The following is a 144,179-nucleotide window of genomic DNA, read 5'->3' as shown; positions in this document are numbered from 1 at the left end:
CAAAGGCGTTTCAGAGAATTTTGCAGTACATCCAACCAGCCTCACAACCGCAGACCACGTGTAACCACACCAGCCCAGGACCTCCACATCCAGCATGTTCACCTCCAAGATCGTCTGAGACCAGCCACTCGGACAGCTGCTGAAACAATCGGTTTGCATAACCAAAGAATTTCTGCACAAACTGTCAGAAACCGTCTCAGGGAAGCTCATCTGCATGCTCGTCGTCCTCATCGGGGTCTCGACCTGACTCCAGTTCATCGTCGTAACCGACTTGAGTGGGTAAATGCTCACATTCGCTGGCGTTTGGCACGTTGGAGAGGTGTTCTCTTCACGGATGAATCCCGGTTCACACTGTTCAGGGCAGATGGCAGACAGCGTGTGTGGCGTCGTGTGGGTGAGCGGTTTTCTGATGTCAATGTTGTGGATCGAGTGGCCCATGTTGGCGGTGGGGTTATGGTATGGGCAAGCGTCTGTTATGCACAAAGAACACAGGTGCATTTTATTGATGGCATTTTGAATGCAGAGAGATACCGTGACGAGATCCTGAGGCCCATTGTTGTGCCATACATCCAAGAACATCACCTCATGTTGCAGCAGGATAATGCATGGCCCCATGTTGCAAGGATCTGTACACAATTCTTGGAAGCTGAAAATGTCCCAGTTCCTGCATGGCCGGCATACTCACCGGACATGTCACCCATTGAGCATGTTGGGATGCTCTGGACCGGCGTATACGACAGCGTGTACCAGTTCCTGCCAATATCCAGCAACTTCGCACAGCCATTGAAGAGGAGTGGACCAACATTCCACAGGCCACAACTGACAACCTGATCAACTCTATGTGAAGGAGATGTGTTGCACTGCATGAGGCAAATGGTGGTCACACCAGATACTGACTGGTATCCCCCCCAATAAAACAAAACTGCACCTTTCAGAGTGGCCTTTTATTGTGGGCAGTCTAAGGCACACCTGTGCACTAATCATGGTGTCTAATCAGCATCTTGATATGGCACACCTGTGAGGTGGGATGGATTATCTCAGCAAAGGAGAAGTGCTCACTATCACAGATTTAGACTGGTTTGTGAACAATATTTGAGGGAAATGGTGATATTGTGTATGTGGAAAAAGTTTTAGATCTTTGAGTTCAGCTCATACAAAATGGGAGCAAAACCAATATATTTTACACTGCAAAATAGGCCATTTTCCCACATTTTGATAAATTTCTCATGCTCAAGCACAATAACCTTGATTAAAATCTGTTCATCATACATATTTCATGAAAGACAAATCACTGAAATTTAAAACAGATGCCCCTGGAACTTTTAAAATGAGCTTTATAGCTGGTCAGCAGGGGGTGTTATTGATGTTTGTGTAGTGTAAGAAAATGTTAACATGCAGTCTTACAGGATTGTTATGCATGCTTTGGCCAACCAGTTTTCCATCTCATTTTGACTTGTAAGAACTGTTAAGGATGTTTGACGTTTGGCTTACAAGTGCATTTTCCAGTATACTGGCCAGATTCTGGTTCACACACTCTGACTCAACCTCATCCCAGTTTCCACCCTTTCTGCATCTCCTACGTTGGTATCCAATCCCATCTTTGCATTTCATCACAGCGGAGAAGTTTGCTTTTGTGTCTTCCCATTCACCTTCAGCTTTACAGTAATCCTCACCTTCTGTTTTGAAGAGGAGAAGATAACTCTAATACCAGCAGGCTTCATGTTTGTTAAAGATTTCATTCACATATAGTTACTAGGCTGGTATGCAATACAGCTGTATGCAAATATTTGGCCACCACAAGGGAAGCAAGGTCTGGGAGCATGCACTGGTGCTAGATCAACCCAGGCAGTCTACAATTGCAGAAAATGCTGAGATTTTTTAAATTAATAATAATAATTAAAAAAAAACATCAAATCAAAATCAAAACTAGAGCACCGCACTCGTAGAGTGCAAACCTCCATCAACACTAGTTTTCAATTCCACAAATCTACCTTGGAAAAAATTTTCAAGGTCAAAGTCCTGTTAGAAGTGACTTTTCATAACCTAAATATAATACAAATATAGATTAAAAGGGCTTTTCAATGTTAAAAATAATCAAATATCTGCTAAATCTGCAATACTGATCAGATGCAGATCAAACTTAGTCTATTCAATGAGTGCCAGTTTGCACCTCATTGTCAAAAATGAGAGTGATTGAGGAACTTTTGATTTGAGATATAATGCAAAATGTACACCAAATGGGCTTTTCAATATTGCATTCAAATGTCCACAAAATCCACAATCCGGATCAGATCCAGATCAAAGTGTGTCGTGTGATAGTGAGTGCCAGTCTGCACCTCACTTCAAATATGTGCATGATTGAGGCATGTTTGCTTAAGATATAATGTAAAAAATACATTAAATGGGGTTTTCAATGTTAAATATAAATGGCCACAAAATCTGTAATCTGGATCACGTCTGGATCAAACTTTGTCTGTCAATAAAGGATATCATGTTACATAACGCTCTCAAATATAAAACAAATTTGATCTTTTTGACAGAGTTATGAATTTTTGAAAATTCATTCATTGTTAAAGATAGGGATTTTTCAAAAAATTCCAAGATTTTTCCTGGCTTTGCCCTTTGATCTATGACCTTCAAAGATGAATGAAAATTGAATCACATCTTGCCTATGGGGATATGAATTGTCAGTACAAATTTCATACCAACGTATTAAAAATTGTGGGCTCCAGGCTGTTCACAAACAGACAAACAAACAAACGGGTGTTAATGTAACCACCTCCAACTTCAATGGCGAAGGTAAAAAGCAGTGCCTGAGTTGTATAATCATGTCTGGGTGCATGCACTGGTGTTCAGAGGTGTTCACTCATTTGCTCAGGGGTGAGAACATTTTTGCATACAACTGTATTTTAATATTGCCTTCAACAAAAAGAGAAATTCCTATGCAGTGAAACTGAAGTGCATGAAAATCATTGCAGCAGTATAATCTAGTGATAATGTTTTAACACTAATGCAATAACATACCATTGAGGATATTGATTACGATGTTGGCTGTTTTTGTCTGCTGGCACCTGTTTGAAAATATGCATGTTAAAGTTGGTTCCCCAGCAGAGTTACAGGCAACCAGTGTCTTTGCGGCATAAACATCAGTCGCCTCAGACGTGCCTGTGGGACGAACATCATATATTTCTTGTATTTATATATTTACACAGGCATGAATTCAAAGTTTAAACTTTATACCAGAAAACTGTACTTACTAGGATAGTTGATCGGTATTATTGCCTGTTCATGGTCTTTGCCTTTCCAGGTCACCTCATACTTTTCACTACTTTTTTTTATCTCACATAGGATTTTCACCCACACAAATGAGCTGTCCTTTGAGCAGTATGGAAATCCAGGTGCACTCATGATTTCAATGTTTGGAAGCTGGGCTACGTCCAGTGTGCCGCTCGCTATGTGAGCTATCGTGCCATTGTATGCTTTATCATTGTAGGAACAGATATACGTCCCTAAAAAAAATAAAACGAAAAAAAAAAACAGAACCAGTAATTTGCAATGATCTGTCATGTGGTTCAGCCCCACCCTCAGTCAAAAAGACACCTCAATATTGGGCATGATTTTTAAAGGTGGGTCGGGGGGAATAAGCCAAATCAGCATTATCAGTACGCATGTGCCGTGACCATGTCACATCTTCTAGTCAAAGTTCACCAATATCCACTTTAGTGGGAGGTGATGGTCTAGCAGTTAAGCGTTGGGCTTAAGACCAGAGGATCCTTGGTTCAAACCCCAGCCTGACTGGAAAATCACTAAGGGCAAGGTCCTTAATCCCCAAGTTGCTCCCGGTGTGTAGTGAGTGCTTTGCATAGCAGCACCCTGACATCGGTGTGTGAATATGAGGCATCATTGTAAAGCACTTTGAGCGTCTGATGCAGATGGAAAAGCGCTATATAAATGCACTCCATTTACCATTTTTAGTACACAAAGCATAGAAGCCACATTATCAGTGTGTGTGACCTATTTATCCTTTGCCCTTAAAGATAAATTAGCATATTTAAGCAGTGTTAAAGCAGCATACCAGGTCTATATCGTTCTGTGGATGAGCCATGTGGGATGAAAAAGTGGGAAAAGCAAATCTGTCCACCACAAGCCTGGAAACCGCACATCACATTTGTGCTGTAACTTTTCTAATGGAATTATAAGTTTCCAAAGAACATGTTGAGTGGACTGAATTAGTAAGTTTTAATTGTTATTTTTACTTTTATTTGTTACATATTCAAATAAATCCAGCCAAATATTTGATCATGTCTATATTATGGTAAACTACCACACAGATCTGATAATTCATAGTGTGTCATAGCGTGAAGTACAGCAGACTACTTATCATTCTTATATACAGTGCATCCTGAAAGTGTTCACAACACTACACTTTTTCCACAGTATTTCATGTTACAATCCAAAAATGTTTTTTAGATAAAGTTTCGTTGTTGTTTTTTTTTTAGATTTGTAAATTTTGTAAAAATATAAAGACTAAGAAATCACATGTACATAAATATTCACAGCCTTTGCCATGATGCTCATAATTGAGCTTAGGTACATCCTGTTTACACTGATCATCATTGAGATGTTTCTACAGCTTGACTAGAGTCCACCTGGGGTAAATTCAGCTGACTGGACATGATTTGGCACACAACTATCCACATATAAGGTCCCACAGTTGAGAGTGCATGTCAGAGCACAAACCAAGCATGAAGTCAAAGAAATTGTCTGTAGACCTCTGAGACATGATTGTCTCAAGGCACAAATCTGGGGAAGGGTACAGAAACATTTCTGCTTGCTTTGAAGGTCACAATGAGCAAAGTGGCCTCCATCATCCCTAAATGGAAGAAGTTAAGATCCACCAGGACTCTGGCTAAAGCTGGTCGCTTGTCTAAACTGAGCATTTGGGGGAGAAGGTCCTTAGTCAGGGAGGTGACCAAGAACCCAATGGTCACTCTGTCAGAGGTCAGGCATTCTTCTGTGGAGAGAGGAGAACCTTCTAAAAGGACAACCATCTCTGCAGCAATCCACCAATCAGGCCTGTATGGTACAGTGGCCAGATGGAAGCCACTCCTTAGTAAAAGGCACATGGTAGCCCACCTGGAGTTTGCTAAAAGGCACCTGAAGGACTCTCAGACCATGAGAAACAAAATGCTCTGGTCTGATAAGACAAAGATTGAACTCTTTGGTGGGAATGCCTGGCATCTTGTTTGGAGGAAACCAGGCACCATCCCTACAGTGAAGCACAGTGGTGGCAGCATCATGCTGTGGGCATGCTTTCCAGTGGCAGGAACTGGAGGAGACTTGTCAGAATTGAGGGAAAGATGAATGCAGCAACTGCCAGAGACATCCTGGATGAAAACCCGCTCCATGCACGCATGCTAACGTCGCTAACTCAAAGCTAACTCTATGGAGTTAATTTGTGTCATAATATCTGCAAATGCACAGAGGGTGATTTACAATATTTTTTGATTTACACAACTTCCGCTCTTAAGCATAAATATTGCTTTGTGATTGATTGATTGATTGATTGATAGAGGGGCTTTATTTAACATGTTCAAACTGTATGTAAGACAATATAGGATCTTTGATAATTAAACAAACTGCAATTATGAAGAACACTATGCTCATACAGCCAAGGATATTTTAGATTAAGTTATTTTAAAATATGCGAGAATGAATAAAGTGGCAGACTCAAACGTACCTGCCAAGTTCTGATATGGATTTAATTGTGAGTGTAGCCTTTTGTGGTTTGAATATCAGCAGGGACTCTGTCCCATTAGTTATATCATACTTCTTTTGCATTTTTTCCAGCTGCCACACAGATTGACAGTTCATTTCCTCTTGTGTCGTGCACGTGATATTGTGCGTGTGGGTAGTACACACGGGGTTGGTTGGCATGTTTATCTGTACAACACCTGTGGGAAATAAAGAGGTAAATCAACATATCAAAAAATTCCAGGTGATGTAAGTAAATGTTACTGTGTACAAGTTCACCTTGTGTTGTCAGATGATATGTTGCATTCAGGTTTGTGCTTAGGTTTTGGGATTTTTGTAGCAGAACATTTGGCAAGATGAAGTTCACAACAGTCACATCAAAAACTACAATGATGCTTCCTGCCCTTCAGGGGGAAATCTAAATTTTAGTTGCAATGCACACAGTCCCTCAGGAAACATATCAACATGTTAACCAAACAGTTACCTGAACTGTGTGATGGTCAAGCTTTGAAATCCATTCAAAGTGCTGAACACAGTCTCCAACTAAAAAACAAACCAAAAAAAAACCCAACAAAAAAAAAACCTTCTTTATATGTTTCACATCTATATATATATATATATATAGAGAGAGAGAGAGAGAGAGAGAGAGAGAGAGAGACAAGTCACAAAACATTATCTAAAATAACTATCATACCACAAAGAGTGGAGAAAACTGGAATAGTTGGTAAAGATGAAAATAAGCATTGACTGAAGTAAAAACATAATTCCCTTCATGATTAATATGCTCATTAAATATAATGATGTCTTTTGTCATTTGGCATTCTAGAAATAAAACTGATTTTGATTTGAATTGCTATTTGATGACCACTTATTTCCATTCTGACGTAAAAACCAGAGAGGATTCGTATGAAGAACGGCAAAGAATATGTAATGCCCTCAATGTTTGTTTCAACAAACTCATTATTTTAAGTACATGGCATTTGAGATCATGAGTTGATCTGATTTGCAATTGTTTTAAGTTGGGAAAACTCAAAATATCACATTGTCCTTAAAAACAAGTTCACTTTTAAACAGCACTAACCAAAACAATGTTCGCCATCAAGCCTAGACATACATTTGTGCCCAACTGATACTCATGTATTTCCTTTTGGACGTGGCTACAGGTACGAGACATTCCCACTTTGTGGTGCTCCGACACTCCATCAGGCTGTGACAGAACCCAAGAGTGCCATGTGTTCATTAACGACATACGACAACTTCATTTTAAAATCAATGTAATATTTATTTATTATATGGCTGCGATGCTACGCGTGCTCTGATTGTCTGATTACCGGTCAGATATTTTCCCATATCCGGACCGGTTACCACGACAGTTGGTCCGCAGTGCATATTTTCGTTACAAACCAGGAAGCTAAAAACACGATTAGAAAAACCAAGTTGGACATGAACGTATATATATATATATATATATATATATATATATATATATATATATATATATATATATATATATATATATATATATATATATATATATATATATATATATACACACACACACACACATATGATCACCATATAATAAACAAATTAATAACCTTGCTTGCTCAGTCTATACTGGGAAATATCAGACCTCTGTGTTTTACAACACCTCTGTCTGATATTTCCCCGTACAGACCTCTCACTTGGTTAATAATTTGTTTATTATATATATATATTCATTTTAGGGTAGCATGGTGGCTTAGTGGTTAGAACTGTTGCCTCACAGCAAGAAGGTCATGGGATCGATTCCCACCTGTGGCCTTTCTGTGTGGTGTTTACATGTTCTCCCTATGTTTGCGTGAGTTCTCTCCGGGTAATCTGGCTTCCTCCCACATTCAAAGACATGCAGTTTAGGTGGATTGGAAACTTTAAATTGTCCATATATATATATATATATATATATATATATAGACTGCATTTATAGGTGTACCCTGGCATCTTGTCCAGGGTGTACCCCGCCTCACACCCTATGACTGCTGGGATAGGCTCCAGGCCCACCCCCCCGACCTTCAATTGGAGTAAGGAGGTGTAGAAAATGGATGGATATTCATTTTATCGTGTGTGTGTGTGTGTGTTTCCAGTGAAATATGTCATAGCCACAAAAATTTAAAAAGATAACAGAGTCATGTGAATATGAATACGAATACAAACAACCACCACATGGGTATACGAGGTTAGTGGTAGTACTGCAATACATTGCAAATCCTACTGGGTTCTGTTGTAGCAGATAAGAGCGTCGCAGCATCGTGCAGAAGTCTCTCATACTTGTAGCCTCACAAGTTTTCTTTTTAATGTGATTCCTCTTCAAACTATGCAGTTGCCTAATATGAGTAGATCACCTGAGCAACTGGTTGTCTGAAATTTTTAAAGGATAAGTTAACATTTTACAACCCCAGCAATATTAAAACATTATCAGCAATCAAGCCTCTCAGTGTTCTACTCATCTTTGACAATTATTTCATTAATGAGAAAAAAATATTATTTTATTATTATTGAGTTTTTTGTGTTTTTTGTTTTGTAAAATTTGTTTAGGAAGCTCTAGTATAGGAGTTGGTAGGGCATCCTTCCCAGGAATTAAAACTCAACGACCAACTCAAAAAGCAACAAAATAACACTAGCAAACTATTTCTATTTATGTCAACTCTACGTGTCTTAAAAATGTGAGTTTCTCTCACTCAGAAGCTTGACTGCAACAATGTTTTAACTAATAAAGGTGGAAAATAGTAAACTTTCCATTTTCTTGGGACACTTATATTTTATGCAGTGATGCTGATACTGGGTTAATAAAAGAGTAAGCCACGTCAAATAATGCGATATGCAGTTCACTGAGAGATTTTTTTTTTTAAACTTGCTCCACCCGTAACCTCTCTTAACACGTGGTCATGACAACCGCCAATATTTTTCGCTGGATGCTCCATCATACAGTTCTGATACTCCAACCCATCTAGAGCGACTGATCCAGTGATTATAACTGCCAAACAACATCAAAGTGTTACATTGGTGGTGCGTATATGCACAAATTCAAAGTAGAAATGGGGAGGAATACCCTGTTGAGTTGGCAATACACATCGGCACAGGCTTTCCTGAGAAGGTGCATGTGTCACTGGTGCAACATTCTGGGTGCAACTTGCAAACATCTTCACCCAAGCTGTAAGATGGCATGCAGGTACACTCTGTGCTTTTCTGGACAAACTTACAACCTCATTAACAAAAGAAGAAAAGTCTTTTTTTGTCCCTCAGTCACAGAAAATCATAACAAGCATCAGTTAAGACGTTCAACAAAACTTCTACTTGTTGCCATTTCAAGGTGATCGACACGGGTGTTGTCAGTCACGATAAAACTTTCCAGTATCGCTGCTATTATTTCAATCGCACTCTCGTCAATTGTCAGATTGGCATAGTACATTTGTGTTGAATTATCTGCAACATGACAAAAGCACATCACTTCACACACACAGAAGATCACAAATACAATTTGGTAATTGTTGAAATACAAATCAGTTTACCTGACCAGAAACCTGGAAAATTGAACAGGCAAAATTATATTTTTGAGAGAATAATGTTGCAATTTTACATTGTAAAATGTGGAGTGAGAAATTTAGAACTGACCTGAAATGTGTTTAATCCCAAGATAAAAAGAAACACAAAGATCCACATGTTTTTCCTCCTGAGAGTGATCAAATATAATTATCTATATTAGTTATATGTTTAATGAAAATAACAACTGCATTTTAAGCACATTTTGGGAAATAATGTTTGCTAACAGTAATACTGTAGGATTGTAAATTTAATTTATATCAGGCTATATATAATGTATATCAGGCTCGTATTTTCACTGCTTCTGCACAGATCTGTCAACTTGCTTCCAACGGATTGTTTGTTGTTGTGATGCTCTTCTAATCTCTACACGGTGTATTTGTTTCTTTATTTCTGTTTAATACTTCTGTTTTTAAGTGCATTACTGTGAATCTTATTTAACTACAGTCCTCTGTTGTGAATCACTAGCAGTTAGCTTTCGCTAGCCTTAGCTTGCATTAGCTAGGCTCGACCCCCCCCACCCCCCCCATTTCTTTCCATTACTGTTTCTACCAGTCTAATACTTCTGTTAGTTTTTCAGTGTAACTGCTGTGAATTTTAGCTCGTTATTTAATCCTGTTGTAAATCTTAGGCATGGTTAGCATATTCGTTAGTAGTTAGCTCACGCTAGGTTGGCTATACTCTTGAATTTTCTGGTGCACAAAGTACACTACACTTTACATAAATCCTGCATGATGATGGCAGGTTTTAGAAAGCCGTGTTCATAAGCTGGAACAGCTTCTTAGCTTAGTGGAGATAGATGCTACGGGCACTCCAGACGAGGTTAGTGTTGGGCCGGCTAGCATGCCCATTAGCATCAGCCTAGAAATGCCAGTTGTGCATGACGGCTTTCAGACTGTGGTTAGGCAGAGGAAGTCACGTAGGGCTTGGTGCCCAGTTGCGGTCCCCCGATCACATTCGCCAGTGTGAACTGTGAACCGGTTTTCTCCCTTGGATATGCCTGATATGAGTTCTTTGAGCCCACGCGTGACTTCCACTCCCATCTCCAGGCCGAAACACCGGGCTTTAGTGATAGGGGATTCTATCACCTGCAAAGTCAGGTTACAGACGCTGGCTGATGTTAAATATATTCCTGAGGCCAGAGCTCCAGAGATTGCCTCCCATCTTAGGGTGCTCACGCTGCAGAAGGGTAGACACACAAAGTAACATGGCACAAGATACAGTCTCATAGTTATTCACGTCGGCGCCAATGGTGTCAGGATGAAGCACTCTGAGGTCACAAAAATGGACATAGAGAGGACTTGTGCCTTGCCAGAAAGATGTGTCAGCATTGATTAATAGCCTCTGGTCCCTCCCTTCCCGTTCTAATGATGAGGCATTTAGCAGGCTGACATCATTAAAAAGGTGGCTGGCACAATTTTGTAGACAGCAAGACTTTAGTTTTATTGATAACTGGTCTTGTTCTGGGGCTGCTGTGGCTTACACTACTTGGGAAGATGCCGCCATCTTGTCTGCGAACATAGATAGCACTCTACAGGGAGGGTTAGACAGCAAGACTTTATTTTATTGATAATTGGCCTTTGTTCTGGGGCTGCCATGGCTTCCACTACTTGGGAAGATGCCGCCATCTTGTCTGCGAACGGAGATAGTGCTCTACAGGGAGGGTTATATTAGGATTTTACAGCAGGCCATGGAGCAGGTGATTAGAGATCCTGCAAGGCTTATGACAAATGTGGGTGGGGATCCATTAGCTTAGCGGGGAAATTAGTACAGAAAATCCACTATGGTGATAGTGCAGTTTATGTGCCAGGGAGGGAAATCATCAAGTTGAGACTGTGGCCTGTTCCGTAGACGTTAGTGCTGGGTTGAAATGATCAATTCACCAATTTTAAATTGATTCTCATTTTAATTTTCACAGATCGATTCACACATCCAAAGATTGATTTTTAAAAATATATATATTTGCACTTCTCACCAGCACTGGAACAGTGTCTCTGAAGAAATGACGCTGGTTCTCTGGTGTGAACTGACTTTTCAGTCAGTCTTTTCCATGAGCACTCGCTGCATGACTGTGGGAGAAGACTGCAGATGCAAGTGTTTGTAGGGGAGACCAGGACCATTTGCCCATGGAACATTGTTAAATTTATAATTCTCTGAAACACTATTTCCTGCATTTTGAGGGCCCAATTTTGTGAAGTAAAGCCATAGCGTGTTTGTTTGTTTTTTATCTTGTTACAGATTTGCTTTAAAGCCAAAGAAACATTTAAGGCATCAGGCCAAAACATGGAAGGGTGTAGAAATGTATCTGTGTCAAGGCCAATGAACCAAGTACGTCTGATGTCCTGTTTGGCTGCCCTGGATCTGTTCAGTAATTCTGCCCTTCAGTATGTTTGTAAAATAAAAATACTACTCTATCATTCTGGGAGGGGGATTGGTCTGTGCCATCAGTCTTATAGCCATCATTAACTGCCAACACTTCAATAATTTGCTGTCAAATGCCAATATATACTAGTATTATGTTGCTTAACTAGACAATTAGGGTAACAGCTCAAAAACGGTTTTAATAACACTAACCCAATCAATATCGGATCGGATCAAATCAAATCAAATTGAATCAAACATTCAATTCTGAATCTTAAGAATCAGAATCGAATCGATTCTTGAAATGTGAATCGATACCCAGCTCTAGTAGATGTGTCCATAAAAACCATAGAAGGATATGCTTTGCAAACTTAATATCCATTACTACATTGGATAACGTTAAAATTGTGGATGTCCCATTGGCTGTTCCAGCAATATCAAATATTTTGTTTCTGCTACCTACAACCTGCGTGGAATGTCTCAAACCTAAACCTACTTCCAGGCATCTTATATATGCTACTGTGGAACCAGAGTAGCATATATAAGTTTCGATGTCGTGACATCAGACGCTTCGCTTTGGAAGCGGCAAGGGGGGCGGAGATTGCGGCTACGTCATACTCTGGCAGTTTTCACAACCCGAAAATTCGAAGCGATCGCCATCTTGCATTTGCATATGTAGAACCACAAAAACAGCTTTAAAAAACAGCAGTAGAATGATTCAGGCATTTTTCCGTAGTTTTTTCTTTTTTTTTTTTAAATAAATAAATAAATAAATACAGTGAGGAAAATAAGTATTTGAACACCCTGTGATTTTGCAGGATATGTATGGATGAGTGAACCAAAATCCCTGCTGCAGTGTGTGCAAACCTGGTGAAAAACTACAAGAAACGTTTGACCTCTGTAATTGCAAACAAAGGCTACTGTATCAAATATTAACATTGATTTTCACAGGTGTTCAAATACTTATTTGCAGCAGTAACATACAAATAAATTATTAAAAAATCATACATTGTGATTTCCGGATTTTTTTTTTAGATTATGTCTCTCACAGTGGACATGCACCTAAGATAAAAAATTTCAGACCCCTCCATGATTTCTAAGTGGGAGAACTTGCAAAATAAACTGTAATGTTTCTTTATATTTTAAGAAATATTTTTATTTGTCCCAATCAGGAACATTTGCTGTGCAGACAACCTATATACAGATGTGCTTCAAAAACTTCCATTGATGAGCTGAACACCATGACGTCCAGCCGGAAGAAAACATCTCTGCTCTTCAAAATAGGAGAAAAGTGTCTTCAACAACAACACCAGAGGTCAAAGCTGCAGAAGAGACCTTCATCTGGTCCAGAGAATCCAGCATAACATCACTTGCTTCTAAAAGGCTCTTTAAACAGCAACTATTTTATTATTTTTTAAAAAGCTGTTTCATTTTATATTTTAACAATAAATGAATGCATCATTAAAAATGTCCATGAAATCAAAGTCAGAAGACATTTGCACAGGTCAAAACATTCCTCTTATTGTGCACAATTTTTAAACATTCACAATCACTAGACAAATTCTTATTTCAGAAATGACTCTGTCCTGATCACAACATTAAAGGCAATCACAAATTTTGATGGAATTACAAGTTGAAATGACTCAATTAAAAAAAATCATCATGAGGTTTATGTCACAGAAATCCTACTTTACAATCACACTGCAGTCATTCTTAAATTATCTCCTGTTGCATTTATAATAAACATTTGCATTTATTTACAGTGTCTGTTTTTCTGGTTGACATGAGATATGAATAATCTACCAGACTTTAAAAAATGTACAAATTTCCATGTTATTTTATTTGTCTAAAAATAAATGTCCAAGGTTACAGGTGGTTTTAATTTACAGATGAAGAAAGGTTTCTAAAGAACCTTTATTTATTTAGCTATTTTAATTACAAGTGTCCAAAACATTTTTTTAATCAGAAATTTTGAGGTTAAAAAAATATTTGCAAGGAATTTTCTTCAGAAAACTGCTCTATAAATGAGCAGTCCTGTGACACATTTCTGTTTTGTAGACATCAGTGGTTTCTGCACCAATCGGTTTTGTACAGATCAGTGGTTTCTGCCACTAGTCTTCCATGTTTTGGCCCGACGCGTCGTTCTTATTGGACAGCACGAAGCTACATCACAGCTCAGAGCGGTGAAAGTTGGATTGGGTTGAACTTTGACCGCGTCAGCCTGCCAACAAGCGGCAATGCGCGCTCTAGTCAGAAGTGTCGCTTCAGCTCGGCTTTTGACGCGACGCTTCTGACACCTCTAAAAAGCAACACGTCTCACTGAAAATAATGACGCCTCTGACGCTTTCCAACGCGTCCGGTGTGAAAGGCCCTTTAGTCATGTCCCTCGTGATGTGAAACAAGACGGGGGCGTTGCTGTTATTTATAAATCTAGGTTTAGTTTATTAGCTGTTGGGGTCACAAATATAACTCATTTGAACATCTGATTCTCCACTCTGCCCATGATGCAACGTATTGCCAAGGTCAGAAGAATAAAAGTCAGCAGTATTACTTTGTCACTGTATATAGGCCCCCTGGCCCATATTCTGAATTCTTAGATGAATTTGGTGCGTTCATCTGTAACTTGTCGACTAGTGCAGATGACATTCTGATTGTTGGTGACTTTAACATTCATATAAATAAGCCTTCTGATCCCCTCTGCAAATCCTTTATGGAAGTTGTGGATCCATTAGGATGTCAGCAATGCATTGAGGATTCATTACACATTCGTGGAAATACCCTTGGCTCTCACACATGGTATTGCTGTCACAAATACTGACCTCACGCCTCTTGCATCGGTGGTCTCTGATCACTCACTAGGTTTACAGTTTCGCTGCAGTGTTTAGTGGAACAACAACCTTATTTATCACTGCAGCGATGCATCAACTCCTCAACTATGATTGAAGTCAAAGCTAAACTGCCTGATATCATAGCTTCACATTTGGAAAATGCCCAATCAGTAGACAGTCTTGTGGATAGTTTAAACTCAGCGCTCAAAACTACACTCAACATGATGGCACCACCTTTATTAAAACCTCATCCCCCAAAACAGTCACCTTGGTTCAATGATTACTTACGTGACCTCAAGCATAAGGCTAGAGGTCTAGAATGGAAATGGCATAGTTCAAAATGAGAAGTATTCCACCTTGCTTGGCATGATATTACCTTGGACTATAAGCATGCACTACTGCTACAAAGTGGACCTATTACTCTGATTTTCTCATTTGTAAGAAGCTGGATGTCTCGCAGCTTCCTACTTTTAAACTCTGATAAGCCTGAAATGATGGATTTGAGACATTGGCATCAATTTGACCAGCTAACGCTTAGCCTAGGCTCGTGTGTCATACATCACACTGACAAAGTGAGGAACTTTGGTGTAATTTTTGATCATACATTGTCCCTTTGACCTCCACATGAGAGATATTGCGGGGACTGCTTTCTTCCACCTGCTAAATATAGCGAAGATTCATGTCATCCTGTCTATGGCTGACCCTGATTCATGCATTTGTCTCTTCTAAATTGGGCTACTGTAATATTCTATTTTCTGTTTTACCGCATTCCAGCATTAGGGGTTTCCAGTTGGTTCAAAATGCTGCTTCCAGACTTTTGACACATAGCAAAAAGTTTGACCACATTACACCCATTTTGGCATCTCTTCACTTGCTGCCTGTCCCGGTGAGATCAGATTTTAAGGTTCTGCTACTAGCCTATAAATTGTTCACGGACTTGCACCTCCCTACTTAGCTGACCTAATTAAACCCTACGTACCGGCCCGGGCTTTGTGTTCTCAGGGTGCAGGACTACTTTGTGTCCCTAGGGTGAATAAAAAGTCTGCGGGTCACAGAGCTTTCTCTTATCGTGCCTCTGTGGAATGACCTCCCTGCATCAATGAAACAGTCAGATTCTGTCAAGACTTTCAAGTCCAGACTTAAGACGCACTTATTCTCCCTTTTGTATGGCTAGCATAATGGCATAGTATGTTAATATGCTTTTTACGCTTTTAAATTCATTTGATTAGGAAACGGAGCGGGCCGTGGCCTCAACTTTATCTAAATTCTGGGTCTTTTTTAGTGAAGTTTAGGGCTAGTGGCCAGCGATCACCTTAGTATTTATTCTGTTTTTTTTTGTAAGGTGAGACCTTACTTGTGTGAAGCACCTTGAGGCAACTTTGTTATGATTTGGCGCTATAGAAATGAAAATAAATTGAAATTGACTAATTGACTGCTTCTTGACTTATATATATATATATATATATATATATATATATATATATATATATATATATATATATATATATATATATATATATATATATATATAATATATATATAATCCTCTTCAACCTATATTCAATTGAATATAGGTTGAAGAGGATTTGCAAATCATTGTATTCTGTTTTTATTCACATTTCACACAACATCCCAACTTCATTGGAATTGGGGTTGTATTTTAAATTATAGTAATCCGTTTCTGAATTTCATATTCTACGATTTACATGTGACAAAATCAACAAACACAAAATTACAAACTTTTAATGAAATTTTCCAATATACATATTGACTTCCATGGAATTTGAATCACTCGTAATTTAAAACGTGAGTTCCTTGGAAGTTGAGTCACATTTTAATGAGTTGTGGTAAAGTAAAAAACACCTACAGCAAATCTCAAATTCTTTAGAAGTTGAGTTACACGTTTATGAGAAATTTGGTTTAATGATTAATGATTTAGAAAAATACAGCATTACCTACCTTGAAAGATTATCGATGCGGAAAGCTTTCTAATGTTTTTCCCCAATTTGTATCAGCAGTCCATCACATCCTCTTATGATAACAGAGGGACACGTTCTCTGCGCAAATGAGAGACATTGATGTTGATGGAGCTGATATAGCAGCTTAAGAGGAAATGAAAGACCAAACTGAATTTATGGTAGATACTGCATGGATACATGCAAAGTAGGTCATCTAATAAGGTGAATTTGACTTTTCAAAAATGGACAGCATGGTCTCTGTCATGATTTTTCTGGGTTTTCCCATTTATAGAGTTTCTTTTTTCAGATGGTTGTTGTTTATCCAGTGTTGTTTCTTGTGTATATTTTCTCCATCAGATTTTGGTGGTCCACCATAGCAAAACATGCCCATGAGTTTGTGGCTGCATTCTTTATTTGTGCTCAGAATAAGTCATCTTGCATCTGCCGTCACCATAATTTATTTTGCAACTCCTGTGTTCCTGTTCCGCACTCTCTTATTCTGGTAGATTATTCCATATGTGTTCCATTGGCCTCACTTCCTGTCTCAAGGCACTTATTCTCATGTCCTCATTAATTAATTTTCTACACCATATAACATCCACAGTCAATCAGTCTAAGTGCCAGATTGTCTGGCATGATGCATACTCTCTGTCATTCATCTCCCATGTTTGAGTTCCAATTATGGACCAACACTGGCTTTCTGTGTTTCTCAAGCCTTGCCTGCTGCTTCTGTATTCTGGATTTGCTTGCTTTGCATGATTGAAATTTTTTTTTTGAGCCTCAGTCTGGTTCTCTATCAATGTTTCTGTCTCAGTGTTGCCCTTGGCTTGCCTTCTTGTGTACCATTAATCCTATCAGTTGAAATTTCATTAGAGTGTCTTTCTGCCCAGGGGTTTTCTGAAGTGTATTGTGTTTGCATGCGACACACACACACACACACACACACACACACACACACACACACACACACACACACACACACACACACACACACACACACACACACACACACACACACACACACACACACAACCCCATTCCAATTAAATTGGGACATTGTGTGAAATGTAAATAAAAACAGAATACATGATTTGCAAATCCTCTTCAAACTATATTCAATTTAATACACAACAAAGACAAGACTTTATTGTTTTTGTGCAAATATTTGCTCATTTTAAAATGGATGCCTACAACACATTTCAAAAAAGTTGAGACGGGGTAACAACAGACTGGGAAAGCTGATTAATGCTCAAAGAACACCTGTTTGAAACAGGTGAGTGTCATGATTGGGTATAAAGGAGCATCCCCAAAAGGCTCAGCCATTCACAAGCAACAATGGGGCAAGGATCACCACTTTCTGAATAACTACGTGAAAAAAATGGCCCAACAGTTTAAGAACAATGTTTCTCAACGTTCAATTGCAAGGAGTTTAGGGATTCCATCATCTACAGTCCATAATATAATCAGAGGATTCAGAGAATCTGGAGAACTTTCTACACATAAGCAGCAAGGCCGAAAACCAACATTGAATGCCCGTGACCTTTGATCCCTCAGGCAGCACTGCATTAAAAACCAACATCATTGTGTAAAGGATTTTACCGCGTGGGCTCAGGAACACTTCAGAAAACCATTGTCAGTTAACACAGTACGTCGCTACATACAAATGCAAGTTAAAACTCTACCATGCAAAGCAAAAGCCATACATCAACAACATCCAGAAACGCCACCGCCTTCTCTGGTCCCAAGCTCATTTGAAATGGACAGATGCAAACCGGAAAAGTGTGCTGTGGTCTAATGAGTCCACGTTTCAAATTGTTTTTGGAAATCATGGGCGTTGTGTCACATAGGCGTAGGACATGCGGTCTATTTGGGGGGGCGACACCAAATTTGCCCAAATTTCAGAAACCCCCATGGCTCTTTAAATTACCATATATTTATATACCCATATTTATATTATATTCAATCAATCAATCAATTTTTTTTTATATAGCGCCAAATCACAACAAACAGTTGCCCCAAGGCGCTTTATATTGTAAGGCAAGGCCATACAATAATGATGTAAAACCCCAACGGTCAAAACGACCCCCTGTGAGCAAGCACTTGGCTACAGTGGGAAGGAAAAACTCCCTTTTAACAGGAAGAAACCTCCAGCAGAACCAGGCTCAGGGAGGGGCAGTCTTCTGCTGGGACTGGTTGGGGCTGAGGGAGAGAACCAGGAAAAAGACATGCTGTGGAGGGGAGCAGAGATTGATCACTAATGATTAAATGCAGAGTGGTGCATACAGAGCAAAAAGAGAAAGAAACAGTGCATCATGGGAACCCCCAGCAGTCTACGTCTATAGCAGCATAACTAAGGGATGGTTCAGGGTCACCTGATCCAGCCCTAACTATAAGCTTTAGCAAAAAGGAAAGTTTTAAGCCTAATCTTAAAAGTAGAGAGGGTGTCTGTCTCCCTGATCTGAATTGGGAGCTGGTTCCACAGGAGAGGAGCCTGAAAGCTGAAGGCTCTGCCTCCCATTCTACTCTTACAAACCCTAGGAACTACAAGTAAGCCTGCAGTCTGAGAGCGAAGCGCTCTATTGGGGTGATATGGTACTATGAGGTCCCTAAGATAAGATGGGACCTGATTATTCAAAACCTTATAAGTAAGAAGAAGAATTTTAAATTCTATTCTAGAATTAACAGGAAGCCAATGAAGAGAGGCCAATATGGGTGAGATATGCTCTCTCCTTCTAGTCCCCGTCAGCACTCTAGCTGCAGCATTTTGAATTAACTGAAGGCTTTTTAGGGAACTTTAGGACAACCTGATAATAATGAATTACAATAGTCCAGCCTAGAGGAAATAAATGCATGAATTAGTTTTCAGCATCACTCTGAGACAAGACCTTTCTGATTTTAGAGATATTGCGTAAATGCAAAAAAGCAGTCCTACATATTTGTTTAATATGCGCTTTGAATGACATATCCTGATCAAAAATGACTCCAAGATTTCTCACAGTATTACTAGAGGTCAGGGTAATGCCATCCAGAGTAAGGATCTGGTTAGACACCATGTTTCTAAGATTTGTGGGGCCAAGTACAATAACTTCAGTTTGGTGACCAAATAGCAGTTTGATTGTTTACATTAATTGTGAAAATAAGTCTGACATTTTAGGTCATTCTATTCTGTATTCAGAGTCTATATGGCCCATGCCCGAATTTCCCAGCCCATCTGCCCAAATTTGAGCATTTTGCCGTGCGCAGGGGGGGCAGTTGCCCCCCCCCCCCACCTTGAACCTTTGAACCTTAAAAATATCTTGTCTTTGTGGTGCATTCAGCTGAATATAGGTTGAAGAGGATTTGCAAATCGTATTCTGTTTTTGTTTACATTTTACACAACATCCCAACCTCATTGGAATTGGGGTTGCATATATATATATATATATATAGAGAGAGAGAGAGAGAGAGAGAGAGAGAGAGAGAGAGAGACTATTTTACTGCGGACAGAATGAACCCAACCCATTTCACATTTTGCAACCTAGTCTCACAAGACAGTTTGTGGCAACATTACAAAAAGTACATTAATCTATGGGTTTGTGACAGGGGCACGAAATGTGGGGTGATGGTTAGGGAAGGGTAAACATTAAGGCTATGGTCATGTTAGAGTTAGGAGAAAGGAAAGATTCTAAATAGCAAAATAATAATAATGAAAAAACGTTTCACGAAAATCGGGTGCTTTTCGTTGAGGGGGCACATAAAAACTGTGAGACTGGGCTGCCTTTTGTCGGTAGGCTGATTTGCTGTAGGCTACCATAATGTATAGGAATACTATCACTGGGGTAATACATGACACTGCAATACAAGGTCTGTTAGAAAAGTATCGGACCTGTTTATTTTTTGCAAAAACCTGATGGATTTGAATTATGTGTGCTTGTATGAGCAAACCTTGAACCTTCGTGCACATGCGTGAACTTTTTCACGCCTGTCGATTGCATCATTTTCTTTTCGATTGCGACTGGAGCAGCGCTACTGCATCAAATTTTGCCACAAACTGGGCAACAGCCAGGTGGAAACCATTTGGATGATTCAGACGGCTTTCAGTGACTTTTCAGTCGTGTGACTATCCGAGAAATTGTGGAAGAGGTGGGCATGTCACAGCATGTCCTGTGAGACTTCAACACAGTGGCGCTTTTGCTCCGCCGTCAGAGGCAGCATGAATTTCACTGCCACTCTTTTCATGGCCAAATCTTCTGTCACAGTGGAATGTACCGAAAAAAGTGCTGATGTCCACCTCCTCCGCAATTTCTCGGATAGTCACACGACGGTCCCGCATCACCACAGCGTTCACTTTGGAAATGATCTGGTCATTTCAGCTTGTTGATGGCCGACCAGAGCGTGGCTCGCTCTCCACCGTTGTGCGGACGTCTTTAAACTGGTTGTACCGCTCCTTAATCTGTGTGATGCCCAGAGCATCGTCACCGAAAGCCGTCTGAATCTTCCGAATGGTTTTCCACCTGGCTGTCGCCCAGTTTCTGGCAAAATTTGATGCGGCACTGCTCCAGTCGTTCAGTCTTTTTCCTTGAAATGAAAATCCGCCGAGCGCACAACACATGTCCTCACACAAAGGCTGCTTACCAGGAAATTACGCAATCGACAGGCGTGAAAAAATTCACGCATGCGCACGAAGGTTCAAGGTTGGCTCATGCAAGCACATGTGATTCAAATCCATCAGGTTTTTGCAAAAAATAAAAAGGTCCGATACTTTTCTAACAGACCTCGTATGTATGTCTGCGGTGATATTACGACCACCATGATGTATTGAAGTGCAGAGCAGCTTGTAATTTTCTGCATTGTTTATTACCCTCATAACTGGAACACAGAGAGGCTTTGTGAAAATGTGCTTTTACCTCGTCAGTCTGTATTTGAATATTTCTATCTGGTATGCAAAACTGACACTGGCCTGTAAACAAAGGTCTGTGTCTCTATTATGTAACTCTTCTTTAAGTTACTTCCTACATTGTCTGCTCAGAGTTGTTGACATTTCTGTTTGTTCTTGTTCATGTTTAAAACCAAATAAAATCTTATTATAAAAACAAGAAAATGTGTGGCGCATTATGAAGCGCAAAATATGACAACAGAGACCACCAGACTGTTGAACAACTGAAGTCGTACATCAAGCAAGAATAGGAAAGAATTCCACCTACAAAGGTTTGACAATTAGTGTCCTCAGTTTTCAAACGCTTATTGAGTGTTGTTAGAAAGAAAGGTGATGTAACACAGTGGTAAACATACCACTGTCCCAGCTTTTTTTTTTTAACGTGTTGCAGGCATCCATTTCAAAATGAGCAAATATTTACACAAAAACAATAAAGTTTATCAGTTTGAACATTAAATATCTTGTCTTTGTGGTGTATTCAAATGAATATAGGTTGAAGAGGATTTGCAAATCATTGTATTCTGTTTTTATTTACATTTTATGCTGCATTCACACCGGACGCCACGCGACGCCACAAATTTGCATCTTTTGCCTGGCAATGGACGCGCCACCATCGCCGGTGTGTCACTCTGCTTGAGCCGCGTTCACACCGGATGCCACGCGATGCCACAAATTCATCATTTGCTGCAGGAGCTGGATGACGGCCGCATTCAGCGGTACTTCTGCCTCTCTAGGACCCAGTTTGAAAACCTCCTGTGCCATTCGCACGCGCACAGGTGAACAAAGAAAACAAAAAACTGGCTGCTGCTGCTGTTCCTCGCTCTCCTCTCCAACTCTGTCATAATTGTGTTATAAACCAGTCACCATTTGTTTTATCTGTGTAGTTAATAAAATGATCTTCACGGACGATTCATTTGCACGCACGTGAAAAAAAAAAACTGGCTGCTGCTGCAGTTCATTGCTCTCCCCTCAAACTCTGTCATAATTGTGTTAAATAAATAAAGGACAAAAGGGACATAAGTCCTGCTCACAGGATGATTGCCAGAGACAGGACATGTCCACATCAAGTATAAACTCCAGACATCTCCACGTCACTACATATCCAGTCCCTGATTGGTCATTGCAGCACGACAAGATGAAAAAGTTCAGATTTTTCACCCTGGGGAAGAGGGCAACACAACGTGATGCAACGCGATATTGTGCCACAAATGCGCCAATCGCTCAAAATTGCTTTATTTGCGTCCATTGCATGGCTTGGACTTTTCCATAGGGATTACATGGCAAACTCTCGCTGCCATCACTCATGTGGTGTTCGGTGTGAACGCGGCATTACACAACGTCCCAACTTCATTGGAATTGGGATTGCACTTTGGTTGTGCAGCAGTGATGGAAGTTTTCCAGAAATTCCTGGAAATCCAGCTTTACTGGTTTACTGGTGAACGTTTCCAGGTTATTTTTGATAGAATACATCAGAATCCATTAATGCTCTACAACAAACAGTTGGTGGTGGGAATGCAATGTGTTGGTTTGCAAACCGCCAATAAACTCGAAAGAAGAAGGAGGGTTATTTTGTTGTCCTGACCGGCATTGGATTTAGTCCCTTTCATGATGTTTGCATTTGTAAAGTTGGTTTGAAAATGTCTCTGATGAGACATCACATTGGACATTAAGAAGCACGTTTTCAAAAACCTGATTTGAGACTGAAGGATAATGTAACCGGCACTGCTTGAACCACCCAGCAGTGAAAGAGAGACGCCGTTACAGATTTAAAATGAGCTCCGCGTCATGTTGAAATGACAAAGAAATAAATGATTTAACATTTATCATGAATAAATTCAAATGGGGCTGGTTGTCGTGGGCTGCCTTTGTCCGCCTCTCTCCCCTTCCCCTTCCGTCTCCTCTTGTGTGTTGTCTTTCACTCCAGGTGGCACGCTGGCAGAGCCGAGGAACACCTGTTGTTCATCATCTACTCGTCTGTAATAGAGCTCGTTGACCTTTTGGTGTTTCCAGATGCCTTCCTGCGTGGCTTCCATGCTGCAATATTCCTGGCCTCCACTCTACTTCCAGCACTACGTCACTTTGGAACATGCTGCTGCCCTCAGCCTCAGAGCGCGCTGTGTGCCTTGTTCAGCGAAGTTCCTGCATGACTCTGAGTTTGTGAGTTTCTGCTCTCACCCTGCTCCTGTTTGTTTTACAAGTCTGCAGACTAGGTAGATGTATACTACAATCTTCTCCTGCATGAACACTTAGGTTTCAGGAGCTAAAGGTGCGTTTACACATAACCAAGACGTGTCACGAATGTCATTTTTCTGTCATTCGTGACACATTCCTGACATTCTTAATGTGACTTAACACATCTGAATAGGTTTCTTAATAGTGTGTATTGGTGCGTGATATTCTTGATACTCGTGGAGCATGTTTTTGCCTGTCAAAAAAAATTTTACACGAATGTCACACACCACCCTCATTTCGTCTCACGTCGTGGAGGTCGCAACTGAGCTTATTGATCCGTCTTGATGAGTATTGATCCTTAATACAACCCCTGACAAAAATTATGGAATCACCGGCCTCGGAGGATGTTCATTCAGTTGTTTAATTTTGTAGAAAAAAGCAGATCACAGACATGACACAAAATTAAAGTCATTTCAAATGGCAACTTTCTGGCTTTAAGAAACACTATAAGAAATCAGGAAAAAAAAAATTGTGGCAGTCAGTAACGTTACTTTGTTAGACCAAGCAGAGGGAAAAAATATGGAATCACTCAATTCTGAGGAAAAAATTATGGAATCATGAAAACAAAAGAACGCTCCAACACATCACTAGTATTTTGTTGCACCACCTCTGGCTTTTATAACAGCTTGCAGTCGCTGGGGCATGGACTTAATGAGTGACAAACAGTACGCTTCATCAATCTGGCTCCAACTTTCTCTGATTGCTGTTGCCAGATCAGCTTTGTAGATTGGAGCCTTGTCATGGACCATTTTCTTCAACTTCCACCAAAGATTTTCAATTGGATTAAGATCCTCACTATTTGCAGGCCATGACATTGACCCTATGTGTCTTTCTGCAAGGAATGTTTTCACAGTTTTGGTGCTCTATGGCAAGATGCATTATCATCTTGAGAAATGATTTCACATCATCCCCAAACATCCTTCAATTGATGGGATAAGAAAAGTGTCCAAAATATCAATGTAAACTTGTGCATTTATTGATGATGTAATGACAGCCATCTCCCCAGTGCCTTTACCTGACATGCAGCCCCATATCATCAATGACTGTGGAAATTTACGTTCTCTTTCAGGCAGTCATCTTTATAAATCTCATTGGAACGGCACCAAACAAAAGTTCCAGCATCATCACCTTGCCCAATGCAGATTCGAGATTCATCACTGAAATATGACTTCATCCAGTCATCCACAGTCCAACGATTGCTTTTCCTTAGCCCATTGTAACCTTGTTTTTTCTGTTTAGGTGTTAATGATGGCTTTCATTTAGCTTTTCGGTATGTAAATCCCATTTCTTTAGGGCGGTTTCTTACAGTTCGGTCACAGATGTTGACTCCAGTTTCCTCCCATTTGTTCCTCATTTGTTTTGGTTGTGCATTTTCGATTTTTGAGACATATTGCTTTAAGTTTTCTGTCTTGACGCTTTGATGTCTTCCTTGGTCTACCAGTATGTTTGCCTTTAACAACCTTCCCATGTTGTTTGTATTTGGTCCAGAGTTTAGACACAGCTGACTGTGAACAACCAACATCTTTTGCAACATTGCCTGATGATTACTCTCTTTTAAGAGTTTGATAATCCTCTCCTTTGTTTCAATTGACATATCTCTGTTGGAGCCATGATTCATGTCAGTCCACTTGGTGCAACAGCTCTCCAAGGTGTGATCACTCCTTTTTAGATGCAGACTAACAAGCAGATCTGATTTGATGCAGGTGTTAGTTTTGGGGATGAAAATTTACAGGGTGATTCCATAATTTATTCCTCAGAATTGAGTCCATATTTTTTCCTCTGCTTGGTCTAAAAAAGTAACCGTTACTGACTGCCACCAAGTTTTTTTTCCTGATTTCTTAATATGTTTTCTTAAGCCAGATAGGTTGCCATTTGAAAATGACTTTAGTTTTGTGTCATGTCTGTGATCTGCTTTTTTCCTACAAAATTAAAAAACTGAATGAACATCCTCCGAGGCTGGTGATTCCATAATTTTTGCCAGGAGTGACACGGAAACTGTCAAGTTTTGACACGACTTGTAACGCGGCATCACATTTCACTGCGCGCCTCGAACGAATCAGTTTTCTGTCACTTGCGCACAATTAAACTCAGCTCCAATGTCGTTCCACAGTTCCTGCTGAAGCTCCTTAGGATGCTCCTGCAGGTGTTCACCTGCTGTTGTAAACGATGAGCGGAGAAACGAGGTCCTAGAGCCAGAGGAACCAGAGGAGGCGAGAGGAGACTCACGTGCAGCCAGACATCTCTGCACCTCCTCTAGTCCGGCGAGGAAGAAGCGGTGTTCCACCTGCTGCATGTGCCTGATGCCACATGAAGCCACACATCTGGCTCTGTCCATCTCCTCCTCCTCCTCCTTCTCCTCTCTGCGCCACTCCATGGCACAGAGCCCAACTACGCAATGCAGTCACAAAGTTCTTCTGAAAAACTGCAGTGATCTGAATTCAGTTGGATTAATATGGGTGTGTGTGTGGAGACAATTCACCTCGTTCACAACAAGACAGAACTTAACGATGCGCTGTTACACGGAACACTATTCTTGACCGTGCGTAATGGTCCTGATAATTCTCCAGCAACACGTGCCATTAATCGTAACGTGGTGGTAACAGGTTGCAGCAGTTCCTGAGGACACCTGACGCCTCTGCCCCGAATCATCACATTCGTGATCAGCAGCCAAGAATGTGTACTTCGTGGCATTCGTGACTTGTCGCCGTTATGTGTAAACACAGCATAACTCCTATAATATTATGTAGGTAACTATATTCTTGAATATGTTTGTTACTACCTTATTGTGTAAATATCACTTATGAATGATGGGTTTATCACTTATATACATGCTGTCCATAGTCTTGAGCCGCTTAGGTGGGTAGGGAGAGTTCCCATGGCATAACCAGCTTTTCAAACCTACCATCCCTGGTTCTCAAGACCAGGCCCTAAGTGGCTCTACTCTTTTTTTTTTTTAAGATATACTTAGTATACCTAGTAGAGTTCTACCTTAGAACTGTGAAACAATTCCTGAACAGCAAACCTTATGTCTTAAACAGTGAATTTTATTCCTGAACTGTGAACGTTCCTGCCTTAAGCCTACCATGAACTGTTCTGTTGTTAAAGGCTTCCGTGTTATGAAGTGCATTCATTCACCTTCTGTTCTTCCCGTCCTCCTAGAACATTCCTCATCCTCGGCTCTGTGTCCCACCTTGGCTCCAGTTCCAATATCCGGATTCCAGCTGATTCTTAACTCTCAAGCCTGGCTGGTGTGCACTGCAGCTCCCGGATTTCCACCGCTGCAAGCAGGCCCTGTCCCAGCTCTGCAGGCATCCCCAGCGCAGAACTTTCAGTTATTTATTTATTGTAAATAATTCTCTCTTCATTCACAACCTGTTCTCTTCTTTGCTCCCAGCATTTGAGTCCATCGCCTGTAATGGTTCAGTCCTATCTGGACCTCTAACCACAACACTGGTGTGACCAAAAGGACCAAAATTTTCCTGACATTTTTTAATCATCATTTATACGTAAACATAACGCAGGGGTGGTGGCCAAGTGGTTAATGCGCTTGGTTTCAGTGCAGAAGGTTCCGGGTTCAAATCCCACCCCTGCCACATTTCTCCATGTAATGTGGAGTTGCATCAGGAAGAGCATCCGGCGTAAAACCTGTGCCAATTCAACATGCAGATCCACCTTGGATTTGCTGTGATGAACCCGAGTGCAAACAAGGGAGCAGCCGAATGGACTTACTATTTATACGTAAACATTAACACTCCCAGTAATGTCATTATTATGACATGCTTGTGATGGAATTCTTTGTCAGTGGATGTTATTCAAGTTATTTCACACAAATCAAACTGTCTTTGGGATGAATTTACTTCAACCATGTAACTCTTTCCGTTACTTGGTTGTGAAATATTCATGTGGAGAAATATGATAAATATTAACATGCCTCGTAAAAGTCGATTATTGATGTGAAAAACATTTGTGCGTTGTTTACACAACAGTTAAATTGTGACTATCCAGAAATGCTGATGTTAGCACTGGATGGAAAAATCCATGTTATTGTGTTTCCCATTTATAGAAGTGAATAAGAATCTATTTCAAACCCAAATCATTGTTCCTGAGAACTAAAAGTTATATTGGTGACTTAATGAACAGTAGATGCAGCTTTACTTGTATCAAATTGTATTTTTGTTTACCTAAGACACTATCAGTTTTTATAAAACACAAATTAGTGTAGAGAAAGAACAGTAATAATCCCAATGCAAATGTGGTTTTATCAGATAGTAATAACACTGTATTCTAATTCATGGCCACACGACTTGACGAAATATTTGTTTAATATTTGGGGGGTGGGGGGACCATTGGGCGGTCGCTAAGTATGTTGTGCTGTAAAACATGACGAGAGTCGGTTTTTAAGTGTTGTTACTTAAGTCGTGTTGGTTTAACAATGTTTAGTGTTGATTTGTTGTTTTGTAGTAAAACTGGTTTTGTCAGTTTAGTTGAGTGTCATATTGTTAATAAAGTGTAACGTGTACTGCATTTGATGACTTCCCCCATTGTCTCTGTGTTGTTGTGTATAAAGATAATGGTACCATACCTTGTGGCAGAGGGCAGAAAAGACAAAAGGTGCTTGTTTCCATACAGCTTGCCACACTAGTTATTATCATCATTACTTAATAGGTTTTGGTATGTAGTTAAATCATATGGGCTTATGTTTGCTTTATACATACATATATTAACAGTTAAATTGTGTTTAGGTTTAATATAAGAACAGTGGAAGTTGACTTTATTTTTTTTCCTTACTTGTTGGCACCCCCTCCTGGATGGACGGCACCCTTAGCATTGTCTATACTGCCTATCGGCTGGGCTGGCCCTGCGGCAACTTGTGAGTATCCCCAGACCCGCCTGGTATGTAAGGTGTGTAAGGTCTACAGACCTTACATGTGTTAGCTCATGAGGGTGTGTAAGGTCTACAGACCTTACACACCCTCATGAGCTAACACATGTAAGGTGTAAGGTCATACATGAATGCATTATGAATAATGTGTGTATAATGTATTATAGCTTGCATATAGACATGTATATTTGATATTTTGCCAAGTGTTCACAGTAATGTCTTGTCCATTAAATAATACAGCTGTATGCAAAGGTTTGTCACCCTTTTAATGATTGACAAGTTGTTTAAAAATCAAACTAATTACAGAATACAAATAACTACAAATTAATCTTTATCAATTAATCAATATTCATTATTACCAAATCAGTATTGTCTCTTTTCAGTCTTGTGTCTCAAAGCACACATGGTGGTTTCATGTTCATATATGGCTCCAGACGTCAGGCACAGAAAAGAATATTTCATTGCTCAGATTATATCAGACCCACAAAGATGAACAAGTGATATGTAGCAACACATCAGAAGCTGGAATTCAACATCTTGCTTCACTAGTAGATTATTTAGATTATGGCAGCACGTTGGTACAAGTAGCTATAAGAAGGTAGTAGTATGAAACAGGCCCTGAGGCCCGATGGTGCCCGTGCTTCTCTATGAATTCCGTAGCGTCAAGCAGATGAGAGTCAACAAATCCACTTGGATGGCATGCCAGTCCAATGCAGACTGTTTCCCCACCCAAGGCTGGTACCCACTCACAGCTGGGTGGACTGAGATACCATAGATTAAGTGCCTTGTCCAAGAACACGCATGTAACATGAGCGGGATTTGAACCCACGTCTACATATTGACAAGCCAGCCTCGTTATTTACTCAAGTACCCACAAGAGGCCAACCGTAAATAGTTTAGCATCAATTAACTTAAATAGCTGCAAAAAGGGCATTTTTTTTTTTTTATACACCCGAAGTTAGTGGAATTTCCACTGTGTGCATGCTGCTGTGCACAGAGAAGAAAGTGCGACATTGACATCACTATTTCCTAGATATACTAACATCTTCACTGTAATCATTCATTTCTCAACATATTTACCCTGCCCCATCAGTGATGTGGCGGTAGTAGGGGACCGTTTTCATTAGTCTGCGGAGAAAACTCAAAAATGGCTGGATGGATTTCCTTCAAACCTGGTGAGAATATTACTTGGACATCTAGAGGTGATTAGATTTTGGAGTAGTTTGGTCAAAGGTCAAAATCAAGGAAAACATGTCCAAAGAACACCTTTCTTTCTATACCTCAACAACCAAGAAACTTAGATGGATGATCTAAAGTACATATTGATCAGCCAAATATCTGATTGGTATGAATGACTTCCAAATTAAGTCACATGATGAAGCCATACATAGCGGAAAATACCATTACACGTGTATATTCACCTATACGGTGTGGTGTAGAGCATGGAGGATATGCATCTGACCTCTGATGCTTTTCATTGCTAAAGATAATTACTTCATTAGACATTAGAATCAACTTAATGTCAGATCGCTATTTGTTGCGATTCGCGAACAAGTGGTGCATCAACCATTCAAGTATTAACCTTGAGTTACTTTCGGGTGCATTTATTTATGCACTTATTTGTTTTTACAACTTAATATATGCACTTCTGGGTTTGGACAGGCGCTCTATGAATTCATGTTGGCTTGGTTCCCATCTATGATAAATGTTACTTAGTTATCAGCCACCATGATGTGTGGTAACTGAGTCTGTTTTACTGTACCATGATTTGCAGGAAAACTGGACTGATCCAAACAACAAACTTTTCTTCACTTATTGCTCCTTAAACACACCGTCTCCGGGTTCAGTGTACTTACAGGAGCAGATTTCATCAGTGAACTGAGCAAGTGAATCCAGCGTCACTTGACCTCCAAAATAGATACGGCAGCACTAAATGTCACGAGTGGACGGAGTCTATAGAAAGCTTTAAATCTCAGCTCCATTATAGGCCATTTTCAGTTGTACATTCAATAAAACAACTTGCTGAGAACATTTCATACACTTGTACTGAACACGTGTGTGTGGTCAACAGAAAAGATTTTAACTGCTGTAAATTATACTAGACATTCAAAAATGCTCACAGTGCAATATTTTGCAAATGTACTCTGCAAACATTATTTGATACAATCCTTTTCATTTTTCGCTTCAGAAAAAAAAAGAAGCATTTTTGCTTTGCTGCTGCAGTAGTGCAAAGATTAATTAATCATCACAAAACAAAGGAAACAAAATAAGAGTCATTTTCAGGCCAAGTGCTTTATGTAACTTCCGTCATTGAGAGTATGACATCATACCGCTGTTTCATATTCCACACAATCTTCATGAAACGTTGGGAATAAAACGTTGTGTCTCTTCCTGTGACAGTCCGTCTTCTTTTGGCAAGGTCCCTCCATCCCTCTGCTTGGGATGTGAAGGCTGCATGTGCTCTGCTGCCTGCTGGAACAATTAAGCATAAACCATAGCGTTGGATATAGTGAAGCTAGAGTACATAGTCCCCTATACTGCTAACGTAATGCTGCCAGTGCCTACAAGAGGACATGACTGCCATTACCAAAGAGGGCAAAAAGGACACAAAATACCCAGAAGTGCAAAACACTTAAGTGAATGCAGAAGCCAGAAAGCCCAGAGAGAAAGCAAAAAGAACAATAAATAAAAACCCAAGACAGACACAGCTGTTGCTCTTTGGTATGGCAGTGCATGCTCTTTGACAGCACCCGGCCAGGAGAGAGCCCCCGCTTTAACTTCATGATATCAAACTCTATGGTAAACAAATGACCATTTAGTGAGACATTAACACTTTCCTTAAAAAAAAAAAGAAAAAAAAGAAAGAAAATCCTCACAAAAAATACTCTACGTATACGTATGATATATCTGACAGCCATTTTCAGCACTCAAATCTTTAATAATATTCTATTTTAAAAAAATCTAAACTTCTACTGCAAATACAATTATCATTTGTATGCTGAAGGCCAGAACTTTTGCTCAATGTGTCTGCAGCACTGATAGCATGGCGCCGCAGCACTGTTGCCAGTCTATCAGATGAAGTGTATCCGACATTATTCCACTATTTTCAGGAACTAATCATTAGGTCACATTACAGCTGGGTAGTATAGACATTTGACATTAAGAACATCACTTGAAGACATCAAGCAATAATTATCCAGCAGCAATGAGGGAATTCAATCATCTGGACGGCTTGTTTGCAATGTAAATATTGATGTCACTGTTGTAAAAACAGGCAGAATACATACAGCTCAAACATAAATTTAACTTACCCCCCTCCCCCAAAACTGTACAATTGATAAACTGTGTTAACAATAATCCTCACATTTAGTTTGCCTAATTACTTACAGGTTTTGAGTAAAGATGGACGACATGTAATTCCTAAATGGTTAATATAATATTTTGTTAAACCCCTTGAATTCATGCTGAACATCTACAGTACACATGTTGAGTGTTTCATTTCAAAGTATATGTGGTTGTGTACAGAGGCAAAATTACCAACAGAGAACAATCACCCTAGACTACCGCCTACACCTTGATGCGCTACACTACACACAACCAACACGACACAAATAACCTTGATCAACAATGTGAGGCAGCCGTAAAAAAACAACACTCGAGGCCAACTCCAAGACAATCCCACTACTGATTATCATGTGTGGTATATACCAAGGTTACTTTCCCCTCTGCCATTCTACACAGGACTGAACCCCCTACATCCATCCATCTCAGTACACCAAGCATGAGTATGGGTATAAAATCATGAGTAAACTGACGATTAGCCACCTGCTTTTAATGGATGACATCACAAATTCCTTTCACAGCCATTTTCTTTCTTTTTTTGGACAAGCCAGTAGACGGACAAATGAATATTTCCAAGTCATTAAACATGTCTTCTTCTCCATTCATTCATAATAAGAAAAACAGTGTGGCACTGTATCGTAAATCTGTGTTAAGCAGGTGGTTCTCAAACACTGATGGATCATCCAAGAAAGAGAGTAGTGAGGGAAACCACCAAGAAATCTATGCCATTAAAAAACTGTGCACTGTGCAATTTTTGCAGTTAGTGCCATTTTACGCATCAATTTGCGCATGATTTTATATCCATCCATATAATTGCAAACGTAGGTGTGTTAAATGTTCATCAGTGTGTCTCTGTTGTGCACATCACTCTGATGACTTCTTGCTTTCAAACTATTAATGGTTCCCAGCATCACCTTTACATGTCCACAGTGGAACAATAGCTCTAGAAATGTGCCTATGCCAGCCTGGATTTTTGCATGATGCACCGCACATTTCCACACTCACGTCACTTTTGATACATTTGCACGTGGATGGGGAGACGGGGGTACGTGAGGTTTTTGTGCGTAAGCAGTAAGCACGCTTTGTACATGAGGCCCCTGGACTTTCCACCCCTTACCAGTGACTGGATAAAGGATTTTCTAACCGAGTGTCCACAAACAGTGAAGGTGGGTCCCCTCAGTTCCCCTATCCTGACACTCAGCACAGGTCCCCCCCCAGGGCTGCGTGCTGAGCCCCTTCCTGTATGCCCTATATACACATGACTGCGTCCCCTCCCTCCACTCAAACATACTTGCCAAATTTGCTGATGACATAACAGTGGTGGGCCTGATCACAGGAGGAGATAAAACAGCATACGGCAGACGGTCCAGAGGCTTGAGGCATGGTGTTCCACAAACAACCTCATGCTGAACACCATCAAAACCAAGGAGATGGTCAAAGACTTCAGGAGGGTGGGAGGAAACCACGCCCCACTTCAAATCAGTGGCTCCTGTGTGGAGAGGATCTCCTCCTTCAGGTTCCCCGGAGTGCACCTTTCCAATGACCCATTATGGCCCACCAACATGACAGCAATGGTCAAAAAAGCTCAGCAGCGGCTGCACAGGCCAATCTGCTGAGGACCTTCTGCCAAACTACAGTGGACAGCATCTGTGTGGTTTGCAACTACACAGCTGGAGACAGGAGATCACTGCAGCGAGTGATTAAAGCAGCCCAAAATATCATCGGCTGCCCCCTGCCCTCCCTGGAAGATGTTGCAACCTCCCGTGGCGTCAGCAGAGTACAGAAAACCTGCTCGGATCAGTTGCATCCGGGCCGGGGTCTCTTATGCCTCATACCCCCTGGCAGAAGATTCAGAAGCCATGGGTGCTGGACAAATCGCCTCAAAGACCGTTTTTACCTGTAGATGAACAAACTCTTGAATGCACAGGTGTGACCCCCATGCGTTCCAAATCCAAAGAAGAATCCAACCAAGTGCAATAATTATACTTACCACCGTCATGTCTTCCACTGACATATTTGACATGCTTCACTGACATGGTTATATATATTTATCTTATTCTATTTTAATTAATTTATTCTATTCTACATGTGTCTTATTCTTGTAATGGAGGGTAGATGTTTTCTCTAATTTCCTTGTATGCCCAGTTGTACAATGACAATAAACAGCTATTCTATTCTGTTTGTGCACACGCCACACATTTCTGGAAGAGTAACTCATCAAATTTATCAAACAATGTGTTTAGGTTTTTCCACAACAATGAAAGAAATGTGGTTTACTTACAGGTTGGCCCAGAGGAGTGACACAACAGAGCTTCTTCTTGAGGTGTTCAGGGAGAAAAAACAGCAGATTCCCCAACAAGGGAAAGATGGTGCTTGGAGCCACATCCTTCTCTTTCATGGGGCCTTAAAAACATATTTAACATTTTAAAGTTGTACATCTATTGGATTGCAGACTGTCTGTGTGAACAAAGTCCCCACCTGTGAGAAAACTGACGATCAGACCTGTGAGTACGACTGTGAAACAGCTGAATGCACTGTACACATGTAGGATACGAGTAAAACTTTTCAGTCCAGATGGCTCACTAAAGAAAACAGAAATAATAAGCCATTGACACAGCAGTTTAACACTGTACAAATAAACAAAGTGCTTCACAAAATAATACACCTTAAAAACTACATAATACTAATAACTGAATACAATAACAAAAATATTAAATTAAAAGTAAGAATACAAAGAATTTAAACAACACAATAAAATTTCCCACGACCAATGACAGGCAGCCGAGAACAAATACACTTTTTGTCTAAATTTTAAAATGCTGATCGACCTTGATGGTCTAATCTCAGATGACAGTTTGTTCCATAACCACGGTGCACAAACTGCAAAAGCTCTACCACCTGCTACCTTCTTCCAAACTCTAGCGACAAATAGCAGGCCGGCCCACATATAGTCAAAGCAACTTGGTACGGGTATTCAACGCTCCCTTATAAAACAATGTGACACGGATTGTGATACATGTGCTACAATACAACAGGAACAGTACGTTTTTTTATTATGGAATAATTCAATTTGGTGTGATATGATGGAATCACATACAATTATTTGTTTAATGTAGACACTCATTTTCCATGATGAATTAGAATAAGCCAAAACTGACAGTGCTTAACTTCAAATACATATTTCAGGATTAACCAGGGACCTTCTCCAGGTTTTTATTACTGTGCTGCAGCCTTTGTTCACCACTGGGGGGGGGGGTCATACACTAGCAGGAAGCACGGCGTAGAAGAAGCTGTTGTTAGCCTAGCATAACTGAACCATTATCACAGTATTCAACTGAGAATGAACGTTAAGTGTCAACATGTACATTTACCCAATATACCACCTACCACTATCTCACATGTTGATGCTGTCTTTAGCACATCAAGTTAATGTTCCTGTGACCAGTCTCAGAAGAACATTGCTCTATTTCCGAGAGCGCACAGTCGCAGTGGAACAAACTAAAGTCAACCGATTATATATTAAAAATGAGACAATCCATTCACAGCACATTTAAGTCAACTGAGGGGTCTGTGTATCACCGCAGCCGTATCTACTGCCTAATGATTTTTGATTTGTATGATCAGTGTTACACTCCTGCAACATAAGCTGCTGGTGTCATGATGTGGGTCGTTCGTATACCTCGAGGTTACATTGCTGACTGCAGTGTAAATAACAGTTGTGTTTTCCAACAGCAGAGGGCCTCTGCAGGACGGTGGTGGTGGTGGTTTGGAGCCAGCGTTACGGGTGAAGATGCTCCCCATGCCAACCCAGAAAGAAGCAGCCAGTCCGCCACCCAGACCTGCTACCGCGCCCTGGCAACAGGAACACAAGAAGTGTACAGTGACAATGAATGGACAAACTATGAAACAGTTCTGCAAAAGATCTCGTTTCTGTTTACCGATTTCAATCACTGCAGTAAGTCGAGCAGTGCCATCACCATTAACTGCTTTCAATATGAAGCACATATTAGTGTAAGTTAGTGTAAAAAGCAGAACTACACATGGCAAATGATTAATAAAAAAAGGTGCTCAAACAGATTAAACTCACAGCAGAGTTGGCCCATGGGAAGAACATTCCAAGACAAAACAAGCCGAGAAGAGGACCTCCGACCATCCCGAAGATTTTCAAAGCCACCTGCAGTTCAAGCGTGACAACAGTTGATGCAAATTTTAGGACAAACAGTCATCCTTTGATCACACAACCTGTGAGATTACCTGTAGAACAGAGTCGCCCATCAAGTGAGTGAGGTAGGCCATGGCCAAACACAAGAGCCCGTAGAACACAGCTTATTAAAAAGACAAGACCAAACTTCAGAACACATGTTCTCTGCTTATTTTTCCATCAGCTCTTTACCTCATAATATATCAAATTTAAGGCAGGCAACATTGAAACAGTTAAGATAATTATTTGCTCAGAGATAACCTAAAGCTTTAGACAGGAGCGTTGCTCTGGTCTCTGTCATGGCAGGAACATGCGGTTTGATGATGTCTTCCATCGTCACCGTGGCCAGCGAGTTAAAAGCAGATGAGATGGTGCTATAGTGTAAAAGCAAAAATAGAAAAATACTGTAATGACTTTAGTGAAATACAGTTAACTTATTCATTTTATTTATATAATGCCAAATCACAACAATGATGCCTTAAGGCACTTCACACGAGTAACGTTTAACCTTATCATCCTCTCTGAGCAAGCACTGAGCAACTTATTCACTCTTTCAAATGCCAGGGTATTTCTTCCTTCTTTTTTCCACATTATGTAGACTTTAGGGTTGCAATTTCAATTCAACTCAGTTTATCATATAGCACCAAATCACAACATACATCAGCCCAAGACTAATAATATTGCCATTCACCTGTCAATTATTTTCTCGATTAATTGAATAGTTGTGTGGCCCATTAAAATGTAAGAAAATGGTGAAAAATGTTGATCAGTTTCCCAAAGCCTAAGATTATTTACCCAAATATCTGGTTTTGGCCATAACCCAGAGATGATAGTTTTTTTTTTGTCATAGAGCAGGAAATAAACTAGTAAGGAAACCAAAAAATATTCACATTTTAGAAGCTAAAAATCAAAGAATTTGGAATTATTATTATCCCAAAAATATGACTCAAAAGGAGCAATCCATTATGAAAATAGTTGATTAATTTCGTAGTCCATTAATCAACGATACCTCATAAATGCCACAGTTACCCTTCTGAATCTCCTTTACAAACATCTAGACGGGAGTGGGAATCATGCTAGGATGTTCTTCATTGACTTCTCATCTACTTTTAATATTATTCAACCTCATCTATTAGCTGAAAAAATGTTCAATAATTTTAGCCCTAATCTTATTCTAGTAGGCTGGATATTGGATTTTCTTACCCAGAGATGTCAGAGGGTGAGGGTGAAGAGTGAGCTGTCCAGTGTGTTAACATCAACCACTGAGTCCCCACAGGGGTGTGTTCTGTCCCCTCTATTGTACATCTTATACACCAATGATTACCATAGCCATTTTGAAAATAGGCACATCATCAAGTTTGCAGATGATTCTGTTATTGTCAGCCCACTTAGATCACATGAAATTGACCATGGCCCAGTAGTAGATGAATTTGTTTCCTGGTGTGAGAATGCCTTCCTTCACCTTAACGTCGCAAAAACGTAGGATATGTCATTGATTTTAGACATTTTTCCAATATCCCCTAGCACAGTGTTATCAAGGGCCAGGATCTAGAAATAGTAACATCTTACAAATATCTGGGCACCTTGATAGATAGATGAATGAAGTTTGACTTGAACGCTGCTTCTGTGTGTAAGAAAGGCCAACAACAACTGTTTGCTCTCAGGAAACTTTGAAGTGGACAAAACTCTAATGATTTTATTTTATAGAGCTTTTCTGGGGTCTGTCCTGCTTTTTTCTATTATTTGTTGCTATGGTAACCTTTTGATCAAAGAGAAAAATGCACTTTTAGAAACTGTAAAGGTGGCCAGTCAGATCATGGGTGTGAAGTTCTGCAGCCTAACTGAAATTTTTAACAAACATATGTTAAGAAAGCCATGTACATTAGATTCTACTCATCCTCTGTTTGCTCAATACATGCTCAGAATCAGAATCACCTTTATTGTCATTGTAATTTACATTACAACAAGATGTGAGTGCAACTCCAAAAAGGTACTTTCCATGGTTTGAGTAATTTTTAGCCAAAATAAAAGTGAAATTTAACAGTAAATTATTCAGAGTATATGTACAACTAATATAAACATAAGATAAAATAAAATAAAATGAAATGTGGACCAAGTAAAATGTAAAATGAGAATTATATACAACTGTGGAATCATATTGCACGGGAATATTGCACATGGTTTACAGATATTGCACAAGAAACTTGAAAGGTGCGGATTAGAGTGATTTGTTTTTGTTCAGAGCAGTGATCGCTCTGGGGAGAAAGCTGTCCCTGAGTCTGTTTGTCCTAGTTTTGATTGACCTATACTGTCGGCTGGAGGGTAGTAGGTCAAACAGGTGGTTGCTGGGGTGGGATGTGTCTTTGCAGATGCTGGCAGCTCTGCTGAGGTAGTGAGAGCTGGCAATGTCTTCCAGGCTTGGCAGAGAGCAACCAGTGATCCCCTGGGCCGTTTTGATCACCCTCTGCAGCACTATACTGTCTGCTGCTGTGCAACCCCGTACCATACAGTGATGCTGTACGTCAGGATGCTCTCGATGGTGGCTCTGTAGAACACCAGCAGCTTCTCCTCCAGATTGTTTCTCCTGAGCACCCTCAGGAAGTGGAGTCGCTGCTGGGCTTTCTTCACCACCACTGTGGTGTTGGCAGTCCAGGAGAGGCTGTCAGAGAGCTGCACTCCCAGGAACCTGATGGAACCGACCCTTTCCACACAGTCCCCTTGGATGTAGAGCGGGGCTGGGTCAGCCCTGTTACCATCTGCCTTTACACTTCAGAACCCCAAGTGTTTCGAAACAAAGATACAAAAATTCCTTTATCCCTCTTTCTGTTGAAGTCCTTAACAACAGGAGGAGGTAGCGCTGGTCTATTTTGGTTATATGACCATTTATTTATTTGTCATTTTATCTATTAATTTACTTATTTATTTACTACAGCTGCTCTGCACTTCAATACATTAGAAGGAACTCAGAGTACAGTCCTGTTGACCAGTATTTAAAAGAGTTTGAATGGAAGTAGCAGCACAAAAGCACATGTACAAGTAACATGGAAATTAAATGGCGATGCAAAAAATAAACCATTCAAAACAATAAGGGACACAATTAGTGGAAAATCTACACTTTAGATGCTTAACATGGGCTCCTGCACATAAACAACCATTATACTGTCAGCTTAGAGAGCATGCACTGGTCACTACATCAACCACAATGTCAAAATGCCTTGAGTCCTGGACGGCAACCACCCAGGCAGACAAATACCTCTTGAAAGTAACCATCTATCTGCCACACCCAACTGAAATGTACCTTTGGCCTTTTCTAGTTGTTGGGGTCCTCAACAATGAGGCACCTGTGATGTGATCTGATTTTCCCTCATGATGCAAGTGACCAATTGGTACTCAAGGAACTTTAACATCTCGTCGTCTTCAGTCAATGGTTAAGTGTTCACGTCTCACAACCATTCAGTAAGACAGGTAGCATCAGGATCCTAAAGATTTGTCCCTTCATTATCCGGTAAAGATATTGGCATCACCAAAACCCTCTGTCAAAGGACCCTGTGACCCATGAGGCTTCTCTTGACTTCAAAGGCCGAGGACTCAGAGATGTGAGTGTCTACTGCTGAGATTAAGTGATAAGGTAATGTTGCTCTTCCTGATGCAATTCCATACGTACAATGAGAATGGGGCATGCAGTCAGCCTGCTCTGTGTCAGCCTGATCCCGTCAGATCTCAGAAGCTACGCAGAGCAGGATCTGGTTAGTACTTGGATGGGAGACCTCTTTGGAACACCAGCAGCTGTGTCTGTTTCTCCAGGTAAAACTGGAGTTGCATCAGAAAGGACATCCGGCATTAAACTTGTGCCAATTACCAATGCGGCTCTGGCTGTGCCCGCAGTGTGCCCCCCCCCCCCCCCCCCCCCCCAAAAAAAAGCAGGAGCAGCCGAATGACCAACAACAACGAGAATGAGGCATAAGTTGCTTTGGACTGGGGAGGCTAACCACTTGCTGCAAAGTACTACTCAGGCACTCTATGTAAAGATCTGCAGAATATAACCATTGGCCAAACTTGAACTTGGGTTTCAACCAATTTTTTTTTCTTTTTTCAAAATCTTTTAGGGCTGGGGTTAGCTTGATCCAAATTGGCTGAAAAGTAGTTATTGTATTAGGGCTTGATGTAGCTCAACAGATAAGGAGCTGGCCTTCCACAATGTAGACCTGGGTTCAAATCCTGCTGATGCTACCTGTTTGCGTTCTTGCAGAGGGCACTAAATCTGCACAGTCTTAGTCCAACCTGCTGTAAAAATAGGTACTGGTCTTGGGTATGGAAGCAAATGTGAGATATTGCTGTAAAGCGTTATACAGACGCAGGTTTTTTGTTCATGGGTGGACACGTAGGGCCAAAAACAAACCTCCCAGCATATGCTACCGTATATGTTCAATGATGCGGGATCCAAAATACGATCAAATCGTTCTTGACTCACACTCTACCGCTCCTCCAAATTTCATGACAATCAGTTCACATCTTGATGAGACATCCTGTTAAGCAATCAAACCAACAAATGCCAGCAAACACATAACCTCCTTATGGGAGGTAAGAGAATTTGACAATTCCAAAGCAGCCACTTTCCTGGGAGTTCCGTAAGCATATGATTTGAAATTATATAAAGGAGATCACCATTATGACTGTAAACTTTTCCATATTACAGACAAGTTTAGACCAAAATATTTGATTAGCACTGAAATAAGTCACATTACCTGAGAGCAGCACTGAACAAACAAGCAACAAACAATCCAGGCAACCCAGGCAGACCTTGTAACATATCCATGACAAAGTATATCACCATCTGTGGAAAACATCACCGCTTCAGTTTGGTTTGCACTGGAGGGTTGGAGTTCTTTATGTAGCGTGGAATAAATGTAAGGTTAACACTCAAAATGACCGCTCACTGCATCGCCAGAGGAGCTGCTCAGCTTGTCAGAATGGTCCTCTTCACAGTAACGTGCAAACATGACCAGTCCCATGACACAGCTCAGCGCCAGAGCCAGCTGCAGGGAGAGGAACGCCATGTAGCAAGACCTAGAAAAACACACAAATACTTGACTGAATTTTCTTTAGGTCATTTTGGTTCCACATGTGGTGACAGATGCTCATTTGCTTTGTTTTAATGTTGTACAGTGCAAAACATTCTGCAGTGTGTCATTACTTCAATTTTTGGTTACGAAGGGCATTTATAGCGCTGCAGAGGAACTTTTTCTTCCTTTGTGAGGGAGGACAAGTCACATTCCTGGGCACAAGGAGTGCGGCTTTAACACACCGTTCTCACAAAAAGATGCACTGAATTCCAGCGCTGTGCATCGAGGTGACGCAGACGATATTTTAGAGCATTATTAATGTGAAATTAAGATATAAGATATATTCCAAACAAGCGTATAAAGTGATATAAACACGGTCTCTGACCTAGACCATGTAAGTCAAGTGGAATGATGAGAATTTTTGCTTGTCGCTCACGGAGCTGTACGGCCCCCCCTTCTATTCAACGATGGAGCATACAGCTCTGAAAACAGAGCGGGAGTCCCGTTTCTTCACTCACATGCCCTGTTCTGATCAGGACACGTGAGCGCAGCAGACCAGGAGCGAGTGTGGACCTGGGGCAAAATGATTTTGGCAGGCGTGTGAAGTAGCATATTTGAAAACAAACAAACACTGGAGTGTCACCTTTTTTCCCTCACCAGAACTTCGATATTGCACATGCCATTGCTAAGTGTGCATGTGCCAAAAATTTGTTTTAAATAAAATAATAAAAAATGTCTGGCCAACAGCTAATCAAAGCGCACTTTTTTTTTTATTATGTGACACTTTTTAACCAATAGGCAAAATCAGATTCAATTCAATAGGGCAGTGCAGTCTCATTTGAACCCCATGTGATATCGCGGGATTTGACCACTTACTGGGACCTCGGTGCCCAATTGATTTCTACTGCGCCAAATTACAACATAAGTCACTACAGTGATGATTAGAGTCGCACCAAAATAATTTTTTTGTTAATTAAAAGATATTTAGCATTATTTTTCATTATTTCTTCAGTCCTATTTTTTGCAGGTTCATTAAAAAAAAATTCTGACCTCCAAAGTTCTCATTGGCCTAATTTATCATGGTGTTGACAGTTCTGCACAATCCACATCATGGCGCACTATCGTGCGGGTGATGAGTATGACGGCAGTGTACTGCCCTCCCATTGTGTTGCATGTTTTATTTTACTATTAGACCTGGGTGGGGGACACCTGTCACTCTAACTTCTCCATACCTGACAGCTTCTTTCTCCGTGCGTGCGCTGAGATACCTTTGGACCTGGGCTTGGTTCACTCCGTAAAGAGACAACATGAGGAACACTCCGCCAACAGCCAGAGTCCAGAATGTGTGTCTTTCTGTAGGATCTGGGTTTAGGCTGAGACAGTGCAAAAAATATGGACGTGTTTTAATATTTCACAACACTGAGGACTGGGTGAAAAATCAAGATTAATGTTTGCTGCCTGGCAACAGAAACATCAAATGATCTTCCTGTTCAACAAATTTAAAATATTCAGTTTAACAATTCACAGCAACAAAGTCACTTACTGAATATATAATTTTACTCACACACAAACTTTCATTTAGTTGTTTCAGACTGGGAAACAGTCTATTGCTGTGAAATTATTTGTAATTTGTAATGTAATGTAATTTGGCATCCATTTCCATTTTTTGAATCTTAGCAGCATCAGAAAACATTCTTGTTAATATTTTAATAATGACCACAATCATCTCACCAAGCTGGTGGGGGACAGGAGGTCTAGCCAAATCCTAAAATTAATTAAATGATTAAAAATAATATTGTACAAAAACGTGAAGTAGCTATAATCTTCTATAACATGTAACAACTTTCATCTGCTGCTTCACCTGCCACAGCTTCATGGTAGAGTGACAAAGAGAAAGACATTTCTCATAAAAAAAAGACTAAATCTAGGCTCACTTTTACCACAAAGCAAAAGATTAACTGCTTTAATTGTAATACAGTGCATTCAGAAAGTATTCACAGTGCTTTTTCCACTTTTTTTATGTTACAGCCTTATTCCAAAATGGATGAAATTCATTTTTCCTCAAAATTCTACACACAATTCCCATAATGACAATGTGACAAGGTTTTTTTTTTTTTTTTTAGATTTTTGCAAATGTATTAAAAATAAAAATAAGTACTCACAGCCTTCGCCATGGTGCATCCTGTTTCTACTGATCCTTGAGATGTTTCTACAGCTTAACTGGAGTCCACTGGGGGTAAATTCAGTTGACTGTACATGATTTGGAAAGACACACACCTGTCTACATATAAGATCCCACAGTTGACAGTGCATGTCAGAGCACAAACCAAGCATGAAGTCAAAGGAACTGACTGTAGACCTCCGAGACAGGATTGTCTGGAGCCAGAAATCTGAGGAAGGGTACAGAAATGTTTCTACTGCTTTGAAGGTCCCAATGAACACAGTGTTCTCCATCATCCCTAAATAGAAGATGTTGAGATCCACCAGGGCTCTTCCTTGAGCTGGCTACACATCTAAACAGAGCGATCGGGGAAAAGGGCCTTAACAGGGAGGTGACCAAGAACCTGATGGTCATGCTGTCAGAGCTGCAGCATTCCTCTGTGGAGAGAGGAGAACTTTCCAGAAGGAAAACCATCTCTGCAGCAATTCACCAATCAGGCCTGTATGGTTGAGTGGCTAGACAGAAGTCACTTCTTAGTAAAAGGCACATGGCAGACCGCCTGGAGTTTGTCAAAAGGCACCTGAAGGACTCTCAGACCACAAGAAACAAAATTCACTTATCTGATGAGACAAAGATTGAACTCTTTGGTGTGAATCCAGGTGTCATGTTTGGAGGAAACCAGGCAACATCCCTACAGTGAAGCATGGTGGTGGCAGCATCATGCTGTGGGGATGTTTTTTTAGCAGCAGGAACTGGGAGACTAGTCAGGACTGAGGGAAAGATGAATGCAGCAATTTACATTCTGGATGAAAACTGCTCCAGAGTGCTCTTGACCTCAGACTGGGGGGACAGCTCATCTTTCACCAGGACAATGACTAAGCACACAGTCAAGATATCAAAAGAGTGGCTTCAGGGCAGCTCTGTGAATGTCCTTGAGTAACCCATCCAGAGCACAGACCTGGAGAGATCTGAAAATAGCTGTGCACTGACGCTCCCCATCCAACCTGATGGAGACTGAAAGGTGCTGCAAGAGGAATGGACAAAACTGCCCAAAGATAGGTGCACCAAAGCTGTGGGATCATATTCAAGAAGACTTGAGGCTGTAATTGCTGTCAAAGGTGCATCAACAAAGCACTGATCAAAGGTTGTGAATATATGTGATTTCTTAGTTGTTTTTTTTAAATAAATATTTTTAATAAATTTGCAAATAAAAAAAATGTTTGTCATTTTGTCATTATGGGGTGTTGTGAGTCAATGTCTGCATATATATTCTTCTGAAATACAAACATACTTAAGACCAGCGATGCGGTTTCCCTCCCAGACTTTTCTCCAGACTTCAGACACTCCTCCAGTCTGCTGTATTCCCACAACTATGACAGCCAACTGCCCCACGAACATCACAACAGTCTGAAAGACGTCTGTCCAAATCACAGCCTTCAGCCCGCCCTAGTAAATATTAGAAAACAATTATCTTTTACTAAAGCCATTTCTAAGGAATCGTATAATTACGAGCCCATCTTGCTGCCTTTCTACACATTTCTGTTGATTAAAGATTTCAAACTTGAGTTAACTGCCAACGTCATCAGTCACTGAACATTTTTTTACATTCAGAAATATGCAAACCCAGCAATTTTACTGCACCTACAACTTGACTACAAAACCGTAGTCAGGAAGAGCATCCAGTGTAAAACTTGTGCCAAATACCAGTGGTGATACGGCTCTATCTGCTGTGGCGATCCCGAACAAAAAAAAAAAAAAAAAAAAAGAGGAGCAGCCAAAAGGACAAGGACTCTGAATATAATAAGTTACCATCAGGACCAGACTTGATCTGACCTTTAGGTCCTCCACTGGAACAACCCCATATTTACAATATGGTTGGAGTCAATTCTACAACATATTTCAAGCCAAAAATAAGCCCCCTTTTACACAGGATGGCAGAAGTTGTGAGTCTGTCACACTACTTAAAACGTGCCTGATCTGCAGATTTGATACGAAAACACCTGTGTAACCGCTTCAGTGGCCCTTGTGCATGTTGTTTGTCTCACGTGGAGTTTGTGCACTACAGATGACATCACATTTCCACTGAGATCTGCCACTTTTGACATATTTGGTGGATTTTGAGCTTTCAGAAGTCCAGAGTGAACCATCAGCCACAGGAAAGATATAAAACAAATCTCACCACCTGATCTGTTCAGTTTTGAACACGCACAAAAGTTTCTGATGAACTCCGCGGACACCAGTGGACGAAAAAATTATTTTGCACCTTAAAAACTGAGCTTCATACTTCACTGCAACCATGGCGGTTTATGAGAGGATACAGAAAGTACTTTGTAAGGTCCTGGCAGCAGATAAGCGCCTCTTTGGTGTCATATGGCGTTCAACGCGATTTCATGACGGCACAAGGACCCCTAGCCAGGCCCTGTGCTTGTGTAAAGGGGGTTTAACAGTAACTTGTTTTGTTTTACCTTTGAAAATTACAAAACTGGAACTGAACATTTCTAATCAATAGGATTTATTAGTTCTGCTTCCAGTTCAATTGCTCCAGTACATCACAATAATACTTTACCATTGTTGTGTACAATGTGCACACTATTCCAGTGGCCAACACCGCTCCCCATAATTTAAATCCAGTAACTGCAAAGAAAACATTATCACACAGATGCACCAATCTCATATCAAAATGACTGAAAACAAAGAAGCAGAATATGAACCTTACTTAAATACCTGCATTCAGTGCAAAGGCAGGAGTATACACACACACTCCCATATAGATAACCTATAAGAAAGGTGTTTCACACACTGTTCACTTTACGCAGGAGTATAAAGCAAATAATGCATTTTATATACAAGCATTTTAAAGCTTTATTATATCTTTTACTGCACCTACCATCTGAAAGATGAAGGTCAAAGTTCCACAGATCTGCACTGCTTTGCTGAAGCGTAGTTCGAGATACTGTGAAAAAGAATCTGGCTTTAGTTGCTTTGGTGTAAATCCAGAACAACCAAATGTAAAACAATTTCGACATTACCTGGTAAACGCTGGAAAGACGCAGTCTGTACAACACTGGAATGAAAACCTGAGCTGGAATGAGGAGGCCCAGAATGTAGGCACAGCCGATGAACCAGTACTGAGTGCCGTGCACGTAGATCTCTGCTGGCACGCCGATAATAGCCACAGCAGATTGGAATGAAGCGATGAGAGACAGGGAGACCGGAAGGCAGTGCATGCTTCTGTCTGCCATCAAAAACTCCTGTGTGGTGTGCTGACGCCCGCCGGAAAGTGCGTAATACAGCCCGATGCTCACAGAGGCCGCCAACAGCATGGCAAATATGACGTAGTCTACAACAGTGAAGTGCTTCTGGTCAGACGGGTCCATCCTGAAAGTCCCTGAGGCCCAGTTACAGCTGGAGAAGGGCACGTTCTCTTCCAGTCGCACTGCTTAAAGAAAAAGGGCACATCTTTGCCCACTCACACCAGACAGGCCATCCCAGCGGCCTTGAAGAAGAAGAAAAAAAGTGTAGCAAATTAGAAACACTGAATAAACATCTGCGAGTATTGCTTTGTGGATATTTAATACACACGCCTAAAACTGGAACCTGCTGCATAATACTGGTTGTCAGTTACAAGAAACAACTCAAACAAACTGTCTGCGCTACCATTTACCTCAACTGAAATGTTTGCAGCAGAAAAATGCTGTGTTATAAATGCTTTGGACTTTTTGACAGGACTCAGAGCGGAGCAGGAAGACACCGAGGTCAACCAAACTCTGTGTCAACTTTCCCCTGCACTCAACCATCCATAACAAAATACACAAATCTCACTTGGAATCACACTGACCTGTATTTGCAGTTCATTCAGAGTCGCAGGGAGGTTTGTACCTGTCTCGTGCCCGGAATGTCGGATTCTCATTTTGTCTCAATTTAGTTTCATGGGTAAGCAGCCCATCACAAAGTTGTCTCACATTTTGCACACTTTTCTGTCCCACGGAAACTAAATTGAAAAGGGTTTGAGATGCACGTGATGACTCCGTGATGATTTTGATAGAAAATTTGTCATGCAAATATTTTGAATATGCTTAAAATTCCAGCAACACGAGACCAAGGCCCTGCCACTCAAGGGAAGACACTGAGAAACCCTGCCAACATTTTAAGACATTTTGGACAATCCCTCCCATATGCCGTTCAGAATTTGGCACAAACAGTAGCAGTCCAGTGGGATACCAGCTTTACAGGATAAATTCAGTAAATGAAAGGCATCAGAGTGCTCATGCAAAACCTGCACTCTGAACAAATGTGACTTCCTTTTATGACTTCATCATGGCACCACTTATGCCAATCAATCAACAATATTTTGCTGATCAATATAATCTTCAGATTACCTTTCTAACCCTACTGGTTGCTGAGATACAACAGAAAATATGTTTTTCCCCACCATGTTTTTGATGTTTCTGACTTTTGTCCAATTCTCTCCAAAAGTTTATCATCTTGACATATCTGCCCAATTATTATTCTCACCAAGTTTGGTGAAAATCCACCCATAGCACAAATTACAACATCATGTTTCTGTATCTAGAGGGGTCTCTCCATCTCTCTTGTGCCAGACCATATCGCCAAGCTGCGCAGAGCGCAGACCAGCAGTGAACACCAAAAAGAGTCCATTCAGAGGCGACAATATTCATTAGCTGTACACTATTACTGTACACAGACATTTGTAACTCATATGCAGTCAAAATAAATAAATAAATAAAAATCCATTCCTTTGATGCATTTTTGTGTCGACTCATCAGGCCAGAGAATTATTCCTCGTTGGATGTTTTTTTTTTTTGTATCAGGTCTCTCTGGAGAATCCTTAGTTACCACTGGAATCACTGTCACATGAGCCGTTACTTACTGAGACATAGGTGAGGCTACCTGAAGAAGAAGAGGCTTGTCATTGTACACACCTGGATACATACAATGAAAACTGTCCTCTGAATTTAATTAATTTAATTACTTTAATTACAGGTAGACACATTCCAACCACTAGGAGCAGTGGCCAAACACAGTCCAGTGCCCAGGAATCAGATATTCCAACACTTGCGTTGTGAAGGAATATCAGATATTGCAACCATGGAGCTGTGACTGGTGATGAAATAGACAAAAGTTATCCTATTCAGCACTTGGCAGCCCCCTGCATTTCCCAGAATGCACTGTGGCGCCAGAAGAGTTCCGGCTTCTCCCAGTGCATGTAAACAATGGCTAATGAGGATGTGGATGCCGTTGATCCAGCGAGTTCACGGGCGATTATGACGATGACATGTTATCCCAAATTGAGAGGGCTATCTAGAGGAGGTGTAGCACCTGTGATGAACTTCTGCTGTGCCCCGATGTTGTCCATACTTCACAAGGTTTGTTTACATTGTACCCTGATCTGGAACTCTGCTGAAACAGACCTCTTGCATGAGTCACGGACCACAAGATGGCGTGAGATTCACAAATGCGAAACAGCGAATTCACAGTTTCTCCAATTACAGCCACAGAAGCCTATAACGTCTTCAAAGCTGTCAGGGTGCCTTGGTGGCTTCCCTCACTAAACGCCTTCTTGAAGAGTCACTCAGTTTTTAAGAACTGCCTACAACAGACAGATTTACCGTACAGTACCATACCATTTGGATTTCTTAATGATTGACATAATTCATAGTTGGAAATGATCAAAAGAATAGACTCGTCTAAAAAAAAAAAAAAAAAGAATATCTGTAACACTTATAATCTGCTTGAACAATAATTCTCACATTTAGTTTGTCCAGTAACTTTTGTGTGTGAGTGCGTATGTGCACGGGTTTAAGTGATGTTAAACCCCTTGAATTACAGCTGAAACTCAACACTTCAGATATATAGTGAATATTTCATTTAAACTGGTGGTGGTGTTCAGAGACAAAAATTAAATACTTATCGACCTAACTGTCGCATAAATTCTAAAACGAACCACTGTGAAGGAAAAATAAAATCGCTTCTGTCATTCAAACTTGCCCCTATTTCTAAGATCAACTTGGCGCAAATCAGTGACTGTAACTGCGTCAATCAAAGATGATCTTTGCGCCACACGCACTCAATCTGCGCTTGGTATTCATCGTTTTCACCAGCAGGTGTCCACCGAACTTTAACAGACCTTAACACTATTTGACAGGTGTAAACCTAGTGCTTCAACATAAATACATGTCGCGTCCTCATCATTAAATACCACATAACATATCCAGATCTGAAAACACGGGTGTAGAAAGAAGGACATGAAAATGTGTAACAGCCTCACCTTCAGCGAGCAGCGCTGCTGTGACACAAACTTGAACCACGCTGTCTGAGGGACGGTCAACAGCGCAGCGTTTGTAAACAAAAAATGACGACGTCGTGGTTAGCGCCTTTTAAAAGACGAACTTTTATTACATCTTCGCTTTTCTGTTATTCATATTCAGATGCACAGTGTATTCAATTAACCGAAAACCATCATTTGACGCACATGAACAACTCCACGTTTTTTCAATTTACTTCCGGGTTCGCCGTCATGACGTCAGCACGCACCTCCCACTGGTGTAGTGTTGATGTCATGTCGTCCGAGGACTTTTCGGACTCTTTACTGGAGAACTCCAACTTGACCTGTGTAATATAATTTGACAGAGTTGGTCCTGATGATGTTTCAACTCAATGTAGCACTCTAAAATAAAACGGTATGAAAGTTATTTTGTAATTCCATAACGTCACGTTCAGCAGCGGCCGTAAAGCATCATGGGATTGGAAGTGCCCTAAAAGTCCGCAGATATTTTCCGACGTAAGAACCGCCAAATTCGAAAATGCTGTTGCTTTTTTAGAGCAAGCGTCTTACTTCACCACCTGAATTATCTGAGACGCTCTAAATAGTGACATGGAGTCGGCGCCAACAAAAGGTGACTTTGCCCGTGAAATTTAACGAAGCGTTATCACGCATAAACCGGTTGTTAGCATGCTTATTAGCTAATGATGGCTAAAGGAAGGGGCGGGGGTGGGGGGCGTTTGTTTCTTATTTTTAAATTTACTTATTTTTTAGGTGTTTTGAGCCACCTGAGTATGCTGGAGGCGCAGGTGAGGAGTCGTAAAACACAGCAGAAGAGTCGAGTGATGGAGCTGAAGGCAAAAGTGGAAGCTCTGATCAGCCAAAGAGACCAGCTGAAGACACAAATACAGACACACAAAGTAAGACACAACAGACACAGTCTCTGTCACAACACTGTCAAGTCTGCAAGCCCTAAACTGTCTCAGAAAATCTTTCTTGACTGCATATTTAATTGAGCCGACGATCAGTTGATTAATTTGTGGTAAACTTGGATGCACCAGATCAGTCTCAAAAACAACTTTGTTTTGCTTCTGTATAATATCTCATAGATGTGTCTGCTATCTGCTAGGTGGTTAGTGGATGCTGGATGGATCAGGCATTTGCATGTATGTTTCTCTCACTGCAGAAACACTGCACTTTGTGCGCACTGCCACAAGTGGAGAGAAATATGATGCCCAGTATGTTTGCAAATACAGAATAAAAAAACACAACAGTTAAACCAGAATTAAAGAAGAGATAGAACATGTGGCTGAGGATGGTACCAAAAGTGTTTTGTTCATACTGCAAACTGGTGAAGGCAAACTTAAAAAATTGCATTGAAATGTTTTGAAGCCTTTCAAACAATTTTAAATAAATTTTCTGGATTTCCATGAAATGGAAGGCCTCATAATCTGGGTTAAAATGTGCAACAGAACGGGAAGTAAAAATAGAACTAAGGTAGTTAGTGCCTTAGTTGAGTATGAGTGCCTGGGGATGGTGCCAAAACATTTCTTGTAACTCAAACCACTCAAAACCTTTTGTGTTCTGTACACTGTTTTGAAGTCCCCTTGAAGAGGAAGAGGAAGTTTATAAAAGCGTCGCAAAACTTCACGAAACAGCCGTGGTATGTAGAGATGGACTAAGCAGTGAAGCACAGTTGCGATACAAGATGAAGAAATTAATTGGTGGTGAAGATCCGTATGAAATACTATCATTTGCGTGGTGAAGATCCATATGAAATACCATCATTTGCGTGGTCTCTGCTTAGTGTAGTGCATGGATGTCATGAATTATTTATTATTTTAACCTAGCTCCTATACATCAGAGGACTTGAAAAAGTATGAAAGCTGGGGTACGTACAGCGCATCCGGAAAATATTCACAGCGCTTCACTTTTTCCACATTTTATGTTACAGTCTTATTCCAAAATTGAGTAAATACATTTTTTCCCCTCAAAATTCTACTCACAACACCCCATAATGACAACATGAAAAGTGTTTTTTTTTTTTTTTGCACAAATTTATTAAAAATAAAAAACTAAGGAATCACATGTACATAAGAATTTACACCCTTTGCTCAATACTTTGTTGATGCACTTTGGCAGCAATTACAGCCTCAAGTCTTCTTGAATATGGTGCCACAAGCTTGGCGCACCTACAGTGCAGTGAAAAAGTTAGTGCCCCCTTGAGCTTTTACATGTTTGAAATTTTTTTTTAGAAAATCAACAAAGGAAACAAAAATCCAGGCTTTTTCTATTAAAATTTCTAAAATTATGCCCTTTAAACTCAGTGAAAAGTAGTCTCTACATTATGAATTAAAAGAAATAAAAATCTAAAAGCCAAAATGATGGTGTGAATAAGAAAGTCCACCCTCTAGTATAACACACATAAACCATCACTTTTACAGCCAGTCTTCAGACAAGACGGATACATGAACATTTCCAAGACACTGATTATGTCTTAGACTTTATTTACACCAATTAAGAATAAATACAAGCAGTATGGTACTATATGGTAAATCTGTGTGGAGCAGATAGTTCTTAAAAACTAATGGACCATGCAAAGAAAAAAAAACACCCACACAGCCCTGAAGAAGTTATATGCTTCTGTGGCTGCGACTGGAGAAATTGTGTGTAGTGCAAGTTATGAATTTTACATCACCAGTTATACAGTTTCATGATGAAGTGGTGTAGAAAAGGATTAGAAAAAAGAAAACTTGAAAGTTCAGCTACAGTTTACTGCTTCCAGTTGAATATTGCAAATGTCATCGGCAGAAGCCAGGTCAGTCTGTGACCAAGTCTTCTTCCAGAGTCCTTCTATGACTCTGTGGTGGCATCAGCCATCCTGTATGGTGTGGTCTGCTGGAGCAGCAGCATCACAGAGAGGGACAGGAAAAGACTGGATAAGATCATCAGGAAATCCTGCTCTGTCCTGGGCTGTCCTCTGGACTCTGTGCAGGACGTGGGGGACAGGAGGGTCCTGGCTAAACTTACATCTATGCTGGACCACGAATGTCACCCCCTGCTGGACGTTCTGTCTACTCTGGAGAGCAGTTTCAGTGACAGACTCATCCACCCTCGCTGTGTGAGGGAGAGATTCTGCAGATCGTTTCTCCCGGCTGCTGTCAGACTGTACAATGAACAATGCTAGTACTGTGGTAACCATAGCAACCAGGTCATTAATCATGTCATTACCTGCTGTATTTATTAGGTGCAATAATTTAACTTATGGTGCACTTATGGTGCACTCAAGTCACTTTACATACATTACATTACATATTCCATATATATATATATATATATATATATATATATTTTTTTTTTTTTTTTAACCTGTCCATATTGTAAATATCAGAGTAACTTATCGTACATCTCACGGTGAAGTCATTTTATCTGATCACTCTCACATCCTGACAGTGTATATCATCCCGGCAGTGCAGCATTGAACTGAACAATGGTAGCCTTAGCTTTACCCGGCACTCAGTGCTTTTTTTTAGTTCTTGTTTTTAAGAGATGCTTGTTTGTTTTATTGCATGCCCTTCTGTCTACTCCTACTGTTCTATGCTGCGATGTGACACTGAAATTTCCCCATTGAGGGATGAATAAAGGCTTTCTTATGTTATCTTATGTCTTCAGCGTGCAGCGTTAGTGGGATGCTCAGTGGGACTGAGGCAGTTTACTTAGCACTGTAAATAATACTGCATCTAAAAATTATGTGATTTATCACTAACTTTACTTACAAACCCTACTTATGCTTGTCTTGCTGATAAATTGATAGGTTTTCTTTGCTTTCTCTTGCCACAGAATCTCTACAAACTGAGGCTGTCCATGGACAAACAGGCTCTGCATGAAACTGATGAGGAAATAGACAAAGGTTCAGAGAACTACCAACTTCTGCAACTGATGGCCAGATATACACAGCTGAAAGACCTTCTCTATGCCCACCACATGATTGGTACAGACTACCAGCTGATTTATTATCTTCTTTTCATGTCATTTAGTCTGTATTTCCAAGTGATGCATTTCATTCATATTTTCTGAAAATGGAAGACTGAAAAATTAATACCCAGCAGGAGATTTGTTATTTCTGTCTTTCTTCATGCACACAGTTCAGTATCCCGGTTTCACTCCATTTTGTCAATCTCTCTTCACCATTTCTGTTGTAATCACTGATGTCACCAGGTGGATATGATGTCATAAAGACTCGTCAAGGAAACGGAGTGTGTGTGTCTCTGGCGACTTCTTACGAAGGTGTCTACTTAGACACATATAACCTGGAGATCAGCTTGAAGCCAAAGCTGAAGATCACTCGGCATAACATTCCACCATTCATTCCTTTGACTGACCTCGCTGAGCAGAACAACATGCAGACAGACATCAGAGCTTTTCTGGACACGCTTAGCCAGCATCTCAATGCCTTTGCCAGTCGAAAGCAACAGCTGAAACTTGTTAAGGTCCCAGAGTTTACTTTTTCATTTGTATGATATTTTACATTCTCTCTGACAGTTGTTGTAGTCAATAATTGAGTAACTGTGTTGTGACCATAGCATGAAAAACATAATGGTGGAAGAAGTACCATACTTTGATCTTTCAGTACTTAATAATACACTATAGAAATACTGTTACAAGTGCCAATAGTGCATTGAAAATGTTGTGTAAAAGTACAAAAATATTAGCATCAAAATATACTTTAACTACCAAAAGTAAAATTGCTCAAAATGCAGAATAGCTTAGTTCTGAATAATATCTACTTTATTGTTGGATTATAATCACTGATACATTCATGTATTCATCATCACTGTAATGTTGCAGCTGGTAAACATGGATGCATTTTAAATTGTTTTGTATTTTATATATTACTTTACATAATACTGGGTAGCTTTTACCCCAGTGGACCAGTAAAGCCTCATTGTTGTAATATTTATCTGTTGGTTATATTTTTATTGCTAATTTGAATTGCCAAAATAACTTATTTATGTACTACATTTATCTGACACCTAAGGCTGTCGGATAAACGTAGTGAAGTACAAAGTATATTTGCCTTTCAGATGTAATGGAGTGTAAGTATAAAGTAGCACAAAATAGGGAAAAAAAAAAGTACAAGTACCTCAAATTTGTACTTTACATGACTTACAAATTTGTAAGACATGTACATTTATACAATTTATGTTTATGCACTGTGCAAGGTTTGTAACTGAGTGCACAGTATTCAGAGTAATATTAATCTTAGCACTGTGTGTATTCTGTAAGAAGCAAACACTAAGTATATTTTCTTCACGTCGTTTGTAGGAACTCCACAAGTCTGTCCAAGTGATGGAGAGTAACGTTTTGTGTTCAGTGTTGGTGCTGATGCTCACTGTGCCAAAAGACAAAACTGCTCTTCTCTGTACGATTGAATATGCTGACCCCAGCAGATGTCTTCCAACAAAAGTCACCTTTGATAGTGAAGGTAGGATTGTTGCATTACAGGAAAGAAGCAAAGATCTAACACCAGCATGAATGCAGTCAAGTCTGACTGTTAGGGGTTTTTTAGGGGGCCGCTACCAAAAAAAATTGACTATGCCGATATATCTGCTGATATTTGTAGTGTAGCGGATCACAGTTGATCCTTACAGACTGGAGCAATAATATTACTCGTATGTGCTGCCATTACACACCTGCAAAGGATGATGGAAACCTGCTGTCCTTTTGGCCATTTCCACACGTATGCTGGTATTTTGGAAAATGTAGTGTAGCTAATGTCATCCACACACAAACTGTATTTTAGGTTCCTGAAAACAGTTTTTACAAAACTCCTGCCAGGATGAAGAGTTTCAGAAATGCTGTTTTAATGTTTGCATATAGACGAGAAAAAGTTTTTATCTTGCAATGTGACAGTGTGCACCTTTCATCTCTTATTTGACATCAGACAGTGTGCTGCGTTTGCTCACAGTGGAATCCTGCAGACTCACCCTGGGTGTGAAAATGAGAAATATGTCCCTTTATCAGTTTTATTTAAACATGAGCTAATAATGGCACTGGGGGTGGCATCATGCCAGGATGTTTTTTTGTTTCTCTGATTTATACTACGTATCAGAAAAGTGTCTTGGTCAAAATGATGCTATGCTAGCCTTGTACATTAAATTCCACAAAAGATCTGAGTTGTTGTTGATTTTTTTTTTTTTTTTGTATGTACATAATCTAAAAAGCCATATTGTAAAGCAGAAGATAAAGTTAAATGAAGCCAAAAGAGGAAATGAGTCAAAAAGACCCATGACAGTTAGAAATAAATTTGGCTGTTTAAAGCATCACACACAATCAGTATTTGATTAATGAAGTAGTAGTTACTTCACTCAGTAGGTTTGCACACTAATGAAATGGTATTCTGATCCAGAAATGTATACAGAGAATACAACTCCAATATACAGTATGATAAAAGTTATATACTGTATTTGACCTCTGTAGTACTAATGCTGAACTTTTTGTTTTTCTCTGTAACGTGGTAATTTGTGTGCAGTGATTCTTCCTGTAATTCTTGTTTACTGTTTCTTGCAGAAAATGAGCTGCCAGAATCTCTAGAGTGGAAGAAAAACTCCAGCCTGCTCATGGATACTCCTGTACACAAAGTTTTAACATCCATGAGGAACATGAGACATATTCTTTAATTTTTGGGGAAATTAAGCATTTTATGTGTATGAAACTGATGTTTGTTATAACATGTTATTGGAAAAAATAATGTACATAAATTGACAATAAAGAGATGAGTTCACCAAGATGTTTTTCTTGCCCAGCACAAAGACAAAATGGTTACAGCAATCTGACATCACCCAGTGATTTTGAACTTCACTCAAATGATTGACCTCTTGCTGACCTTACAGGTCAATCAGGGAATCCACTCAAGTGTGTGCCACATTTGTTCCAAATCAGGCTGAAAATCAAATACCTACGTTGTCCTTTGCTAAAATAACTTTTTAATGGCAATTTCTGGGCCAAAATGTATTGTCATAACTTAAGTAGGAATCATCAAAAATCAGAAGGACCTGGGAGGAGTAGGCCAACAAGTGAGCATGACCTTGACCCTAATGCTGGACCTCTGGCAAATTTGATGTTTGTGAGCAATTCCGAAAGCCACCTCCATGTGTGTCAGGTAGACTTAACTTTTGACCATTGACCCCAATTATCTTGACTCTAGTGATGGGCCACTGGAAAATCTGACCTTGTGTGAGCAGTTCCAGAACCCATTTGCCCATGGCATGGGTGCCAATGGAGTGAAGAGCTTATATCTGACCTTTGACTCTAATGACCCTCTCTCTAATGACTGACCATTAGTAGTGTTGCTGTGGCAATTTCAGAACCCACCTCCATATGTACGGCAAGTTTGGTAGACATGGGGAAGTCGTGGGCGGCTTGATCATAATTTTGACTCCCAATGACTGATCTTTGCTGAAATAAACCCTTTGAGGACAATCCCAGCACTTGCGGCCATCCACATAACGATTTTGGGGAAATGAGTTAAAGGATCTAGGACAGCGTGGGCAATGGTGTGCCTTGAAGGGCCAAGTTGGTTCAGGTTTTCCTTGTTACTGATCACCTCAGCAGGTGATTTCACAGATGTGCAATCCTGGGGTCAGCCACACTTACACAGCACATTTGCTGGATGTTGTTCCAAGCATCTCGGAGTAATGGGAGAAAAAACTGGCACTATGATTTATTCATTTAGAAAAAAATAAACTTGTCCGCTACTACAAAATCCATTTATGTTTCATTTTGAACAGTCAAGTTCCTCCTCGGTGTTTGCAGAAGCAGTTACACTTTTTCCGTGTGCTCGAGATTTTGTACAAACGCTTTCACCCTCTTGTGTAACACTTCCCTCTGAAAGAGTTTGCGCTTTTCCATTTCCTCTCTTGCTTGTTGCTGTAGTCTGACTCGCTCCTTCTCTGCGATAGAGTCTATAGTTGCGATGTTTTTCAGTTGCATGAAGGACAGGGTGCACTGGATGGTGCCGTTGTGTCTCACTGAAGCTGTGTCTTTGAGTGACGGTAGCGGTGCTGATGTCGAACGTTTCGGTTCCAGTCCATACTGGAATTTACTGGAACAGAATCTCATGCCGTCTGATGTGTGAATACCTCTGAAGAATGTGTCCATGCTCTTGTGTTTGTCTATTTCTTTCATAGCTATGTTGACTGTAGCATTTGGTTCACACAGTTTTACCATCAGCACCCTTCTCTTTTCTTGTATCAGCACCTCTCGTCTTTGTTGAAGCATTTTTCGAGTGTACCTGTACTGCTTTTCTAGCAGGCTGAGTTTGTGCTGGAGTTCTGTGTGCTCCTTTTGGTTCAGCACTCTCACGTCTCTCTGCACATACATGGGTCTTCTGTAACTTTGGTCCATTGTGTATAAAGCCTACAGGAAGAGAGAGGGGACCCCCCCAAAAAAAGTCTGGTTTACATTTTGATGCAATATTTCTTTTAAATTGGCTGTTAGAAATGATTTCTTCTTACCTGATTTACATCCGCCTCGCACAGAGGGTTATTTGTTTGCTGCTGTTTTTTTTTCATGTCTGTAATATAATAGTCCATTGTATTGGAAGGGCAGTGCAAGAAATTGTTGGCAACTGTGGTCACATCACTAAGAGATTAAATTCCCGGATGCTTTTAGAAAACAACACGTCAGTGTTATGAGTCTTATGGATTTGGAGATCTATAATATTGCACAGTGTAAGGGATCATGGGCTCAGTGCTACCAGGTGTGAACTTTATAGTGTTTTCAAAGCAGATACAGTCCTAACAGCTGCAAAATACTTATGCTTCTATACTGTTCAGTGCTTGCATGGGCTGGATGTTGGGTAGGATTAGTAAGGCTTTGTTTGAGGAAATGACACTGTGTGATCTTTGCAAAATCACGGAATATCCTGATTGCATTGCATGAGAAAATGAGTGAAGAAACAGGGGTGTCCGGGTGTGTGATTGACAAGGATCAAGACTAGTTCAGTGACTGCACTGGCCATCAAAAGTATCTCTATGTGGTAAAAGTGTCAGTCATGTGGAGGCATTCACTTATCTTGGTAGTAACATTCATGTCCTTGGTTTCTCAGCTTTTGAGATTGAGAGACACTTGGGAAAAGCTGACAGAGTTATGATGTGTTTGATGATGCTGATATCTTTCCAAGGGACCAAAGGTCCAAGTCTTTAGGGTTCTGGTGCCTCCTGTCCTACTGTATAATTGTGAGTCTTGGATGCGAACGATGAGTGAAGGTGATGTCTTTGGTACCAGGTCAGAGGATCCTTAGTGAATTGACTTTGTGTCAAATTAATAGTTACTTTGGGAGACTTGCAGGAGGAAAACAGATGACATAAGGTTAGGTATATCACATCATGTACACCATAATATGCAATTCTACATTTGCGCCGGTGTGAAATGGGCTTTAGTCCTGTCACTGCACCCTGTCACTGATGTGTGTGCCATTAACTGATACCTTACCTAGATTTACTGAATTTGATATTATTTCACTGGGTGTGCTGAAAAAACTTGTAACTTCTGCTAAATGCACAACATTTCTTTTCGACCCTATACCAACGAAACTAAGGACCTGTGGCCTATTCTTGGGCCTACAGTATTGGAAATTATTAACCTGTCACTAATCTCTGGGTGTATTCCAAATGTTTCAAATGTGCAGTGTTTAAACCAGTGCTTAAGTAATCTAACCTTGACCCCAGTCTACTGAAAAATTATAGTGGACTAAAGTGGTAAATGCTCTTCTGTTTGCAATGGATTCGGACACCACTCAGAATCTAGTATAAACAGGCTTACAAAGACATTATAACAGACATCATGGGCAGCACCTAAATTGTATTTATTACTGTGACTAATGAGGTGGAGAACTTTGCTGTCTGAGTTATGTGTATACAATCTGGTAAATTGTATAGGTCAGAAGAATAAAAATCAGTCGTATTACTTTGTCACTGTATATAGGCCTCCTGGCCCATATTCTGAATTCTTAGATGAATTTGGTGCGTTCATCTCTAACTTGTCAACTAGTGTAGATAACATTCTGATCATTGGTGACTTTAACATTCATATAAATAAGCCTTCTGATCCCCTCTGCAAATCATTTATGGAAATTGTGGATGCATTAGGATTTCGGCAATGCATTCGGGATTCGACGCACCATTAGTGGAAATACCCTGGATCTGGTTCTCGCACATTGCTGTCACGAATATTGACATCATGCCTCTTACATCAGTGGTGTCTGATCACTCACTTATTAAGTTTACAGTTTTGCTGCCGTGTTTAGTGGAACAACAACCTTATATATCATTACGGCGATGCATCAACTCCTCAACTAAGACTGAACTCGAAGCTAGCCTGCCTGAAGTCTTAGCTTCACATTTGACAAATACCCAGTCAGTAGACAGACTTGTGGATAGTTTAAACTCAGTGCTCAAAACTACACTCGACATGATTGCACCACCTGTGTTAAAACCGCGCTCCCCCAAATCACAGTCACCTTGGTTCAGTGATTATCTGCGTGACCTCAAGCATAAAGCAATTGGTCCAGAATGGAAATGGCATTGTTCAGAATTAGAAGTACCTAGCTGACCTAATTAAACCTTACGTACCGGCTCGGGCTTTACGTTCTCAGGGTGCAGGACTACTTTGTGTCCCTAAGGTAAATAAGAAGTCTGCGAGTCAGAGCTTTTTCTTATTGTGCCCCTCTTCTGTGGAATGATGTCCTTGTGTCAAAAAACAGTCAGATTCTGTGGAGATTTTCAAGTCCAGACTTAAGACACACTTATTTTCCCTTTCATATGGCTAGCATACTGGTACAGTTTTGTTTTATGCTTTTTACTCTTTTAATTCATTTATTAGTAATTGGAGCGGGTTGCAGGCTCAACTTTACCTAAATTCTGGGTCTTTTAGTGAAGTTTAGGGCTAGTGGCCGGCAATCACCTTAGTATTTCTCTGTTTTTCTTGTTTTTTAATGCTGGCAAATTATACAGTATTTTTTGTCTTTGCTGCCTGATTCTGTTTCTTCTCTCTGTTTAAGGTGCAGCTCCATCCAGAGATTGGAGTTGTATTCGTGTTGGCGATCCTCCTGTCCTGTGCGCCAATAGCATTTCTTGAATATTCGTCCATGAATTGTTCTGTGAATTGTTCTGTAATTTATGTTTGTAGCATGGCCCAAGCAGAGGGTCACCCCTTTGAGTCTGGTCTGCTTGAGGTTTCTTCCTCAGAGGGAGTTATTCCTTACCACTGTTACTCTGGAGGTTGGTAAGGTTAGACCTTACCTGTGTGAAGCGCTTTAAGGCAGCTCTGTTGTGATTTGGCGCTATATAAATGAAAATAAATAGAAATTGAAATTAAATTGTAACTGAAAAGTCGGTTTGTGGGCACTTGGATGTGTAGTTCGGCCATCAGCCAAGGACGTAATAAAATCATTGTCATTTATTTGTCTGTCTGTTAGCAGGATTATGTTAAAACTACAGCACAGATTTTGACAAAATTTTCGCCACAGATAGATATTAGGGCATGGAACACTACTGAATTTTGGAGGTGATCCGGATCTAGATTCTGGCTCAGGATTGCACTTTATATAGGCTTTGAAGGATTACGTCAAAACTACTTCACAGATTCTTACCAAATATGCACCATAGATACATATTACACTGTGGAAGACTCCATTAAATTTTGGAGGTGATCCGGATCCAGATTTGGATCTGGATCAAGATTTCCTTTTACGTAGGCTTCGAAGGATTACTAAAAAACTATTTTACAGATTCTCACCAAATCTGCATTACAGATAGATATCAAGGCATGGAAGACTACTGAATTTTGGAGGTGATCCGTATCCATATTCTGGGTTAAGATTTCACTTTATATAGGTTTTGAAGGATTATGCCAAATCTACTTCATGGATTCTCATCAAATTTACACCGCAGATAGATATTGGCCCATGGAAGACTCTACTGTATTTTGGAAGTGATCTGGATCCAGATTATGGACCTTATGCAGACATCTCTGATTGCTCTTGTTCCGATATGGTCCTCTTGATAACTACAAGCAACAAATATAAACAAATACAGTTCAAAATAGCTCAGTATTATATAGCAGTAAATAGTAAGAACTTAAATAAGTATATTGGTAACAATACATACTAAATAGGAAAATAAACAGTCTCACACCATAAAAACATGAAAATTGCTTTTAAAAAAATCATAAAACTGAATTAAAACCCTCCGTAAAACACTTTAACAACACTCTTCAAAACATCCATAGCAATAATTGCGCAGACTGAGGTAGATTATTCCAAACACAAACTCTATACGTAACAAATAAACGTTTCTAAGAAATACACCATAGACTGAAATGTTATGAATGTAAAAGAAGGTGACAACTTCCAAGGCCACCTTCAAATCTGTTTTATGATTAATTGATTAATTAATTGATTTTTGTGTTTTGTTTTTTTTTTTTAACTTGTCTTCTTTGTTACAAGAAAGGCGCTAATAAAGTCTTTACAAGTGGAGTCTGAACCGCATAAAGATAAGGTTGAGGTCTCCGCCAATCACAACGAGATCACTTTGAGACGCTAATTTGAGTGTGACGCAATCAGCGCGCGCGCACAATAAAGTGACCAATGCGGGCGCAGGATGATATGTTCGCGTGTTTGTTGTTTCCTGGTTCGAGCTTCCTGCTTCGGCGCGGTGGCTGTTTCCTTTTCATTTCACGATGACGCGAGAAAGTTAAAAACCAAGCGGTGCAACGCCGATAACTTCTTACTTGTATAATATATTGTATGTGTATAGATAATATCACCGGACAGCGTTTGGACTATATGAACCGACCAAGGCCAACATCTGTTTGTCATGTATGTAAAGTTTTTAACTTGTTCATGAAGCCTTGTTAGCTAAGTGAGTTAGCTGACATCACTTTTGTTTGAGCAGCAATCACAAAGTTACTGCAAATGATGATAACGAAATTATTTGATTTAACTTGTTTAGTTCTTAATAATACTAGCTGTGAAAATAATAAATCTTTATGTGTAGGTCTTTTTTCCACTTTCGTCTAACATATACCAGTTCTGAAATATTTTCTGGTTTTATGTCACAGCTACAAAATATAAAAAATGGAGGAACCCAGCAGATCTCGTACAATGTCAACAGCAGGGGACAGCTTGTACAAGGTTTTAGGCTTGGAGAAAGGAGCATCTGCAGAAGAAATAAAAAAGGCTTACAGGTTTGTTTACAAAAATTTGTGTCTCTCATTTAAGCAATTTTTTTTGTCTGCTGTATAAAATCCATGAAATCCGTGTTCTGTTTCTTACAGTAATTGATGCCTTTCACTTATGTGCTTCCAGGAAATTGGCATTGAGACATCACCCTGATAAGAACCCAGATAACCCAGAGGCTGCTGAGAAATTCAAGGAGATCAACAATGCAAATGCCATCCTGAGTGATGAGAACAAGAGGAAAATCTACGATGAGTACGGGTCCATGGGCCTCTACATGGCAGAGCAGTTTGGGGATGAGGGCGCCAAATACTATTTCCTCATGTCCAAGTGTTGGTTCAAGGTGAGATGCATGCTGAGAATAGAGTTGTGGTTATCAGTTTCCATCTGTCTGCATAAAAATGTGCAGGCATTTAACTCTGTAGATATAAGAAAATGCAGTAACATTCCTCTATGCATACTCGTATATTGAAGTTGAGAAGAAAGGCATATGTTCTTAAAATTTGTAATGAGAACCAAGTGTGAACACAATCGGAATGGCTGTTATCCTAATTAGTTCCCTAGTTCTCTACCCCTTGCACCCATAGGCCATCTCACACTCTCAGGTGACGCACTGCATTGTGGGAGAGGTCATACAAACACAGCCGACACATGTGAGCGGCGCTATTTAAATCCAATTAATTTTTTTCTGTTTATCAGTATTTCATGTCTGTCTGTTGCCAGCAGCCGCGGTAATAAAGTTGCTGCAGTTAAAAAAGCACGTAGTTGGATCTCAGTGCTCTTAACTGAGTGTCCCACAGGGTCTGAAGTGTTTTTTTTTTTTTTTTTAAGGACTTTATTAGAGCAAAACAAAGGAATGCAGTGACAACTCTCAGTATTTATAACAAAGAATCCGATGTAATAACAAAGTGATTGTGAACCTCCAAAGAAAATACAATCTGCCTTACAGCATTTTCTCAATGAGTTGGGTGGTTTGTATCTGTTATAATGTGGTCTGAAGTGTTTACGTTGGAAATTACAGTGTTTAAAGCAGGACACCTGGATATCCCAGCTCGGAATAATGAAATAGGACTGTGGTTCTATTTTGTGGGTTTTCTTCTCTTAACTGGGGCCATAATTAAGAGGGACGGGTGGGGGCTAGGTGATATTATTGGACCAAGAATGTTTTCATTAATCAGGAATGAAAGTCGAAGTTCGAAGATGATCAGATACCGTTATAGTTCGGACCGTAAGCAATGCAATCCTTCGTCATTATTTTCATGACCCGCCGGGCAGCGTCCAGTTTACTGGGAAGACTGGTAGAGATGGAAGGGCACCACCTCCGGATTAATTTGACTCAACATGGGAAACCTCACCCGGCCCAGACACGGAAAGGATGAACAGATCGATCACTCTTTTGCTCCTGCCGGTGCTTATTCTCACCGTTCTTTGTTGGTGGAGCAATTTGTCTGGTTAATTCCAATAAGGAACGAGACTCTGGCATACTAACTTGTTATGCAGTCCCGTACGGTCGGCGCCAGCTTTTAGAGGGACAAGTTGTGTTCAGCCACACGAGATTGAGCAAAAACATGGGTAATTGTGACAGTAGTGAAGAAGAAAGCAAACACTCAAACTCCAGTTGTATTGTTTAAGCCTGCAGCAACCCGGTGCTTGGGTCCTGTGACCGTTGACCCGGAAGTGCTATAGACTCTCCCAGGCATGTGCACTCGTAACTGTGAGATGGCTTATTCTTTAAATCAGTTTAGCAATCCACAATACCTTGGTTTTGTATGGCATATTTGAGCATGCATTTTTGGCCAACACATGGATCATTTCCAGCAGATTAGTAGATGTTAGTGAGGGGTTGGTTTCTCTTCACAGAAACAAATACAACAAATCCGTAGTTATACTTAACTGAAGAAATAGCCTAAAAATGGCCCTATTTGTTAATTGTAAATGATCCCTTATTTATTTTTTTCTTAATCCAGATTGGGAGGATTGAGTAACAGTAACACCCAACCTTATGTGTCAGTGTTTCAGAAAATTTTTATATGATAATTGTTAATTAAGAACGCCTTCAGTTTTGCTTCCCCCTCTTCCTGGAATGTTCTTCATTCGGAACTGAAGCTGTCTGGGCTGGTTTCAATGGCAGCCTCCGTGTTTTTTTTTTTGTTTGTTTTTTTACTGCAAAATCGATAACGACAATCGTTTGAGCAGTGTGTCTGTCTTAAACCATGAGTTGTTATTGTTGTTGGAGCTTTCATTATTACTGCAAAAAACAACAACAACAAAAAAAAACCTCTTGTGTACTTCTGGTCAGCTGCTTGTATTTGTATTTTATGGTGGTTGAGCTGTTTTGTTTTTGGTTTGTCTTGTATGTCTTGTGCTGCTGCCTTTCTTGGCCAGGTCACCATTGTGAAAGAGGTCTTCATCTCAATGGGTTTTTATTATCTCGTTAAATAAAGGTTAAGAAGAAGAATTAAAGTATTTTTTATATGTTACATGACAGCCTATATTCCCTGTTATTAGTGTGGGAAGCAGAGGCATAATATTTAGTCAGTCAGTGACTGAGTGGGTTGACAGAAGTTACATACTTTAGACATTACAGTTACTAACTGGTCAGTAACTGTAATATCTATTGCATATTCAGCTTTGCCATTCTGATATTTACAAGTGAGAACCAGTAAATGTTGTATCATAGGCTTTGTTTGCATATTTTAACAGTAATTTGTACTTTGCAGTTATTCTTTAATATCCACCACACCAAGATGAGTACACCACACGGTTGTATTCATATTAGGCCCAGGGGAATTGGACTAGGCTTTTGTACGACATTAATAGATAAATGGGTGAAAATCCTTTTACAAGGGTGCTTGTGTTCACACAGGATTAATATCATAGGAGGTCATTTTATGGATCATTTTGCAGAAGGAAAAAGGTGCTGAAATACTGGCATGGCTGCGTTAAAGGCCGTATGGCATATTCCAGTTTAACAAAATAATGAGGATTTTTGGTAATAATTACTTCACCCTACCTCCTCATATAAAGCTTCTATTGTCTAAATAACTTTATTTAGTCATTGTTTAATCATTTGATTTGTCAAGAAATCATACTGCGCGCATTACAAAGATGATGTACATTTTGCTGCTTTGCGCACTGACCATGATTTACATGTATCAATAAGGTAAGAAGCCAGACCTGTCTTTAAACCAAATGTCGTTGAATGTATAGTAATGGTAATTATTAAGTTGAACAGACATGTCAGTGACGGGATTTCAATGCGCCGGCCTTGTTTATGGTCACATGATACACACACAAGTCCACCTGGAGTATGCCTCAGGCGACTTCTGCATGTTGGACTAGACCTGTGTCAGTGGGCTGGCCTAGGTCACGGCCCAGAGGACTCACACAAGTCAAACTAACTGGATTTTGGGGGGGGGGGGTGTAACCTGCTGAGGTACAGTCCAAAGTGCATAGTGTGAGTATACCCTTATTTTAAATAAGAATCCTGGGCAACACCTCACTTGAAGGTATTGTCATAATAGTGACATGACACTGTCATAGCTGTTACATGACAGTCATGAATGTGTCATAAACATTAGGTCAGTGTCATAATTGTTTGTGACTGCTGTCAAGTGTCATTCGGTTTTTGTAATGACAATTTGGCATACAAGTGAAAACCAAAAAGGCCAAAACCGAACGACACTTGATGACAGCAGTCACAAACATTTATGACACATTCATGACTATGTCATGTAACACTTACGACAGTGTCATGTCACTATTATGATGATACCTTACCTTATGATGATACCTAAGTAAAGTGTAACCGAATCCTGGCTCACTGGGGGGGGTTTATCTGGGCTTGTTCAGGTGGGCACGTGTAAAGCAGGCCTTTTGTTTGCATTACATATATTGCTAATTACAGGGTCTTGTGGCATCTAACATTACTGTTGATTGAAATACAAATAGTTGTACAATATAACTAGATATAACGTTGGAGGGGACAGGAAAAAGATCTTTGTATGATCAGGTCAATTTTTTATTTTCATTTATATAGCGCCAAATCACAACAGAGTTGCCTCAAGGCGCTTCACACGAGTAAGGTCTAACCTTACTAACCCCCAGAGCAGCAGTGGTAAGGAAAACTCCCTCTAAGAAAGAAACCTCAAGCAGACCAGACTCAAAGGGGTGACCCTCTGCTTGGGCCATGCTACAGACATAAATTACAGAACAATTCACAGAACAAATGTACAGGAAATGCTGTTGGTGCACAGGACAGGAGGGTCTCCAGCACAAATACCACACCCATCTCTGAATGGAGCTACATTCTTTTATTTTGTAAGTGCAAATAAGGATATGAGTAAAACAAATATGTGTTATTATATTCCCTTTGTGTTCAGGCACTTCTGCTGTGCTGTGCTATTTTCACGTGCTGCTGCTGTTTCTGCTGCTGCTGTTTCTGCTGTGGAAAGTGTAAATCACAGCTGGATGATGAGGTCCCTGTTTATGAAGACCTGGAGGAAGACATCAGAGGACAGGACACGGGTCAGTGAGCCCACTGTGTATGCTTTTAAAAGTACATACAAAAATGTTTTGTTGAAATGGGTGATGTCTATGTCAAATGAATGGTTATTTAGAGAGCCTCATATGAGGGCATGCCACAGATGTTATGCAAAGTCTTAAAGCTCCTGACAGTAATGTCTTCCAGACTTTTTGCAATGTAAGAAATACATGGATGTTAGATAATATATAAAAAACTGTCATGGCGGAGTTTGAGCTACACGTCCAAACAGCCGTGTGGAAAAGAGCGTCATGGAGAGTTTTACATGCACATTATGAGGGAATGTCAGCAATAATATTTTGACCATTTGACATGTTTCTCCGGGCATGATCCAGCATGCAGGTGCCTCCGTGTTGAGGATCCCAGTGGCTTGAGAAGTCCCAGGGGATGGCCATTTTTCCATGCCTATGGTTACGTTTGAGAAGTGGGAATGGAGCTAGTTGTTTGCCATGTAGGATCCAAGGTGTTTCCATGGTGTGGTGGATTTACCAATGAATGGCACCAGGGCATACTCCCAGACCTGACTTATCAGGTGGAGAAATGCAAGAATGCCCTTTTTTATGGTATCAGTTTAACTGAAGTTGGGGTCAGAAAAAAATATTTTCTGACCATCATACATACAGTTTTGGGCAAAAGCTTACATACACTCATCATGGGCATTGGATGTCATGGTAATTTTGGGCTTTTAATGTTGTGTGAAATGTTCTTTTGCCAGGGTGGAATTATTGTACAGCAATACATCATTAATGACTTCAAACAAAAAAAATTGGATGCACAAGTTTGAATTTATTTTGGATCTTTTCTAATCCACACAGAATCACAATTTTACAAACAGACACACCTCCACGTATATTTGGTTAACACTTTTGGTAGCCACCAACAAGTGTCTGGCATAATTGTAGCTGGATATTTGATCATTCTTCTTAGCAGAATTCATTTAAATAGGTTGGTTTCCTGGCATGGACCCAGCTTTTAAGCGTAGTCCACAGATTTTCAAAAGGGTTGAGGTCTGGGCTTTGGGAAGGCAATTCTTAAACTTAATGTAAGCCTGCTTTATTCAACCCACAACCATTTTTGATATATGTTTGGGAGCATTGTCCTGTTGGAACACCCAATTTTGGCCAAGTTTAAACCTTCTAGCTGTTTGAGGTGACGAAGAATTTCAAGGTAGTCCTCCTTTTTCATTATTCCATTCACTTGGTGCAATGCACCAGCTCCACTGGCAGCAAAACAGCCCCAGAGCGTGATGCTACTGCCACCATGCTTGACAGTTGGTAAGTGTTTATAGGTTTGAAAGCCTCACCTTTACACCTACAAACATACCTCTTGTCATTGTGACCAAATGGCTCAGTCTTTCTCTCGTCTGACCATAAAATCTTTCTCCAAAAGGCATTTGCCTTGTCCACGTGGCCAGCTGCAAATGTCATTCTAGTTTGAAAGTATCAATTTTGGAGCAAGGGTTTCTTTCATGTCTTTCTCTCAGTCCATGGCAATATAAAACTTGCTTCACTGGTGTTCCAGCAGTTTCCAGTTCACGGCAGGCCTAAGCCCTGGTGGTTTCTGGGTTGTTCCTGAACATCCTAAGTAATTTCCTCTTAGCTGAGGGTGACCATTTGGGGTTTTTTCTAGACCTTGGCAAAGTGGTGACACAGCTGACTATCATGTACTTGCATACAGTTGTTTGAGCTCATGAGCTGGAATCTGCAGGTGTTTAGAAATGGCTTCAAGAGACATTTCTGACTTGTTTAAATCTACAATTCTTCTTCTTACACCTCCCTGAGTCCTTTGGACTTTCCTATTGTTCTGAGTATTTTTCAGTCCAGTGAACGCTATCAAACACATTATTTTTATGCAGGTAAAGAGAAACTACCAGTTGTAGTCATTTACGATCAGTAACGAGGAGTTGATAGGCCTTGGTCATGTCACATTAAGACATTGTAGAATCTTCAGCACCACTTAAGATTTAAGTGAATGTATGTATAGATTTCATTCTGTATGTATAATTTTGACCCTGTGTGGATGAGAGATCATCTAGCGTGAATTCAAACTTGAGCATCCAGTTCTTGTTTTATGAAGTCATTAATGATGTATGTGGTATAATTATTCCGCCCTGGTAAAAGAACTGTAGACATAGATCTGCACTAACAAATAATACAAATTCAGCCTGTCAGTCAGTGATGAAAGTTTTCCGTCAATTCCCAGAAATCCAGGTTTTTACTTAAGTGGTGAACGTGTCTGGGTTATTTTTGATAGCATATGTCAGAATCCATTCATGTTACACGCCCAAGCAGTGGCAGTAATGCTCCATGATGGTTTGCAAGCCGCCAATAAACTCGAAAGAAGGGTTATTTTTGATTTGATTTGATTCAGGTGTTTATTTAATCATATTTTTGGGGAGTGCAGTGGTTCTTCTAATGGTTTACTTTGTTGTAGGCATTAAAAGTTATGAACTGTGTTTTTTTTTGTTTTGTTTTGTTTTTTCTTTTTCATATATTAAGTGGAGCTACCGACAGCTCCTAAAAGTGCTACCGCTGTTAGTATACAGACAAGTTTAACAAGAGTTTAAAACCAGTGGTCGCAACTGTTCAGCTAATCTGATAACTGATAATTATCAAAGCTAATGTTTTTGTTAGCGGATTCGCTTTTCAGATAAGTTTTAAAACCATCATTGGACCAATTATCTTCCGATAAATTTAGTTCTGATAACTTTCAGTTTGCTAACATTTTTAACACTAACAGTTTAACACTCAAAAAACATTTGTAAACCCTAAAATCAAACATTTTAATCCCTGTCGTGTGTAGATCAGTGGTTTATGGTAGACTGGCTGTCACTTGTTGATGACGTCGTCATTAAGCTCAAGACATGATTGGCCGGTCGACGCAGCAAGCATTGTGGGTAGTGTAGTTCAGGTTCACTTTGGACGTTACACTCAGTGTCAACTTTTGTTTTACAGCAGGTGACAATGTAATAATCATTCAGCCAAGTCCTACTGCTAACACTGACACATCAACAAAGTTTGCTTCATCAGGTAAAGTTTAGCTGTTCACAGCTGAATGCTGCACTATAATGCTTTGATTTAACCAGCACATCTAAAATTGGTGTTTAATTTGATGGTTATTTCACCCCTAACATTGCTGCTTCCAGGCATGTGCAGCATCACTTGCTTTCATTTTTCTTCATTTTATTGTTTTCTATCTTGTTACACCCAGATTCAGATATGCTGCGCATGCAGTGTCTCAAAAAGTAATTATGAGCTGTATCCCACATGACAAAATAAATTTTCCTTGGCTGCGCCATATGACATGGTCAGATACAAAAACATCTGCTATTCAGAGCAGTGGTTCTCACTAAGTGCATAAAGCTGCTAATGAAGTAACTGTATGAAGTAACTAAAAAATTAACTAATTAACTGTGGCAACACTGGCTATAACATAAAATATGGAAAACGTGAAGCGCTGTTAATACTTTGCGGATGCACTGTCTAGTACATTTAAAAATATATTTATAGTTAAAAACCCCAAAGCCAGAGAACCACTGCTCTAAAGGACATTACTGCAATTAATGAAAGCTCCATTTGCTAATTTGAGGCTTTTTATTTTGCTGCTTATTTTCTACCTTTAGCTGCCATCTTGATATTTGCACCATGATACAATGCTGTATTATGATCCAATTTTTTAGCACTATCTCTGTTTATGTGAGATTGGGGAAAAGTCTTAAATCAGGTGGGGCAAAGTCACTGTCACGTCTTGGCACTGCAAGTCCTAGCTCAGCTTTCTTGTGTTGACCTGTACAATTGTGACCTGACAGTGACATTGTCATTGGAAGTAAGGTTTGCAACCACAAATTGTTTGTGCATCTGTTGTTCTTTTGTGCACACTGCAGAGGTAAGGTTAGTGGTAACATTGTGAAAAGTAGGTTTTGGGTATTTTAATAGACTTTGGCCTTTGATAAACAGACACTGTAACTGCCTGTTTGTGTGCTGATGGATGTGGTTATGCTCTCTTCATAGATTTACTTCAGAATGTAAACCTAGTTATTTGAAAAAGCTTGAATATAGTTTTTGTGTGTTAGAATACCAGTAAGAGACACATCTGCTCCTGCTGCAAAATCTCCTTAAGTCCAGTTAAAGTGACTGTTTCCTCATTATGCTGCCGACTGAATACTGGCTTTGACTGTGCAGCAATTGCAGAATGATGCTGAAACCAAAGTTTATTCTGTTGCATTATTAAAATCAACGTATTGATACTTAACGTAACTATTTCACTTCAGCGAACTAATGTGTCACAGCTGATAGTGTGACTTTACTGTTTATTTTTGTCTAATATACGTACTTTACCTGTAAACATACAGGCCCGTGTCCATCAAACAACTCAGTCCTCTCAAAGAGCTCTTAACTTAGCTTAAAATTTCCTGGCAAAGAATCTTAGTCTAAGAGTGAGCCAACAGGTGTGTGTGAGCAACTCTGAGCAAGGAAGGGACAGAAACTCCTATCTTCGTGAGGAGGCGGGGCTGACCCTGTTGTTAGGTATAATGCAGTCCTCTAAGAGCTGTGATTGGTTGTCACTGAAAGGGGAGGAAAAATAAACAAATGTGCTCCATGCTTCTAGTCATGAATGGACAGTGAAATCAACCAATCATAAAATTTAATGAATTATTACACAGCTTAAAAATGTTTGAACATACCTCATTCACATGCTGAATATCTATATATTAAAAGCATGCATGTGTGAGTTTTAGTTCATTGTAAGTGCATAATATAATTATAAATATGATAAAAAAAATGCATGACACAAGGAAGTGAAAACACTTATTTCCATTGTGGTCCATTTAAGAAATGAAATGACAAAGTAGTTATGATAATAAAAGAAAACAGCAATATTAATAATAAAAATGATAATATTAAGTGTGTGTATATGATAACAAGATCCTAAACAATTTATAAATACATTAAGACAGCAAATTAACATAGCATAATTGCGTAAACATAAGCTAATCAATATAATAATCGGCATGTGAATGAAGTACATTCACACATTTTGAAGCTGTGCAACAGTTCATTTAATTCTGCTGAGTTTCATTATCATGGTATTTTAATTATTTTCACTGCTACACATTTCATGATACAGTTCAGGTTATATGATTGGTTGATTTTACTGTCTGTTCATAACTAGGAGCATGGTGCGCAGTTGTTTTCCTTTTTCCCTTTTTGTGTCAACCAATCGCACCTCTTAGAAGACTGCGTCATACCTAGCAACAGGGTCAACCCCACCTCCTCACAAAGATAAAGGTTTCTGTCCACTCCTTGCTCAGAGTTGCTCTCAGACACTTCCTGGATCACTCTAAAGGCCCCCTGACACGAGCACGACTTTGATTCACGCACTAGCACGACCTGTGTCATGCTGGAGAGTAAACTCATCTTTAACGGGTGTAGACTGAACGTGAGGGGGCTCCGGCGTGTGCTATTGCGCACAGAGAATTTTGAAATGTTCAAAAAACTCTTCTTGCATAAATGTTGTGCTACGTGGTGTGATCTAATCACCAGCACAACATGCAGCTTGTCAAGTCAAGTAAAGAAGTGAACAGAGCGAGTGGTGACTTCAGCGGATCACATCAGAGCGCAGTTCATCTGAATGATTATAACAAGATATTAAATCTATCAAAACACACTTTAACAACTGCATACAAAAAGGAAAGAACACACAACTGTTTTACCAAGCCATGACAAATAATTACCTTTTTAGTGTGCTCAAAATGCTTTCTGCAGCTCGTTAGGCACGCATGAATGGCTGAAGCGATCCTCTGATACAGGAAGGGATTTGAGCCGTTTTTAATGGCCAATATGCAGAGAAAATGATTAATCCGACACAAAATAATTGCTTTATATATACGGCGTCCAGCGCAGAGCGTGTGGCAGGTGGTAGAACAAAGAACAGCATCCAGCTGGGAGCACAGCAGATGGGATCATCATGACGACGGGCGTGCAAGTGTGTGAATCAAAAGTCATGCTCGTGTCAGGGGGCTTTTAGGCTACGATTCCTTGCCAGGAAACTTTAGGTTAAGTTGGGAGCTCTCCGATAGGACTCTGGGTTTCTTTGTGAATACGGGCCCAGGTTGTATTGTGTGTACTTTTGTCATATAATGACCACAAATCAGGTTTTGTTTGTATTCTTTGAAAATGCTCATCATTTATAATAAACTAGAATATTGTCTATTTATTTATTTATTATTGGAGTCTTAGAACATTTCAGATCTGGTTGAATACTCCACTGTGTCAAAATTCTGGCGCGTGTGTGTGCGCGTGAATTCCTGTTTCCTCCCCCTCATGTGTATGAAACCCAAGTTAAAGAATACAGTGCATCCAGAAAGTATTCACAGTGCTTCAGTTTTTCCACATTTTATGTTACAGCCTTATTTCAAAATGGATAGATTTAATGTTTTCTCAAACCTTTACACACAATACCCCATAATGATAATGAGAAAAAAGTGGAGCGCTGTGAATACTTTCCAAACGCACTGTATATTACATTTTCAGATTTTAATTTTTCTCCTTACAGCATAATTCTCTGTTTGCCTACTGCAGGTGAAAGCATACCAATTGTTATTCAGCCACAAACGTCAAACAGCACCCCAGAGCCAGTCCGCCAGAATTCCGGAGACAGCCAGCACACACAGACAACTGAGTGAGTGTACAGAGAGGGCATGCTGAGGGCACCAGTTTCTGGGCTGCTGTGCAGAGCAACGTTATCTGCTTCACTGTTGTTGGTTTTCAACATGGTTCTTTTTTTTTTTTTTTTTTTTTTCCTCAAACACTGTCATGACTTCACAAAGTGCATTTCTCTCAAATGGGAGATTGTTTAATTGAGTAGCAGTTGTGTTTTTGTTTTCCAAGTGCCACATTGTCCTTCGTGCTCTCTATTTGATCTGGTCACATAATTGTCTGTTTCTGGTTTTATGTTTTTGGATGTTGGGAACTGTCCATTCTGCACTGGCATTTGACATAGCTACGCACTGCTGTTTCTATTATTCTGTCTGTTCATTTTGGAATTAAGAAGCCAAAATCAACTGTACTATAGAAATAAAAAAAAAAATCAGAAATGATACTTTGACTACTAAAAAATAGTTCATTTAGTTTTTTCCCCCCACATGGAAGCCAGAGGTTCAAATGTGTTCAAAGTGTGTCACCCAAACTTTGGCAGTCACTTTTGCTGGATGTCTGGGGATTGCAGTGGACTGACTCTTCTATTGTTTTTGGAGGGCTAAAGAGGTGTCGGGCATGTCTGTGGATGTACAGAATTGTTCAGCTTCTTACAGCATTCAGTTGTTGGTCAGTCAAAAGTTTGGACACACTTGCATTCCAGAAAGTATGTCCAAGCTTTTGACTGGTTCTATACATATTTTAAATCTCTCTCTTCTTTGAATATCATAACCAAACTATTTAAAAAGTTCAGATATGGCTCTAGCAGCCGGGGCTTGCAGTGATTCTGAGCGTTGCCATATCCACCACATAAAAGCCAAACTAAATAGCAAAATTTAGGAGTAAAATGATTGTTGTGTTTGTGGCTCTTCATTATAAAGATTATATGCTGCCATCACCTTTATTATCTTCAGGTACAGTTTTGAAAATGTATAAAAAAAAATGGGAGTCACATTTTTACTTAAAGATTTATTTTTAATCAGATGTTTTATAATGTATGCTTAGAGTAGAATAAATTATATTTTTCTTCATGGTGGGTGTGGGTTTTTTTTAATTATCACCATGTGACTGAATTATGAACACTTGATGTGTAATTTTTATTTATATGACCAAATAAAACTGTAATACTGTAACTCTCACAGTTGTCTTCTCTTTATTTTTAGACAGTGTGTTTTTGAGGGATATGTGTTTGATGTTTGTGACAAAAACTGCTGCTATCTTTTTATTACTGAGTTTATTCTTCCAGATTGTGTAATGTGCCGTTGGCTCCTGCTGTGCTGCTCCCCTGATAGATGACATCAGTGCTGGTGGAGCAACTGGTAAGTTTCCAGTTTTTGTGGTTGATCTTCCATATGGGAGAGATCTTGGGGTATATTTAATCACATCTGGTAATGAAGGATTTGTGTGTACCGCCAGAGAAACAACCTCTGATTGAGACTCGGCCTTCAGATTGTTCAGAGCCTCTGAGATGGGTTTCTTCTGATAATCACTGAAACCTTAGTTTATACAGAAAAATGAGGGTATTTTAGACTTTTGCGCACTATTGCTGGTCTAAATGTGCATGTTGGAATCTGTGTGGAACTACAACACTGCCACATTGTGGATAAACTCCCCAGTAAATATGATATACATATGCATATGTTGTTTGTACTTAACCCTCAAGCAACCAAGTCATTTTTAGTGACTAATATCGTAGAATAATTATAGCATTGAACATAGAAGAACCGGTGACTAGCAGATATGCCAATACTTTTAACGCTTCAGCAATGAACCCATCAGTCATCCTTTGTGACAATCATGAACTGTTTTCATCCTCACTCTGGGCATCAAGAATTGGTCTCATTGTTTGTGCAGCTGCAAATCTTGCTATTCTCGGTCTATTGGTCATGCCTTCTTGCAAAACGGTAAAATACAATGATTAGAGTTGACAATTACAATGCCATGTGAAGCTATAATGTCAAAAATCACATAGATCTTCCCAGGGTCATAAGTGACCCAGTACAAGTTTGGATTATACTTGCTGCACGGATCCGCTGATCCTCGTAAGACTGACAAATTCATCTAGGAAACTTTTTCCCATTAGAAAAATGCGCGGAGTTATAAATGGCAACCACTTGGTTACTTGAGGATTAATTTTGTGGTTATAAAATTCAGTATGTCATGGACTGGTTGCCGTTCCTCTCATAACATCACAGGTTTTACTTGTGATCATTTGAAGCAGCCTAACCAGCAGTTTGGGAACTGCAGGTGTAATGCCATGCTTGTTGTTGTTGGTTGCTGTTTGTGAGATTCTGGGTGTGTTGCTGTCTGTCTCTCTGGGCTGTGACAGCGGTGCTGATGCTGTCGGCCATACAGCAGCTCGTGGACAGTGATTGAGATCCACAGTCGCATGTTGCTCATGTCAGGCTGTGCTGTCGGTGCCAATGTCCTGTGTGTATGTGCTCACCTCCCACTTTGTCATTTTTGAGGGCAGTCAGAAGTAGAGTGCCTTAATTGAGAGAGTGGCGTCAACTTTGGAACATGGCGCAATTTTGGTTTCAACTGCACTGAACTATTGAATGAACCTTTAATGTTTCCAACATTTTTTTAAAATCATTTAACCACATACAGAAAGATATCCAGGTACAGGTGCTATCAAGATAAATATGAAAATAGTTACGCTATCAAATTTACATAAATGTACAATTTCTGATGATATATTTAATTAATTTAAAGCCTGATTTTATGCTTCTGCAGCTCTGTAACTCTGTGTCCTGCAATGATGCGTGACAGGTTTAAAGTTCCCCCTTCTCTGGATTATGCTTTATTATGGATTCATTTGACCCTCAACAAGCTTTTCTTTCTACAATCTTCACCTCCAAATCAAAGGTAAGCTGTACACTTTTCATCTTTTACCGACTGTGCTGTAAATGTGCAGACTTCTCTGATCCATTTTTAATCAGCGTGTGCACTATAAAAACTTATAATATGATGGCAGGAGTAAAAGCAGAAAAGTGTCGAATCACTGCCTTTTGTGACTGATTTAACAGGTGCACGTCCAGGCTTCAGGTCTATGAACACGATGTGAAAAAAAAAAAAAAAAAAAATTGGTCAGGCTTTTAATCACAGAAATGACTCTGGTCCCAATTTCCTCAAATTTGCGAGTGTCAGAGCTGAACTTTAATTTGTACCTCTGTTACTGTGCACGTCCAGACTGCTTGGGATTTTTAATGCAAATACATTGTGATCGGACAAGACATTTTATTCAATGTGAGTGAAAATCCATTATATACGGTGTTTATTACATGGAAAACAATACAAAAACTTTGGGACTTTTTGTCCAGTGACTGCGAATATCTGGTTTACATGACTGTTTAGGTGAGTTTTGCTGTACATGGGACTGAACAATAAATTTACCTCTCAAAGCTTTGATGATGATGTCGGCTTGAGTCCCACACAGCAGACTTTATTTTCCCAAATGTTTCAGCAAATAAATAAAATACCTGGATTTCCATGCAGACATTAATGGCGAACGCTATTTTGAACCCAAGATGGCACCATGAGTCATGTTACCTTTTTTTTTTTTTTTTTTTTTTCCATTCGTCATGTCGCCACTCTCTCAATTAAGGCACACTAGCCAGCAGGGATTACATGAAGTTTAAATAAAGTTTACGCTTTGATGCTGATCCTTGATCAGCACAGCAGCTCTCACAACTGCGGATTTGCTGCCGATGGGAGTGGCAGTCACGCTCACAGCCACAGTAACACCAGCGTGAAGGCAGTGAGAGGCCTGCTGGCTGCCACCATCATCCACATTTGGGTTAGTGAAGCACCTAAAACCGAGCCTTCAGAGCATGTGGGCAAACCACACAAGTACAATCCTTTGAGCAGTTACATTCAAGGTAATGTGATAAATCATTTTATGCCTGTAATTTGCTGTAGAGGAAGGAGTTTGTATCCTTTACAGTTTTCTCACATCATATGCAAACAGTTTTCTCAGCATGGAGCGATCAATTTTTATTTATGCCTGCCAAGGGCATAAGTATAACTTATCACATGTCTGTTTATGGATCACACTCTGCATCATGCCCCCTCGTCCTTCGGACTCGGGCTGAAACAGATTCATTGGGGCATATTACACGGCGTGACACATAAGCAGACACGTAATAAGATATTTATCACACAATACAACAATAATCATATACATAAATCATGTAGGATGAATAACAGGTAAATAATGTAAATATGTAAATTATGGAATGTTCTTATGTGTCTCTAAAGTCAAGAGTGTCCACTGCTGTCTCACAACTTCAGTATGACACTCAAGTTGTAGAATTCTCTCTACTAGGGAGGCTAAAACTCTCACCTTGATCAGACATCTTAGTTGAATGAAATGATCTGTATTCTGTATCGGGATCCTGCACTTGTCAACAGGGTAACACAAAACGGGGTTGTGTCATTGGTGGGGTTAAGAAATGGGGGCTCCTGATGGGATGAAAAGTGGGGCAACACAAAGCCTGGTGTTTTCAGTGTCTTTTTTTTTTTTTTATAATATTTGTATTGCCCTGATTTTATTGCCACATTTTCCAGAGCAGTAAAATTGATAGTAAAAGTATTTGATTTATCAGCCCTATTTTTTTTGTTGTATGTCATGAGGGCTAGTTTACGAGTATAGGGCAGATTTTTGTTGTAATGTGTGATAAACTCATCACATTATTTATTTTTCTGTCTGTTAGCAGGATTCCGTCAAAACTACTGCCCACATTTTGACAAAATTTTCACCACAGATGCACATTAGGCCATGGAAAACCCCATTGAATTTTGAAGGTGATTTGGATGGGGATTGGCAGACGTCCAGAATTTCGGATTGGTCGTTTTGCCATTTATTTACCACTGGACTGCCCTCTGTAGGATTCATCTGTTCTCAGCATTATGGATTAGTGGTCGGCTGATGGCTGAGATGGACATGTAATGGCAATGTGTTGGTTTCCGTATGGTGCATTACAACAATCCAAAAATAACAGACAGTAACGGTACTTAACATTTATTTAACACTACTCAAGTTTTACTGTTTTGTGCCAGGTACCATTACAACCAGCATTAGTAAGTTTCTCACTGTCTTAAGGCACACATCTGCATGTAAACTGACACAAGGGGGAGTTGTAGTATTGTTCCACAGAATGCACACTGACTGTCAGATATGACTGCAGCTATATTTTAAATAAACTTGCTACATGAGTGCAGACATCAGTCAAAATACATTACCACTGGTTTAGATATGGGCTTCCATTACATGTTGCAGAAATCTACCCAAGTTAGTTCATGGCAATTTTTTTTATTTATTTTTTATTTTTTGCTTGTAGCAGGGGAGTGGCTACACACAGACACAAAATGTTGATAGTCAACATGAAACCCAAACCATATTCAGCCCTATAACGCCTGACCCAAGAAATGTATGTAGCAAAAATGATACGTACATTATAATTGTAAACGGTTTCAATTTTTTTTTTAAAACAAGTGACACCTTTTAATATCCAATTTATACCAGCTGTCAGAAATAAATGTGTTCCTTATGTTGTAGATTTTTTTTTTTTTTTTAAACCAAGCACAGGGATGCATTAACCCTTGTGCACTTTTAAATAATTCACATAAAATAACTTTGGTATTCATTGTAACACCTTTTGTGCAATCAGACAAATCTGTTTGCAATTCATGGGTTCTGTTTTTCATTATAAAACAGAATTTTGTTTGCAAACCTGCCTGTCTGCCGTGTTTGAACTGAGTGTGTTGGTGACAGATGTGTGTAGAATTAGACTTTAGGACATGTTTCTGTTGCTGTGTAATTTTAGTCATTTTCAGATGTTTCTTTTCTAACCTGCATTTTAAGATGGAAGATCCTATTTGCACCTTCCTGTTCTCATTTCTTGTTTTTGGGACAATGCTTCCGGTCACAAAGCAGGTTCTAAAAAATATCAAATCCCCTCTTGACATTCTCAGACATAACTTAATGATGTTACTGAGTACTGTTTGTTTTCTGCAGGCACTCTGCAGAACGTAAGCCTGAACACTGACAGAGAGCAGCTGGCGTCTGTCAGAGGAAGTGTCCATGCACGGTCTGCACGTGTGGAGTCTGAACATGACTCGTGCTTTACTTGTGTGCACGTGGTCACAAGTTGGTTCTCTCTCCCCTATCACTTATTGACTAAACAACTCTGTCACGACTGAAGGTAGAGACTTTCTGCACAACAGAGACTCCAAGATTATCTTTAAGTTTAAACTGGTTACAGATTTTACTCGTGCAACTGTGGTGATTAAGTATTTAAAAACAAGGACAGCTTAGTCAAGAAAACAAAACTGGAATGAAGCGGTGTACATGTCTTCAAAATAATAGCAGTGTGTTTTAAAACAGGTGAGTAAAGGTCAAAATCCTTACAATCTCTTATTTACACACACGCAAATCCATTGGGAACACTGCAGTGCACATTCTATTCTAAAAGTGAGTTTTTCTTTAGACTTTTACTGTATAAACTGACAAATGCGTCACTACAATATATATAATATATACACAACCCCTGGCAAAAATTATGGAATCACCGGCCGCGGAGGATGTTCATTCAGTTGTTTAATTTTGTAGAAAAAAAAGCAGATCACAGACATGACACAAAACTAAAGTAATTTCAAATGGCAACTTTCTGGCTTTAAGAAACACTAAGAAATCAGGAAAACAAAATTGTGGCAGTCAGTAACTGTTACTTTTTTAGACCAAGCAGAGGGAAAAAAAAAATATGGACTCACTCAATTATGAGGAAAAAATTCTGGAATCACCCTGTAAATTTTCATCCCCAAAACTAACACCTGCATCAAATCAGATCTGCTCGTTAGTCTGCATCTAAAAAGGAGTGATCACACCTTGGAGAGCTGTTGCACCAAGTGGACTGACATGAATCATGGCTCCAACACGAGAGATGTCAATTGAACCAAAGGAGAGGATTATCAAACTCTTAAAAGAGGGTAAATCATCACGCAATGTTGCAAAAGATGTTGGTTGTTCAGTCAGCTGTGTCTAAACTCTGGACCAAATACAAACATGGGAAGGTTGTTAAAGGCAAACATACTGGTAGACCAAGGAAGACATCAAAGCGTCAAGACAGAAAAATTAAAGCAATATGTCTCAAAAATTGAAAATGCACAACAAAACAAATGAGGAACGAATGGGAGGAAACTGGAGTCAACTAGAGCATGACACGGGAGTGGATTTTCACTCCCGTCCCATCCTGCCCAATCCCGTCCCACTCCTGTAAAGATGACTCCCAATCCCTCCCACTCAAAATCAGTCCCACTCCCGTATGTCTCACGCCGTGATGATCAATCAGGGACTTGTGACGTGGAGATGTCTGGAGTTTGACTGATGTGAACATGTCCTGTATCTGGTAGCAGCCTGTGAGCAGGACTTATGTCTCTTTTGTCCTTTATTTCACAATTATGAGAGAGTTTTTGGAGCGAGCAGAAGCACCACAGCAGGGCAGGGGCGTAGCCCCAAATTGTGGGCCCTAGGTACTAGCCATATTGAAGACCCCCCCCCCCCCCCCACTGTTCTTTGTTATTAACGCAAACACCAAATTTCTAATGCGTAGCCAAACCAGGTCTAAATCATGTATACCTTAGATCACACCTGGGAAACGGAACCCTTTTTAAAGTTGGGGTAGTAATATTGAGTTGGGGGGTCTGGGGGACCAAATCGCACCATTTTTCTAGAAAATGGTGCAATTTGGTCCCCCAGACCCCCCAACTCAATATAGCTAGCTTTCAAGCTCACCTCTCTTTTCAAATAATTTGGTTAGCAGCTGCTTTCCCTCATTTAGTTTTCTTTCCCTGTCCTTTTTTCTCTTCTTTTTTGAAATCCAGACTTTGATTTTTTTAGGAAAGACATTTTATTTCAGCCTAAACACCAGGGCTGCAACTGATTATTTTACTAATCAGTTCATCGATCGATTATTTTTTTCGATTAATCGTTTGTTTTTTTTACTTACATGTGAGTTTTGCCATTATTTCTTTGAGTTATTATTAAAAGGCCTTTATCATGCAACATCAACATTTGACCTTGTAATAAAGTGATGTTGTCATCATAAACATACCTGTAGTGTTTTGTTTTTTGCACATACATACATACACCACAAAGAGATTTCCATCAGGTGTAGATGTCTACAGCAACTATGTCAACCACTGACAACAGATTACAGCAAGAGTCCACAAAAGTATTTTAAAGGCCTGACGAAAGTGTAATATGTTATATTTAATGATATTTTCATGAAAAAAGACAAATGTGCAGTTTACTGCATTTTATTTTTTTCTTGTGTAAAAACACAGATGTGGTTTGACCGAAACAAATTGTCATTAAACTTAAATAAAACAGGGATGAAGTGGAGGTTTAAGAGCCACTAGGTGTTCACAGGAAAGTTATTTCTATATTTATTTATGTTCTTTGTTAGTTGGTTTAATCTTTTCTGTTTTGTTTTATCATATTCTTTTTGTCTGTTTCTCTAAAACTTTGTGGCATTATTAGTTATTATTACTTTTATTGTTGATATGAATAAAAATAAATGAATAAAATATTACAATTTGTAATACATTTGACTGTTTTACGACAAACGCTGAGCCATGAATTATTATAAAGAAAACAAACGTGCTGACAGCTGAAACAGCTTAATGCTAACTTCAGCATTGTAAACGCCATAGACATGCTAACGTGTTAGCACCGGTCCCGTTTTTAAGTTATAAAATACATCTATCAACTGTTTCAGAAGACCATAACAGGTCAGATTAACATAAAAAGGTCAATTTTACTCACAGGCATATGCTCTTTAGGGTTTTAGTGGCGAAAAATTAAGATTAAGCGAAATAAAGGTGATGGGCTTGAGTCTAGAAGATCATGCGTTCAAATCCCCGCCTGACTGGAAAATCACTAAGGGCCCTTGGGCAAGGCCTTTAATCCCCTATTGCTCCTGGTGTGTAGTGAGCGCCTTGTATGGCAGCACCCTGACATCGGGGTGAATGTGAGGCATAATTGTAAAGCGCTTTGAGCGTCTGATGCAGATGGAAAAGTGCTATATAAATGCAGTCCATTTAATAAAACAAAGCACCAGATTGAAGCAGTACTTCGATCTGCGAATCACTGCTTCGATTGGTTCAAGGTTCAAAGCAAAGCCGCACTGCAGAAACGGTTGATTTATATGGACAAAACGAAACATTTGCGGCAAAACAGTTATTTAACAACTAATTGATGACTAAATTAGTTGACAACTATTTTAATAATTGATTAAATCGATTAGTTGTTTCAGCACTGCTAAACACCTCCTCTCTCTGTGAGATCCCCTTTGGGGTGTGGGTGTGTGTGTGTGGGGGGGAGTGCCGCCTGTGAGCCTGGACTAAACTATTGTATAACTGTGCAGGGGTGGAAGGGCCCTCAGAGATCTTTCAATATTATTGTTAGAGCAGAATTATGTTTTGCAACATTTTTACATTCATTCTAATTATATTCATTTACAACATGAATTGTATGGACATTAATAACATGCAACACAAAAATGTATTTAATGCCAGTTTTTTGTGGGCCCCCCATGCTCTGGGCCCTGTGTACATACTACCCTTTACCCCCCCAGTCCGACGCCCCTGCAGCAGAGGGAGCGGAGTTTTGTTTTTTTTACGTGCGCGCGCGAGCGAGTTCGTTTGTGGAGAATATTTTATTAACTACACAGATGTATAATAAAACAAATGGTGACTGGTTTATAAACACAATTATGACAGAGTTTTGGGGGGGAGAGCAAGCAACAATAACACAGCAGACAGCAGTTTCTTTTTATTATTATTATTGTTTACATGCGCGCGCGTGAACGGGACAGTTGCTCCTCAAACTGTGCCTGCAGGACCGCTGAAAGCGGCCGTCATCCAGACACAGCTCCTGAAGCAAATGATACTGATAATGAGCTTTCCACAATTCGCTCCGTGTGATCAACATCCGTCATGTTAACTGACAACCGGAGCCGGCGAGCGGAATGGAAGCTCCTCCTATTTGATGACGCACCGGGGTGAATTTTCGCGGCAAAAGCAGAGCGACACACCGGGTGAAGGAGGCGCGTCCGTCGCCACGCGACCCCCGCGAATTTGTAGCGTCTGATCGCGGTGTGAACGTGTTTTGGTTGTTTTAAATAGATGAAACTCATCTATTTTTGGCATTCCCGCTCCCGTTCATTTTTATTCCCGTCTCATCCCAATCACGTGATTGATAAACTTTCAACTCCCATTCACGTGACCCACGGGAATTCCCGAAAAATGTCATCCTCTAGAATCAACGTCTGTGACCGAACTGTAAGAAACCGCCTAAAGGAAATGGGATTTACATACAGAAAAGCTAAACGAAAGCCATCATTAACACCTAAAGAGAAAAAAAAAAAACAAGGTTACAATGGGCTAAGGAAAAGCAATCGTGGACTGTGGATGACTGGATGAAAGTCATATTCAGTGATGAATCTCGAATCTGCATTGGGCAAGGTGATGATGCTGGAACTTTTATTTGGTGCCGTTCCAGTGAGATTTATAAAGATGACTGCCTGAAGAGAACATGTAAATTTCCACAGTCATTGATGATATGGGGCTGCATGTCAGGTAAAGGCACTGGGGAGATGGCTGTCATTACATCATCAATAAATGCACAAGTTTACGTTGATATTTTGGACACTTTTCTTATTCCATCAATTGAAAGATTGTTTGGGAATGATGAAATCATTTTTCAAGATGATAATGCATCTTGCCATAGAGCAAAAACTGTGAAAACATTCCTTGCAAAAAGACACATAGGGTCAATGTCATGGCCTGCAAATAGTCCGGATCTTAATCCAATTGAAAATCTTTGATGGAAATTGAAGAAAATGGTCCATGACAAGGCTCCAACCTGCAAAGCTGATCTGGCAACAGCAATCAGCGAAAGTTGGAGCCAGATTGATGAAGAGTACTGTTTGTCACTCATTAAGTCCATGCCTCAGACGGTAGCTGTTACAGGTAGAGTTGAAATGTGGAAACGGTGTATAGATGAACGCTGGCCGTTCTGACCATAGGTAAAATGATCGTGTTTTTGCTTCAGTAGAAGAAGATGCTGATGCAAAAATTATCCTCATGAAAGCAACAAAAGTCCACTGTGAGTTTGGCTTCTTCAGAGTTGCCATCCAGCTCGAGCAACGTGACAAAGATTGTACTGTCTGCGCAGAGTGACTGATCCCAACAAGCTTTTTTTCCTTTACGAAGTCTGAGCAGAAGCAGTTTAAGGTCTACTTTTGTTTCCACAATAACTGTAGTTTCATTAAAAAACAGTGTCAATTTATTTCAAATGGAATACAATTTCTCAAACCATACAGGCACATAATGATGCAGAGTACATTCTAATATTCATTTAGATTATGCATACACAGTTATTTTAAGAAGATGGATGGGATGCCTGGTCACCACTCATCCAAAGATTAGTAATGGTATATAAAAGTCACACAAGATTGTTCTTAACAGGCAGACAATCTAATTGACACTAACATTTTCTTCACACAGTCTTGCATCCTTTCACTTACCGAGGCAGTTGTGCAGATTTGTTAAAAGCCTGTCCATGTCGGCTGTCGCTGGTTAACCAAATATCAAACAGAACATGTTATCTGTTCAAAACACTCCTGATTTCAATGTGCGTTTGGAAAAACGGTCAGCTACTGCTTGGATGTCTTGCAGCCGTCTTTCCAATAGTTCGTGTAGGCCTCCTGGAACATGTTCTTGCACGCTACTTTGGCTTTGAGTTTGGCACAAATGAGGAAGGAGCCCCCCATCTTTCTGTGGAGGGAGTAGGTCTCCTCAGGTGGCGGTGTGAGTCGCTCCCTCAGCATGATGGGAATAAGGCTGTGGATGCGCTTAGTGGTGCTCTGGGTTCCAAAGTCAAAAGGCTCTTCAGAGGAAAAGGCCTCACCCAGGATTGTCACCGCATCCACGTGGGCGTCCTCCATCGCCTTATCACAAGATGGACAGGGCACATTAACATGAAAAAAATGGGGCAAAACATACATTTACATACACACCCTGAGACTTACTGATGACTGGATTCAGGTGCTAAAATGGACATAAAATGCAAACATGGGTCTTACTGTAGTCTTCATGGAAGAATATAGTTTTGCTTAATATCCTTTACCAGCGTCAATCTGGTAATCTAATCAAGCTGCTGTAATCTGTTTCCCAGTTTTTGTTGTAAAATCTGCAGTCCGTGTGAGACGTTGGATAATTTGAAGCTAGTTTGTGTTCCTGAAATAAAAAGTTTGTCTATAAAACTGTAGCAGCCTCATCTCTCTGTAAGGCCAAATCAGGGCAAAGGCACTCTGACAGTGCGTCTGGCACAGCTTCTCGTGCACGTGATAACTCCAGCAAAATTTATCGGCGTGTCACCAAATTCGAAATGCACATCGTAAATGAGTGTATTACAGACAGATACCTGATACAACTGAGTTTCACCAACATGTTCAAGGGCTGCCCACTTTATTGAACAGATTATTTTATTATCCTCCAGCACCAGAGGTGTGTTTTTGTTTTGGTTTTACGAACAGAGAAGTTTCATAAGAAGTCGGTTTCAGCATTTTATCCGGATATTCCACTGTTGAAGGAGATTTTTTTTAATGAAAGACGTGCGGACGGGTCCGCGCGTCGGGACGCAGCCGCCGCGACGCTCCGCCACAGGAAAAACACCTCCGTTGGAAGGGTTAAGGACAAGTTGGAACATGTCCAGCTGTTAAACAATTTCTCATATATTCACTCCACTGAAAGCCATCAAAAGCCGCCTGGATTTTACAAATGGTTATCAACACGGAGGTGTTTTTCCTGTGCCGCCGCTTCGCGTCGGCTGCGTCCCGACGCGCGGACCCGTCCGCACGTCTTTCATAAAAAAAAATCTCCTTTAACAGTGGAATATCCGGATAAAATGCTGAAACCGACTTCTTCTGAAACTTCTCTGTTCTCTCACGACGTCCTGGATCAATAGAGCCTGAAATGTGGAGGTTTTCAGCTTGAAACAGGCTGATGACGCCGCCTGAGAGCGCAGCGCGACGTCTCGCACTGTGGGAAGTCCTTAAAGCGACAGTGTCACCTCAAAATCTCTCATCAGCCGTTAAAATTTTCACTGAAAACCAGCTTAATTTTTCTAACCATGTCCACTTCGATGTGTCTCACAGGTTTAGAAAAAATTTTGATCAAACAAAGCGCCAGTCTCTCAGCAACTTCTCAGACAAAGGAATTCCGACGAGGGGCTGGACGACTCCTCCCACAAGGAGTGCTCACAGGCGAATGACGTCACCGACAGGCGTGGAAAAACTCACGCATGCGCACGAGGGTTCATGCATGTCTGACGTAAAAACATATGAATGAAATCCATATAGTTTTTGAAAAAAATAAAAAGGACCCTTACTTTATGGACAGCCCTCGTATGTGTATATATATATATGTATATATGTGTGTGTGTAATTATGTATGTATGTGAAGGTGTATGTTAACATGAAAAAAATGGGGCAAAACATACATTTACATACACACCCTGAGACTTACTGATGACTGGATTCAGGTGCTAAAATGGACATAAAATGCAAACATGGGTCTTACTGTAGTCTTCATGGAAGAATATAGTTTTGCTTAATATCCTTTACCAGCGTCAATGTGGTAATCTAATCAAGCTGCTGTAATCTGTTTCCCAGTTTTTGTTGTAAAATCTGCAGTCCGTGTGAGACGTTGGATAATTTGAAGCTAGTTTGTGTTCCTGAAATAAAAAGTTTGTCTATAAAACTGTAGCAGCCTCATCTCTCTGTAAGGCCAAATCAGGGCAAAGGCACTCTGACAGTGCGTCTGGCACAGCTTCTCGTGCACGTGATAACTCCAGCAAAATTTATCGGCGTGTCACCAAATTCGAAATGCACATCGTAAATGAGTGTATTACAGACAGATACCTGATACAACTGAGTTTCACCAACATGTTCAAGGGCTGCCCACTTTATTGAACAGATTATTTTATTATCCTCCAGCACCAGAGGTGTGTTTATTTTGTTTTGGTTTTACCCCAACCAGTCAGCCACAAGAAAATATTAATCTATGTACTGTATACAAAAAGCTTCCAACGAGGACATGGAAATATGGCAAATCATTCATATTGATTAATATTTATCATGCTACGTAATTTTAATCTACCCCCTTTGAAGAGCGTCCTGATGATGGCCTAGTGGTTAAGGTGTTGGGCTTGAGTCCAGAAGATCATGGGTTCAAATCCCCACCTGACTGGAAAATCAGTAAGGGCCCCTGTGCAAGGCCTTTAATCCCCTATTGCCCTATTTACCATTAATTAACTAGTTTCTTGAGGTTTTGGCATTTATTTCATTTTATTTTGGGATTTACTTTATATAAGGTTAGGTTTGGAAGTGGTACAAAAGTGTTACTACCATTTTTATTGAAGCAACAGTGCATGTCTACTTTTATTGTGAAAGGTCAGGACAGGAGGGAAGTCTCTGTGTGACTTCAGTGCAAAAGGTTTTGCAAATCTGCTCACAGAACAAGTCTGTGTGCCTTTATCTTGTCATCCTACTGTAATGGCCACCCTTTGTTAAATAACCTCTGTTAACTATTTCATCAGATTTAGATGTGATGCAAGTTCACTTTCAGTGGCTTTTCATGCTCATTGCTGGTTCTTTTTTTAAACCCCTCCTGTTCCTTCTTGGGCTGGGTGACCTTTACTACACATGATGCTAAATTAATAAAGACTAGAAAGTAGACTTAAGCCTGGTTCACACGACAGGATTTTAAAATTATCTGTAGGTTTCCAAAACCTGAGAGACCACACACGTGAAGATAAAAAAATCATGGATCTAACAGGTTTGGTTGTACAGTGTGTGGTGTTCAGCCACATGGTAAGAACACCACCACCACACACGAACAGATTTCACACACGAACATTTACAGTTCAGACAGGAAATCTCGCAAAATCTCTCAAGATTAAACGTGACTTCAGAGTAAACAAACGGAGGTACTTTGTGGACTATTTACAACAGAGGGAAAAAACGATACAAAAAGAAAAACAAAAGGTGTTCTTTAAAGGAGTGGAGACAACACGACCACTGGACTTTCTGGTAAGTCAGAACAGCTGTTTTGATTTTATTTTCTGCTCTGTACGTTCGTCACCTCACTTTCTGATTGGCTGCACGTCACATTCAGCAGGCTGCGTGCTCGTTTGTGGTCGGAGGACACAACACACGCTGTGATATCGGGCCAAAAAAATCCAACATGTTGAATATCCCCTAATTTGCGATCGGAGCGCTCCTGATGCCCTTCCGAGCACATCAGAGCGCTCTGAACACACCACACACGGCAAGAATTATCATTAGCGTCATCACGATTGTCTGGGCGTCCTTAAGATTGTCGGAAGGGTCCAATATCGGCCTAATTATCCTGCTGTGTGAACCCGGCCTTACATTGTTGATTGGGTTCAGAATTTTTTTTTTTTTAACCTGGTGAAATGTATTTTTAGACATTTCAACCAATTTCTCAAGAAGAAGGGCCTTTATTGTCATTGTACATTCGGTGAAATAATGAAATTGTCCTCCGTGTTTAACCCATCCTAATTACTGTTAGACTCAATCCAACCACTAGGAGCAGTGGGCGGCCACAGTCCAGCACCCAGAGACCAACTCCTGAGATGCTGCCTCGGTCACGGACAGAGAAAGGAACAGACCCTAAATAAGCAGGTTTTTACCCGCAGCCAAAATATGGAAATCAGGTATTGTGAAGGCCTTGCACCTTCTGTGCTTAGCATAAGTCCAGTCCTATTACTGCCAAAAACCCATCAGTTTCCTGCCGGTGGAGCAAAATCAAGCTTGGCTGGATCTGTATCTGGCAGAATGTATGTCTCGATTGTTTGATACTGATGAAGAACTCTTCAGCACACTGGATCCTGGTGTTGTCACTTCACATGATGCCTGTGAAGTGACAACACCAGACTGAAGATGCTGACACACAAATTTATCTTGATGCTCAACTCTGTGCCAATGCCAACTGTAAGAAACATCTAAATCAGCTCAGCTGGCACTGAGGTTGTGGATTTGGATTTGCAGTATATCATAAGCTGTCTGTTTATGAACTCAAGATTGCTTCTGGGGTGAGGAAGCACAGAATGAGCCCAGTTTATGAAATAGCTCTTAGTCTTGGTGAAGAAAAGGTCAAAACACTGCTTTTCTTCCACGCTCTCACTGGGTGCAGTAATGCGTCATCAGTGAGTGTGGCCAGTTAAAAAAAAAAAAAAAAAACACCAACATGGGAGACGTGGGCTGCAGTTCCCGGGGTAACAAATATGTCAGACTCAGCAGGCACCAACCTGCAACAGTCTCAGAGGAAATGAGGAATCAGATGAAAAGATCTGTGACTCTTATGACGGATCAAGTGATCACACAGGTGAATGACGCAAGAGGAAGGGCGTGTTTGCAAAAGGCAACTCGATGGCATTCTGCCCACCAAGGCTGCTCTGGTAGAACGTGTCAAAAGAGCTGCACACCAAGCTAGGGGACAGATGGTGACATCCGAGCAGGACTTGCCCTGTCCACAAAACTGGAGCTGGACAGAGAACGGTGAGTGTATTCCAATCTGGAGCCCACTGCCTGAAGCAGCAAAATTAAACATAGGTGCATCTGCTGATTCAGATGGAAATGTTGAGCTGCATCACTACCAAACTCTGGACCTGTTCCAAAATAAAGACCAGGCCAGAAACCAGCGTGACCGTGTGCACACGTGTTTGAAATTGTCTGTTTTTCTGTTCTTAGATCATTCTGATGCCAGTTCTATCAAAAGCAAAGGCAGATTTTTATTGAAAACTTAAAATTAAGATACAGTGTTTTTCTCATCTTTAATGCATTGTTTGTGTCTCAAAACAATGTAAATAAGTTTTATTTACTACATTGTATTAACCGAACATAAATTACATTTTCAGCGGTGGCCATCTTGAACATCTAAATGGTGGCCAAGCAGACAGTCACATCACGAGTCCTGCTCTTATTTGACAGAGCACCTAAAAATGTGCCTGTGTGTAAAATTTGGTACTTTTTCCCCATTTTGAATTATTTTTCCCCAAATCTACAACACTATAAGACACCATAAAAAAATAAAAATAAAAAAAAGATTTACACATTTCTTAGTTATGAGCAAGGTGATAGTTTGCCAAATGGTACCAATAATTTTAATCTAAGTGGTACATTCTAGATTATTCTAATAGTTTGTTTTTTTTTGCTCATTTTATTTCTCTTATAACAAGTGTTTATTCTTCTAAATTTCTTCATGTCAGTCTTTGACACGAGTGCAGTTTACTGGGATAAACTTACCTTTGACTCGTACCCTGTGAGGAACTTCATTTCTCTGGATTTCTGCAGCACCCCTTCCTTGTTTTGATCCGCAGCCGCTTTAATAATCTACAGTGAGAAATGCACGGTCGAATATTAAAACGTTAAATCAGATTTTTGTGACACAAACAAAAGGTTTCTCACTTCAATGTAGACGTCAGTAAAACGCTTATCAAATCCTCGTGTGGCCCCAAAGTCTAACAGTGCAACCTGAAGAAAAAGATTGAAAAAATAAGCAATAATGTTTTATATTAAATACAAGTTCATTAATTTGAGACACACAGACCTTGTGTGCTTGTGGGTCATAGAAGAAGTTGGACCAGTTGGGATCAGTCTGCATATATCTGAACTCAAACAGTTCTCTCAGGCATAAAATCAAGATTTGCTCACAAATCTATGGGAAGTAAAAGACAAATGTAAAACAAACTGCTACGCGATGATGCACTGATGACGGCACATCTCTAACATGGCCGTTGTCAAGTTCTTTGCCACTGTACCTCATTTCTGAGTTCCTGAGGGAGGTCAATGGCCTGGTCCAGAGGGAAACCGGGAACCAGTGACGTGCTGAGGACACGTTGGCTGCTCAGCTCGTCAATCACATCAGGGACGTAGAAGAACGGGTTGTCCTTCAGCAGCTCTCTGCGACACAAGTGGCATCCACAAAGTTAAAGGACTCTCCTACCTGATCCCCAAAAATAGTAAGTATTATTAGTCGGTGTACGCCTGAACTAAGTAGCACGGATAGAGTTGACGGCCACGCTCATCTAAACCTTGTCACGATATCTCAAAGGTCTAAACTTGGCAAATGAGTTGCTCCAGCAGGAGGAAGAGTCACAACAGTAACACTGATCTAACTTGCATGTTGGAAGAACCAAAGTGAACCTGAAGGACTAAATTGGTGTGATGGGGAATAATGGATCCTTGTTTGCTTAGTTTATCTCAGATCTTTGAAGTAATGTTTCAGTGCTCTGAGGTTTGTGAACCCTTGAGCTGTTACACATCTCAGTTTTGTAATGACATCAAATTAACAAAATCAAGTGTCTTCATAATTAAAATTTCTAAAACGATACCAAACCTAAATCTCTACAACATGACGATCAAAATAAAAATATAATAAAAATCAAAATGTGGAAATATACACCGTTAGGTAGAACAACAAAGTCATGCTTCCAGACAGTTTTCTTTAGACAAATCTGGATGGACACAAACATTTTCAAGTCACTGAATGCGTCTTTGGACTTAATTTACATTAGTTAACCCCTTAACGCCTGAATTTATATAGCTGTATATAAAAAAAATGTTTTGTGTGTGTTTTTGCCTTTAAGTAGATGGTAAATAATGTTGAGATTATTAATTTCACTTTTGCACAAAAACTAGATAGTAATATTGGGTATTCTGGTAATGACTTTATGTTATAATAATAATGATGGTATGCTGCAAATTTGCGACAACAGGCATACAGGTCAATTTGGTAAGTTGCATATTTGAGTCAGAGATTGTAGCATATATGCGACGATGGGCGTTAAGGGGTTAATAAGAAATACAAGCAGTATGGTGCTGTACGGTAAAAAGAGCGACCAAAACTGTACATAGTGAAACTTAAACTGTTGCATCAGCAGTTACACAGCTTCATGGTGGACTGGCACAGAGGACCGTCTTAAAAAGAAGTGAAATTTCAGCTGTACTTTGCCAGAAGGCACATGGAAGATACCAGAATCTGAAGCCTCGCTTTCAGCCTCATGTTTTGAAAGCAAATGTACATGCAGCCTTTCGAAACAAAATGTCATCTGGCATTATTTTATTATTCATTTTAATTTTGTCCATTTTTACATACAACTTTATCACCTCGTCCTCTTTAAGAAGTGGAATCTGAGCAATTGCAGCAAGACAGATTGTGCAACTGTTAAGTGGGTGGAATTGCTTTCTTTTTAAAAGTTGTTGCTTTAAAGGACATGCTTTAATTTGCCAGTGTGTGGATGTTTGTAAAAGTTGAGGAAAAAGGAAAATAGAATATATACCTCTGCTAATAGGCAACAGCTCCTCAACCATATTAACTGCAGGTTTATTAATTGACAAAGGTCTTATTTCAGAGGAAAATAATAAACACACACACAAGTATGCATTATTGACAGCTATCCAAAACCTCCACTAGGTTACATGAAAATTGATTAAAACAGCCAAGACATAGGTGGAAACAACCTCTGGAGCACAACAAAAACACTAGATTTCATTTACTAATATGTGCACATGTCGATGTTCTTATTCTCTGCTTAAAATATGTGCATGTGTAAAATCACCACCTGATTGATGACACAAGCATACCAGTCAATTTTGTTCTTACCATTGTGACTGTTTGCGAATCAGGAGAAACTGACAGGCGCGTTCCCATGAGCAGCAATCTACACGGTGTCACGCTTCTATTTCTTTATACAAGGACATCTGTTTGGTGTTTCATCATGACAGCATCATACAGAATGAATGTGACAGATGTTTATGAATATGAGATAGTAGGGATGTGAATCGTACAACAACTCACGATTCAATTCAATTACGATTCTTAGGGTGACGATTCGATTCAGAATCGATTTTCGATTCAAACAGCTCTGAGGAATAGTTATATTAGCGCTGGTCAGTCGTCGGCAGATACCGCTGCTCCACTCCTTTTAGCTCTGGGTCATAGCGTAGCATGTGGGCTTGCGAAGGTGAAGTGTTTCCGAAGTACTTTTTGCAGATTTTGCACACTGCATAAGTCATGTCAAGCTCCTTCTTACGCAGCAAATAATAAAATCCAAAATGCGCTCAAACATTTGCCTTCAGCAAAGACGGTGCTGGCTGAATTAGCTCTTCATCCGCCATCTACAGCTCACAAATGTTTGAAGCACGCCGGACCCTCCCCTCGCGGGGACGCTGTAGTACGGAAGCCGTTGCCTGACAAACAGTACACGCAGCGAGTAAGTAAGAAAATGTTTAAAAAAATGCTTTTTAAAAATCGATTCTTGGACATTTTGGATCGATTCAGAATCGTAATAAATAAGAATCGTGATTCGGACGTGAATCGATTTTTTCCGGCACCCCTAGAGATCAGTCACTCACTAATCTTCAACTGCTTATCCGGAACCGGGCCGCGGGGGCAACAGCTCCAGCAGGGAACCCCAGACTTCCCTTTCCTGGGCCACACTGACCACGAGGCGTTCAGAGGCCAGTGTGAAGATATAATCTCTACACCTAGTCCTGGGTCTGCCCTGGGGTTTCCTCCCAGATGGACGTGCCTGGAACACCTCCCTAGGGAGGCACCCAGGGGGCATCTTTACCAGAACCACCTCAGCTGGCTCCTCTCAATGCGAAGGAGGAGCGACTCTACTCCGAGCTCCCCATGAATGACCGCGCTTCTCTAAGGGAGATACCAGCCAACCTACTGAGGAAACCCATATCGGCTTTCGGTCATGACCCAACATTCATGACCGTAGGTGAGAGTAGGAACGAAGATTGACCAGTAGATCGAGAGCTTCACCTTTTGGCTCAGCTCCCTTTTCATCACAACAGTACTGTATTTTGTCTGCAGCAGATATGCACACAAGATACTGTTTCCAGTCCTGGAGCTGGTGAAGCAGGACCAAACTGTGACAAATTCAGAAATGGGTCAAATTTGAGAATGCAGAATCTGCATTACAGCCAAACTAAGCAGTGATATGAAAATAAGAAACCATACCACTGTTAAACCTTTTTGCACTGTAACTTTACAGAAGACGACTGAAGTTATTATTTTATACATGGTGAGCATTATAGCCAATGCAGTTTGTCAGTGCCCATGATGTGCCCTGTACCCATGAAGATTTTAGATTCCAAACTACAAACTGGGCATTAAATGCAGGATGAGGAGTTTCCTCCTGCTGTGCATGTATAAGTAAGATGCTGTGAAATGTGTTCCTCGGTCAGCCCAAGTCAAGAATGAGTGTGAACAACTCACTGGAATGTTTTGGCACATTTCGCCTCTCTTACGTAATCACACTCGAGTGCCAACTCGCGGCTCATGACCTGAATGAGGTGCTCAGGAAACAGACCTACAAAATGGGAGAAAATGAAGAGAAATAAAAATTCATGACATTTGAGCTGCTTCTGTTAGTTTGCATATTGACAATAGCAAAGGTTATCAACATCAGACAATAGAGGCTCTTATCGCAAAAAAAAAAAAAGAGATAAAAGACTCCCAAACATTGTTACCTTCAGGCAGCGCGTTGCATAACCTCAGAGCAGTCATGATATTACGTATGTCACTGTTGATACTCTTTGCAATACCAGGATACTGAAAAGATAAAAAAAAAAAATGGTTTCTTTAACCACTGCATTCTTCCACAGTTTCTTTCAGGTTAGGTCTGTTTGTATTTGTGTGGTCTGTAAGTCTCCTCTCACTTGAATCTTCATGGCTACTTCTCTGCCATCCTTCAGCTTTGCTAAATGCACCTGACCAATAGATGCGGCTGCAAACGGCTTCTCTTCAAAATTAACCAAGTTGTCCCTCCAGTTTGGGCCGAGTTCACTGCTGATGGCTTTCTGCAGAGGAAGAGGAATGAGTTTCACCTCTCACACACCAAACTTGATTTGTGAGCTACAGCACTTAATCTGTACCCTCATCTGTTTGATGGGCATGAAGTCTGCACTCTGTCGAACACGCTCAAATATTTTGACCAACTGTGGGTTGATAAAGGCTTCATCTAAAAAAAAAAAAAAAGAAGAGAGAACAGTTTGAAATATGAATATATCAGGACAATACAATGTACTGTCATTAGCATGCATGGCTCCTTGAAAAATAAATCCATAGAAATAATAATAATAATAATAATAAAAACACATTTGTGTTGCTCATTATTGTACTTTGAATATGCCCAATTATTCAGGCAGACTTTATGTTGGGTTGGCAGTTAACACTGATGTGAAAAAGGCACCTCTGATTCTGAGTGCTTGGAAAGGTTTTGTTTTGGAAATTGCAAAGTGTGCAACAACCCTCACGGTGAACACTTACATTTGACCATTTTTTTTCTGTGAAATCTCCTTTTCATGCAATAAAGTATAAATAATTTACCTTTGATTTGTGGGGTTTTGTTTTGTTTTATCCTGTGTGCCGGATATTCATTTCAGCATAGATATGGGGCAGATACGTTTCCTGAAAGGATTTTTTTTTTTTTTGTGATTAATGCAAGACCTCCAAAATTCATTTTTTATATGTCCACACCAAAAATTTCAGAAAAAAAGTACAAATATATTCATTTTTAAAGTAGAATTAAAGTATTTTTTCCAAACAGATTTTTTTTCCCTGTGGGAGGGACAGTTCAAAAAATTTCTGTCCTTTGAGGGGACTATTGACAAGTGATTCAAGGTTCCCATCAAAAAATTAAATTCCCTTGTCTACTGCACCACCATAATTTGCATGGTGGTGCAAATATGGTAAAACTAAATTCTTACGTACACCACGTTATATCCACCATGGAAGGGCATGAAGACACAGTATTTACACCATATGGTAAATTCCTTCACGAATTTGGTGTTTTGATGTGTGTGCTTGGTGGTTTTGAGTGCATACACGAGCATGTGTGTATGTGTGTGAGATAATGGCTCACCTTGAATACTGAGCGTCTGTCCAAGTTTTAGTGCAGCACCTCGAACTTTGCACAGCGTACGTACTATTCTTTCAGCGTTGGCTTCAGAAAGGAAGGTAGTTGACTCCAGAATGGCTTTTTTAGTTCCTAAAGACAGCATAAAAGAAATCAATAAAAATCTTTTTGACATTCAGTAATGAGCTACTACCACACTCCAATCCAGAAAGAATGATTGTGAGAACTGGAAATTTTAAAATCAATCAATTCAATCAATTTTTTATATAGCGCCAAATCACAACAAACAGTTGCCCCAAGGCGCTTTATATTGTAAGGCAAGGCCATACAATAATTATGTAAAACCCCAACGGTCAAAACGACCCCCTGTGAGCAAGCACTTGGCTACAGTGGGAAGGAAAAACTCCCTTTTAACAGGAAGAAACCTCCAGCAGAACCAGGCTCAGGGAGGGGCAGTCTTCTGCTGGGACTGGTTGGGGCTGAGGGAGAGAACCAGGAAAAAGACATGCTGTGGAGGGGAGCAGAGATCGATCACTAATGATTAAATGCAGAGTGGTGCATACAGAGCAAAAAGAGAAAGAAACAGTGCATCATGGGAACCCCCCAGCAGTCTACGTCTATAGCAGCATAACTAAGGGATGGTTTAGGGTCACCTGATCCAGCCCTAACTATAAGCTTTAGCAAAAAGGAAAGTTTTAAGCCTAATCTTAAAAGTAGAGAGGGTGTCTGTCTCCCTGATCTGAATTGGGAGCTGGTTCCACAGGAGAGGAGCCTGAAAGCTGAAGGCTCTGCCTCCCATTCTACTCTTACAAACCCTAGGAACTACAAGTAAGCTTGCAGTCTGAGAGCGAAGCGCTCTATTGGGGTGATATGGTACTACGATGTCCTAAGATAAGATGGGACCTGATTATTCAAAACCTTATAAGTAAGAAGAAGAATTTTAAATTATATTCTAGAATTAACAGGAAGCCAATGAAGAGAGGCCAATATGGGTGAGATATGCTCTCTCCTTCTAGTCCCCGTCAGTACTCTAGCTGCAGCATTTTGAATTAACTGAAGGCTTTTTTAGGGAACTTTTAGGACAACCTGATAATAATGAATTACAATAGTCCAGCCTAGAGGAAATAAATGCATGAATTAGTTTTTCAGCATCACTCTGAGACAAGACCTTTCTGATTTTAGAGATATTGCGTAAATGCAAAAAAGCAATCCTACATATTTGTTTAATATGTGCTTTGAATGACATATCCTGATCAAAAATGACTCCAAGATTTCTCACAGTATTACTAGAGGTCAGGGTAATGCCATCCAGAGTAAGGATCTGGTTAGACACCATGTTTCTAAGATTTGTGGGGCCAAGTACAATAACTTCAGTTTTATCTGAGTTTAAAAGCAGGAAATTAGAGGTCATCCATGTCTTTATGTCTGTAAGACAATCCTGCAGTTTAGCTAATTGGTGTGTGTCCTCTGGCTTCATGGATAGATAAAGCTGGGTATCATCTGCGTAACAATGAAAATTTAAGCAATACCGTCTAATAATACTGCCTAAGGGAAGCATGTATAAAGTGAATAAAATTGGTCCTAGCACAGAACCTTGTGGAACTCCATAATTAACTTTAGTCTGTGAAGAAGATTCCCCATTTACATGAACAAATTGTAATCTATTAGACAAATATGATTCAAACCACCGCAGCGCAGTGCCTTTAATACCTATGGCATTAAAGGCACTGCGTTAAAAGTTAAATATAATTCTGCCATTAGTGCATTTAGAGTCGTTTAGGACATGTGAGGCAACATTAAGAGTTTTGTTCAGAACAAACGCATTTTTTGACAAGTTTACTCATATAAATGTTTTAAGTATGACAGAACAATTTCAAAACAAATCCATTTCTGATTTCAGTAATATGTACTGTTTCATTTAATGTAGTGTTTGTTGGCCTCTGGACATCCAGCCCACAGTGACCATGTTCACTACATGACTGTAACTAATATATAAAGTTGACCGTGTGTGTGTCTTCACTATGCACAGCCACAGTAATTATGCAATCAACACCAAACTTGCTATGGTGACTGGGGGCACCAAGAGTAAGGTCACTGGCACCCTTAGGCTGAAAGCGCATGTGTGCAAACACACACACTGTCAGCCTTATATGTTAGATCACGACCTGTTCACTGGATCCCTTATTTTCACAGTTCATGTGGTATTCAGCTCAGATAGCAAGCATCACACTTTACTTACTATGTAGTAGCGGCTAGCTAGGGTGCAGTCTAATTAAAATCCGAACAGTCCAGCATGTGCCACGTGTGAGATTAGGTGCGCATTTTCTCCAATTGGTCCCAAGAAGAGGGTCACCCCTTTGAGTCTGGTCTGCTTGAGGTTTCTTCCTCAAATCATCAGAGGGAGTTTTTCCTTACCACTGTCGCCTGTGTCCTCGTTCTAGGGGTGGGTAATGTTAGAACTTACTTGTGTGAAGCGCCTTGAGGCAGCTTTGTTGTAATTTGGTGCTATATAAATTAAATGAATTGATTTAAAATGTACCTGCTGTGTACCGTATGCCAAAGTATTGCTGTGATATGACATGCTATCACCTTTTTATCATCATTCACTTGAGTCTCCTGAATGTCACAAATTATGACTATGAAAATGAATGATGACAGCACACACACACACAATGCAATGCCACTTACTACACCTTGACTAAAGTGACATGAAATATACAGTGACATGGCTAAAATTCTTCTCCATCACTCGTGCGTAGAACGGGTAACTCAGCTAGCAATTATTTAATATCAAATACTCACAAGCCCTCAACACAGAAATAAAACGAAAGTCAGAATATTTCACCTTGCTGTTGGGGTTTAAAATTCTTCTTGGCCACTGCAGCAAGTGCCCCAAACCCGAGTTCAACTGCCAGACCTGCCCCAAAAATAAACAACACAGCAGATCAGAGATGGATTGGTAGGTTGAGTTGGCACAAGATTTTTGTTTTTAACGCCGGATACCCTTCTTCACACAACTCCACATTACATGGAGAATGGGGAGGGGAGGTCTCGAACAGGGAACCTTTGGAAACAAGTACTTAGCAACCAAGCCCGCCACTACCCCCAAAACAAAACAAAAAAATAATAAATAAAATGCATTTGGAAAAACTCAATTAAAATGTCACAGTTTATAAAGTGCATTTAACACACACACACACACACACACACACACACACACACACACACACACACACACACACACACACACACACACACACACACACACACACACACACCAGCAGAAAACTGTGCCAGTAATAACAGCAATCAGCAGTTGTGGTATCAGTTTCTTAAGGTCACACTCACAAGTCCAGATAGATATTTAGGCCAACATCAGAAGAAAAAGCAAACACTGATAATATTCTGCTGCCCTTCAAAGAGAACAACACCGACAGCGTTCCATGCAGTTTATATAGAGACTAGAAAACCATTAGTCTACACGTTTTTACCATTTTATGGCATCAAATAAACATAAAAAAATGTCTTAATTCACTTTAAAAAATTATACACTTTAATCTCAACATCAGCAAATGTCTCCAATGTGATCATAACTAAATAAAAGTTGAAAGGGAGCCTTTAACCCTAATGGTAATGGTTTATAAAACAGAAGTGGTCTGTACCACAGCAGGACTTTGACTATGTGTGAACATCTTAAAAGAAAACATACTGGGATACGCCAACCTCAAAGCAACAAGACAGCAGTGTGAGTATTATTGAGTTGTTCCATCATTATCTGTTGTGTTTCTCAATATAAACTCTTCAGAGTAGCTCCAAGTGGCTGCTATGGCAAAGCAGCTTTCCAGCACATTTTCTAGCTGTTAGCAGTTATTTTAAGTATGTACAGGCCTGCAAACCAAAATCAGGACACACCAGTGTGTTGTTACAGAAAATATCTCTGTTTGTGGTTGATGTGAGTGCCTGGGAGTCATCACTGTGTTCTTATCTGTTGCGTTTCTCAACATAAATGCCCCAAAGTATCTGCCAATGACTTGTGTGTTTGTATGAGAAGATCCTTGAGTAAAAGGGTGAAATATTAATGGATGATTTACTGGTTAAATTAAGGAGTAATCAGAAAATAACAGATTAGCCAAAAAAAGATACTGTTAGAATGATCGCCTAATCAAATAAAAATAATTTTTAATCACACATACACAAAAACAATATATATTATATACAACCCATTATTATGTGCTTAATATTTTAATTAATGTAGATCATGTTGTAGAAATTTACTGTCACTGACATTAATGAGCTTAAGTATAAAATTTATAAACTGAATCTTTTTTTTTTTTACTTTGTGATTTGCTGTCATAGCTCTTTGAATACAATAACATTAAAAAAGCCTAAAAGCCCAAGGTGGCTTTTTATAGGCACAGTATTAACAGGATTCTCAGTCATGCACAAACATTTTCACAGCTATTGATACTAAGTAATTCTACTCCTGTGTCAGCAGCTCAGCACCTCCCAAAGTCTGCCCTCGGCCCCGACGAACAAGCGACCAAAGTTTTATAGCAAACTCTCAACAAAACCCAAGCATGAACGTGAGTTTTAAAGCACACTTGTTAAACTGAGAAAATTCCAAAAAGTCACATATTATTACAAAAGCTTTAAGAAATAAATAAATAATTGGATGACATGTGACATGACTGCTCCTGCTGTTACTTATTTTTTATTTATTTACTTTTGATTGGCACACACATGCACTACTCTGCATTCATACAGGATCAAGCATACGCAGCATGCAGCAGCTGTTCAGTGACATAACGGCTACAGGGCTTTGAATGTCACTTCAGTATCTTGAGGTCTGTAAGTGAAAACGTAATGAAACAAAAACAATAGCAATCTGAGAAGAATAAGGTTTGTCCTCTTTGGCTGAGAACTAAAATGGGAAGTGGAACATGAGTAATACACCAGAGTTCCTACAATAGAGTCAGACTACCTCCAAAATTCAACAGTCGTCCTAGTCTTGTGACAGGAACTTTCCGCTCTCTGGCTCTTTCATTGAGCTGGAACAAAGGAAGAGAATTAAACTCAAAAGGACAAACCGACCAATATGATAAATCCCAAATTCTTATCAGTTTATTCAGACATTTAGTTTAAGATGTGTCAGAGCGGATACCACTTGTTTATGCTGCTTATTGTCCATTTTGGTGGTGTTCCTTGCTTTGTGAATGTCCTCCGACGTCAGCTGCCTCATTGTGGAATTGTCCTGGTTAAATAATCTCGTAGATTCAGAGAACAGTTGACTTGACCAGTGTCTTTGGTATTTGGGTCTCTTGGCATTCAGTCGACCGCTGCAGGTTCTCTGGTTCCCTTTTACATTTTCAATGAAACAACCACTAAAACAAGCTCCCATCGTTGAATAATCTTGAAATTGTATCGTCTTGGTTTTGTGGATGCACGCTTCTTGCAGTCTGTTGAATGTCTGCTGGATAACACAAAACATGGATCACATGAAGCAGTTTATTCCAGTGTCACAGACCGAATGGTCCGCCCCTAAAAATCGGTCTGCCCTGCCTCCACTCCGCATGCGTCAATCTGGAGCTCAGCATCTCGTCTGAGACAGTCTCTTCAACCAAAGTGATTAAATGGACTAATGGGATTATTAACCATCAGATGACAAGGTAAAACCTCTTAAATCATTCTAAAGTCAGTTGTAAGCAGAAACAAGGTTGTTTAAGCAGAAATGAGGCAATACTCTGTGACCCTTTGAAATGACCGACGCAACATGACCGCATCAGCTAGCAGCTGGTGTAGCCATGGTGCTCCGATTACTTCCTCCGTCTTTTATGATGAAATAATGCTGATATTATGTGGAAATGAATGTTGTACAAAAGCTTCAGATATCTGTTGCTGAAATAGATGATGACTGGAGTGCAGTTTTAAACAGAAAAAAGGTGATAATTGGTGAACTGCGGCTAATGACGCATGCGCAGTGAAGGCAGGGTGGACCTATTTTTAGGGGGGACCGTTTGGGTGGCGATACCGGTGCACTTTGTTTACATGAAATTATAGCCGTATTTTTTTATTTGTTTGTTTGTATTTGGCTGTCCCAAGGGGTCATCACAGTGGACATGGCAGTGAACCCCATTGGGATTTGGGATACGTTTAAGCTAATAGGATTAATAAATGGAATAGTTCTGGCGGTGTTGACTGCTTGGTCTGCAAAATGAAGGTAAAACAATGTTAATATCCATTGGATTCTTCTATGACATGTGACATGTTATCCTGTAACATGTTAACTACACATGACACATGGTGCAAACTTCTTTTAAAAACTCTATTAACTCAAGCAATAATTTGCATCACTTTTTTTCTTTTTTTAAACCAAAATTAGAGCAACTTTAATTTTTGTCCCCTGTACAAACTGAAGTTGACCTTTGTCGCTATTCTTGCTGTTTTTGCCCCATAACATACAGTCACAGATAGTCCAAACTATACTGGTTTGGAATCTTTGTGATTAGACAAATAATATTGTATAGTTTTCAATATGATTGGAGCATCTTTTCATTTTGACCCCTGTGTAATTCTTCAATTGACTCCTACCTACTCCTGCTGCCTATTGAAAATTCAACTGGCCCATCATTTTTTTGTTGTTGTTGTTGTTTATTTTTTCAAAAGAGTAATGTCTAAGGAGTATGTGTGCCAATTTTGGTGCTTGTTTCCAGAAATGAACGATTGTTACAGTTATTTGTTCCACTAAAACCGGAAACTCAGGGTTTGCCGGTTCAGGGTTAGTCAACCATGACTTCAGGATTACACTCAGTTTGCTGAATGAGCTTTCTGAGACAGGGCCCAGTGCAGTGAAGTCCACTACAGTACTATTGCAATGGAAGGTTATGATTCTCGAGCCCAGCAGAATGGCCAAATTACAGCTGAGGACTCACCCGTGCTGAGCCGGCGGAATGATGGAACCTGTGGTTTGCAGTGCCGGACAGGCCGCCTCCTGAGGTTCTGGTGGCCGCCTGTGTCATCCAGACCAGACCCCTCCAGACCACCATGTCTCCAGTCATCCTGTTTAAACCTGCACACACAGACAAGACCAAAAAAAAAAAAAAAAAAAAAAAAAAATGGCGGGGGGTGGTCAGTAGACAGGTTTTTAAAAAAGGTGCTCAATAGAATAATTTTAGAATGATGGTATAGATGGTATTGAGACACATGAGAAGCCACGAGTTAATTTTCCCATGATTCCACACGCTGCCTGCCCGGGAAAGCAACCTAATCTCTACTGATAAAACACTGCAGAAACAAAAAGTTTTAAGTGTAAAAAGCTGAAAAAGTGTTTAACTGATGCGACTGAAATTTAATCACCAGTGAAAGACGAGGAAATGTAACTTTTACTCACCAATTTAAAACAGACTCTGTTCCGCGGACATTGCAGACGTGCAGCACGAGCCCACTGTCTCCGCCTCGATCTGACTCGACTCACAGGATTTTTTTTTTTTTTTTTGTATGCACGTCAAATGCCGACGTGGAAAAGAAATTTAGCATAAGAAAGTAATCTCAAAAAATTTAATGAAAGACGACCAATGAGACAAAACTCAGCTACGACTCCAGCTTAAAACACAACGAACAAAGCTCCGTAGTGGCTGAACAGTGTGTCGCTCCAGAGCCGTGGGCGGAGTCCTGACGTCATATGTTGCCAAATTACATGAAATAAGCGTTCAATATAAGCGACCTTTATTGTTTTCTTCACAAATTAAATTTCGCTTTTTATACACGGAACCAAATATTAATATCAGCAATAATGATAATAATAATAACAACAGTAATATTAATAGTAATAACTGGAATACTGTAATAAGCTACACAGTCCCTCCAGAAATTTGGGATTTTTGCAACTGTAAAATTATGGAGCCCTGGAAGTGTCATTGCAAAATGTTTTGCATATGGAGAGAACGTGCGCACGTTTTATTAATTTGAGAGCACATTTTATTCATTCGTGGGCTCAATTAAAGGAAAACGTACGCACAAATTATCATGGTCAGAAAAAATATCACTTTAAGTGACCTCTCCCGGGTTCCGTATAAAATAACCATTAATATTAAATTAAATCATATTAAATCACTATTTCATTTGGCAACACCCCCCCCCCCCCCAACACACACACACACACACACACACACACACACACACACACACATACATGCTGTTGTTGTCATTGTTTTGTTTATTATGATGTAAGTTGATAATGTTTTCGTCACCAGTCGGATTTTTCTCTCTGTGTGAACACTAACCTCTGAGCACCAAACCAAAAAGTTTGCATATGAAAGTCAGTGATTAAGGTTGTGCATGAGTGGTATTACTCGTTATATTTCTAATTTACACCCTTTTTTTTAACAGTAGAAAATGTATTATTTTCTCTGTGTTCCCAGGGTGAAGAAGAAGTCAGCAGGTCAAAGAGCCTTTTCGTATCGTGCACCCACCCTGTGGAACGGTCTTCCTGTGACCGTGAGGCAGTCTGAGTCCGTGGACATTTTTAGGTCAAGACTCAAAACCTATTTTTATTCTCTTTCTTATGGATAGTTTTTATTTTTGTTTCATTCTTTTACTTCTGTTTTTATTTATGTATTTAAATTTTTTTATTCATTTTTAATTATTTATTCAATTTTATGTTGACTTGTTTTATGTAAGGCGCCTTGAGACGGCTTTTGCTATGATTTGGCGCATTATAAGCTAATTAAATTAAATTAAATTAAAATATAGCCTCAATATTGTCATTCTTTATAAATTTGTTTTTCTGTAGTTATTTCTCCACTTTTAATGGAGGAGTACTGCAGTCGCCTGTCTGTCTTGCTATTATCTGACAACTTATGCCAAAGTAGAAAATAAGTGCATTTTACAAACATGCTCCACCAAAATTCTGATCTGTATAATGTAGGTGAATGACTGCCAAATTTTCAGCTTTTAAAGCCTAAATGCGCTTAGAATAAGCAAATCTGGCAACATTACCATACACACGCTGCATATGGTTTGTAAGGGGGGGAGGGGGGGGGGGAGCAAAGTAAATCATCCGTTACACCACTAATTAACAGACAAATGGATTTACATTCCTAAACGCAACGCACACTGTGTTTTGATTAAATAAGCACAACAGGAAATGTGTGATTAAACGGACAACAGCTGTTTTACAAGTAAATAAAAGTGTCACACTGCCTGCCACTGTAGATTTGTTAGTTTCGCAAACAAAGGTTCTGAACCTATCAAAACATAAAAATCGATTGCAAATCCTGCTTTAAAAAAACTTACTATAGTTGTTGGTTTGTATGCATAAGCAAAAAACAGTGAAAATGAACCTATATTTGTATGTTTAGTTATTCTTAGTTAATACAGGGGTTACAAATATTTCATTTTTAGGTTGGTTTAAAAATTAAGATATATGTCACTTTAAATATCTGAACGAAGAAATAGGACAAGAGGACCCACAGAGAGGACAGTCAACAGTCGTCTGTTTATCTGAGTATGAGGGGCACTGTGTGTGTGTGTGTGTGTGTGTGTGTGTGTGTGTGTGTGTGTGTGTGTGTGTGTGTGTGTGTGTGTGTGTGTTACAAACTTACAAAAAAAAAAATTAGGAGGCAGACTTAAAAAACAGATTAGAATAAATACAAACAATAACATCAATGGCAACATTACTTTTAACTTCTCCCATGTGCAAAATAGATCCTGTAACATAACTGCAAGGTATGGTGTTGGTGTACATTTTAACACATGCAAATCTTTAATAAATTAGGTCCTTTTTTCCTACCTACATAAAATACACACCAGCACCATAGCTCTTACAAACAAAAAACAAACAAACAAAAAATGGGGTTTGCATATTTCAAATGTGCAAAATAGCATGTATTGTCCATTTAACAAGTTTGCATTCATGAATATGCAATTTGTGGTTTGTCCACCCGAGTGCACAAAGCTGTGGGAGGGTATATGAAAATAGGTGAGGTTCACACATGGAACACAATTCATTATGGTCAAAAGGATATTTAATGGATGTTCATAGCATCTGTATTTTGTATGCTTGAAACCGTGGCATTAACTTGTTGCATTTAACAGATGGCTGTTTCAGGACCACAGGCCTCTGTTTCCTCTCACACAGAATAAAAAAAAAAAAATCATTGCAAATGTCAGGAATATTTAAAGATTTATTGGTTTACTTTGTGCTTATTTCTTTAAGAATAAATATCTCCATTCATGACAGGTGGACCACACACAGACGCACATATCAGAGTCTGTGTGGGACATCATGGCTGTGCTCACGCTATGCACAGCCATGATGCTGATGCTAATGTGCTGACTATTACAACAAACAAACAAATAAACAAAACCCCTCCCATTTCAGACATTTATGCAATTATTGTTCTATCCACTTAAATAAACTGGTGTATAATTTTGCTGCATTCTGCCTGTGAAACGCTGTAGCCCAGTCTCACGCTTTTTTTTGTGTGTTCCAATCACAAAATGAGTTACATTTTCGTGACACAGGGTTTTTTTTTATTTTACTATTTCTAACACTTCCCCTTCTCCTAAGCATAACCCCCAGAGACCACCCCCCCCCCCCCATCACACCACATTTCGTGATACAGTCAGGAAATTAATTTGTGCTCCTGTCATGAAAATGTGGCACTTTTTGTGATTGTGTCACAAACTAATAGATTGATTTACTTTTCGTGACACCATCGTGAAAGGCCGTGAGATTGGGTTGAATGACCCAATAGAAGTATGGGCACAGCTGTCTGTCTATGTTCCACTGGCAGAATGCAGCATAATTATTCACGTCTGCTTAAATACCATGGATGGATCAATAATTAAAAGTCTGACATAGGAGGGGTTTTTTTAAATTGCCAGGGCATGAGCATGCTCAGTTATGTGGCAGAGTTTTTGTATAATGAAGCAAAAACTGCATACCTAAAACAGGCTGATTCAATTCCATTTGGCACATATGGCCATTAACATGCACAAAGTCCTAATTTAGATACTGTTACCATCCATGCGCAATTATTTTCAGTAAATCACTTCTAAACTGTCTCCAGTCCAATGTGCAAAAGCTTGGATTGCCTACACAATTTAGCACTCGTTATCTAGTCAAGCCTGGCAGCATGCACAGGTGCTGCGCCTCACCATTTCCATGACATCATGGAACCGCCTTGGGTCCTGAATGGCAACCACTCAGACAGACAACCGATCCATCCCCACACCCAAATAACCAGGAATCAGCCACAGCCAGGTGAAATATGGGTGTCCACTGTGCTTTCTCCAGCTAATAAGAGTCCTCAACACTCAGGCTGGATCATGTGCAAAGAAACACACCACATGGCCAAAATGTCAAACCTGACACTCTCTCACAGTGCAATTGATATGCCTCATCTTAGTCTCTCCAAGTAACTGCTTGTTTCACACAGTCATTCCAGCAGCACATAAGGATTATATAAAGAGACGCTGTACCAAAGATATCCAGTTGTGTCCTTAGGTTACTCGTTAACATCCAAGTCTCACAACCATACAAGACAGGATTTTGGGCCCCATGAAAAGAAATCTTACTGGGCCACCCCCATAGTATTTTGTCAGTATTATAATTGTATTAGGGGTCTCTCTGGGCCCCTGTCAATCATGGCCCCCTAGAATCCTTCTCCTTATTCTCCTCTTTTCTGCACTTTTCAAAGGCCGAGGACCCAGACTCAACAAGTTCAAAGTGTCACCACGTAGATACACGTCTCTCTGATGGCTCAGTCCAGGAAGTCATTAAAGGCCTGGATCTTTGTCTTGATGCAGGCCAATAGCAAAAGCAGGAACTCAGATTCCTCACTCAGCTTCTCAAGTGCTGCAATCAGAGTATGTACTGATTCCACAAAGATCACAGCATCTTCTGTGAAGTCAAGGTCAGTAAACTTTTCCTCACCAACAAAAGCAGCTGCTAAGTCACTGGTTTCCACAACCTTACCCAACACCCAGTCCATGCAAGCACTGAAATGTCGGAACCAGAACACATCCCTGGCAAACACCAGTTTTTGCTGGGGAAAACACAGTTGGCCACACAGCACACAGTATCTGTGTATAGGCTGGCTAAGATGTCCAGTAGGTTCTTGTACATTCCACAAATTCTCAGTATGTCCCAGAGAGCAGTCTGTTCAGGTCGAGGGTCAATAGGCCACAGATGGCGTGTCACCTCATCTCAGATTCCTCTAACAAATGCCTCATTGTCCGCACTCAGAGGTATCAACAACCGTTTTCTTAGCTTCCTGTAAAACCTATAATTTCCATCAAGCTATGTACTACTACTCCTCTGAATGATATTTAGAGTGTCCACATATGAAACACCTCCTCCTGTGGACACTGGTGAGTCCAATACAATCTGGTTGTAGAACAACTCCCACAATCGATTTGGATCACCAGTTTTGTCCAGGTCTGCAAGTCCTCCAGATTCCAGATTCCTAAGAAACTGCCTTACAGTGTAATCTTAGTAAATCAATGTGTCATTTGGTATCTACACATTGGACTTGATCCCAAGGCATTCCTAAGTCAGCTGGGAAATATAATCCCTCCAGAATGTCTTGGGTCTTCCCCGGGACCTCCTCCTAGTTGGATGTGCCTGGAAGACCTCCTTGTTATGTGCTGACGCGGGTCAGAGAACCAAACCAGCATCTGACAACGGCCCAGCGCTAAATAACCAGAAAGCGGTTCCAAGAAACAAATTTATTCCCCCCCATGTGCAATAATCCGTGTACAACATAAAGTCAGCTGTCTTGGCAAGGTGAAGGACGGCGCGCTCTCCAGCGCCCAAATGGATCAAAGCCCGGCACTTCTGGACTCAGATTCACCGCCGAACACCCCCCAGGTGGATACGACAAACTGACTCTGTGAAGGACGGAAAAGGTGAGGTAAGTCAACAGAGCTACAACAAATATCCTTCAGAGGCACACACTATCAGCAACACATTCAGGTCTGAATTTAAACTTTATGTAAATGAGCAGCTTCTCACAACAGGTGGAGGATCATCAATCCGTACGCCACGGCAGTGAGAAGCAAACTGCACAATTCTCATCAATGTTCAAATATACTGCGTAACAAAACGCCAAATTACTATTAACGATTATTCAGACGATAATCACCTCTGATGTGTGCTGACAGCATGTGTCCCTCACCCGTCCTCCTTCACAGGCACGATGTGTCAAACCCTGGCGCGGTCCTCAGCGTCTCACAACCGAACGTCACAAGGTCGAGTTCCCGGCAATTCTGCTCAAATCACTCATGGCTTAAATGCAGAACGCCATCTCATTATCTGCTTCAGCTGAAAGTCTTTAAGTCTGCACGTGAGCATCATCCACAGGTGCTGCAAGTTGTTAGGCCTGCACGTGAACATCCTCCACAGGTGCAGCCAATAGTTCTGATGAGGGTGAAGGACTCTTCTGCCAGCATCTTCTCCATTGAAAAAAACAGTTTGCACACCACCTGGAGAGCAAAGAAAACAGCACCCAAATGTCCAGCCAAACCCCCCAACACACAACACTCCTTAGGGAGCCGACCAGGGGGAATCATCACCAGGTACCCGAACCACCGTGATTGATATGTTATAATTTTTTTTAAAAGCTGTCAAATTTGGGCACTACAGAAGATCTGTATGGACAAGTCCTCCTGGAACATTAGGACTGTCACATGACACTAAAATAAGATATCCTAATAACTGTGAAAACAATACAACAAAATTACATATTGCAATTTATAGTTTGTTTTTCCATAAATGCTTGAACTTGTCTTCGATTACAATTTTTATGGAATGGAATGTTTATTTTAATTAGTCAGACTGATCAATATTTACTGTAATTTCAATTTCTTGTTTATCTTAATGCATAATTATTTCCTCCAAAATAAAGTGAGAACTCAAAACATGCATAAGCTTTTGAAATATCCCAGGTAGCTGACTGATTCAGGACATTTGCAATTTGGCAGCAGCTTAGGGAACAAGCAACAAGTGACGTTTTAATTATAGCGAACAACATCAATATGGAGCAAAATGAGTGGCCGCAGAAATGCCACAACTCCACTAAGAATCAGTTAATGAATGTTCTTAGACAATGAAAACAAGGACATGTGATGCAATTATAGGTTACATTCAGGAAAAAAGTAGTTCATTTTTGTGTGTGTGTTCATGTGACCATATCATGTCTTTATGACAGCATGAAATGAAATGATGTGTTTGAGATGAACACATACACATAAAAAGTTAAACACTTGTACACTCTTTACTTCACACAGCTGACCAAGCAGCAAGTTTCTCCACATTCGTTTTTTAATGTGTTGCACAGAACCTTTAAGACGATATTCATCCATTCTCCACCGTCATATAATTCCGTACAATTTTTTTTTGTTATTAAATTAATCTTTTAATGTTGTCAGGGTGTGACTGCAGACTTTATCTTAGGGAAAAGTCGGAGAGCATTTTCCGTCGTCACCTCCATCACCTTCTCCAGTGACACTCCTTTCACCTTACTGATGTACTCGGCAGAAATGGAGATGTTTTTTGGCTCATTCCTCACCTGCATTGAGGACATTAACAAAATTACATGAATAAAACCAAATGTATTTTGAAGACACTAGCAAAGATGGGTAAAAATATATCAAAATGTATTTAGATGTCCATTAAAAACCAAACTGTAAGTATATCAAATTAAAGAGCAAAATACTGTAATGATGCAAAATATATGCTTTAATGTCATATTTAGACTTTATAGGAAATCTATTCTTAGGATTTTTAACCCTGTAAAGGATTTAGCACAATAAATTAATATCACTAAACGCTATCTTCTTTTACGTCATCAAACTAATGAAGACAGATTGTATCAAATCTGGTGAACTTTGATGCATCAGATCAACAAAAAAGAAACTCTATTTTGTTGATGTAATATCGTGTAGATGTGCCTGCCACCTTCTGGAATATTAGTGGATGCTGGCTTGATGATGGATTAGGAGCAGGTGTGGCTGTCAGTGAAAGAGACAGACTGTTCGTGAACAGAAAAAAACTACTAATCCATTACTTTATGAGTGTTTTACAGGGGTAACATTGAAAAACTCAAATAACACAGTCACACTTCGACACAAACTCTGCAGAAAAGATTTTGTGTGATTTTAGCTACAAAACTAAAAGACAGCAAGAGAGGTGATCGGTTGGATGAGCAAGATATGCAGTGAATGGAGTCTGTGAGAGAGAAAGTTTCTGTAAAGAAATGTACTAAACCAGACAAATATGCTGTTATTGGTGGTGGTCACCAAGGCCAGTCAAATGCACTGCAAGGTGTATTTGATTTAAAGATTTTATAAGATTTAAAAATACAAAAACACAGAATACCAAGGCATTTAGATTTAATTACAATGCCACCTTAATTAAATTCAAAATACAATTCGAGGGCTTTAAATAATGATTATTTTTCATTACTGATTAATCTGTTGATAATTTTGTGATTAATTATTATACGGATGAGTCGTTTGGTCCATAAAATGTCAGAAAATGGTGAAAAATGTTGATTAGTATATTCCAAAACACAGGACAACATCCGCAAACATGTTTTTGTCAACAACCCAAAAACATTTGTTATACATTCACAGGGAATCCAGAAAATATACACATTCAAGCTGAAATCGAAGAATTTGGAAATAAACTTAAAAGACTCAAAATGATAAAATGATAATTTAATCATTTATTCATCATCGATTAGTCATTGCAGCTTTATAATATTATTACTAATATTTGCATTTCAAATACATACTTGACATACAATTTATCTAAAATTGTAGGAGCAACTTTATTTAGCGGGGGTGGTGGGGGTCCTCCACAATACAAAACGAAACAGTCTTCCTAAAAATACTAATTATTGGGAAAACAATCAAGAGTTACTGCTTCAAAGATGAGTCATACCCTGGCTACAGGTTTTACTTTGAAATAAAATAAATCAATACATAAGCTGTACCTGCTTTTCTGGACCAGAGCAGGTGAATCAGTTTCAAGGCAGATGTTCTCTAAGGGCAACTGTTTCACAAGTTTCTGCTTCTTGGTGGGGGTGGGGGGGCACAGATATAGTCATCAATCATTAACATTGTATGTGATAACCAACAAAACCAAGTATCAGTACTTTACGAAAAGAAAAAGGCAGCAGGTTATTGGTACTTTAGCTGTGAATATGTGTATAAAAACAGATATCCAATCATTTTAAATGATCTAAGCAGTAAATTCTCAAAAGTACTGAAAAAGTTACACATTCTTAACAAAGGTCCAAAACCTACAAGAAACATTAAGTTATTAAAATAAACCTTTCATTTAGAATTCTGCAGAATTAAAAGCATTTTACACAGGCAGCAAAATTGTGCAGTAAGGCAGCAGTGTGCAGTAAAACTATATATATATATATATATATATATATATATGTATTTATTTATTTTTTTTACATTAGTGTTCAGAATAATAGTACTGCTATGTGACTAAAAAGATTAATCCAGGTTTTGAGTATATTTCTTATTGTTACATGGGAAACAACAAGGTACCAGTAGATTCAGTAGATTCTCACAAATCCAACAAGACCAAGCATTCATGATATGCACACTCTTAAGGCTATGAAATTGGGCTATTAGTAAAAACGTAGAAAAGGGGGTGTTCACAATAATAGTAGCATCAGGTGTTGACGCTACAAACTCAAAACTATTATGTTCAAACTGCTTTTTTAGCAATCCTGTGAATCACTAAACTAGTATTTAGTTGTATAACCACAGTTTTTCATGATTTCTTCACATCTGCGAGGCATTAATTTTGTTGGTTTGGAACCAAGATTTTGCTTGTTTACTAGTGTGCTTGGGGTCATTGTCTTGTTGAAACACCCATTTCAAGGGCATGTCCTCTTCAGCATAAGGCAACATGACCTCTTCAATTATTTTGACATATCCAAACTGATCCATGATACCTGGTATGCGATATATAGGCCCAACACCATAGTAGGAGCAACATGCCCATATCATGATGCTTGCACCACCATGCTTCACTGTCTTCACTGTGAACTGAGGCTTGAATTCAGAGTTTGAGGGTCGTCTCACCAACTGTCTGCGGCCCTTGGACCCAAAAAGAACAATTTTACTCTCATCAGTCCACAAAATATTCCTCCATTTCTCTTTAGGCCAGTTGATGTGTTCTTTGGCAAATTGTAACCTCTTCTGCACGTCTTTTATTTAACAGACGGACTTTGCGGGGGATTCTTGCAAATAAATTAGCTTCACACAGGCATCTTCTAACTGTCACAGCACTTACAGGTAACTCCAGACTGTCTTTGATCATCCTGGAGCTGATCAATGGGTGAGCCTTTGCCATTCTGGTTATTCTTCTATCCATTTTGATGGTTGTTTTCCATTTTCTTCCACATGTCTCTGGTTTTTTTTGTCCATTTTAAAGCATTGGAGATCATTGTAGATGAACAGCCTATAATCTTTTGCACCTGCGTATAAGTTTTCCCCTCTCCAATCAACTTTTTAATCAAACTACGCTGTTTTTCTGAACAATGTCTTGAATGTCCCATTTTCCTCAGGCTTTCAAAGAGAAAAGCATGTTCAACAGGTGCTGGCTTCATCCTTAAATAGGGGACACCTGATTCACACCTGTTTGTTCCACAAAATTGACAAACTCACTGATTGAATGTCACACTACTATTATTGTGAACACCCCCTTTTCTACTTTTTTTTTACTAATAGCCCAATTTCATAGCCTTAAGAGTGTGCATATCATGAATGCTTGGTCTTGTTGGATTTGTGAGAATCTACTGAATCTACTGGTACCTTGTTTCCCATGTAACAATAAGAAATATACTCAAAACCTGGATTCATCTTTTTAGTCACATAGCACTACTATTATTCTGAACACTATTGTGTGTGTATATATATATATATATATATATATATATATATATACACACAAATTTTCAAAAACTGATAATAATGGTACATGGGTTATGTTACTGAAAGAACTTTTAAAAGTAGTAGCTGATCTACCTGTTCACTCCGTACAATGGATGGAGGAATAGAAAAGAAATAACCAGCCTTCACTCCTTCCATGGCAACAGAGGGTTTCCCATCAAAAGCGTGAAGCAGCGCTTTCTCAACACCTACAGACATTTCAGAGGAACTGCTGTTTGCTCTTCAAATACTCAGATTATCATTTCTCTCCACACGGGAACCAAAAAGGTAAATCTAACCTTTACCTTGCTCCTTGAGGAGGTGGATCGTGGGTCGTCCCGCTGACCGTGAATGAACATTTCTAAAACACAGATAATTCAGAGATTTCATGCTATAATATTTGATATATACTTAATATAGATTTAGATAATGTACTTATCTAAATCTGTGTGCTATTGCCAAAAAAAAAAAAAAAATGCAGACAATGCTATTATCTTGTAACTCTCCACATTAAAGGGCATAATGAGGATAAACTGATTAGACGTTGGTTAATTTTGATGAACCCAAAAAATAACTTTGTTTTACTTGTGTAATACAGAATTTAGACCCATCAGCCACTGACTGAATGCTGCCACCTGCAGGACATGTCTGGCCTTAGTGAAGACATGAAGGGGTGCAGGTGCAGTTCAAGTTCAATGAAGCTTAAAACAAGCTTGTTTGTCAGTTTCTTTCATTTTCAAACCCTAAGTTGTGTGACCACCAAGACCACCATGGCCTGATTTTAAAGGATTAACTTCTTCTTTTATAACTACAGTCATATGAAAACATTGTGACTAATGAAGCTTCTCAGTCTCTAAGAACCATTGATAAGTGCTTCATTTGTGAGAAATTCTTTTGAAAGGAATGTTTAGAAAATAATATAATGAAAGTTAACAGGGCATAATCCCAAAAGATGGAAAACCAAAATATGCCCAAAACTGCAAAGAAATGGACACCAAAGTTGGTATGGTGACTGGGGGCACCAAGGGGGAGGTGACTGGGATTCTTAGGTTGAAAGCGTACATGTGTGAACACACACACACACACACACACACACACACACACACACACACACACACACACACACACACACGGTCAGACTTATATATTAGATCATGACCCGCTCAATGGAGCCCTTATTTTCACAGTTCAAGTGGTACTCAGGTCAGGTAGCAAGCATCACACATTACTTACTACGTAGTAGCAGCTGGCTAAAGTGCAGCTTAACTACAATCCAAATGGGCCAGTGCGTGAGCTAAGGCAAGTGTTTTCTTCAATAAAAATGTACCTGCTGTGTACGGCTGCCAGAGCACTGCAGTGATATGACATGCTGTCACCTTTTTATCATCATTCCCTTGAGGCTCATGAATATGACAACATACACACAATGCAATGCAACTTACTACACCTTAACTAAAGTGGAATGAAATATATAATGACATGGCTAAAACTCTTCTCTATTACCCGTGCGTAGAACTCAGCTAGTATATATGTATCTACATTAAAAGTCTGAAGAAATACAGCCAGCTCTATGCATTCTTGTCATATATTGGTTTATTTAAAGACTGTGTATGTCTTAATTTTTTTTTTTTTGGGGGGGGGGGGGGGGTATAACAATAAACAACTGCTACATTAATTTAGTAACACATGAAAGATGTAAGTAATTTTAATGCTGTGTTTGCACATAGGCAGGACACTTACGAATGTCATATTTGCGTCATTCTTGGCACATTCCTGACATTCTTAACGTGACTTAACGTATCTGAATAGGTTTCTTAATAGTGCGTGTTGGTGCGTGATATTTGTGATTTTCGTGGAGCATGTTTTTTGGCTGTCAAAAAATCTTCCATGAATGTCACGCACTACCCTCATTTCACCTCATGTCGTGGAGGTCACAACTAAGCATGTTGATCCGTCTTGATTAGTGGTGATCCTTAATAGAACGTGACAGCGTTCTTCTCTGACGTGTGCACAATTAAACCCTGCTGCACCGCATTCAGTTTCATTGCTGCAGTATGTTGAAGAAGGACAGTGACGCCAAATCAGCTGAAAGTCTCGTTCCAATCCTCATCAGCGCACTCCTGCAGGTGTTCCACCTGCTGCTGCTGCTGTGCCTGATGTTTGGGAAAACGAGCGAGACGAGAGCTGTGTGGAGTCACACATCTGGCTCTCTCCATCTCCTCCTCCTCTCTGCGACACTCGATGGCACAAAGCCCAACTAAGCATGCAATCAGAAAGTTCTTCTGCTGTGGATAAATCTAGCTTTTGAGGAGCAAACTGGAGCGATCTGAATTGTTCAGTAGCTGATGGCTGAATGAATATGGGTGTGTGGAGACAATTCGCCTCATTCACAACATGACAGCAATAGCGTGGAACAGCGTGGAATATTATTCTTGACCGTGCGTAATGGTTCCTGATAATTCTCCAGCATCACGTGCCATTAGTCGTAACGCGTGGTAACAGGTTGCAGCAGTTCCTGAGGACACCTGGTGCCTCTGCCTCAAATAATCACATTTGTGATCAGTGGCCAAGAATGTATACTTTGTGGCATTCGTGACTTGTCGTCCTTATGTGTAAATGCAGCATAAGATTTGAAAAAAATTAGATTTCGAGTTCATTCAGAGCTCTGCTTCTGGTGCACTATTTATAATTAAATTTCCTTTTATAGCAATTTAAAAAACCGTTGAAGGTGAATACAGCACGAGATGAATTATTGATAATCAAATAAGTTAATTTGAATTTTAAACATCTTTTTAAAATTGTGCCTTTACTAAAACTGCCTTTACAAAAAATTAGATTTCAATGTTTTTTTGTTTTTTTTTGGACAGATGGTTTAAATCAGTTTTGACTTACAGAGGCAGATCCAGATGTTTGGCGAGCGCCGCCTGGCGAATGAGCACTTGCTTTTGGCCATCTTTATCAGACTCACTGTTGACATATCTGGGTGTAAAATCTAAGCCAACCTTTAAAAATACAGCACAAAAGACAGAGAGGACAACAAACTACTGTTAATCAATAAACACTGTACTGACTCATCATTGAACAAATATACGTTTACATTTACAAACAATGATGGCTTTTTTTTTGCACTCTTATCTTGTAGAAAGCCTTGAGATAGACTGGCGTCCCGTTTAAGCTATAGAAAATAATAAATGAATGAATGAATCTTGTAGAAAATATCTAGAATAAAAGTAAAAACCCAATCTATTAGAGTTAATCATAAAGTAGATTGTTTGTGCAATTCTGCTCTGCCCTACAGTGTAAATCCCAAAGCGGTTCAATTTAAAGTGATATAAAACAGACAAGTGGCATAATCATCTTTCAAATGAGCAAAATAACACATATTGACCATTTAATATGTTTACCTTAATGAATTGAACATGCAGTCTGGAGTGTGTCTGCCTGAGAGTGCAAAATACTAGAAGAACATGCAAATGGATTAAGTTAGCCCACATATTGTGATTTATTATGCTCAAAGGCATTTTAAGAGGATTATGATTGCATCCGTATTATGCGTGTTTGAAGGCAGGGCGCTAATTGTGTTGCGATATTGCAGACATGTATAAATCTGTTTCAAAGTCCTTTTCCATGAGCTGTTTGGGGTATGCATTTCTTTATTTTCACTTGTAGTGGCCTATTTATACTGAAAAGAAACTAAACATTCACAGCCTACAGCAAATTAAATGTGACATTTATCTTGTATTTCAATTTCACCCTTTCCACCAAGGTTACATTTCTATCATGGTTTTTTTTCTTTTTGTCAGGATGTGCCTCTGTTCAGTGTGAGGCACGGGGGCTGAAACAGCAGTCAGCACCTGTGCCATGGACAGCTCAAACAACAAATAAATCTTACACAAATCTATATAATTCTTATTCTATTTAAAGCCCTCTTCAGTTATGTTAGAATGTGAAGAGAATATAACAACAGAGGCAGAACCTGTACCATGAAATGCACATCTGGGAATGTGCATTTCAAATGGTCACCTTTCACAGATGTTTCAGTCTATATGCAGCAGGGTAACTTAAATGAATAAAATCAAAATCCAGAATCCAGGCTTGTGCCGCACAGCATGCACCTCTGTGATGTTGCAGACAAACCATTTTCAAGGTACATTTATTTTTGATTTAGTAAATATTCAATATGTGACTTTTCAGTTAAATTGTGTTTGTCTTATTTGGTGCGTACCTGTAAATAGCTGAATGTTATTTTGCGATTAAGGTTAGTAACACATGCAAAATCATCATTTACATACTGCTGTCTACATCACGTTACCACTCACCATCATTTTAATACTTATTCTTAGTAAATCACCTGCTAAACATTCACAAACCCAACGTGTAAGATTTTACAATGCTCATACAATTGTGTACTCGTTATATGGGATCTTAGTAAATCAGGTCCTTCATGTTTGATATTTTTGCTCAGTAAATGACTACTGAATTATCAAAATGATTAAAAACTATTTTTTTGATAGTGGATGTGATCATTACCAGTTAGCTAGGTTGCATATTTTAGCAACTTTAGCCTGTTTATTTATTAAATTTGCTTATTAGCTGGTTGTTTGGGCTTATTTTGGACAGCAAATTGGGTTATTTAGGGCTTGATTTCACACAGGTTTACTTGTGTCCTTCAAAAATTACCTCCCCAATTGCCACAAGGTGGTCCTTGTATTTCTCTATGATTGGAAGAGCGGAATCAAGATCCTGGATAAGGAAGAAAATTACATCTTTATTCTTCTGCAACAAGAGGAATAGTCATAGACAATAGTCAATTTGTAGGTTTTTGCTTAAATGTTATTGTTCCCACTTGTAGAGACACTGCTCTTTGCTGTTCTGGGGAAATCTCTTGAACTGGATGAAGTCCTAAACAAGGGAAAATAAAACCAGGAAACCTAAGAAAGAAAAAGTCAAAAAGTCAAAAACTAGTAATAATACATCAGACCATCATTCAAGTCATCAGCGTTACTAGAGTTACCTCTGTGACAGCTCAATGATTTTGTCAAATTCGCCTGCATGTTCAGCAACAGCTAACACGGCCAACAATCCAGCCTGGAAAATAAAAGTGAGATGTTAGCTGAGGACTTGGGGTGTCCAACAAAAGCCAAATGTATTTTGGCCTTATATACAGTGAGGAAAATAAGTATTTGAACACCCTGCGGTTTTGCAAGTTCTCCCACTTAGAAATCATGGAGGGGTCTGAAATTTTCATCTTAGGTGCATGTCCACTGAGAGACATAATCTAAAAAAAAAAAAAAAAAAAAAGAAAATCCGGAAATCACAATGTATGATTTTTTAATAATTTATTTGTATGTTACTGCTGCAAATAAGTATTTGAACACCTGTGAAAATCAATGTTAATATTTGGTACAATAGCCTTTTTTGCAATTACAGAGGTCAAACGTTTCCTGTAATTTTTCACCAGGTTTTCACACGCTGCAGCAGGGATTTTGGTCCACTCCTCCAAACAGATCTTCTCTAGATCTATCAGGTTTGGAGTTTCAGCTCCCTCCAAAGGTTTTCTATTGAGTTCAGGTCTGGAGACTGGCCAGGCCACTCCAGGACCTTGAAATGTTTCTTACGGAGCCCCTCCTTAGTTGCCCTGGGTGTGTGTTTGGGGTCATTGTCATGCTGGAAGACCCAGCCACGACCCATCTTCAAAGCACTTACTGAGGGAAGGAGGTTGTTTGCCAAAATCTCGCAATACATGACCCTATCTATCCTCCCTTCAATACGGTGCAGTCATCCTGTCTCCTTTGCAGAAGAGCACCCCCAGAGTATGATGTTTCCACCCCCATGCTTCATGGTTGGGATGGTTTTCTTGGGGTTGTTCTCATCCTCTAAACATGGTAAGTGGAGTTGATTCCAAAAAGCTCTATTCTGGTCTCATCTGACCACATGACCTTCTCCCATGCCTCCTCTGGATCATCCAGATGGTCACTGGTGAACTTCAAATGGGCCTGGACATGTGCTGGCTTGAGCAGGGGGACCTTGCTGCCCTGCAGGATTTTAAACCATGACAGCATCACGTGTTACTAATGTAATCTTTGTGACTGTGGTCCCAGCTCTCTTCAGATCACTGACCAGGTCCTCCTGTGTAGTTCTGAGCTTTCTCAGAATTATCCTTACCCCACAAAGTGAGATCTTGCATGGAATCCCAGACTGAGGGAGATTGACAGTCATCTTGTGTTTCTTCCACTTTCTAATAAATAATCATAACAGTTGTTGTCTTCTACCAAGCTGCTTGCCTGTTGTCCTGTAGTCCATCCCAGACTTGTGCAGGTCTACAGTTTTGTCCCTGGTGTCCTTAGACAGCTCTTTGGTCTTGGCTATGGTGGACGGGTTGGAGTGTGATTGATTGTGTGGACAGGTGTCTTTTATACAGGTAACAAGTTCAAACAGGTGCAATTAATACAGGTAAAGAGTGCAGAATAAGAGGGCTTCTTAAAGAAAAATTAACAGGTCTGTGTGAGCCAGAATTCTTGCTGGTTGGTAGGTGTTCAAATACTTATTTGCAGCAGTAACATACAAATAAATTATTAAAAAAATCATACATTGTGATTTCTGGATTTCTTTTTTTTTTTTTTTTTAGATGATGTCTCTCACAGTGGACATGCACCTAAGATGAAAATTTCAGACCCCTCCATGATTTCTAAGTGGGAGAACTTGCAAAACCGCAGGGTGTTCAAATACTTATTTTCCTCACTGTATAACCGAGTAACATTCTAATTTGTAGACACTTTTCATGACTATCTTGAAACTCTATAATTGTACTTTTGTACTTTATTGTTATATTTAAACAAATTGAACCGAAACATGAGCATGGTGTGATTTGACAATGCATGACTTCCTAACGAACTGATTCCCATTGGTTTGAAGCACAATGACTGCTTTCAGGCGTTACTTAATTTGGATCAAGCTGCTGTTCAAGCCTGACATGGTTATGTTGATATGGTACATTTCGCAAATGTAATGTATGGCACTAACCATAGTTAACATTGAGTGCATTTAATTTGACTAATTAATTAATCAATAGTCAAAGCCATCATGCCAGTGTAACAATTTTCCAGTTCAAATCGTGGCACCTTATAAATCTGGAAACATTTTGTTACTGCGAAACAACAATCACTTCTTCATTAGTGTTGAAACACTAATGATGTGCCACCTCTGAGCCACATTTTGCAGAATGTTACAGAGTAACCTTTCACTGTTACATCGATAATACTCAACTTTACTTATTAATGCAGGGTAACGTCACATTTGAAACTTGCATCCTTCAGTGAAAACTAAATATCATGTATCTCCAGACTTCAATTTTCACAGAAGTCTGAGATGCTCCTCAGCCCTGCTCAACAGTTAATAGCATGATTTCTAAACAGTTTTAAAGAATACTTGCACAATTCAGCAGAGAAAAAGCTAAAAATTTTGGTGTGACGTTTAACATCACTTTGTCCTTTAACTGTCATATTAGAGAAATTACGAAGAATATATTTTTCACCAATGTAATATCACAAAGATTTGATCTATTCTGTCCACAGTTAACAAAGACATGCTGATAATTTTGTTTCACCCCCAATTCATGACTCCAGTGTTTTATTCTCCAACCTGACACACACTAGGACTAGAAGTCTTCAAATAATCCAAAATGTCACCAGTGGAGTTCAAGTCAAGTTTAAGAAAGTTGAACAAATTCCATCATTATGAGTCTTGCATCACCGGCTTCCAGTCTGCGAGATGACACTTTTAAGGAATTGTTATTAATACATAAAGTAGCAACTGGTGACACGCCCCCTTATCTAGCAGCTCTCACAAAGCCTTATGTTCCTTTTAGCGATTTGCATTTAAAAAAAAAGACTTTTTAAAATCCAAAGGTTGAAAAAAAAAAGACGTCAACAAGAGAGGAGGCTTGCTTTTATTGGTCTTTCAGAATACACATGTTGGGAAAGTGTAGTGACACGGACCCACAACAGGGGGCGCAAATGAACGGACAATGGAGGAAGTCAAATAACAACACTTTACTGTTGTGAATAAGCACAACAAACACAGCAGATTACAATAATAGTCAATGAAGTCAATTCACAAAAATGTGTCGCGTGGGCAGGCTCGAAGATAAGAGACGTCTGTCCAAAGCAGAACCGGAACCACACGATTTCCTCCGCCACCGAACCCCGGGAATACTGGAGCCGCCAAGTCCCGAACTCCCAGGTGGCCACTGCCTCCGCTTGTCGGATCTGGTACTGCTGGCGAGGAACAAAAACAGTTAGATGTGGGTGCGTCTGCACCCAGCAACACGTATGGTGGAAAACCACCTCCACCTCTCGTCGGAAAAAAGGAAACAAAATATCTGCTATCCAACACACAAAGTAACAGGTATTCCTGTCAGGAAGACAACAAAGTCGGCTGAGTACGTTACCTCCTTGGTAGAGCGATATCTCGGCAAAGAGGTGGAGATGTCGTCCTGCTGATATACCACTGCTGATTGGATGATTGGTGACAGCTGTTGTAGGCGATAAGTGACAGCTGTCACCCTGGCTGCTCCTGTGAGGCGGCAGCGCCCTCTGGTGCCTGGAGCCCGCACTCCAGACAGGGCGCCCTCTGGTGGTGGTGGGCCAGCAGTACCTCCTCTTCAGCGGCCCACACAACAGGACCCCCCCCCTCAACGGGCGCCTCCTGGCACCCGACCAGGCTTGTCCGGGTGGCGGCGGTAGAAATCGGCCAGGAGGGCCGGGTCCAGGATGAAGCTCCTCTTCACCCAGGAGCGTTCTTCGGGTCCGTACCCCTCCCAGTCCACCAAATACTGGAAGCCCCGGCCCATCCTACGGACATCCAAGAGCCGGCGCACAGTCCAAGCCGGCTCGCCATCGATGATCCGGGCAGGAGGCGGCGCCGGACCCGGAGCACAGAGGGGTGAGGTGTGATGCGGCTTTATCCGGGACACATGGAAAACAGGATGGATCCGCAGTGAGGCCGGAAGCTGAAGCCTCACTGCGGCTGGACTGATGACCTTAAGGATTTTGAAGGGGTCGATGTAACGGTCCTGTAGTTTGGGGGAGTCCACTCTTAGGGGAATGTCCTTTGTGGACAACCACACCTCCTGCCCTGGCCGATACGCAGGGGCCGGGGTCCGCCGACGGTCTGCATGGGCTTTGGCCCTCGTCCGGGCCTTTAGCAAAGCAGAACGGGCGGCGCGTCACACCCGACGGCACTTCCGCAGGTGGGCCTGGACCGAGGGCACACTGACCTCTCCCTCAACCACCGGAAACAACGAGGGCTGATACCCCAGACACACCTCAAAAGGGGAGAGGCCGGTGGTTGAAGACACTTGGCTGTTATGGGCATACTCGATCCAGGCCAAATGGGTACTCCAGGCCGCCGGGTGCGCGGCCGTCACGCAGCGCAGGGCCTGTTCCACCTCCTGATTCACCCGTTCTGCTTGCCCGTTGGTCTGAGGATGATACCCGGACGAGAGACTCACCGTGGCCCCCAGTTCCCGGCAGAAGCTCCTCCAGACTTGCGAGGAGAACTGGGGACCGCGATCGGAGACGATGTCTGTTGGAATCCCATGCAGCCGGACGACGTGGTGGACCAGGAGGTCCGCTGTCTCCTCGGCAGTCGGGAGCTTCGGGAGGGCCACGAAGTGGGCCGCCTTGGAGAATCGGTCCACTATCGTGAGGATGGTGGTGTTGCCCTGGGACGGCGGGAGGCCCGTGACAAAATCCAGGCCGATGTGGGACCAGGGGCGATGAGGCACAGGCAGCGGCTGGAGCAGTCCCGATGCCCTGCGGTGGTCAGCCTTGCCCCTGGCGCAGGTGGTGCAGGCCTGGATATAATCCCGGACGTCGGCCTCCAGGGACGCCCACCAGAAGCGCTGCCGGACAACTGCCACGGTCCTACGCACCCCTGGATGACAGGAGAACTTGGAGCCGTGACAGAAGTCCAGGACTGCAGCCCTGGCCTCTGGTGGGACGTAAAGTTTGTTCTTCGGCCCAGTTCCGGGATCCGGGCTCCGTGCCAGGGCCTCCCGGACGGTTTTCTCTATGTCCCAGGTGAGGATGGCCACGATAGCGGACTCCGGGATGATAGGTTCCGGTGGATCCGACAACTCCGTTTTGACTTCGTCTTCATGCACCCGGGACAAGGCATCCGATCTCTGGTTTTTGGTCCCGGGGCGGTAGGTGATCCGGAAGTCAAAACGGCCGAAGAACAGTGACCAGCGGGCTTGCCTGGGGTTCAGCCGCTTGGCGGTCCTGATATACTCCAGGTTCCGGTGGTCAGTGAAAACCGTGAATGGCACGGACGTTCCCTCCAACAGATGTCTCCACTCTTCAAGAGCCTCTTTCACCGCAAGGAGTTCTCGATTGCCGACGTCATAGTTCCGTTCAGCCGGGGTCAACCTGCGTGAAAAGTAGGCACACGGGTGAAGTACCTTATCGGTCTCTCCGCTCTGGGACAGCACGGCTCCTATCCCTGAGTCAGAGGTGTCCACCTCAACCATGAACTGGCGGCTAGGGTCGGGCTGCACCAAAACTGGCGCAGTAGAGAACCGTCGTTTCAACTCCTTGAACGCGGCTTCGCACCGATCCGACCAGGTGAAGGGGACTTTTGGAGAGGTCAGGGCTGTCAGGGGGCTAACTACCTGACTGTAGCCCTTAATGAACCTCCTATAGAAATTAGCGAAGCCGAGGAACTGTTGCAGCTTCCTACGGCTTGTTGGTTGGGGCCAATCTCTCACCGCCGCAACCTTGGCCGGATCAGAGGCGACGGAGTTAGAGGAGATGATAAACCCCAGGAAGGACAAAGACATGCGGTGAAACTCGCACTTCTCGCCCTTCACAAACAGTCGGTTCTCTAACAACCGCTGCAGGACCTGACGTACATGCTGGACATGGGTCTCAGGATCCGGAGAAAAGATGAGAATATCGTCCAGATATACGAAGACGAATCGGTGCAGAAAGTCCCGCAAGACGTCGTTAACCAAGGCTTGGAACGTCGCGGGGGCGTTGGTGAGGCCGAACGGCATGACCAGGTACTCAAAGTGACCTAATGGGGTGTTAAATGCCGTCTTCCATTCGTCTCCCTTCCGGATCCGAACCAGGTGATACGCATTTCTAAGATCCAGCTTAGTAAAGATTTTGGCTCCATGCAGGGGGGTGAACACGGAATCTAACAATGGCAACGGGTATCGGTTGCGAACCGTAATCTCATTCAGCCCCCTGTAATCAATACATGGACGAAGTCCGCCATCTTTCTTGCCCACAAAAAACAAACCTGCCCCCATCGGGGAGGTGGAGTTCCGGATCAGCCCGGCAGCTAATGAGTCCCGGATGTAGGTCTCCATTGATTTGCGCTCAGGTCGTGAGAGGTTGTACAGCCTGCTGGACGGGAACTCAGCGCCTGGAACCAAATCAATGGCACAATCGTACAGACGGTGCGGGGGAAGGGTGAGTGCCAGATCCTTACTGAAGACGTCAGCAAGATCGTGGTACTCAACCGGCACTGCCGTCAGATTGGGAGGGACTTTGACCTCCTCCTTAGCCTGTGAACCGGGAGGAACCGAGGATCCTAAACACCCCCGATGGCAGGTTTCGCTCCACTGAACCACCACCCCAGATGGCCAATCAATCCGGGGATTGTGCTTCAACATCCATGGGATGCCCAAAATCACGCGGGAGGTAGAAGGAGTTACAAAAAACTCAATCTCCTCCCGGTGGTTTCCAGACACCACCAGAGTTACTGGTTGTGTCTTGTGTGTGAGTAAAGGGAGGAGGGTGCCATCTAGTGCCCGCACCTGCAACGGCGAAGGAAGCACCACCAGAGGGAGCCCTACCTCCCTTGCCCATCTGCTGTCTAGCAGATTCCCTTCTGACCCCGTGTCCACCAGTGCTCGGACTTGAAGGGTTAAATCCCCGCTCAGGATTGTGACTGGGAGTCGTGTGGCAATTTGTGTGTGTCTCACTTGAATGTTTTGACCCCCCCTTAGCCCAGTCTCTAAGGGCGAGTGTTGTCGTTTTGGCCGTTTGGGGCAGTTTCTCTGTGTGTGCTCAGTTGAGCTGCAGAGAAAACACTCTCCACGGATCAGCCTCCCCATTTTGGCCCTGTGCGTTTCCCTAACAACATCAGCAGGGGGAGCTGTTGCCCCACAAAGCGCTGCGGCTGTGGAGCGTGGGGAGGGTGGCCCCTTTTCAAACCCGGAAGGGAGAGGGGCGGCGCGTATCCGGTCACGTCCTTCGCCTCGCTCCCGACAGCGTTCCTCCAACCGATTGTCTAACCGTATAACGAGATCGATAAGCCCATCTAAATCCTGCGGTTCCTCCTTAGCTACCAGCTGCTCCTTCAGAACCAACGACAGTCCGTTTATGAAGGCGGCGCGGAGCGCAACGTTATTCCAGCCGGACCTCGCAGCCGCAATGCGGAAGTTGACTGCATAAGCGGCTAAAACTCTCGCGTCCCTGTCTCATTGACAGCAGCACGGTTGAAGCGGTCTCTCCTCTGTTAGGGTGATCAAACACTGTTCTGAACTCCCCCACAAACCCAGTGTATGCTGATAACAACCGTGAGTTCTGTTCCCAGAGCGCCGTAGCCCAGGCGCGTGCTTTACCCCGAAGCAGAGCAATCACATAAGCTATTTTACTAGCGTCTGACGCGTACATGACGGGACGTTGTGCGAAGACGAGCGAACACTGCATAAAAAAGTCCGCGCACGTCTCCACACAACCTCCGTACGGCTCAGGAGGGCTTATGTATGCTTCAGGGGATGGTGGGAGGGGTTGTTGAACCACCACTGGAACGTTTATATCCTGCACAGGGTCGGCAGGAGGACGAGCTGCAGCAGCGCCCTGAGCACTCGCCGCCATCTGTGCGGAGAGAGCCTCCACCCTGCGGTTCAGGAGGATGTTTTGCTCAGTCATTTGATCCAACCGAGCCGTAAAGGCGGTGAGAATGGGCTGCAGCTCACCAATCACGTCTCCTGCAGACGCCTGCGCTCCCTGCTCTTCCATTGGTCGTTCAACAGCCGGGTGATGCCCCTCGGAGTCCATGACGCTGGCCGAGATATCCTGTTGGGAAAGTGTAGTGACACGGACCCACAACAGGGGGCGCAAATGAACGGACAATGGAGGAAGTCAAATAACAACACTTTACTGTTGTGAATAAGCACAACAAACACAGCAGATTACAATAATAGTCAATGAAGTCAATTCACAAAAATGTGTCGCGTGGGCAGGCTCGAAGATAAGAGACGTCTGTCCAAAGCAGAACCGGAACCACACGATTTCCTCTGCCACCGAACCCCGGGAATACTGGAGCCGCCAAGTCCCGAACTCCCAGGTGGCCACTGCCTCCGCTTGTCGGATCTGGTACTGCTGGCGAGGAACAAAAAGAGTTAGATGTGGGTGCGTCTGCACCCAGCAACACGTATGGTGGAAAACCACCTCCACCTCTCGTCGGAAAAAAGGAAACAAAATATCTGCTATCCAACACACAAAGTAACAGGTATTCCTGTCAGGAAGACAACAAAGTCGGCTGAGTACGTTACCTCCTCGGTAGAGCGATATCTCGGCAAAGAGGTGGAGATGTCGTCCTATTGATATACCACTGCTGATCGGATGATTGGTGACAGCTGTTGTAGGCGATAAGTGACAGCTGTCACCCCGGCTGCTCCTGTGAGGCGGCAGCGCCCTCTGGTGCCTGGAGCCCGCACTCCAGACAGGGCGCCCTCTGGTGGTGGTGGGCCAGCAGTACCTCCTCTTCAGCGGCCCACACAACAACACAGTTTATTTGAATCCTCCAAATCCAGTGAATCTGCTCTTTACCCTTGTAAGGATATTAGAAGAGTCTTGGTCTATATGTGTTTTGTGGACTTGGAAAATGCACTGGGGTGGGGTGGGAGCACTGCCGGAGTACAGGGTACCAGAACTGGTGAGTCAGGGGAGAGTTATTGCCTCAAGTGGAGGAGTTTAAGTATCTCGGGGTCTTGTTCACAAGAGGATGTTGGAGCATGAGATTGATAGATGGATTGGGGCGGTGTCTGATGTTTTGTTCATGGTGAAGAAGGAGCTTAGCCAGAAGGTGAGACTTTCAATTTACCACTTGATTTATGGGCCAATCATCACCTATGTTCATAAGCTTTGGGTAATGACTGAAAGAATAAGGTTGCAGATACGATACAAGCAGCAGAAATAAGATTCCTCCGTTGGGTATGTGGATTTACACTCCCAAATGCTCGACTCTCTGGGAGGGACTCAGAGTAGAGCCACTGCTTTTTGGCATTGAAAGTAGCCAGCTGAGGTGGTTTGGGCATCTAGTGAGTATGCGCCTGGTCGTTTCCCTAGGGAGGTCTTCCGGGTACATCCAACTGGGAGGAGGCACCGGGGAAGACCCAGGACACGCTGGAAGGATTATATTCCCTGCTGGCTTGGGGATGCCTCGGGATCCCCCAGGAAAAGGTGTACAGGACTAGACTGAGGATGGGGAAGTGTGGGAGGAGCTGCTTAAATTATTTCCAATAAGACCCAGATAAATGTAAGAAAATTCATGAATGAATACTACTATTTTAATTGTTTTTCTAAAGCTGTAGGGATGTTAATACTAGTAAAAAGGAAAACAACCAACTATTAAATCAATGTTTCATTTGATGTAATACACATAAAAAACAAGAACTGCTTTCAGTCTCACCTGTTTGGAATTTTGAATCACCTCTTCTATGTCCTGACAATGACAAAGAGAACAGATACCATTTAAGAACTAAACCTTTTCTTTCTTCTGTCTGACATAACAATTAGTACATTTCATGTATGCATTGAAGAAAGTGAAAAGTATCCGTTTCTCTTCCATGCAGATAAATGCAGGTTTGTATGAGTAAATATGAAGTCAGACCTGATCAAATTCTCCGGCAGAGACATGACAGTGACAGTCAACGTAACCCTGCATGTGCACGCAAAAGCTCAATATGCTTCCTTTAGAAAAAAATAAATAAATCCACTTCCTACAAATGGAGGCTTACAGCGCATGCGTCCAGTTGGAGCGAGTGGCGCACACGAGACTACAAAATGTAAAAAAAACCCTGGATCACTCAAGCCATTACACGCTGGGCGGCCATTTTACTACACCCAACCCCATGTGTGATAACGTTTTTCATTCAATGAATAATTATATATATATTTAGACTTTTTAGACTTGTAATTTTAAGACTTTGAGAATAAAGTCATAATATTACAAGAATACATTCATAATTTTACAAGAATAAAGTAATAATATTACGAGAATAAAGTCATAATATAATATTTCTATGTTTTTCTCATAACAACTTTTTTTCTCGTAAAATTACAACTTCATTCTCGAAGTACAAAAAAAAAAAAAAAAAAAGAAATTCAATGTGGCCCTAAAACTCTGTCGGAATGTGTGTATATATATATATATATATATATATATATATATATATATATATATATATATATATATATATATATATATATATATTATATCTTTGAACATTTAAAGTCTTACTTGGTAAAAGGGGAGAAAGCTCCAGCTGTGTTTGCAGATCCCTCAGGACATGGATGTACACCCTCATACGATTTTAAGGTTATAATCTAGCTAATGCTGTTAAGTGACTGGAGTGCTCATCGTGTGGTTGAAGTGTATCTTTTATCAGAGGTGCATGAACTGACCCACTCACTGGCTGTAGCCCACATAATGTTTCAAGTATTCTGAAACACTGAAACTTTTCAGAAACAATGCGATGTTTCATTCAATGTTCCAGGTATTTTGAGGCACCGACTCAATTTATAATATACAGGGAGGCAAATAAGTATTTGATCAACTGTTTTCCCATCTACAAAGAATGGAGAGGGCTGTAATTTTTTTTATTGTAGGTACACTTCAAATGTGAGAGACAGAATCTAAAAAAACAAAAACAAAAAACAAAACAGAAAATCATTAGTTTTATTCCCACATGTACAAAATTGTAAATTACACAATTGATTTTTGATGTATTTACACAAAGGATCCAGTGATCTGTGATAGCTGAGCAGCAGGGATCATAGAATGAGGCTTTCTGAACCAATAAGAGCCAAACGTATTACCAAAAGGTTCATTATTCAAACCCTCATTCCACAGATAATTTTACTAACATTCATATGATACAAAATAATATAATGTTGTCTTGCTCCATATTTAACTTCTTTTTAGAAATCATAATGTAGCATTTTATTTTCTTCAAAGGAGAAATACATTTATATGTCAGGTCTGGGAGCATGCACATGTGCCGTGCATTGAGGCATTCGTCACACTACGAAACCACTTTGTGTCCTGGATGGCAACTACGCAGGGAGACAAGATCCATCCTCACATCCTAACCATCTACCTGCCGCAGCCAAGGGAAACATGAGAGTTCATTTCACCTTGTCCAGCCACTGGGTTTCTCAATACTCTATGAACTTCTTTTTAGTTGAAAGTACATCTTCACTGAAAATGTTGATGGACTCCAGATGTGGAACTTTAATCAATGTCTCTGTGCCCCTTCTACTTACCCTGAGTACTGCTTGCAAACTCTTAATTGTTTTTATTCTCGACTTGATATTTTTGATTTTAGCAGAGAAATACAGGATGTGAGTCATAAACTAGTAGACCGTGAAGACCACTGTTAAAGAGGAAGATACTGAAAAGGCTTTCTCATCAATGAAGACATGTAAGAGCCACGGACCTGACAACCTTTGTCATTGTCTGTTTAAATCCTACTCTAAAAAAACTGTGTCCATTACATTTTCAATAAGTCCTTCCAAACTCAACATGTCCCCAGTTGTTGGAAGGACACTGTAGCTGTTCTGGTGCCCAAGAAAAACTGAACCAAAATACTAAATGATTTTAGACCTATTGCACTGACATCCATTGTGATAAAACTTTTGAGTAATTGGTGAGGTCTAAAAAAAGCTGTTAAAGAAGATGGAGCTTGATATCAATTCTTTGCATTTCCCTCTGGGGGTCTTCCCAAGGGATTAAAGTTCTATCTAATTTAATCTAGAAAGGAGAGAAACAAATGCTCAGCTTTTATTTTTTGATTTCTCGTTGTCTTTTATTGCAATTCAACCCCACATTTTAACAGAGGAACTTTTAGAGCAATTTGATTTAACTTGGTGGCCTGGAGTTTAAACTTTTTAACTAATGGGGCACAAAGAGTGGAAGTCAAGGAAATCTTCTGACCAGATCTGTTCGTCCACTGGTTCTCCTCAGGACTGAAGTGCTGCCAATGCTCTTGCTCATTCTTTATGAACATGTGTTGCAGCAGCAGGGAAGACAGATTTATTTTAAAGTATGCAGATGACTTTGTTATCATAAGCTTGCTTTATGAGAAGGAAACAAGCCATGGCCCACTCTCGTCTTATTTAATGTATGGTAATGTTGTTAGCACTTTTAGCACCTTTAGGGTCCATTTTGGCTGTACTGAGTTGCTACAGAAAACCAGTGGGTGGTGTCACACTGGCTTTGTCCAGTATATAAATACACAGTCTATGGCTTTTGCTAGTAGATTCATTTGTCAGTGTTGTGGCCTCTTTCTAAAACAATAATAATAATAATAATAATAAATTAGAAAAAATTGGGGATAGTAAGATGGCCGCCACGATATTTCCGGTGGATCCGGCTGAGACGGAAGTGCGCCATCCACGTATTTCTTTGTAGTTTACTGCCGTAAATCCGCTTCTTTTTGTCCACATGATCACACCTCCTCTCTCATGATCTCGTCATGTGATGTCCGGCTAATCCGGACGGGACGTTTGGAAGCTCAGACGGTGATCTCTGAGCAGTCATGGCAGGTTTATTTTTAAAGGAGGCGGTTTGTGTGTTTTTGTTGCTGATCGGCGGCAGCAGCGGAAGATACGACCCGACGTGGGCGTCTCTGGACACCAGACCTCTGCCCGCGTGGTACGATCAGGCAAAGTTTGGAATCTTCATCCACTGGGGAGTTTTCTCTGTGCCAAGCTTCGGGGACGAGTGGTTCTGGTAAGATTTATGTCTATAAGCCAAGGAAGTCCTGAATGAATTGGATTTATTTGTCATTACTGATTTATTAATAAAATTAACCTTCCGGAATGGTTAGGGTTAGGGGAGGGGAGACACTTAGTTATGGTTATGGTTAGAGTTAGGTGTAAAAAAACGTATCACGAAAATGGGGCGCTTTTCGTGATGGGAGCACGAAAAACAAACTCGTGAGACTGAGCTGACGTCACGCACTTGGGTCAACCTTTGGCCAAAACCACATTTTATATTATTTTAGATTTTAGGAGCAGCAGAGAATTTCTGTTATATTAAGTAAAATGGGCATATAAAGTTTATGGTAGTTGCCAGCTGGTTTAACTGGTGTTGATCAGTCTTAATAACTCTGTGGGTATCATGTGACACTTTGTACTGTCATGTCATAACCAGGTATTATGATCCACGAGCCAGTGTTTTCAAATTTACGTCAAGACTGGCAGGCAGCATCTTGTACTTCAATAACCAGCAGCATTCATAATAGGGGAGTGATCATGTGTGAAAGAATGTGGAATTACTGGTTTGCTCACTTAGATTACGGGCATACTACCACATAGAGCAGGGGTGGGCGATCATGTGCCATGAAGGGCCGAGACACTGCAGGTTTTCCTTACTACCAATCACCTCAGCAGGTGATTTCATTGATGATCAGGTGTTTAGAAGCTCATCAGCAACCCACCTGCTGAGGTGATTGGTTGCAAGGAAAACCTGCAGTGTCTCAGCCCTTGCTGCCCACCCCTGACATAGAGGCATTGACACATATAGATCCACAGTAATCCCCCTACTATAGCGGAACAGATATGTGGAGGAATCGTGACTTTGACTATGAAAGCGTGAAATTTAGCACAGTGTTCGAGCATGCTCTGAAGATAATTTTTGGCTATGGGGCATTGCAGAGGCAACCATTTTCCAAGATGGCCGCCATGCATTGTTGTTTTATTAGCAGTTCAGGTTCTAGACCACCAAGAGTCTTGATCCCGGTGCCTAATCTTACATTTTTTATGTTGAGGAATGTAGTGGTACTATTTATATCCCCAAGCGATGATGGTTGGGGATATGGTTGGTTATGGTTTTTAGTGGACTGCCACCATGTCCGCCACTGCAGATTTTTCACATTAGCGTGTTAACTCCAAGAGCTTTCATCGGATTCTTTTCAAATTATCTGGAAACATTCATGGCCCCCTGAGGATGAAGTCTGTTGATTTTGGTGACCCTAGCACCTTCCCTCTAGCGCCACCATTAGAACAAACGTTTGAATTAGGATTAGTGTATCTTTAAATCTTTCATCTAAATCAATAAAATTTAATGTTTTTTTTAATGACAGCAAAAAGAAAGAGGCCACACAGCTACAGTGAATGCTGAAATGCAGTGCTAGCTCTGAAAACACAACTGCAGTGGCATAGTGACAATAAAAATGAGGTCACAGTTATAGTTAAATGCAATGTAAGGGCCCTGTCCCACTGGCGTTTAGGAGGATTTGCGTATGGATTGCGCACAAAATTGGCCCATATTCGCCAAACATCCGCAGTATCCGTGTAACATGCCTGTATGAGTCGGCCGTCATCCGAACCACGTCAGCATGGTCACATGGAAGAGTTCAAGCCTTCTGACACTTGCACGATTTTGATCCGTGCACTTGCATGCACTCTGCCGTGCAGGAGAGTAAGCTTGTCTCAAACTCGTTGTAAACCGTTGTAAACTGTGCACGGTTTCATGCAAGTGTTCAAAGAAAATTTTGAAATGTTCAAAATCTCCATTACGCATTAATAACGCGAGCTTCACATGAACATTGCGCAAACAATTAAAAAACTCTGCATGTGAATTTGAGTTTGCATCAGTGCACACAATGCCGCTCATCTGAACGATTATATTGAGATGTTAAATCTATCATTTACATAATTTTACAGCTACTCATAAGAAGGAAAGAACATGCAACTGTTTTACCAAGCCATTACAATGTAAATATTACAAATACATTTTAGATGGTTCCAATACGTTCTCCACCTCAGCAGACAAGAGCGAGAGAGAGGAAAAAAAAGAGTGAGAGAGAGAAAAAAAGTCCAGCTGAAACAGTCCTCTGTGATTCAATTAGAGGTGTTTTCAACAGCCAACTCTGACAGAAAATGATTAAACACAAAATAATTATTTTTTATTAGCAGCATCCAGTGTAGTAAAGTGCAGTGTCCAGTGGAACAAAGCCCAGCCTCTAGCTGGGAACACAGCGGGTGAGATTGTCACAACAAAGGGCGTGCAAGTGCTCGAAACAAAGTCGTACAGGTGTCAGGGCACCTTTAGCTGCAACAGGCCAGTCAAGGTCAGCTGAAAGCATCAGCTGAAACCACCAGGAAGGTATGTCAGCTGCCAGCATAGTCACATGGAAGAGTTCAGGCAAGCACCAAAAACTGAGATCGGTATCGGACCCAAACCAACTGAATACCGATGTTTTGACCAGTCAGTTTGAAATATGCTGCGTATGTACTTACAGTCCCTTCATAAATGCTTGCTACTCAGCTAAATTGCTGATATTAGCCAAACATGTTAGCTAGCTAGCTTGCTTAATAATGAATATTAATAAACATAGTGCTCGTATAAATGCATTTAATTTTAAACTTTCACATGTTCATTTTTGAGTATTGAGAAAAAAACCGCTCATACGTTTCTTGCAGTAATCAAATCTGTGCCAACAAATCTGAAGAGAATAGTGGATGACCAAAAGCTGCTGCAGGTCAGACTATTTTTAGAGCTCCCTCTACTGGATAATTCTTGTAAACAACAATTAATGAAACACTGAAACTATCTTATTTGTCACATTTCGAAAACGTATAATATCACCATTATTACATATTTTAATGGTTTTACAATTATTTAATTTCCTGAATGCTAGCCATATGTTGTGACATAGATGCTAGCATGTTGTAAATAGTACTACTGCATTCCTCATCCTTGAATATGTAGGATTAGCCACCAAAATCAAGAGACTTGATGGCCTAGAGCGTGAGCAACTGAAAAAAAACAAAAAACAACCCATGGCAGCCATCTTGGAAAATGGCCGCCTCTGCGATGCCCTATAGCCAAAAATTATCTGGTTGGTATGCTCTAACTTGGTGCCAAATTTCATGCTTTTATAGTCAAAGTCACAATTCACCTCAAATATTGTGCATATTTGCTCCACTACTGTTTTCTTGTCAAACTAATCCATCTAGAGTTTTTTAGTTGCAACTCGAACTGAAACACCAAAAATATCAGCATAGCTTAAAGTTATAATAAGAACTTTTGTGTACCAAGGTACTCATCTGTAGGAAAATTTAAAATGCCTTTATTATAATATAATAATAGTTATAATATTGTAATTTATTATAGTTAGATATAATATTATAATGATAAAATCAAGTACTTCAGTGTGTTTTGGCAACAGGACTTCGTCAGGAAGAGAACAAACAATTGAATCATGTCAGGTTTTAATATTACATGAGTTTAGCAGCAGATGCAGATATTTAACTGACCAATTGGCCAATGGCAGCCACAATCAGTGTTGAATTTTGTCAACAAAAATCAGACAGCCAGCAGGGGGCCTTATCCCCAAGCCAAGAAAGTCAAAGTCCATTAACACAATGACACATTGATATAATGATACATTAAATATCCCACCTGACAAACACAATTCATACACTTAAGTATAAAATACATGTACCACTAACAGTCTTTGTAGGAAATGACTAAATTCTAGATCTTCATTAAGACCTGGGTAATAGGTCACCCTCCCAAAACTCTCTCACAGATTTAATACTTTTATCCTATTGCCTGTTCGTATGGAATATGTTATACGTATGATCACTATCTATAGTTCTCAGAATAGAATGGTCGCTGTAGCTTTTCTTTAAAATGCCGAGCCATTGGATAGTTCTTATTGCATACTTATGCTCAGACACTATCCTGCAGCTGACATTTATTTCTGTCAACATAAAACACATTGCAATGAGGACATTACAATTTGTAAATTGCAGAAATCATATAGTTAATAATAGTTAACTTGACTAATAGTTTTATTTTGTAGATTTTATCTCCATGTACATCCTGAAAACTTTTACATTTTACATTAGAGCAGTGATTATGCTGACCACACTAATAACTGACACAAGGTTTGTCTGGTAGCCAGGTATTTTTGGGGGGCTGCTGGGAAATAACTACGAGGTCTGTCCATAAAGTATCGTACCTTTTTATTTTTTTCAAAAACTATATGGATTTCATTCATATGTTTTTACGTCAGACATGCTTGAACCCTCGTGCGCATGCGTGAGTTTTTCCACGCCTGTCGGTGACGTCATTCGCCTGTGAGCACGCCTTGTGGAAGGAGTGGTCCCGCCCCCCTCGTCGGATTTTCATTGTCTGGAAATGGCGGAATGAAAAGGACTTTTTTTCCATCAGAATTTTTTCAGAAGCTGTTAGAGACTGGCACCTGGAAACCATTCGAAAAATTTATCTGGCTTTCAGTGAAAATTTTACGGGCTTCACAGAGAATAAGGACTTTAACTACAGGTTTAAGGACCCCTTTAAAGGACTGTCGGTGCGCCGCGCTGCGAGCTGCGACGATGCGGCACAAACCACTGGATCATTTCTAAGCTGATGGCTCTGTGGATACGAGACCGTCGTGTGCTCTTTCTCTGGTTATCACAAGACCTGGACATCAGCCATTTTCCGGCAGATTTCACTTTTAACAAGAGATTTTGTCATGGAAAGCCGCGCGGAGGCTTCGCGCGTCACGACCGATTCGCTGATGAAGCGAGACAAAGGAACACCTCCGTTTCGGAGTGTTAGAGGACAAGTTGGGACATGTCTATCTCGGCTTTCAGTGCTTACCAGTCGAGTGAGTATAAAAGAACTTGTGGAGAGCTGGACATACAAGCTCGTACATACAGCTTGTACATACAAGCCTGTCACTCACAATAGGTGAACAGTTAAAGCTAGAGATAAGGTCCAAATTTTAAGAGTGATTTTGTGTTGCCTGAAGGATACTGAACAATTTGAGGTTGCGTGTCCCTCTTCGAAGTCGTGGGTATTTTTTTGGTCCTGATGCTGCTCCTCCTTTTTGTCTTCCATGGTCTGTAATGACCTTGTTTTCTGTTGCAGGTGGTTCTGGCAGGGGGAAAAACAAAAGGCATATGTCGACTTTATGCAGAAGAATTATCATCCTGACTTTACGTATCCAGATTTTGCGCCACAGTTCACTGCAGAGTTTTTTGACCCCAAACAATGGACCGACATCTTTGCCTCATCGGGAGCAAAGTACATTGTCTTGACCACAAAACATCACGAAGGTACATTTCATACATACATACATACAGTTTATAATTTGTTTAGTCTACAAAGGCATCATCGAAAAATTGTGTTGAATTTACTGAGTTATAAAGCTAATTGTCATATGTGAAGAACTGAGTGCAGCTTTTTGACTTGAAAAAGACCTGATTAATTAATTAATTAACAAAATAATCAAGTTGCTTTTTTGTGTACATAATGTAATACGTTATTTTCTATATTTCACAGGGTTCACACTTTGGGGCTCTTCAGTCTCCTGGAACTGGAATGCAGTAGATGTTGGACCCAGGAGAGACCTGGTGGATGAACTGGCGACTGCCATCCGTGCCAACAGTGATCTGCATTTTGGAGTTTACCACTCTCTTTTTGAGTGGTTTAACCCAATTTACAGAATTGACGCAAACAATAAATTCAAAACAAATTACTTTCCGACCGCGAAATCCCTGCCTGAGCTTTACGAGCTCGTCGTTAAGTACAAACCAGATGTGATCTGGTCTGATGGGGACAACGGACCTGATACGTACTGGAACAGCACTGGGTTCTTAGCTTGGCTTTATAACGACAGGTACAAACTTAATTTCAGCATTCAGCTGATTTTCTTCACACATAATTTGAAACGGAGTGAAATGTGTGCTTTGTCATCCACAGTCCGGTGCGAGACACGGTGGTAACAAATGATCGTTGGGGGTTTGGTTGCATGTGCACCCACGGCGGTTTTTACACCTGTTCTGATCGGTACCAGCCTGGACACCTGCTCAAACACAAATGGGAAAACTGCATGACCATCGACTCCAAATCGTGGGGCTACAGACGTGAAGCTGTTCTAAGAGATTACCTCACCATTGAGGATCTCGTAGGGGTGAGAGTAAAATAATAGTCACCTGTATGCCCTCCTTCACCATATCCATAAACCTCTTCTATGGCCATCTTCTTTTCCCTGCTGGCTCTGTCCTCAGCATCTTTTCCCTGATATACCCCACATCACTCTTCTGCACTCACCCACACAATCTCATCTCACTCACTTTGTCTTGAAATCGTTCGACCGTCATAGTCGCTCAGTTGTGCTTATTCCTTACTCTGTCCATGTTAGTCCCACCCAAGGAAAGTGTAACATGATCAGCTCCGTCACCTCAAGACCTATGTCCTGCTTTCTCCGTCTTATTTTCTTTGGTCTTCAGCTACTCAAAGAACTACCTCCACCTTCTCAACACACTCCTTGCTCATCAGAGCATTTCCATCTTCATACTTTATCACGTGAATCTGTTGCACATGTTTTCCTGCTCAGTCCTTCTGTCTGGCCATTTGGTACAAAGCCTTATTGTTCAGCTTTCATGTAAAGTGTACTATATACTCTTCGTTTGTTTTTGCCACGTCTGTCTGACCACTGCAGTTCTGTTTCACCAAACTCTTCCTCCTTTTACTTCCCCCTGCTTCTTCATTCCACTGTCTCCTTGTTTTCCTTCCTCTATCCAGATGTCACACCCAGTACCTTCCTATCTTCCTCACCGCTTTCGCTGTGTACAGTCTCAAATCTCTTTCAGGTTGTACCTCGTGTACTAGACCTAGTGCACCTTCCTGTGTTCTTACATGTCACTTGTGCACTTCCTTCTTCTTAAAATACACATTCAACACAGCCATTTCCCTCTTTTTCCCAAAATCCACTACCATCTGTCCTTTCACATACTCATACATACCCATCACCAGTACTCCCTTCCCCAACAGGCCCAGTGAAGTCTGCTTCAATCACCACTATTTCTTCATTAGGTACATCTCTACCACTTCTTCAAACTCACTCCAAATATCTTTTGTCTCCTCAAGCCCTGGTCTCACCAACTAATAAAGCCATGACTAATGAGCTACGTATGGATTTGTCAAAAAATTTCAGTAATTATTCGAATAATGAGCCATGTAAATGAACATTGCGCAAACAGTGAAACAACACTGCAAGTGAGTGCGAGTGATTACATAAGCGCACACAGCCCAGCTCATCTGATCGATTAAAAAGAGATGTTAAATCTATCATAAACATACTTTTACAGCTGCTCATGAGAAGGAATGAACATGCAACTGTGTTACCAAGCCATTACAATATGAACATTACAAATAATTACCTTTTAGGCTGTTTCAAATACCTTCTCCACCTCATGTAGCGCAGGAGAGAGAGAGAGAGAGAGAGAGGAAAAAGTGGCAGCTGGAACGGTCCTCTGTGATTCCTCAAGTGACTACAGGTGTTTTCAACAGCCAAACTCTGAGTGAAAATAATTAATCCCCTACAAAATAATTAATTTATATACATCGTCCAGCGCACAAAGCAGGTGGGATTGTCATGATGAAGTGCGCAAGAGTGCAGTGCAAAAATAGCCTGTTCAAAACAGCCTGTCCTGTCCTCGTAGCTGCCAGGTACTTGGATAATGAGCTTCTAACAGCCTTGTACTCACCACTAACATTCCTCTAACATCCTCGTCTGTCCTTGACATACCCCGTACACAAACTGCCCCACACTTTTTTCTAAATTTTCAACTTTTCAAAATTAGTGCCACGCTCAGAGATAAGCCTTGTTAGCCGAATATTCTGCCTCTCAGAGACGGTTTTCTGTTTCATGTTTGTGGAAAGATATAAAAAAATATTTCATCAGTTCTATCTGCTGTGACCAGAACCTGTGAAATTTTTAGCAACATTTACACTGAAAGAACACTTGTGTTTTCATTCTATAAGTATTTTGTCCAATAAATTCAACAAATTTGGTGACTGGTAGATGCTCACAGGATTTCTTAAGGCTTTTGTTTGTTTATAACCATCATACAGGCTCCACAGCCTGTCTAGTGGATTTTTATTTTATTTTTTTTTGGCTCTGTTGTCGTGCGTTGCCTGTGCTGCTCCACAGCCTGTCCAGTGGATTTTTATTTTATTTTTTACCACTGTTGTCGTGCGTTACTTGTGCTGCTTCATGGCCTGTCTGGTGCCTTAACTAAAGCACTCCTTCTGCTGAATCACCTCTAAATTATTTATACATTGTTCACTTTGCGTGTTTTTAGGAATCCGCTAGGTTGCGTAGCTGCTGGCTCTTAGCCGATTTAGCATGGCGGCTTCTCCTGTCTCTCCCGCACTTTTCTGCTCTGGGTGTGAAATGTTTAGTTGTTCCTCGGCCTCCTTTAGCAGTAATGGTACTTGTAATAAGTGCAGCTTATTCGTAGCTTTGGAGGCCAGGCTGGGCAAATTGGAGACTCGGCTCCGCACCGTGGAAAATTCTGCAGCTAGCCAGGCCCCTGTGGTCGGTGCGGACCAAGGTAGCTTGGCCGCCGTTGGTTCCCCCCTGGCAGATCCCGGGCAGTCGGGAAGGCAGGCTGACTGGGTGACTGTGAGGAGGAAACGTGGCCCTAGACAGAAGCCCCGTGTACACCGCCAACCCGTTCACATCTCTAACCGTTTTTCCCCACTCGACGATACACTCGCCGAGGATCAAACTCTGGTTATTGGTGACTCTGTTTTGAGAAATGTGAAGTTAGCGACACCAGCAACCATAGTCAATTGTCTTCCGGGGGCCAGAGCAGGCGACATCGAAGGACATTTGAAACTGCTGGCTAAGGCTAAGCGTAAATTTGGTAAGATTGTAATTCACGTCGGCAGTAATGACACTCGGTTACGCCAATCGGAGGTCACTAAAATTAACATTAAATCGGTGTGTAACTTTGCAAAAACAATGTCGGACTCTGTTGTCTTCTCTGGGCCCCTCCCCAATCGGACCGGGAGTGACATGTTTAGCCGCATGTTCTCCTTGAATTGCTGGCTGTCTGAGTGGTGTCCAAAAAATGAGGTGGGCTTCATAGATAATTGGCAAAGCTTCTGGGGAAAACCTGGTCTTGTTAGGAGAGACGGCATCCATCCCATTTTAGATGGAGCAGCGCTCATTTCTAGAAATCTGGCCAATTTTCTTGGATCCTCTAAACTGTGACTGTCTAGCGTTGGGACCAGGAGGCAGAGCTGTGGTCTTATACACCTCTCTGCAGCTTCTCTCCCCCTGCCATCCCCTTATTACCCCATCCCCGTAGAGACGGTGCCTGCTCCCAGACCACCAATAACCAGCAAAAATCTATTAAAGCAAAAAAATTCAAAAAGAAAAAATAATATAGCACCTTCAACTGCACCACAGACTAAAACAGTTAAATGTGGTCTATTAAACATTAGGTCTCTCTCTTCTAAGTCCCTGTTGGTAAATGATATAATAATTGATCAACGTATAGATGTATTCTGCCTAACAGAAACCTGGTTACAGCAGGATGAATATGTTAGTTTAAATGAGTCAACACCCCCGAGTCACACTAACTGTCAGAATGCTCGTAGTACGGGCCGGGGCGGAGGATTAGCAGCAATCTTCCATTCCAGCTTATTAATTAATCAAAAACCTAGACAGAGCTTTAATTCATTTGAAAGCTTGTCTCTTAGTCTTTTCCATCCAAATTGGAAGTCCCAAAAAACAGTTTTATTTGTTATTATCTATCGTCCACCTGGTCGTTACTGTGAGTTTCTCTGTGAATTTTCAGACCTTCTGTCTGACTTAGTGCTTAGCTCAGATAAGATACTTATAGTGGGCGATTTTAACATCCACACAGATGCTGAGAATGACAGCCTCAACACTGCATTTAATCTATTATTAGACTCTATTGGCTTTGCTCAAAAAGTAAATGAGTCCACCCACCACTTTAATCATATCTTAGATCTTGTTTTGACTTATGGTATGGAAATAGAAGACTTAACAGTATTCCCTGAAAACTCCCTTCTGTCTGATCATTTTTTAATAACATTTACATTTACCCTGATGGACTACCCTGCAGTGGGGAATAAGTTTCATTACACTAGAAGTCTTTCAGAAAGCGCTGTAACTAGGTTTAAGGATATGATTCCTTCTTTATGTTCTCTAATGTCATATACCAACACAGAGCAGAGTAGCTACCTAAACTCTGTAAGGGAGTTAGAGTATCTCGTCAATGGTTTACATCCTCATTGAAGACAACTTTGGATGCTGTAGCTCCTCTGAAAAAGAGAGCTTTAAATCAGAAGTGTCTGACTCCGTGGTATAACTCACAAACTCGTAGCTTAAAGCAGATAACCCGTAAGTTGGAGAGGAAATGGCGTCTCACTAATTTAGAAGATCTTCACTTAGCCTGGAAAAAGAGTTTGTTGCTCTATAAAAAAGCCCTCCGTAAAGCTAGGACATCTTTCTACTCATCACTAATTGAAGAAAATAAGAACAACCCCAGGTTTCTTTTCAGCACTGTAGCCAGGCTGACAAAGAGTCAGAGCTCTATTGAGCTGAGTATTCCATTAACTTTAACTAGTAATGACTTCATGACTTTCTTTGCTAACAAAATTTTGACTATTAGAGAAAAAATTACTCATAATCATCCCAAAGATGTATCGTTATCTTTGGCTGCTTTCAGTGATGCCGGTATTTGGTTAGACTCTTTCTCTCCGATTGTTCTGTCTGAGTTATTTTCATTAGTTACTTCATCCAAACCATCAACATGTTTATTAGACCCTATTCCTGCCAGGCTGCTCAAGGAAGTCCTACCATTATTTAATGCTTCAATCTTAAATATGATCAACTTATCTTTGTTAGTTGGCTATGTACCACAGGCTTTTAAGGTGGCAGTAATTAAACCATTACTTAAAAAGCCATCACTTGACCCAGCTATCTTAGCTAATTATAGGCCAATCTCCAACCTTCCTTTTCTCTCAAAGATTCTTGAGAGGGTAGTTGTAAAACAGCTAACTGATCACCTGC

The 144,179-nt window shown here is 40.5% G+C and overlaps 7 protein-coding genes across 13 annotated transcripts in view; 3 read left to right on the top strand and 4 right to left on the bottom strand.

Annotated features, from left to right (window-relative positions):
- adgrf3a (adhesion G protein-coupled receptor F3a) overlaps positions 1–6,853 on the bottom strand; it is a 12,951-nt gene extending 6,098 nt beyond the window's left edge. Inside the window, exons 1-7 of the mRNA XM_034195079.1 lie at positions 6,836–6,853; positions 6,239–6,297; positions 6,034–6,158; positions 5,733–5,954; positions 3,258–3,560; positions 3,025–3,165; positions 1,492–1,676 (exon numbers count right to left, since the gene is read on the bottom strand). Of these exons, the coding sequence (XP_034050970.1) occupies positions 1,492–1,676; positions 3,025–3,165; positions 3,258–3,560; positions 5,733–5,954; positions 6,034–6,158; positions 6,239–6,297; positions 6,836–6,853 (1,053 nt within the window). The remainder of the gene's footprint in view (positions 1–1,491; positions 1,677–3,024; positions 3,166–3,257; positions 3,561–5,732; positions 5,955–6,033; positions 6,159–6,238; positions 6,298–6,835) is intronic.
- A 21,903-nt stretch (positions 6,854–28,756) lies between these two features.
- On the bottom strand, positions 28,757–49,785 carry slc5a6b (solute carrier family 5 member 6). 2 transcript variants are annotated; one of them, XM_034159337.1, is made up of 16 exons: positions 49,566–49,785; positions 46,306–46,772; positions 46,164–46,229; positions 46,001–46,052; positions 45,843–45,910; positions 44,568–44,722; positions 42,348–42,488; positions 40,990–41,119; positions 40,798–40,886; positions 36,314–36,426; positions 36,106–36,176; positions 35,939–36,025; positions 35,531–35,703; positions 34,330–34,433; positions 34,133–34,254; positions 28,757–30,981 (listed from the first exon to the last, which is right to left on the bottom strand). In XM_034159337.1, exons 2-16 carry the CDS (start codon positions 46,651–46,653, stop codon positions 30,865–30,867), a joined length of 1,836 nt encoding a protein of 611 aa, XP_034015228.1. In that variant the 5' UTR covers positions 46,654–46,772; positions 49,566–49,785; the 3' UTR covers positions 28,757–30,864. The 2 variants fall into 2 exon arrangements, with proteins under 2 accessions (XP_034015228.1, XP_034015229.1); XM_034159338.1 differs by having other exon boundaries at positions 28,757–30,978.
- cenpo (centromere protein O) lies at positions 48,532–56,333 on the top strand. Of its 2 annotated transcripts, none has more exons than XM_034159340.1 (6): positions 48,532–48,663; positions 50,334–50,479; positions 53,400–53,550; positions 53,778–54,049; positions 54,885–55,044; positions 56,130–56,333. In XM_034159340.1, exons 2-6 carry the CDS (start codon positions 50,354–50,356, stop codon positions 56,237–56,239), a joined length of 819 nt encoding a protein of 272 aa, XP_034015231.1. In that variant the 5' UTR covers positions 48,532–48,663; positions 50,334–50,353; the 3' UTR covers positions 56,240–56,333. The 2 variants fall into 2 exon arrangements, with proteins under 2 accessions (XP_034015231.1, XP_034015230.1); XM_034159339.1 differs by lacking the exon at positions 48,532–48,663 and adding an exon at positions 50,014–50,193.
- Positions 56,334–62,227: 5,894 nt separating this feature from the next.
- On the top strand, positions 62,228–74,757 carry LOC117500709 (dnaJ homolog subfamily C member 5B-like). Of its 4 annotated transcripts, none has more exons than XM_034159475.1 (6): positions 62,228–62,439; positions 62,679–62,807; positions 62,929–63,142; positions 67,182–67,326; positions 70,300–70,371; positions 73,924–74,757. In XM_034159475.1, the coding sequence occupies exons 2-6, from the start codon at positions 62,698–62,700 to the stop codon at positions 74,025–74,027; spliced, it is 645 nt and encodes a 214-aa protein (XP_034015366.1). In that variant the 5' UTR covers positions 62,228–62,439; positions 62,679–62,697; the 3' UTR covers positions 74,028–74,757. The 4 variants fall into 4 exon arrangements, with proteins under 4 accessions (XP_034015366.1, XP_034015365.1, XP_034015364.1 ...); XM_034159474.1 differs by having other exon boundaries at positions 62,229–62,439; positions 62,682–62,807; positions 70,297–70,371; XM_034159473.1 differs by having other exon boundaries at positions 62,229–62,439; positions 70,297–70,371.
- A 10,602-nt stretch (positions 74,758–85,359) lies between these two features.
- On the bottom strand, positions 85,360–104,687 carry coq8ab (coenzyme Q8A, genome duplicate b). 2 transcript variants are annotated; one of them, XM_034195651.1, is made up of 15 exons: positions 104,448–104,687; positions 103,990–104,126; positions 102,222–102,527; positions 102,042–102,108; positions 99,906–99,977; positions 97,067–97,192; positions 96,078–96,163; positions 95,862–96,002; positions 95,673–95,754; positions 95,419–95,512; positions 91,949–92,090; positions 91,738–91,845; positions 91,596–91,661; positions 91,434–91,520; positions 85,360–86,051 (listed from the first exon to the last, which is right to left on the bottom strand). In XM_034195651.1, the coding sequence occupies exons 2-15, from the start codon at positions 104,113–104,115 to the stop codon at positions 85,758–85,760; spliced, it is 1,797 nt and encodes a 598-aa protein (XP_034051542.1). In that variant the 5' UTR covers positions 104,116–104,126; positions 104,448–104,687; the 3' UTR covers positions 85,360–85,757. The 2 variants fall into 2 exon arrangements, with proteins under 2 accessions (XP_034051542.1, XP_034051541.1); XM_034195650.1 differs by having other exon boundaries at positions 102,222–102,530; positions 104,448–104,686.
- A 6,692-nt stretch (positions 104,688–111,379) lies between these two features.
- On the bottom strand, positions 111,380–130,029 carry LOC117500977 (putative deoxyribonuclease TATDN3). Its single transcript, XM_034159768.1, is given in 11 exon segments — positions 111,380–111,630; positions 113,059–113,075; positions 113,078–113,138; positions 115,118–115,230; positions 115,327–115,382; positions 117,914–118,023; positions 119,702–119,764; positions 119,868–119,952; positions 120,036–120,109; positions 129,731–129,763; positions 129,932–130,029. Coding segments are annotated over 11 exon segments (810 nt in total). The 5' UTR covers positions 129,986–130,029; the 3' UTR covers positions 111,380–111,486.
- Positions 130,030–132,796: 2,767 nt separating this feature from the next.
- The window catches only part of fuca2 (alpha-L-fucosidase 2), a 19,743-nt gene continuing 8,360 nt past the window's right edge, over positions 132,797–144,179 (top strand). The window contains exons 1-4 of the mRNA XM_034195421.1: positions 132,797–133,054; positions 138,212–138,399; positions 138,626–138,962; positions 139,046–139,256. Coding sequence (XP_034051312.1) covers positions 132,861–133,054; positions 138,212–138,399; positions 138,626–138,962; positions 139,046–139,256 — 930 coding nt within the window. The 5' untranslated portion in view covers positions 132,797–132,860. The remainder of the gene's footprint in view (positions 133,055–138,211; positions 138,400–138,625; positions 138,963–139,045; positions 139,257–144,179) is intronic.

Source organism: Thalassophryne amazonica, chromosome 19, assembly GCF_902500255.1.
Source record: "Thalassophryne amazonica chromosome 19, fThaAma1.1, whole genome shotgun sequence".
Taxonomy (NCBI): Eukaryota; Metazoa; Chordata; class Actinopteri; order Batrachoidiformes; family Batrachoididae; genus Thalassophryne; species Thalassophryne amazonica.
Note: the sequence above shows the minus strand (reverse complement) of the source record. Positions and strands in the feature narration are given on the sequence as shown.

What these genes read in the sequence shown, in the direction of transcription:
- slc5a6b (XM_034159337.1), bottom strand. Translation starts at nt 46,653, where the DNA reads ATGGACCCGTCTGACCAGAAGCACTTCACTGTTGTAGACTACGTCATA. An exon ending in ACGGAGAAAGAAGCTGTCAG is followed by an intron (nt 41,120 to 42,347) that starts GTATGGAGAAGT and finishes GTGTTTTTCTAG; the next exon opens with GTCTTGCTACATGGCGTTCC. An exon ending in TGGGCGACTCTGTTCTACAG is followed by an intron (nt 36,026 to 36,105) that starts GTAATCTCACAG and finishes CTTGAACTGCAG; the next exon opens with GTGGCTTTGAAAATCTTCGG.
- cenpo (XM_034159339.1), top strand. Translation starts at nt 50,172, where the DNA reads ATGGAGTCGGCGCCAACAAAAG. An exon ending in GGAGTCGGCGCCAACAAAAG is followed by an intron (nt 50,194 to 50,333) that starts GTGACTTTGCCC and finishes CTTATTTTTTAG; the next exon opens with GTGTTTTGAGCCACCTGAGT. An exon ending in AACAGCTGAAACTTGTTAAG is followed by an intron (nt 54,050 to 54,884) that starts GTCCCAGAGTTT and finishes CGTCGTTTGTAG; the next exon opens with GAACTCCACAAGTCTGTCCA.
- LOC117500709 (XM_034159474.1), top strand. Translation starts at nt 62,698, where the DNA reads ATGGAGGAACCCAGCAGATCTCGTACAATGTCAACAGCAGGGGACAGC. An exon ending in GAAATAAAAAAGGCTTACAG is followed by an intron (nt 62,808 to 62,928) that starts GTTTGTTTACAA and finishes ATGTGCTTCCAG; the next exon opens with GAAATTGGCATTGAGACATC. An exon ending in CATCAGAGGACAGGACACGG is followed by an intron (nt 67,327 to 70,296) that starts GTCAGTGAGCCC and finishes TTTGTTTTACAG; the next exon opens with CAGGTGACAATGTAATAATC.
- coq8ab (XM_034195650.1), bottom strand. Translation starts at nt 104,115, where the DNA reads ATGACTGGAGACATGGTGGTCTGGAGGGGTCTGGTCTGGATGACACAG. An exon ending in AAGTAGCCATGAAGATTCAA is followed by an intron (nt 95,755 to 95,861) that starts GTGAGAGGAGAC and finishes TTATCTTTTCAG; the next exon opens with TATCCTGGTATTGCAAAGAG. An exon ending in AAATGTGCCAAAACATTCCA is followed by an intron (nt 92,091 to 95,418) that starts GTGAGTTGTTCA and finishes CTTGTGTCGCAG; the next exon opens with AGAGCTGCTGAAGGACAACC.